General features: G+C 40.0%; 1 protein-coding gene across 8 annotated transcripts; it reads left to right on the top strand.

The window, feature by feature from the left end:
• The first annotated feature begins 13790 nt into the window (after nt 1–13790).
• Nucleotides 13791–112817, top strand: RBM33 (RNA binding motif protein 33). Of its 8 annotated transcripts, none has more exons than XM_063324402.1 (19): nt 13791–14054; nt 24150–24228; nt 29072–29120; nt 31750–31826; nt 33906–34209; nt 35293–35403; nt 42568–42739; nt 48376–48584; nt 50365–50683; nt 55944–56002; nt 73018–73177; nt 74080–74411; nt 75482–75730; nt 76553–76840; nt 82779–83420; nt 97116–97328; nt 98790–98978; nt 108738–108826; nt 109023–112817. In XM_063324402.1, exons 1-19 carry the CDS (start codon nt 14027–14029, stop codon nt 109069–109071), a joined length of 3618 nt encoding a protein of 1205 aa, XP_063180472.1. In that variant the 5' UTR covers nt 13791–14026; the 3' UTR covers nt 109072–112817. The 8 variants fall into 8 exon arrangements, with proteins under 8 accessions (XP_063180472.1, XP_063180473.1, XP_063180480.1 ...); XM_063324403.1 differs by having other exon boundaries at nt 97119–97328; XM_063324404.1 differs by having other exon boundaries at nt 13792–14054; nt 50527–50683.
• Nucleotides 112818–118639: the final 5822 nt, after the last annotated feature.

Consider the following 118639-nt stretch of genomic DNA (forward strand, 5'->3'; position numbering starts at 1 on the left):
CTGCCAACAGCCCGTGTTCTGTGGAACAATGGTCTTCAAGAGACTCGCGTTTGATTTGCCGCAGAAAAGAAATCTAATGTAAAGAGAGGAAGAATGCTTCAACAATGCTGTATAAGGCTGAGATCCAGGGGAGAGGAATTAAATTCTGCTGTAAGGTCAAACTTCTTGTATGACCTTGGAGAAAACCCTTGTTTTGTCTCCACTGCACGACGCAGTTTTGTGCAGGAACACCCAGGTTGGTCTGGGAAGCAGTCTGACTGGGATGAACTGGCGGATCTGGAGCCTCATGCTGTTGTGGCTGGGCTGTTTCTGGATGCCGAGCCAGCTTCAAGTGAGTTCATGCCGGTATGGTTACACCGATCTGCGTTGTAACCCTGAAGGTATATCTAGAGTCATAGACCTGAGAAGACTGGAACATTAGCTTACATTGAGTCCTGTGACACTAGACCGCTAGCAATAGCTGAGGAAGCTCAAATATCTCCGTATACCTCAAAGCAGGACAATACCATTAGTCCTTTTAGATCATTGTTCTCCACTTTAAAATGGGGATGGTAGTGCGGACTGGTGAGGTGAGAACATGTACTCTGAAATATGTCAGGTAACAAGGCAATGTAAAGCAGACCCAAAACACTACAAGTCACCTCTTGTGCACACGTTGCTTCTTAGATAGGACTTTCCTCACAACCAAGTGAGGAAAGTATCAGTATCAAGTACTGAGAGCTCCAGGTGGAGTTATACACACATGTATGCACAGATGTAGTCAAGGAAAAGTGTATTTTGAAACATAGGTCTTCAGCCTCCCTTTTATCTGTCTCAGTTTCCTTGCCCATTGCCTAGACACAATAGCTTGCCCGTGTAATAAGCTTCAAAATATTTGGATGAAAAGGGTTTTTTTTGTTTCTTGAGCGAGAAAGAACTGCCCCTTTAAAACAGGCGGCAGAATCACCAGTTGTACCTACACTCGTAAAGTGAACGGGGCCAACACATGGACTTGAGCCTGTCCCCATTATTTAATTCTCAATACGGTCTCTGCTAACCGGTCCTCACCCAAACACTGCCTGGGCACCAGCGGGAGTTAGCATGCACCAAGGACCACTCTCACAAGGTGGCCTGAGCCTGGCCACCCTGTTTTGTGGGTAACGTAGTTCAGTGAGCCAGGCCACTCCTCCCCAGGGCCACGGGGTAATCTCTGACTCTTCTCTTTATCGATACTGGTGTGGCTACTCTGCTCATTCAAGGATTAATTTGTTTTTCTAATAATGATCCTATGGTAGATCATTTCACCAATGGTTTTGTGCTAACTGACTAAATGGCCTGTGAATGTGTCACAACCTCAGCACTTTCTGACAGCATTGATGCCTAACATGGAAATCCCTATTTTCCATAAACCAAAGCTGCAATGAACCAGAAGAGGCCTATTTGTAATATAAGCAAATTTGATCTAGACTTCAATTGAAAGACAACAAACAAGATATTTCTTCTGTTTCTTGAGCTACTTTTTCCAGTAGCTGCTCTGAGTAGAACTGCATATTGATTCTTAATCTTCTTAGAGCTTTGATGAAAGCAATGCTCTTACGAGACCTTTGTGTTTCAGTACATCTGGAGACTCCTTTTCCTAGCTTTTGTGACTGTCCCTACCTCAAAGACAAACATACCTCAAAGCAAAAATACAAAGCAAGACAACCAATATATTTTAAAAACAGTCCTGAGGATCATAGAGGAGAACAGGGGCAATTTTGGGAGGTGAAACAACCACTGTCACAGCACTGCAACTCCACATAGAGCAAGTTTCATGTTTTATGTCCTGAATCAAGCACAGCCAGTCCAGCATTGCGAAGAGGTGTTCCCCTGAGATGAGCACAGGTCACAGCAACTCTTCTACCCATCACACACTCAACGCGCAGGCCTTGGCATGTTCAGCCAGGCTGCAGACTGCACTAGCACACACTTCTTCCTGCAACTGCTTATTAAAATTGGTCTCTCTTAAAAAGTACTCCATCTGGAATTTTCACAGATAATTTGTCTGAAAAATGAGCAACAAACACCCTTTGGAGGTGGCTTTTTTCCCATTCTCCCCTCAAAGTTAAGAAGAACATTTTGGTCTCAATGGCAAATATCAAAGCATTTAATTGATATTCTTATCTTTTCTCTGTCAAGTATACATTACTGGATTCAGCCCAAATCCCTGCATCCAGCAAAGCCTGAATTATCATCAACATCCTGACACGACTATCTACAGTTTGAGTTCTGTTGTGCTTAGCTGGAGCTCTGTCTTCTTCTTTTTACAGCTTTTATAGTTCTTTACCTTTTTTTTTCCAACCCTCCTTATGCCACAAGTCATGTAAGGATATTTTCCTTTCTTTATTTTCTCCATAAGACACTCCTCATATATATGGGACAAAATATACAAAACTGTAACACATTCAGCTTCTCTGAGTCTGCCAGCGTGGAAGCTCCCTCTGCAATACAGGTCATCTCTGAAAAAAGGGAAAGCTTGAGCCTAGATGTATGCTGTAAAACCCTCCACGGAAAATCCTACGACTATGCAATTAAGATGTGTAGTCTTCATGTACCATCTAGCAGAAGGAGTAAGACTTGATCTTTGGCTTTACTGAAAGGCTCTTTGCAGATATTTGGGGTCTGTCTGTGCTGAGGTAATGCAAAATTCTTTTCTACTTCAGCAGATTTAGGGTCAAGCTGTAAAAGCAAAGAGATAACCACAGGGATGCGGAGCCTAATACAGAGCTTCCTACAGTGAACAGCCCGCTGGTTTCTCTGGGACTCCTTTGGGTGGGATGTTGTACAGCTGGCACTAAAAATTTGCACACCAAAAAAATCATTGCTTTGAAATAATGAAAGCATTTAAAATTCCTTTGGATAATAATATCATTAAGAGTTCACAACATACACATGGACAAGGATGGGAAGGAAATGGAAGCAGAGAAAGGTGCTGTGTCTTGAGGAAGGTCACAGAAAAGGTCGATAGCAAGACCCAGAACAGAAACCAGGTGTCCTGGCTGGGGCTTTTGTAACAAGAAAATACCATCTCTCTTCTCATAGGAATCCCTGATCTTAGCATAATGCTGAAGTAACCACTGAGAGGACCGTGTAAACCCAAGCATCAGCCAGCCACCTTTTCCAGGAAGGAAACTCCTAGAAATTTTGGCAGACATCTACTATGGTGTCAAACGATCTCTTCCCCAGAACACAGCACCATCATAGGGTTGTGACATGTGCAACATTGTGGTATTGTATCAGCAAGACGTGGCAACGTCCTTGGAAAAAATCACTTGCATTAGATGGCACATTCGGGTGCACACAACTTCAAAAGTAATAATAATAACAAAATTAACAGCTATTGAGTCAGCCCTTATGGACTGGCCATTTCCAGCAGAACTGTTTTACCTGCAGCCAGTGTTTTTTCTTCAATTCTTGTTTAAAGACTAAAGGACTTTCCCCTCATTATTTTCTCGTATTATACAAGGTATTCTAACAGCTGCTGGAAGCTGTATATCATGTTAACAATACATAATTTAGTAAATGTATGCCCATATTCACACTGAAAGAAAACCTGATATTGCACCGCTGTACTGTGTGTTTTTATTATACTGTAAGTACAGTCTCAAACATAATAGGATTTATTCATAGCATATTTACTCCGCTGAAGTGAGCATAAATATGTAAATGTCTAAGGCGTAGACTGGGAATTGCCTACTGCTGCTTTCAAGTCATGCAGCACTCTCTGCACTCTAAATGCAGGCTGACAGCAGAAACGGCAGAACTGTACATCCAAGGAAAGTATTACAGAAGGATCAAGCCTGCATACCATTACCTTACCCCTGACTTCTAATACAGAATGACAGTGGACACACAGTTGTAGCTTTCACACTACTTTAATGGAACAACTACACAGAGAGACCGAGAGAGCAAACATCGCTGATTGGGGCAGCTCCCACCAGAGTGGGATTTGAAGGAAGAAAAATCCCTTTTTATACGATACCATTCAGATGCATGAAGCAAAATAATTTCATGTTGAACCACATGTAAGCGAAGGGGGTTGATTTTGTTCCCTGGTTGTCAGGGAAGAAGAGGACAGCAGAGTGCCTGCTAACAGCACTCAGACAAAATCTTTTTCTGAGTGAAGTAAGCATGAAATGGTGGAAAAGTTATTCTGCTCAAGCCAGTGGCTGAAGCTCTGTTGGCTTCTCTGGAGCACAAGCCATCAGAGACCTGTTTCAAAGGCTTGCAGGCATGAGAGGCCACACCAAGGTGAGGGAGCTCTGTATGGGGTATAAAGGTGAGGGAACATGCTTATAGCTTTCTCTGAGGCAGAAAGCTCAATCAGTTTTCAAAGTTGCAAATAAATAAGTAAAAAGACACAGCAGAAAAATTGCTCACGAGGCAATTACTGAAGGGTAGTTGGAGCAAGAGAGAATAACCCCAGCTTCGCAGCTGGGATTTCAGGTCTAAGCAAATGTCTGAGTAATCATCTTTAGCTGTGTACACATTTTAATTCACACCTTTCCACTCACTTATTGCTTCCGTGCCTGATGATACTTTTTAAAAAAGTGAATCAATCGCCCATAAAAGGTGTCAGATTGTCAACAATGGAAACGAAATCCCCTGGTTACTGAACAAACAAGCTCGGAGCAGCACTACAAACTTTGTCTCACCACCGAGGCAATTTGCCTCCCGTGTAACCTGGAGGGTATCTCTCATTATAACCGCTACTCGGTCCTGGCTTGAATTGCTCCAAGCACTTCTAATACAATCTGATCCCTTCAGACCCTGCTTTACTGCCCTTGTTCAAGCATGAAGAATTCAAGCTAGAACAGGTGCAGAGCAGGATGATTAATACAATCTGGGGAACAGGGAGTCTTTCACAAGCAGAGCTGCCAACCCTATCAATTTATGTGGTAGACAACTGCTTTGGGCAGTAACCTACTGGATTTCCAGTATCTGGCAGCTTAAGTTCCTGGATGCCTGGAAATTCAGGAGAATTTCACAGAGCCCACACAAAGCAACTTGAGGTGGAATGAACAGCGAGTCTTATACGTCCCTGGTCCCCAAAGGGGTACAGAGTCAATGCGTGGTTGTCACTTCTGGACCTGCAAGGGCAGAACGGTCCAAGGGGGGCTTGGTTTATGTAGCGTAGTAAAGGATGGCTGCTCTCTGGGCTTACAGGGGAACGGGAAGGAAAAACGCTGGCAAGGAAGAAATGTCACTTATGCTAAAAGATAACATCAGCACATAAGGACAAACAAGTATGGACTGGCCAGGGATACAGTCACACTGTAAACTGGAAGATCTAAGGTAACCATTACTATAAGGATGTTGCACACTGGCCTTCCGCTAAGGGAAGGGAAAGCAACTGCTTAGGTAATTCTTAAAAAAGCTTGAACCTTTATGAAAGGATTATATTAAAAAAGTGTCTGTAACATTAGAGACTAAATCTGTTAAGTCCGAAGATCCTGCCCTATTTTCAACCACACAGAAGCCCTTATGTGCCTTTCTCATAAAAAACATGTGATCTTCTCTCCTTTCTCTGGAATTTCCTCTGTTCTTCTCCACTGAGCATTAACAGTAGTATTATCTTATGTTTTCCAGCGTGTTCATCTTTTTTTCAGTGCCAGTTCTTTGTACTAGCCTTAATTTCTTTACAAGTTTTCTGCTTATATGTCTTTATATCACACAGGTAAAGGACTAGAGATTTTGGCATCATTTAGTTCAGCTGACAACACAATCATTAAAAGAACTGTCTTGAAGTTTTCCGTATCCCCCACTTTCTTCTACTGTGTAATCACGATATTTTCTAAACTTTACAATATAATCACAATTGTAGCCCTCTGAAATCAGCAAGGAATGAATCTCTTTTATGGCCCTGGCATCATGGAGTCACTGGAAAATCTCCTGCAGATCAGAGGCTAAATTTACACTTGAGCTGAGAGCTGGTGCATTGTGAATAAAAACTATATAAAACCTATTAATTTCACCCAGTGAAGGCCACTGGTAACATTCTTCCCTGTGACAACCTCCCTTATAAAAGTCCATCTGAATCTTTAATACTAAGCCATGAAAAAAAGACAACAACCTAGAACTTAAAAAATAAGGTCTTTTCAATTAACGATTTAAAAACAGGGGAAGGCACCTTATGTACCTTCTTCTTATCTTTCAGATAAAGACCTCTTGGGTAAGCTTGGTAAATCCTTATCTGCTAGATAAAGGACCACTATGATGGGTCTTATCGCTTAATTAAATCCTAGTACTATGTACAATGAAGTCAATAATTTGTTATACAAGATAGCACTTCAAACTGTGGCTGCGTTGGATAATGCATCTCTATCGGTTCCCTGTACCACAGCACGCTGTAATGGGTCATGTTCCATAACCTGTTTCTGGGCTCCCAGGAACTCATTATAGAAAAGGTGCCCAGCTTAATGTGGACAGGCTGTGATAAACAAATCTGTTGGATCAACTAGATAAAACTAAGGTTCCTGGATGAAACTGATTTGATATGTAGGGCCTAATTCTGTCAGTCTTCCTTGTAAGGAAACTAGTGAAAGGCTTGTGGATTTTGGCCCAAATAAAATACCGATGCTGTCGGTCTCTGTAATGGAAAAATAGTATAACCAAAGTTAACGTTAGAAGATGTTGTAAAACACGTGGAACAAATGCAGCTACTGAAAAAACACATGACAGGGTCTAAATCCTGGCTATTTTACTCATTAACGTTCACATTAATGCTTTTATATCAACACACATCAGGGCAAAAAAAGAAAGTGGTCAATAATAGCTACAGCAACCATCACCAGATATCATACTGGCGAGGTCTTCCTGAATACTAAATCCAGGCAAAATGATTCTCTTTTCCACAAACACATTTGCATGAAGAAGTCTAATAATTGCAATGCTTCATTTCACTAATTGGCTTACTGGTAATGTGCTAGAGTGATCCGTTCCTGAGTTTGTTTGGCAACAACACTTTTGTATATATGGATAATCCATAAAATCAAGTGCATTGTATCTCTGAGTCTCTGAAGGATTCCATTAGAGCCTAAACCCCTTACCCACTAGGCCCAGCAAACACAGAAATAGCTTGATCCTGCAATATGGACTGAAGCTGTGGAAGCCAGCACTCTTTCCCTGGTAAATGTGGAAAATTTTAAACTTGAGATCTGCTACTGGCTCTAATCTTGCTCAGCACTGTCAAAATAGAGACTCTATGGTTGGGATTTATTTCCCTTCACTTTTATCAAGACAGGTCTCCCACGGCTAAGAGTCGCCATTCAGCCCATCTGATGTAACTAAACAGAGGAGGTTCACCCAATGAGCTTAGATTAGGCATCTAACTTTTAGCCAGCTAGAGCTAGATGACATTTGTTCTTCCCTTAGAAAGAATCCCCGAGGAGTGTCTCAGCACGTAGCTGTAGCAGTGATATGGCACAGATGTCTGTCCATGAAGGATGGGGTATCAAAATTCCTGGGTGCTCAGTAAGACAAAATGTCCAGATGCGGATCTTGTTCATACTGAAGACAGTGATTGCTTTGAAGTGTGTTATCTTTATTTATTTATGCCAATGATATGCTCAGAACTACACTACCAATGTTAAGCAGAGACAAGTCCTGGCAACCAGGATAAACAAGAGTAACCATAAACTGACTCTAGATTATGCCAACCAAAATCATCCCTTTTAGGGCTATTCTGTAAATTTAGCATCTCCACACATTTGCAGGGTTTTTCACAATCACATTCATGCTTTCCTAAAGCTGAGGGCACAAAAACTGCTTCCAGGAACCATTGGTATCGAGGCCAGGCTCAATAGGGTCTAAGTTGCTAGAGCTGTGTGCAAGTTCTTGGATTTCACAGCTGGGTACTTCTAGCAAATTGTACTCCTTTCTGTGCATAGTCCCGAAGGATTTTCCCATAAATGCATAGACCTAGTTCTCGCATGTCTGGCAAACTCTTCCTGTGTGCTTGCCAAGTTTTAAAGGGCAAGGAATCAGCAGCTGATAATTTATGCCAGGAACCTACAATGATCCAAATTCACCCCTCGTGTAATTCTGGTAAAGCCAGCAGAGTTCCAGGGGAGAAGTTGTTGGCTTAGCAAAGTAAATTTTCACTGACATTTGAGGAATACACAGTATCAATTAAAGCAGAGCTAATTATTGCTACTATTATTTGCATTGCAGTAGTTCCCAGAGGCTTTTAACAGGATTATTGCCTTCTGGTATGAGAAGTTCTTAGGAACGTAAGCTCTGATCTGGAAGTTCATGTACGTTAGCTGACATTTGGTACCCGGGCACAATGTCTCTACGTTCAGTGGTGCTCCACAGAGCACGGGGCTTTGCTCACAGGTAGGAGCCACAAGAATCCAGGACACAGAAGCTGCTTGTGGTGCTCTGAGGTTTGCCCAGAGCCATCACATGTCCTTCTGTTCTTTACAGAGTGGAAGGGGCCAGCCTGGCCTGTGTCCAGAGAAAGCAAGCCCTTCCCAAAAACTCAGCATTTGGGCAAGGCCAACGATGCCGTACATTGGCTCCTTGTCAGGAAACCTTGGGAAACACTCAACCTTTACTTACTCTGATATGTTTATCATGGGGTACCACTCCCTTTGCCTAAGAATGGGGCATCTTGGACATTTTCCACTTTATTCTGAGTCATTCTTGAAAGGAAGGACTGCCCGACATTTGCCAGCTTCACCTCAATTTCCTGCTGCCCCTGACACCACATGGGCTTGCTGGTGAAACAAAGCAAAGCTTAGTCAGTAAGGCTTCCAGCATCTACATTGAAAATGAAATAATTACAAATAAAATGCTGTAACATGTTTAACGCTTGGATTCCTTTGATGTTTCTTGATTTCGTTTCTCTAGATACCTAAAATATATTGCAAACACTGGGGTCCAGGGCAATACCCAGGCTTCTGCGCACTGCTTTCAGTTCAGAACCCAAAGCTACAGCCCAAACCTCCCCGCAGCCAGTTGCAGCTGGTAATAATTTATATATTTTACACTATACTTGAACAATATATCTGTTCTGTTGAGATTTCAATCTTTGGTGGGTGACCAGCTTTCTAGGGACTCCACACATGACACATTAATAACCCGCTTGACAGACACATTGCTTGTTTAGACCATTTCTCAGCACACAAGCTCTGCTGTTCTCCACCCTAGCAGCTGTTTCAGGGGTCCCTAGGTCACGTTGCTCTGAAGAAATTACAGCTGAAATAAGATGCATCAAGTGGGTTGCAGACAACAAGGCAGATAAAGTGCAACAAGTGGATAAATAAGCAACAAAAATGGGGGAGGAAACAGAAAGAAAAAGTGATAAAAGCTGATACACATTAACACTGACCACAGCTCTGAAACTACGGTGAGTCCGGAGACTGTAACACACTCGGAGTGTTTCCTGTTCAAATTTTACCACGCTGGTGTTTTTCATGTATTTTAATTGTTTTAATCCTCATACTGTTCTCTTTCCTTAAGTAAGATATTAGTTTTTAAAGTCTTTCTCGTTTCCTCCTCTGCCTTTGCCCTTCTGGGGAATATGCTCAAAGAGAAAGCATCTTTCACCTGCCTGTATCTTTTAAGAGGTCCTGCTGCCTCCTGAGATTGCTGTCGCTTCCATTAGGTCATTGATCAGGCCCAGTGGCACCTACAAGAGAGTGAACTGGCTTTCACACCCCTCATTTCATAGAATCAAAGAATTGTCCAGGTTGGAAGGGACCTTTCAGATCATCGAGTCCAACCATTGACGTACCATGGACAAAACCATCACTAAACCATATCACTAAGCACCACATCTACCCGTCTTCTAAATACCTCCAGGGATGGCAATTCCATCACTTCCCTGAGCAGCCTGTTCCGATGCTTGACAACCCTTCCAGTGAAGAAATTTTTCCTAATCTCCAATCCAAACCTCCCCTGGCACAACTTGAAGCCATTTCCTCTTGTCCTCTTGCCTATTACTTGGGAGAAGAGACCGACCCCCACCTCTCTACACCCTCCTTTCCGGTAGTTGTAGAGAGTGATAAGGTCTCCTCTCAGCCTCCTTTTCTCCAGGTTGAACAACACCAGTTCCCTCAGATGCCCCTCCTAAGACTTATCCTCCAGACCCCTCACCATCTTTGTCGCCCTTCTCTGGACACACTCCAGCACCTCCATGTCTTGTATTTGTATACTTTAAAGCCAGAATTTCCTGTCAGGTGTGTCAGAACATTTGCTGCCTCACAGGATGTTGCTGAAATAAACCAAGGCTTGTTTAGTGTTTGATTTGGAGGAACTCGTCTGAAGACAAGCTTAACTTTGAATGGAAGACAGTGCCTTGGAGTTAAATGTCACTTTGAGAGCTTCATCATAAGAAGGTTATGAGGCAAACCCACAACTGGACCACCCATCTCGGCCAGCCTGCCATGCTACAAAAACTCAGTCTGGTTTTGCCTGAGTGGGACTAGAACGAAAGCTCATGAAGAGGTAACCCAGCCAGAAGCACATTTTCTCTAGGGAACTAGGAGCCGTTTGCTGTTGATAGCACCGTTCTTATTACCCACATATTAATTTTGAGTGTTTAATGGAATTAAACTTGGAAGTCCGCTTTACTGGATTCTGAATGGTGATTTTTAACTATTTGAGTATGTGTGCAAAAATAAATAATAATTTAAATAAAAAAAACATCAAAAAATCAAAATATAATGTGTTTGCTCAAAAAATAAGCTATGAAATATTTTGGAAAAAAATGTTAAAATCCAAAACTAGCAAAAATAAAACTGATAGTTAACTACTGCAGTGGAAGCAGCTTAATGTAGAGAAGTCACGACACAACAATTTTTACCAAAAAGTTTCTAATAATCAGAAAAAAAGAAGTTTAGCATTATTCTCTGCAGCTTAGAGAGGGAAATCTGAGGCAGCAGATGCAAGGCAACCTGACCCAGTAACGCAGCAAGTGAGTGCAAAACCAGGATTACAGGTTTCTTGAGTTCTGGCTCAGTTATTTACTTAATCTCCTTGCAAGACAATCTATTGCGTTCCCAGTTGCAGCTGGATTTGCTTTGGGAGACACACAGGCAAATACAATATTTATGCAGAACTTCCAAAAATATTTAAATAAACTGATGATGATTAGTTCACATAAAGTCATTTTAATTCATGGATTCCAGAGGTGGCAAGTATGCTAACCCCCATTTATAGAAAAGAGAGGAGCTCACTTGCATTTTTTAGCACAGGTTAAATAGTATTGAGAAAAAACTGGATTTTTATTATACAGAATCCAGAGCAACTACAGTTCCTGGAATCTGAAAACTCATGGAAAGTCCTGTGTGAAGGTGAGTAGAGTCACCATACCTGCCTCTGTCATCGTAGTTTAGGTCCCTGTTCCGCACCTGCTGAAGTTCAGACATCTGGGAATGGCCACTTTTTTGTACCAGAGCTGTAGGGTCTGTATATTAACAAACAGAGTAATACTGAACTATCCTGTTATTCCTCTTTAATATTAGGTTGGTGTGTTAAGCAAATGTTAACCTGATTTGTGTTCAGACTGTCAGTCATGGAAATCAAATCAGCTATTAAAGTGAGCAAAAATATACAGCATAAAATGCACTCCTCTACACATCTGAATGCCACAAAGATGCTCATTGTGAATACTGCTTACGTTTAACACTTCATTTTCCATCCTCGAACAGATGGGACACAGGGAATTATGACAAGAGAGTCAAGAATTGTAACAGGCTGCTGCTGAGACTGGCTCACTCTCACCCCACACACTTCTCCTCCATCCTGCCTTTAAAGGGTCTAGCAAACTCCCTCCCTTGCAAAGAAATCCTTTTGTGTTGCAAACCAGTTACCCAAAAGAAAATAACAAGGACCAATGGCTGAAACCTTGGCCCCACTGAAATCACCATTTTTTTACCATTGATAGTAGTAGCGTTCCCTTAACTTACTGCCTCCACGTCAGGTAATCAGAGCTAGACTGATGGACTACATATTAAATTATCAGCAAGCATCAATTACTGATGTAATCTGTTTCCTAAATTACAGTCAGAATTTGGCTGTGAGTTTGTAGGAATATGTAAAGAATAAATCTCTAGCTGTACAGTTGTGAAGAAAACCTAAAAAAAGAGACCAAATGCAATGCAGAGATAAGTCTGCAGGGAGCTGGGAACAAAGTGACATGAGAACTTCCCTATTCTCATAGCGAGGGTTTAATCAGATAACGCCGATAATTTAAATACTAACATTGTTAATTATTTCCATGAGGACTTGTCCACCTGGGAAAGTTTTGCCATTTACTTTGAACTAGTCTTGTTATAGTAGGCTCCATTAAACTGTTTTAGATCAGACTGGGCTTCTTCACAGGTAGCATAACCTAGAAGTTTGTTTTATATCAAGGCACAATTTTACACAGTGTTTAACCTGGTCTGTGCAGAATGGCACAAGTCCTGATTCCCCCATTTAAAGGAAAACTAGGAAAAGGTGGGAAGGAAACTCAAAACGAGACCTCTTTTTGGTGAATTACTTTTCTGTGGGATCAGTGATCCAAATTGATATACTCCGCAGCCATGTGATCACTAGGTCCTTTGAAAAGGAGAGCACGTAACTGAGCAACCAGGAAGGGTGGGCTTAGACAAAGGGCTAGAAGAAAAGGACTTTTAGCTTGCAGTGAAACTGTATTTAGAATAATAGAATGGTTTGGGTTGGAAGGGACCTTAAAGATCATGCAATTCCAACCCCCCCTGCCATGGGCAGGGACACCTCCCACTAGACCAGGTTGCTCCAAGCCCCATCCAGCCTGGCCTTGAACCCCTCCAGGGATGGGGCATCCACAGCTTCTCTGGGCAACCTGTGCCAGTGCCTCACCACTCTCACAGTAAAGAATTTCTTCCTAACATCTCATTTAATCTACCTTCTTTCAGAATTACCCCTTGTCCTATCACTAGAATCTATTTAGCACGTTATGACACTGAGCCTGTAAGGCCATGTACCCACGTGAGGTTTGAGTGCAGAACCAAGAACTACATGGCCTGAACTATTTTAGTTTAGTTTAAGCAAGCGTTAACTCCCCTGCATATACAAGTCTTAAAAGATGAGAGGACCACGGACCTGCTCAACATAGCCCATACCATGGCTTTTATGGTGTATTTTAATCCTATTAATCCCTGTGGCTTTTTTCCGCACAAGAGGTAGCTCAACTTGGGGCTTGAAGCTGGACCTACAACCTACTGAAGCCTCAATGCAGCCCAGGGTGCCCTGGGCACTTCGGAGTGCTGTAAGCAGCCTCCCGCCTTGGCAAAGAGATCCTTGATGGGGAGGCCTGGGAGCACTGAAAAGCAGCGCCTCCTTCTCCCGTTCCCACTCCCCACTATTTGTCCCGGTCCGACAAAGTCACCGCAGTCGGCGCGGCCGGCCCCGCACGCAGCCAGGCCGCAGCCAACAGCCTCCCTCAGGGCCGGAGGCCGGCGGACCTGCTCCCCTGTAGGGGGCGGCTGGGCCCAGGCAACACGCACTGCCTGCAAAGACCCCAGGCAGGGCGCGGAGCCGCCCGGGGAAGGCTCCACGGCCTTTCCCCAGGGCCTTTACCGACCCAAGGCCAGAGGGAGCCGCGACCCAGCCGCCATTCCGCCGCCGCGGCACCCCGACCTCAGCTCCGCGCGCGCAGGCGCGTCCCCGCCCCCCCGCCACCGCACATGCGCGCTCCCGCCCGACCCGCCCCGGAGGGTGGCTCGGCGCACGCGCAGAGGGCCCCAGCCAGCCAACCAGCGGCGCCCGCTGCCCGCCCTGCCCGCGAGGGAGGGTCCGGTCCTCCGCCGTCCCATGATGCAGCGCGGGGGCGGTGGCGACAGGGACGGCGGCGGCCGCCATGTTGTGGTAGTTTGTTGTTCTCCCGCGGTGGGTGCGTGCGGAGGGGCGGCGGGAGGGGGAGTTGCCGGGCGCTGAATCCGAGCCCTTCCCCGTCTCCCCCCCGCTCCCCGCCGCTCCTGGGGGTGGCACGGAGTCGCTGCTGGTAGCCGCCGCCGCCTGGGCAAGGTGAAGAGCCATGGCTGCCGCCTTGGGAGGAGGCGCAGGTAGGTGCCGCGGCCCCGAAGGGTTTTGTCTGAGGGCGGGCAGGGGAGATCGGGGCTCTGGGGCCTGGCCTGGGGGAGCGAGGCCGGCTGTAGGCGCGGCGCGGGGCCTGGGTGGCGGCGGAACGGCTGGCGGGGCCGAGGGAGCCCTGGGCCGCGGGGCCTTCCCGGGGCGGTGGCGCCGCCGCCCCCCGCCGCCTCTCGGGCGGCGAGTTTTGCGTTCTCGGGAGTGCAGGCGGGAACTCTGTGGCACCGCAGGGCTCCAGGGGCTCCTTTCTTGCTTACGGGAGCCGGCGTCTTGCGGTGATGGGAGCTGTTGCCTCCTCTTGGCCGGGGTAGGGCCGAGAAGGCGCAACAGCTTCATTGCTCACTGCAGGTGTGGGACCTCCAGGTGGGACGGATGTGTTTATTTAGAGATATTCATTCCTATGCTGTTACACTTCCAGTATGTAACCTGTTTGAGTGACTTATCTCTCACCTGGGGAGTAGTTATAATTTATTTTACAGACTGGCCAGAAGTACAAGGCCTCCCTTGGAAAGGGTAAAATGTGAAGTCAGTGCTCGACCCCAGGACTCCCAAGCGTGCCACCGCTCCTCTTCTTGACTAAGGATGTTTCTTCTGCTAGCATTTTAAATGACAGCTCAAAACGCTCTGTGTTTCTGATTGGTATATTAAGCAAACTTTAAAATTTGAACATTTAGTTGAGTGGTTAAAAGAGACTTGCAGGGGTCACACTGGGCTGTTCATGAGAGATACAGTTATGAGAACATGTCTGTTTCTGGTGCTGTGGGCCTTGCTTTCACTAGGAATAACAGTTTTGATAAAGACTGGTCAGAGTTGTCAGTTGACCCACTTGTCATTGTCTGTACAAAAGTTTGTGATGGCTTTAGTCAGTGTTTTTTCTGTAAGTAGGTGTCACAGAGAAGAGTGTGGCTCATCCTTGTGATCACTCACCTAAGTGGTCAGACTGTTTGCCATTGTTAGCTTAACTGGTAACAAACTACATAAACACAATTAAGTTTCTTACTGAAGGTAAACGTTTCAAAGAAATTCCCTAATTTAGGAGTTGAGAGGTTTGGGAAGAAGTCTAGGAAGGACAGCACTGATTGGTAAAACAGTAAATATTTGAGTATTTTTGGGGCGTTTTTTTAATGGTGTTAAGCATACTGCAATGTCTACATTATTTTACAAAAACTTCTGTGCTAGTTTCTGTGGTTCAGATGAGTGATTTATGATGTGGAAGTAAACTTTGCCTGTATGTTCTATCTCTGGAAGTTTTTTCTAGTGTTATGAGGACAGAGTAATTTAAAGTGTCACTTTTGGAGCATTTTAGTTCTTGTGTTTATAACTGCTGCAAGTTGAACAAGCATGCTTTCATGTACAAATGTCTATGCAATAGACAGCCTTCAAATAGGTGGTGAAATTGCTGTTTCAAGGCTAGTTCTTTTTGTTGTGGAGTACCGTTTGTGTCTAACCATGAATTAGGATCTCTTTGTACTAAGTGGGCATAAGCAGTTGTTTGTTCAGTGTTAACACTGTGCTCATCAATAAAGGGTGGCCAACTAAGTATGATCCTTAGCACATGTAAACAGTGATTGTTTAGTCTAGATGATCACTGTGCACCACTTGCCTAAAAGAAGTAACCCAGAGGTGTTGCACACTTATGTTCAGATGACTAGTCAAAGAAAATTCCTGGTTGAATACACTTTTCAAGTATTAAATACACTTTCAAAATCCACTAAAAAAGCCTGGCACTTACAGCAGTGGTATATCTCTTTGGAAAGGGGCTGCTATCTAAAGTCAATAGTAGTAACAAATGGGAAAGAAGGCATACAGGGTGAAGAGCCCAGGACTAAGTGGTTATTTGGCTTAAATGTTTTTGGTCAGTTAAAGTTTTAGTTATAGGAACTAATGTTTTGGATTTTTTGGGGGGGTGAGGAGGACTTTAAAATACGGGGATGACAGCACCCCAGTGTTTTCTTAAAAAAAAAAAAAAAGGCAGCACTAACGAGTGGTAAAGTAGTATGAAATAGGTCTTGGAAAAATAAACGGAGTGTTAATTTGATGACTTTGCAGGGTAGCAGTTGACAAAATGAGACTGTTTTTACTTTGAAAATGCAGATTGAAGTTTAAATCTTCTGTAAGGATATGATGCAGGGATGAAAAATGAAATGTGAAATGGCTATGCCAGCTGAACATTTGAATGGAAGGAAGGTGATTTGTCTGTTGGACATCATGTGTGGACTTAACAGTCATTTATAATTTTTTAGGCTCCTGGGAAATACTGGCTTGATTCATAAGAATAAAGTATTCGTATGTGCTTTTGTGACTAGATAGTTGTGTTCGTGCAGCTAAGCTTTCTAAGGATGAAGGTAAAGGCTCTTTTGGTGATAGGTTTCACAAACATGAACTGGAAAGTTTTCAAGTAGTGGTCTGTGAGGTCTCTGGGAATGATTCACAGCTTCATATTACTTCACAAATTCCTTTGCTCTTTTGAGGTCCCTTCCAACAGGGCTGTTCTATGATTTAGCAATCATCTGATATAGTGTAACATTACAAGTGTATTGTATAGATGCTGATTTTTTTTTTCTTGGTATACTGCAATCTGGGTAAATTGATTGCAGTAATCTCATTTAGGGAGATGTGGTTACAGGGTAAACAACAAACCATCACTAAAACAAAGCAAGGAACGCTTGTTACCCCAGTTGTCTGCCATACTGAAGAAAGGGAAGACTATCACAAGTTTTATTCCTTTCAGATTAATTCACTTCTGATGAACTTCAGTGGTCTAGAAGACTTTGAGTGTAGATATCCTTGGGGTGTGAATCATGACAGGGGACAGGGTGGAGCAGGAGCTGAAGAGGACCCTATCTATACATGTCTACTCCATATCCCTGCTGGAAGTCCTGCACCAAGAGTAGCTGAATGGGTGTTTCTCTACCTCTTAGCGTGTTATGTTATTCCTCTAGCTTGAACCTAAACTGTCATCAGTTTAATTTCACTTTAATCTGAGGGCTGCTGTTGTGCTCTCAGCAATGTAGTGGCTTTAAAAACCTTTTGCGAAGCTTTGATAAAAATTGGGAAAAAAGCTAATAATGCTAGCCCAGCAGACACCTTTCTCTGTGTTGTGGGTCACTATCCAATTTAAAGATGTAGTAAAAATTCTCCAGTCTCCAGACAAATTCAGTTGAATTTGTCATGCTTCAGGCTGTTCAGCAGCAGCATACAGGAGCTGGAAATAGATTTTGCATTTGTGCCTAAATGAAGGTGGCTGGAGTGCTGGCTGTGTTTTCGTCTCTGTGGGTACTGCATTCTGCTTTATTAGGTGGACTGATGCAACTGGTCATTTAGAGATATATTGGAATACATACACACTAAAACTCCTCGCTAAGTGTCAAAGGCCTGTGGAGTTTACAATTCAAGAAATAGAAATATATGATCATGGGCTATTGTACCAGCTGAGGACTACTGCCAAAAAACATTGCTACTTGAATGAGCTTGTGGCAGGCAGATTTGCTTTCAAGCATAGCAATTTTTAATCTTTATATTTCTTTGACAAGCTTTCACTGAAAATTAGCATTCTTCTGAATGTTCTCTCAGGTCATCAAAATTAAATATAGCCTTAGTATCACTTGTTCTTACAAAAGCCAAACCATGCTTTATTGCATCAAATACTAAACCTCAGTTTTTAGGTCACATCGAACTTGTTGTCCAGAATAATTTAAGGTGATGGTTGTTACTGACTTGACCAAAAAACCTCCCAAGTAATGTCGTTGGTTCGTTATGTGTTACATTATGCTGTAATGCAGCTTCAGTTTTAACTATAACTTTCGGTGGCTGTGAAAGCTGGAGAGTTTCTGGAGAGTTGCAGTTTCTCATTGGTGTCCAAAGCCATTTGAGAACTGAGTTCATGTGGATTTCATTTAAACTGTTGGTCTTCATTCACTGTTCAGCATGTTTGTGAGGCAAGGACTATGAGACTTTTAAAGGTTTTTCCAAAGAAAATATATGTTTTCAAATCCAAGCAGACTTCTTGGAAATGTTTGTTTGTTTGTTTGTTTGTTTTGTGGTTTGGGGTTTAGATGTAGTTTGTTGTTTTTTTTTAATATAAAATAAATAAAAAAGATACTGTTCATTTCAAGCAGTGATTAGAAAGAGAACTTCAGTTCCTGGCATCATATCATGAGTTTTGTTCTTGCTTATTGCTAGTGACTTACTTTGCATCATGACAAACTCTCTAAAAAAAAGGTATTTTTTGAGAAGGTAAAAAGAACTTATCTCCTGTAGAAATTAATTTTTCTACTTTGTCTTTGAGGAAGCTAAATGCTTCCTAAGCTAAGGAAGCTAAAATAGGAGTAATTTTGGAAGAAAACATGAAGTACACCAGTTGAGGGATGTGTTATGCAATTCTTACATTGTTATAAATACTTAGTCACTGAATACCTAGTGCTCCTATGAGTAATTGTTTACCAGTATAAAGACTCCATGATGTCTGTCCCTGGAAAATATAAAGTAAATAGTTCATGTTTGAGTGTGGTGTATTTATGCACATGTATTCCTGTGGGTAATGTGGTAGTAGGAGTGAATGTGATTGTTGTGATGGGGTAGAGAGCTTGATTATCTGTAATAAATGGAACTGGATTTATAGTGTGCTTCATGACCTGTTATGTTTACATCAGTCTCACCTTCAGGAGTTCCTCTTGACTTGTGTTTTTACTGCTAGATGCTGTCATGATTTGTTACCAGAAGTTTTCATTCAGCTGCTGTTAACAGTAGGGTTGCGTTGCCAGCCTGTGTTTCAGGCACAGCTGTTCCTCATGTTATTCTTCTGTATCGCATAGCAAGAGATACTATAATTCAGTTCACTGTCAGGCAGAAACATAGGTCTGTTTTTAAATGGTATACTCAGCTCCTGAAAATCGAGGCTTTACAATACCTGTGTGTTGTGTAACCTTTTGCAATGAAATATGAAGAAAAATATTGTGTGGAAATAAACTATTACATAAAGATAAGCTGGTAAGCTGTTTTTAATCTGGAGACTTGTGCTTGAAATGCTGTCAAGCTGTCATGTTGAGTGTTTTAAATATGATACCGGGGGACGGGAAAGATCAAGATGGACTTTTTACGTTCAGCGTTACATCTAAGTGTAGAGAAGTGGCATTTTTTTATGAGGTAGATTACTTTTTTCCTCTAGGTTTTTGGTTTTTTTTGGTTTTGTTTTTTTTAATAGCTTCCTTACCTGCTCTGCCCAAAAGCAGTGCAGTTTAGTTACTCTATTAAAAGTCCTGTTGGGCAAATAGTGCGTAATAGTTTATCCATTGAACTATTGGATCGTTGTGACATCCCCGTCTTGTATTGGGTAGGGAGAAATCTTTGATGCTTTTTCAATGCATAAAGCTAATAGTATATTTTATGTTTATGATAGTGCAATACTGAAGCTAACCAAAATACACAGTTTTGAACTGTTAAGGTTTATGAGGCAGCACGTGGTTAGTGTTCCAGAAAGCGTGCAGGTATGTTTCTAGGAAGATGAACAATTCAGTCATCAGATGTTTTCCCTTGTCTAGAAGCCTTGGCCATCTCATTGCAGTAAAATACACCATCTTAGCAACAGTTGCTATGTAGGACTACCGTTTTAGGCTATATTGGTACCATCTTAAGATGTTAAGAGCTCTGCAGTGTTCCTGCTGATTCACCTCCTACGCTTGTGAGACTTGACTGTGTAGCTTACGACTTCCATTTTACATTAGAACAATGATTAGTGAAGGTTTTATTGAAAGGGTGTCCACAGAGTTAGAAAATATCATCAGCATGGCCAAAGAGGAAATGAGACTTTGATTTTCTGGATTTCTAGGGTGGATGATCTATTCGTATTAAGTGGGAAAAAAGATAACAGTTGCGGGCATATATATCATAAAACAATATAGAACAGCTTATAGCACTTCTGGTGCTACACCAGGGTAAGAATAAAGCAAATAGGAACCTTTTAATGTGGGGAACCAAGTGTGTTTGTCTTCATGCTTACTCTGGTTCACAGCTGGCCAGGGCCTTGGGAGACAGGCTGGTCTAACAAAACAGCCAGCGTTAATCTCTGCAGCATCCTGCAACTTCTCTGTCACTTTGATAACAATGATTTTCTTATAACTGCAGTAGGAAGAGCCAATTGGTGGATTATTTCTTTTCTTTTCCTGTGTAGCTGGTCTACTTACTTACTCAGTTAGTTCTTTTTTTGGTGTTTGATAGGTCTTGTTTGGGTATTTTTTTTCCTTCTAGTGCTGCCTGGAAGTTAAGAGAGGGGGCTTAGTGTTTTTAGTGATCTGTCAGGATCTTCCAGTTGATACAGCTAATATGCACATATCTTGGTGAGCTTTGCCATGAGAGGCTTGAATTGAAAGGAGGAGCTGTAGCCATTGCATTCCTTAGCAACAGTTACTATGTACGACTAGCTTTCTAGGCTGCATTGGTACTGCTGGAAGAAATATAAAACCTCTTCCTACTCCTACAATGGACAGTTTCCTTCTTAAAGAGCTTATGTTCATGGATTCCTGCCTTTTCTTTTTTCCTCTCTCTTCACCTCCCACACAGTACTACTGAGAATTATATATATGTATAAAAACATCTTTAGCTGTTGCTTTTGGAGGTTTTGTGCTCTGCTGATGCTGAATGTTCCACTTTCTGTATGAGTTAATGTTTTACAGGCACTTAACCATGCTTGACACAAACATTGACTTGTAAGAGTTTCTCAAGGAGAAACATCCATAAATGTTATACTGATTGTGGTTTATCATGTTTGCCAATGTTATTGCCTGGACAGGTAGAAGAAAAGTGAAAATAGTGTAGTTTCAGAAATGGAAAAAAAAAAAGTGATGCCTCACTGAGGTTTGCTAGGTATCTTATCACACTGCAGGTGTAAGGTCTGTGTCCATTTCAATCCTTGCTATCTCTTGATGAAGCTGGCAATAAATGCTATTTGTAGATGCGTGACTCTTGTGACCTCCTTTTCTAATGGTGAGCTACAACCTGTTTTCGGCTCTGACAACACTTAATGTCAAAATGGCATAATTTGTAACGCTCATTGTCAGTGTCAGCTGTCACAGAACATACAAGCATAAAAAAGAAAAGCTGTTTCCCTCTGTCCCAAAGATCTTTATATCGTAAGTGTGTAATGAGACAGGGAGAGAAGAGATGAGAACAGGGAGGTGCTGGAGGCATATGTGTAACAGTTCCTAAAAGCTGTGGTCACCACTCACAGATTGAGCAATTCTTTTTGAGGCTTTTGTATGCCTCCTACTAGAGGGGACTTGTGAAAAGGGCTTTGCATGGATGTAATTTGGCTTTGGATATTGGTAGGAGCTGCTTGTAAATAAGGAATAGGATGTGAGAAATTTGGAGTGGTTGGAAGAGCTGGAGGGTGGAGGTTTGTGATGTTGGCTGAGCAGGGGGTTCAGGTCTACATTAGAAACTTGCCAGGAACTTAGACCCTCTTTTGGTACTGTTTCTTCATTAGTAGTAACACTGGGTTGAAGCACTTTTATGGCCATGCAGCTTAACTATCTGGCCTGGAAAAGTGTTGTGAATTATACCAAGGAGTGTTTCTTTTTGCTGTAGGGAGATCTCAACAGACAAAAAGGGTTTGGCATGTACTTTTGTGTTGTCTAGATTTAAACCTGGCTGACGTGAAGGTCCGTCTGTGTAAGAATTGTGTGCTGAAGAGCTTAGATCTTGTCTTCAAGTGGTGTTCGTTTATAATACAGCTTTCTGGTTCTAAAAGTGGTGCCTGACATGAAAAAATAATGATACCCGGCAAGCAAGCAGGCATAGCTTAAAAAGAAGTTACTGTCTTCCTGATGGTGGTTGTTGTCTTGAGCTATGTTAGTCAATATGTGGACATGTGTAACTTGGTTGCTGCAAAATATGTCACATTACCTTAAAAAAAAATAAATCTTTGGAGGCAGTTACATCAAGTCAGTGGATTACTGTAATCCAGCTGTGTAAGAACAATGACTGTGCAGGATATTTGTGCTCTTAAAATGGCACAAGATAATCATTGCAGTATGATTTTGAATGACCATACGGAAAGCAAGGTGACGTTTTTATTTTTTTCTCCCCAAGATGACAAAATAGGGTAATGTAGTGTTCAAGAGGAAGGCAGCAAATGCCTGGATATTTCTCTGGCTTTCCCCTGTGGGTGAAATAGGAATCAGAATTGAAGGAGGTTGTGATATATAGATGTTTGAGCAGAGAAAGGTGAAACAACTGTTTGTTTCAATGCTATTAGCCCATGTAAATTAGTTTAAATATAGAAGGTTAGTTAAAATATAAAAGTGTCTGCAGGAAGTAAAAGGGCGAACCTGATCAAAGGGGATTGTTTTTAGCTACTGTTTCAGAACAAAAGAGTTGACACACTTGACTTGTGTTGCATCATAATTCATACTGGGCAACCTTACCTTCATAGCTATTGAAATTTTTGGTTTGAAAGCTCTTAATTTAGTGACATTGCAAGAACTGAATTTTCTCGTTTTAATGTTTTTACCTCCTTTAAAACTTGACTGGTCACTAACAGCTTACTTTGATTTTTATGAAGTAAGAAGTGAATAGGTTTGTCATTGCATGTGAGGAATGTTCACTAAAGGATACTGGGTTGAGTTTAATGAGCTGAAGACAGATTTAGTTTTGAAGGTTCATTTTAAAAAAACCAAAACCAAACCACTAAAAACAAACACAAAAACCCATTTGATCCTTGTCATTGTACTTGGTCAAAGAGTTGAGTGCAAATAGGAGTCAGGAGAATGATTGGAAGCATGGCATCTTAGTGTTCACCAGTTCAGACTGTCAGGCTGCAAGGACTGTATTGCTCAACTGCCTGTGTTTTGAAGACCATTAAACTGCAGCCAGTTTCCCCATGTGTTGAGTGTAACTTATTTGTCTGCTTGTGTGACCCTTAAAAGAGTCATTAAAGTGTGTGAAAAGACACTAATTCCAGGTGTGCATTCTCTGTTGGGCTGTAACCACAGGATGGGAGAGTGAGTGCTGAGTGTTTCTGAAGGTATGTGCTTCCAGTTTACAGATGATGAGGCAACTGGATATCTGAACAGATGAGCTTTGCATTTCTTTTGCAGATAAATGGAAGATTTAATATTTTTAAGTAGCAAAATTGTCATTTACAAACTATGCTATGCAAGAGTAATTTGTGATTTGGGCACAAGCTAGAACATAGGAAGTTCCGTTCAAATACACGGAAAAACTTCTTTACAGTGAGGGTGACAGAGCACTGGAACAGGCTGCCCAGGGAGGGTGTGGAGTCCCCTTCTCTGGAGATTTTCAAGACCCGCCTGGATGCAGCCCTGAGGGATGTGCTTTAGGCAATCCTGCTTCAGCAGGGGAGTTGGACTAGATGATCTCTAGAGGTCCCTTCCAACTCTGAAGATTCCGTGATTCCGTGATTTGATAGGCTAAAGTGAGGATACTTGTTGAGAGAAATATATGGAGCACCAGTTTTATCTTGGAAGGCATGTGCATGCTTAGGTACCTGGTGTAACCTGCTTCAATGACCTACAGTGTTTTTAACGCCTCAGTGGAGATAACTGGTAGCGTATTACACCTGACTTCCCTCTTCTGTTTTGGGTTGCTGGTGTCATCCTGCCTTACGCTGACCTGAGGTTTACTCCTATTTTCAAATTGTCTTTACAGGCTCAGTGTGGGTTTGCCTTGTGGCCCCCAAGGCAAGCAGAGATCTGGTGGACATGGTTCCCTTCACCTCCGTTGCACCTCAGTTTCATGCATTTCTGGGGAGCTCCTGTCTCTGGGATGACCTTTGATGTCAGCATTTTCCAGTGATTTATGTCATGCCCTATCTGTCTTCCTTGTGTCATCCTCACCTCAGTAGTGAGAAGAGGGGAAGCTATATAGTACATTATGGTTGTTTATTATTGAAGCATGTTGGTATTTATTTTCTTCATGTTAAAATGGAAAGTAGAAAAAGGTATTTTTGCATCGTCTAAAAAAACAACACCCCCTCTAAAAATCCCACCTAAATGGTTGCTTCAGAAACCTTTCATTTTAGTAAGAATTATTTAACGTAGTCACCTTTTTTACAGATGATGACTTTGATCAGTTTGATAAGCCTGGTGCAGAAAGATCTTGGAGAAGAAGAGCTGGAGATGATGACTGGGACAGGTATGTAGAATATTTTCATCTTCAGTTTCTGCATGCTGAATTACATCACTCTGTTTTCCCATTCTGGCATTTTGTGTTCTAACATTTAGAGTGGTGCACATTTAGATACTAATGAAGATGTTGGTTGTAATGCATGTGTCAGCCGATGCTAGATTGTGCCAAACATATACTTGCCTTGAGGAATATAGAGACACTATGAAGAGATACCATTTCAAATTGGATAAATGCAAAGTATTTGTGGTGTGTAATTAATGTCCTGGTTTTCCTTTTAAATAAGTAGTAGACTCAATGGTTTAAATAGATTTTTTGATAGTACTTGAATTTGCCCAACTTAAATTTTTTTTTAACTACATGTTTAAATTCATATCCTCTACTTCAGTTTTACATTTAGGGAGAGTAATGGAGCTTTAGGTATGTGTTTCTATTGAAAAATATGGCTGTTGTAAAGATTTAGAAGTATGTATGAACTTCGTTATTTTGGGGAAGAATAAGAGCATGTTCGTTTATGCGAAAGCATTCTAGTTGGGAAAGACCTGAATCAAGCTGCTGGCTAGACTTGTCTATTCTACTTGGGAGAAAACTTTTCACTGTCTTTGTGGGGTTGCTTTTTTTTATTATTCCTTTTTAATAACAGAGAGACTTGTTCAGACTTGTTTTTCACTGTAAAAAGGGGAAAAAAACATTCCAAATAGATTTCTGTCTTTTCTACTAATCATTCAAGTGATTGTAGTAAAGAAATCTTACCCTAAGTAGTTTTCCACTGAGCTGAACCCTTGGAGTGAATCAGCTGCCCTACATTTATTGTCATTCCAGCGGGATTAGTTTCCTCTTCTGTGCTTTTCTGCTAGGTTAAGTGGGTACTTTTCGTTGCTCTAGGAGGTAAGAGTGAATAAGGAATTCAGACAATAGCTTCAGTATGCTTGGTGCTCTACTGTATGCTCGTGAGGGGTGTCTGCTCTCTGTCATGCCAGCACAGCTGTTTGTGGCTTGGATGGTGAACTGCATCAAGGAACTTGAGGTGGTTTGAGAGTGTAATTAAAATAACTTGCTCAGCCTGGGTCACTGTACCGTGCTGCTTCCCAGCTCTGGGTATTCAGAAATACTGAAGCCAATATTACGGGCAAAATACTTTGTGTTAGAATATTTTTCTGAAGTTTTTGCCTTTGCTGACTTCATGGTATGAGTAGGTGGGCTCTTCAAGTGCTGGCTGGTCACATTTGTTTTTTGCTGTCCTACTCAATGCTGTAGAAATTTTGTAAGAGTCAAACAGCTGTTGTATAGGAAGTTGTAAACTCCCTGTGACAAAGTTATTTTTATAGGACTTGAGAAAGGTTATAGGGTATTTTCATTAAGCTGAGACTTAGAAGCGCAGAAGGATTCAGTTTTAGGAGAAAGTTTTCATTTATGTATTTATTATTAGCTGCATATAATTTAAGATAGAGGATCAAAAATCACCTTGTTTTAATGAAATTATAAGAGAAGTGGTTTCAGGTGCAGTGCTGGAGATTCTAGAGTTTCATTTTGCTGATCACTTCAGAAATATTTTTTTTCCAACTGTATCAGAATATTATTTAATTTGCATGTGTTGGAATATTTATTGTTACTAATAATTCTTTTTAGACTGCCAAGCTGTCTTCAGAAGTGTTAAGTTCTGTGGCTGTCTGGGCAATTTCAAATGCTGTACGTAGATATGTTGTTGCCTAATGTATTTGCTTGAATTTTTTTAACTACTGTCCTAATTTGGTAAAGGACAGTTTCTTGAAGATGCAAAAAGGCAGTCTTGTTTTTTGTTTTGTTTTGTTTTTTAATCCTTCATGCTTTGTTTTGCAACCTAAATCACTTTTTTTATGGGGGAGAGTGAAGGGGTTATGCTGTTAGTGATACAGCTTGATCAACCATCAACTCTAACTGTGTTTTTACTTAACTGAGTCCTATCTCCCGGTCATTTAAATAATTTTGAATTTCCAGATCTCTCTCCTTTCTCAAGCACTGGAAGGTGATAACTGAGAGTTGGAAGGCCCCTGTTATTTGGGAATACAAATGTAACATTGTTCTTGGAGAATTTTTCCCATTACATTTTTTTACAAATTCTTTTTCTGAAACACTTGTTCTTGCTACTGCTCATGTTTAATGAGGCATGCTCATGAAATTGGAGGCCAGAAATGGCCAGTCTGACATCTTTATCGTGGGCTGCTAATTTATACGTTTATCTCTATAAGTAGCCCAAAGCTTGGATTTGGGAAAAAAGTATAGTTCCGGTGCTATCGTGTGAGATGTCAGGGCTGATTTAGTAGTTGACTTCTGCTAACATTTGCTTGTTTTGACCCTTTTCTGTGATTATTCGTTTCTCTACACGGGCAGAAAACTTTCCACTTTTTGTTGTTTGTCTTTTTTGTTATTTTCTCTTCCTCATTTGCTGAGCTGAATTTATTCAGTGAGGGGAAAGCTGAGTATTGGGAGTTGAGCAAGGGGAGGAAATGGCTCTCTTTTCTGAGAGCAGTGAACTCTTAGATTATCTTAACACTAATTTCCTAGAATTGTGGTTTTGGAAAGATGTTTGTGTTTTGATGATAGTGAGGGTGAGTTGCCTTTGGAACTATCATAAATGTGTACTTTTATTCCAGTTTAATTTATTTTGTGTGGCTTTATGCGGTATCCTATTGCAACCATTCATTTTTTTCTGTTTCTCAACTAACCTAAGATCTTTTAGTATCTGGTTTGGTTTTTTTTTTTTCTTTATTTGTTTGTTTTTAATAGTTGGATCTGATAATCCTGCTCCCTCTTCTTTCTGATCTGACTTCAGATTTGACTATTTCAAAAGAAGCTTGAAATAGGTCCACTTTAGTGTGCAGGCTTATCACTGTTACTTTATTGAAAAAGTTACCAATGGTGATTTTTCTTCTTTCAATTTATCAATGAAAATATTGAATGACATTGAATATTTTAATAGGTTTTGAGAGGCATTCTGTGAAACACTTTTGTTTCTGTTATGAGCTTCATTTATGTGTTAGTGCTAATTTTTTGACTGTCAAGTAATAAGCCAAAGCTTTAAAAAAGTCTAGAGTACATATGCAATTACTTCTATTGACCAAACATTTCATCTTTTTTTTTTAAAATTCACACCGAGGATGTTACTAGGATAGATAATTAATTTAATCTTTTGCTTTCTTCTCAGTTGCTTTTTGATCTGAATTTCTTACTACCTGAACTTGCTTTTCATCTTTGAATGCTGTTATAACACATGCTCTTGCTGTCTTTTGGAATTCTCTATTGCAGCTTTATTAAAAGCTGTCAGTGGTGGACCATAGGGTTAGGAAATATTTTCAAACCTTTTGGTACATTTGTCAGATTCCTGGCAGCTGAAGAGATTAGTGACTTTTTCCTACTTCAGTTTTGGGTCTGAATTCTTCTGAAACCATTTCTGTTATGTAGAGTTTTCTGTCCCTGAAAGAAAGGGCTTAAATTCTAGTCAGTTTGCTCTTTGGGATGTATTATATGTCTTATGTCCCAATTTCTGTTTAATATGCAGTGAGCACAAAACAATTGCTATTTGTTAGTTCAGTCATTCCCAGAACTGTTTGAGATCAGTAACTATGAACAAATACTGTGTACTGATGATAACGTCCTATTTAGTGTTGATTTGGAATATCATCTGTTCTCTTCTAGCTCACAAGATTTTCATTCCCCCCTGCATTATCTGTACAGTAACCAGCTCTGAAAGAGATGTATCCATCTGCAAAAACAAATTTTAGCACTGATTTATGTCTTGGGCTTGTTTTCCCTGTTTTCAAGTATTTCCTATATAGTCCTAAGAAACTTTTATACATATTCCCATTCTGTTCATACAGCCCATGCTCACTTTGGGGTTTGGGGGTTATTTAATTTTTGTGTACTATCTAAGCCCCCCCCCCCTTTTTTTTTAAGGTGTGCAGGTAGAAATAGGCTCACATTCTTGAATTACAGCTCATATCTCAAATCTTTGCCATATCGTCTTAGTTTTAGGACATATGTGTTCTGTCTAATACAGGCATTTGTCAGTAATAAGTGTTTATTATAGAAGGGGGAATCTGTTTTTTTCCTGTCAGCAGATAATTCTTTCACTGAAGGAAGAATGAGATTAAGCAGTTATCCTAAAATTTAACTAATCCAGACTTTGTGTTGGACGCAATTCTTTGTGTTGCATCCTATTTATGGGACAGGTGTATGTGATGGCAGAAGTTTTTTAAGCCAGGTATTTCTGTACTTCCTGAATTTTTAGCCACACTTGTAAAGATGGTGAAACGTGCATTTGATTTTTGTTGGCCTACAAATGTGTGTTTGACCTTGCCCTCAACTTGAGTAGGGAATAAAGTATTTATGAAAGATCTAGGCTGAAGTGGCTCCTGCTGGCCTCCCAGTGCCTCCTTGCTGAGGTGCACCTTGGGCCACATGGTGGCCTGTAGGGTGAGATGTATCACTTGCATCTCTCAAGAGGTGGGAAACAGCAGTTTGGACACTATGCCCAACTGGCCTTGACGTGAAGGATCTAGAGTGAGTACCTAGCTAACGGCGTTTGAAGTGCCTACACTTTGTCTAGGTCTATGTGCTGTGTCATAGTTGGAGGGATCGGGAAAGCAGAGCATATATGGAAATGAAACAATGGTCTGTCTTAATATGTATGGTCTGTTGTTTCATTTAAAATGTATATATCTCCCTTTTCAACTTGCTGAATGCTTTGCTAAAAGGAAAGCTTTGTGCAGGCTCAACAATTCTGCTCAAGCTGTTTTTTTAAGTCGTGTACCCTGCATGGTGTTTGTTTCTGTTTTCTAATGTTCGACTTCTTAAATTTGTAAATGTTTTCCAGTGAACTTGATGATGACTTGCTTGGAGAGGATTTGCTAACTGGCAAAAAGGTAAGAGATGGGCATTGAAGTGAATTGTTACAGATATTAAAATGTGAATGTTGTTCAACTTACTCACTTCAGTTGTTTGGTATGGCTTTTTATGTGTTTTACGGTTACTTCCACAAAGCGTGACAGCCACAGGTACCTGAGATTTGTCCTGTTCCCAGAGCACTCTGCACCCAGAGCTGTGTTTCCTTTTGTGAAGGACCTCCAGGTGTGGCTTTTTAAAATAAAACTTTCAGAAAAAAATATTTTTTTCTGAGATAGTATTTATTCTCATAACACACAGTTCAGAAAGTAGATGGTTCTCAAAATCAGTTTCTCTGTAGCTCATATTCACTTAACAATTAAAAAAAAACAAACCAAAAAAACTGAGTTATGCCTCTTGAGTGCTGATTATCATTCTGGAGAATTCACTTCAACGGCCAGTATCCTGGCTATTAAAAGTTACTCATCAAAATACCAGCAGTATTTACCAGAGAGTAAATAAAAAAGCAGTCAGCGGTGTCTATTAAAGATCCACTCACTGCACACAGTTCACTTCTTTATCTAATGAGTAGGCAGAGGGTTTCCCCTTCTACAGTGAGGGAAGAATATGGAAGCAGCTAACATTGGAGAGCATAAACGACTCTCCCCATGTCTGCCATAGACTCCTCACTCTGATACCTATTTCCAAAATTGAACTCTTTGCAAAGAACTAAATGTATTTTTGGATTTGCCAGATATCTGCAGGAAATTAAAACTGACTAGTCACCTCTTTCTTCACTTTATCTGCTAAATGAAATAATTTAGAAAATAGATTTCAAAGTTTTAGTTGGAGATCATAGAATCATAGAATCTTCATGGTTGGAAAGGACCTTTGAGATCATTGGGTCCAACCATACACACACACAAAAAAAACCCCTACAATCTTTGCCACTATAGCATGCCCTGAAGTGCCAAATCTAGACGTTTCTTAAACACCTCTAGGGATGGTGACTCAGCCACCTCCCTGGGCAGGCTGTTCCAGTGCCTGACTGCTCTTTCAGTAAAGGAATTCTTCCTCATATCTAATCTAAACCTCCCCTGCCGCAACCTCAGACCATTTCCTCTGGTCCTGTCATTATTCACCTGGGAGAAGAGGCCAACACCCACCTCTCTCCAACCTCCTTTCAGGGAGTTGTAGAGGGCAGTGAGGTCTCCCCTCAGCCTCCTCTTCTCCAAGCTAAACATGTCCAGCTCCCTCAGCCTCTCCTCATGTGACCTGGTCTCCAGACCCCTCACCAGCCTGGTAGCTCTCCTCTGGACACGCTCCAGCACCTCAGTGTCCCTCTTGTACAGAGGGGCCCAGAACTGAACACAGTACTCGAGGTGAGGCCTCACCAGTGCCGAGTACAGAGGCACCATCACTTCCCCCTCTCTCCGGCTGGCCACAGATGAGTAGGTTTGTTAAGAAACACAGATCTGCTAAAAGTTGAGTTACAACTGATGTACCATTTTCAAATCACACTGTAAATGTTGGAAGTTAGCTTCCTGAAATTACTCTGTAAGTAATCCCTGTTAAAGATAGAAAGTTATTTTGTCTCATGTACTGGTTTAAAAAATAAAACAAAATAAAATTCCAGGAGGATAGGGATTGCAGATCTGTGTGAGGCAATTATCAAAAATATAAGCAGTTAACATTGTGTACATCTTTGTAGTTGAAGCGTGAATTGATAAAGCTACTTACTTATCTTAAAAAAAATTATCCATATGAATACTAACCAGTACTAAATTTCTCCAATGTATTATGTGTTCTTGTGCTTCTTCTATTCATGTTTTCAGTTTTCCATGTTACAGGGCTCTGAGCAGTATCTGTGGGTATAGACTCATATGGTAGAGTAATAATAGGTTTCTCAGGAAGTTTTCCCTGAGCTATTGAAGCTAAACTTGCTTCTACTTAATCTCATCCTAGTACTTTTAGATAAATCTACCCTTGTATAACCTTTCTGCCCCTATTACTTTAGGGGATGGAAATGATGTTGCTGAGCAAAACTGCAGTTATCTCTATCCTAGTGGGTAATTATTAAAAAAAAAAAAAAAAAAAAAAAACAAACCAAAAACCAACAACAAAACCAAAACAAAAAACTTAGTGTGATAAAGATCTGGTTTTTTTTTCTTCACTTGCAAACTAACAAACTAATTGTGGTTTTTCTTTTTTTTTTTTTTTTTCCATATCATTTCCTCCAGTCTCCTAAGTATCTCTGCTGTCTAGAATCTGCAGTAACTTAGTGGTTTTTCTTAACTTGCCTAATGCATCAAGGTCACAAGGCAGTTAAATAAGAGCACTAAAGCTAACCTTTCTTTCTTTCTTTCTGGTACTTCTCAAGTGAGTTGTCATCTTTGGCTATATTTTGGAATGTATCAGTGAGAAGTGTTGATGGCTAGGCAAATTTGAGTTTTGTAAATTTTAGTAAGACTGTCAAACATTTATTTTCAGATTTGTTGTCTTCTGTATTTTTTCTCATTGAGTTAGGTAATTTCATTGAAGATACAGTCTTAGTCTGGGATGCCTACTTCATAAAAAATACTTAGTGTTCAGAAGTTTCAATAGTTTCAGTACTTAGTTAAAAGTTTCTATCTTTTTTTATGTTCATGATTGACTTTTTCTGAAACCTAGAATCAGTCAGACTTGTCAGATGAAGAGCTGAATGATGATCTTCTGCAAAGTGACAATGAAGAGGAACAAGAATTTCGGTATCTCTTTACTAAATCTTGTGTTTTGGATAACTCAAAGCTATTAATGACTGCTACTACTGATAACTAATAACTACTAAACTGAAGTTATTGGTATATACTTAAAATATTTCTGCTTTTACCTAGCCAGAGACTTAATCATGTATATATAACAGTAGCATTGTTAGCATTTCAGTAAAATGATTTTTTGTTTATTTGAATCTAATAAGTTTAACTCAAATCTATTAAAAAAAGCTTATAAAGAAGAAACTGCGTCATCTCCTGTGCATTTAGAATTATTTGTAAATATTTACAGAGCTCTTGTTCTGTTCCTTCTTGGTGTTGTTGTAGGCTTCCTTCTCCTGTTAAGTCCTTTTCTGCCATTTTTCTTTTAAAAATATATCTTACCTCCAAAGACCATGTGGAGGGCAGCATCATAGTTTGTAAGGCTTGATTTTTTGGCTTAGATATTTTTGAAGAATTACACAGCAGAATATTTTGTACAGAGTTCATAGGCTCGAGCAGGTACTTCCCTGGGAGTTTACTGAGGATCCTGCTCTGGAAATACTCTGGTGATACAAATCCACAACTGAATTATGGGCATTACGAGTCAAAATGAGTGTTCTGACATTTTTACTTTCAAGCTGGACTGAAGGGGGAAAGATGCTTATGATGCAGAAATGATGCAGCACCGCTGCTGGCTTTTAATGGCCTTTGTGTTTTGGCAGCTTTTCCTTTACTTGTTGCATGCTATGTAGACATGTTGTCTGAAGGAGTATGAATATGTATACATATATGTATGTATGTATAACATATATATATGTTTCTTTGTATCCTTGGCTGGAATTAGGATGAGGAGTCCTGTCCCTGCGTTGTATTGATGAGTGTGTGGTGAGATACCTCCAATGGACAGATTAATCTCTCCATTGGTTGCTCTTTTCCTCCCTGCAGGAGTGAGGGTTAGAGTGTTCCCTTGAAAATGGGAAATCCCATCCCTTGCTTTTTCTTCTCTGGATTTCCTCCTTGTGAGCCCTGGGCAGCAAGGATGGCTATGTGACTGCACAAGTGACGAGAAAGTATATGAAGTGTGATAATAGTGCTTTGTGGAAGCAAGTTTCTGTAGACAAATTTTGTGTTTTTAGCAGTTTTATTGCCTTGCTACACTCCTTTCCCCTCTCCCTCTATTTCCATTCAAACTCATTTATGCCTCTGTATTTGGGAGGATAATGATAATCCTACGTAATGTCTTGGTTTTCGTGTTAAATCTTCCCTGTCTGATAGATGCAAATAGCTCAAAGCTGCCTGGATCTTGTTCCCTCAAACTTATGAAAATAGTGAATAGTAATAATGTAATTTAAAAACCCCTCAACCTTTGTTTTCCTTGTACTCAGAGCCCTCAAATGAATGAGACAACCCCTTTCCCCCAGCTTTTGTAACTAGTCTTAGTTGGTTAGTCATTGTGTGTTGATGGCACTAACTCTTGTAAATAGGAGATTCTGACTTTTGCTTTTCCTCTAGATTATAATCTTACCAGTTTTAATATTGATTGCTTTTTTTCAGTGTCTGTGCCCATACTATTACTAATTTAGAATGTCTTAGGTATTTAAATGGCAGTTCTTGACTATATATTTTATGTTATTTTGAGTAGAATGTTAAATCTGTCGTAAAGTGTAAGTCTGAATTCAAGATACTCAAGAAGGAACAGTGTTAATGTATTTAATAAAAATAATTTACTAGCTTGTTTTGAAAGGTTGGGAAAACAGATGCAATTATAGTAATTTTGTGTATTTTTTTTGTTAGTCTTGGAATTAAAATTGAATCCAGTCTGCTTTGGTTACCAAGCAGGACTTTTGCCAGTTTGACCTGCTAAACCATCTGGTTGGTTTGATTCCCCTGGTCAAATAGCCTGCAGCTGGTGATAAGCTGCAGTACAGTACGCATTATGAGAATGTGGCATGGAGTCAAATAGTGTGTGAGGTATAATTTTGTCTACCAACTTAGAGATTTTCTGTTTGTTGGCTTTGCATTGCTAAATCTTTGTGCGTAGTTGACTGTTACGCTTCAACCTCTGGTTATTCTTTTTCCCTCCCCATACCATAGTTCTCAAGGTGTCACAGTTAGCCTCAATGCTACATCTAGCATGCTTCATGCATCATACGAACTCTCTGAGGCCATCAACAATCGATCAATAGAACATGAGTCTGAGTATGACCAAGGGGAAGATGAAATTGTTTATGACAAATCTGAAGCACCTGAAGTGTATGCTTCAGAGTATGCAGAGGAAGGACATTATGAAGGCAATGATCCTGAACTGACAGAAGACCAAATAGAATATGGGGAAGAGCCTGGAGAAGAAGATGAAGTGCTAGACCTTGAAATCAATGAACCCCTAGATGAATTTCCAGTGAGTTTCTTTCTATTGTATCTTCAAAGATAACATTGCTTCATGTGCATAGGGTTTTAGACTGATTTGAAATCTGTTTACCTCCCTAGGGAGGAGGGGAAATTAGACCTATTATCACTGTCTGCCAGTTTCTTTATCTAGGCTGTGACAAAGTTTGTGTTGACAGCTTGTTTGGCCATAGGTAATGCTCCTTTGTCATGCTGGAAGGCAGTTGAGAATCATGACCTTGAGGATTGTATCCTTAAGGAAGAAAACAGCTTTGTGTGGTGGAGATACACTGCCAATTGTTAGAAGTACTTAATGCAAAAGCTTTTATCCAGGCTTTAGACAAGATCTGATAAAGTCCTTCGAAGGTGAAAAGATTATTGACCTGCTAAAGACATCTTTAAGGTGCTAATATCCCAAAGTGATTGATGTCCTGCTCGTTCATCCTTTTTGTAACTGAGAACTGTCTAAACCTGAATAAAGAGATTGGAGGTTAGTTCAGAAAATGTCACCTGCATAATTCAATATAATTTAAGCAGTGTATTAGAAAACATGTGCTGGCTTTAATTGCTGGTGAAATGATTTAATCTTAATTAAAACTGTATGCGATCAGTGAGGTGTTCTAAAATACAAGCATTTTATGTTCATAATTGAACCCAATTCATATGTAAGCACTTGTAGAATGTTTTAAGAATGTTCATATTTTTGATGGGGAGAAGTCTTATGTCAATGTATGTATATGTGTAGATCATAGATGCATGTTTCCTTTGGTAAGAGAGTACTGCAATGTTTGCTTCATGAATTTGTAATCAAAGGATGTAGAAGTAACAGAAGTGGATGGGCCAAACAGTAGTAGATGGGATCTGAATGAAACTTTTGGTTACATTTTTGATAATACTGACATTATTGTCTAGTTAAAAGCCCTGCTAAGTATACCTTCTATGATATGTCACTTACAGTTGACAGTTCTTATGGATACAATACTTCTCTTCCAGTTATGGAAACAGTAACAATGCATACACACCCTATCTCTTAACGTGTTTGTGATTTTGTAAAGTTAGCCTGTGGCTCTTCACCTTATTGTGTTTATTGCTGTAGGATGAAGATTACATGCAATCATATAACGAGCAAGCAATGGAAGAACAAGAAGAATATACAGCTGATGAGGAGCTGGAAGAATCTCAGACAATAACAAATGAATCAGAAGAGGTATGTTGTGAATTTAATGGAAACTTAAAATAACTAGTTGTTTCAGAATTTGACTTTGTAGAAATGTCCACATTGCTGGGTAAGAACTGTTGCAACTGCTGATGTCGAGTTAGTGGTGGTATTACTCTTTGTATAAGATGAATTGTGACACTATCTATATTGTCAGTCCATCAGATCCCCTCCCCCTGGAGACGAGAATCAGAAGGGAGAGCTCAAAATGTTCATATTTAATCTTAGCTTTGACATTAGAGACTTCAGAGACCCTTTTGGGTAGGAGAGTGATTGTAATACTGCAAGCTGTGTGTTAAATCTCTAGTAGCTGTCATGCCTCACTTTCCAGATGGATTATTTGCTGCTGTTGGCAGCGTAGATACAGTTCTCGGGTATTCCACTTTGAGGAGGAGCATGAGCACAGAAGGTTCTGCATGTTAGAAAGGCAAAGTTCAGATTGCTTGTTGTTTTGAAAGAAGCTGTGTTAGGACTGAAGTTTCTGTGAAGTTTATCTTAATTCTTTGATTAGGAAAAAGGATGAGTTCCTTAATTTCTGATAAAAAAGCTTATGCCAAAACCTGTCAAGTGTATGTTCACTGATTCTAGCCTGGAACAGTGGTATTAATGTTGTTATTAATTTATAGCAAGTTTTTGATGTGGGATTTTTTTCCTTTCCCCACCAGGAATCTGCTTTAATATTACTTTTATTCCAGTTCTTAATTAAATAGGATTGAATGGATTACCTGCTGAGAAGTGTAGTCAGAGTGTGTTCTCTCTTCGGAGCTTTAACTCATCAGGAAATTAATTCCTCAAAGACACAGCAGCGTTCTATGAAGTTCTAACAAACGGGTGTGCTGTGATACTCTCTAGTTATATCAAACATTATAATAAACCAACATTCTTTGGTAGGTGAAGAGAAACGCATTGAAAGGGGCCACCTGCATTGTTCAGTCTTTGCTGTTGCAAGCATGACATCTTACACCAAATGTACCTTAAACATAGTTAATTTCCTGCTTCCTAAGTATTAAATCTAACCTTCCGAAGAACTGTGAAACACTTGAAAACTTTTTGTTCTAGTGGTTTTAAAAGCAGCCCAATGCATTTGTGCTGTCTGCAGCCACAGTTTGTATGAGACGATGAAAACGCCACACATCATGTAAAATTAAGTACATAGGTGGGATTCACTGGCAAATTTACTCCTTTAAAAAGCACAGCTTCATTTTTAGGGTATGAACTAGTGAGAATTCTGTAATAATCATGTTGACTATATTTGTCCAATTCACAGTTAAATTCCTTTCATGCAGAAGATAACATCAATGCAAGTTTTTAATTGATTTCGTTGATAGAGCTTTTAGATAATTTGTTCATAATGTAATGTGAACACTTTGGCCACATCTTCGTTCACTTAATCTACATCCTGGCTGTATTCTGATGGCTTGCAGATTGCCACAGGTTTCTTGTTTCCAAAATAGTACCATCTTTTTATTCCGTTATTGTTTCATATGTAGCTTATTTACATTTGTCTGTAGGCTCACAATTGCACTTTCCAACTGAGAATACCACCAAGAGAGATAACCTTTGTAGAGTACGCATTTCTGTTTATTCCATGGTTTAATGCATGCCTCCAGCTCTGAATAGTTTTGTGCTTTATTCCAGTGTTACATAGCAGCACTTCTCCTTACATCCCGTAACATTTACTGCTTGTGAACAAGGGTAGTTGTTGGTGTTCTCCTGTAGAAAATGCAACACAAGAATGGATCTGTAAAAGATGCAATACAAGTAAATAACATTATTATTTCTTGACTGAAATTTGACACCTGAATAACTGAGAGTGAGCTGATAGAGAAAAGTATTTGGTAGTATTGTATTTTAATCAGTTTCCACATTAAAAACAAATAAAGCCTTTTATTGTATTGCATGAATAAATTTAGTAAACCAAGAGAAAAGCTGATTGGCTGGGGAACTGGAACATGATGAGGAGAAACTGGTGAATAAGGGAGGTGTGAGACCTGTTAAGAGTGGTGCTGAGGTGGGAGGAGGAAGCAGGAAAAGTTTGTGTCCTTGGCCAGATCAGGTTCAAGGCATGCTTTTTTACTTGCTATTTAGTTTGAAATAGTGCTTGGAACTTGGATTTTGAATGAATAACACTCCTTGAAAAATGCAGCAATGCTTCAGAAAATGTTTTTGCCTTCCTGAGTTTCAAAGCAAAACCAAATATCCAGAAGTTTTGTCAGCAAATAGGTGTAGTAAAACTGTCAGTTACATGAGTTACCATGTCCTAATTATTGTCTTGGTTTGAGGTAAAACAGAACCAATTTCCTGATTTGTAATTTAACTTTTTAGCTGGGCCTCTTCTAACTGACTAAAGTCTGAAATGAACAGCAACTGTTCACTCTGAGTGATAAGACCTGATTATACCAAGGAATGGTGTGCACAGAGGCTTACACAACCAAGGTCAGCTAGCTCCGTTATTTGCCCCGTTAGAGGGTCAGAAGTGCAAAAGCGTGGAGGGGTCCCACCTGCAGGGAGGAGTGGACAGGACAGGTGACCCCAAACTGACCAACAGGGTGTTCCATCCCATCTGCATCACGCTCAGTATAAAAGCTGAGGGATCAAAAGGTCAAGTCTCTTTCTTCAATGGCTGACATCCAAGGAGGACCCTGTCTGTTCGCCTTTGATCCTGATCCGAGCATTCCTGACTCCAGATCTGGAATTCAGCTCCTGTCTGTCGCTGACTCCAGCCTGGGACTTTCCCTGTGCCTACTGGTGGTGGGATTGTCATCCTGGGAGCTGGATATGGTTTTGTATATATTGTATACTTTAAAAAATTCTATTATGATTTATTATTTCCTTATTTATTGTTATTTTCATTAAAGTAGTCTAGTTCTTTTTCTAAACTTGTAAATCTCCTTATTTCTTCCTCTCCTCTCTTTGGAGAGATGGCGTGGGGAGGGCCATCTGTCATTCTGATTGGCCAATCTGGCCAAAACCATGACAGGAGGAATATTATCACTAATTATTTCTACAAAATGTTCATAAAAACATAACCTCCTAAAATTAAAATTCATAATTTCTTTGTTTTATATTGGAACTAATATCTTGTGAAATATGCGATGGGGATTTCTCATTGCATAAATTTAAACACGCTTTGGGTTATGCTGATAAGAAGTGATGAGGATCAAGAAAACATTTCATGAAGAAGTGCTGAAGCTTCCTTTTGATAGAATGCAGACTAGCAAAAAAGGAAAGGCCAGTGTTTCTGTTCGTTGCGAGTTTGTTCCGTCTGTGTTTAGTCAAAACTTCTGCATTTTAGTTCTTTTGTTCAAGTTTGAAGACGCTACCTGTCAGCCTGGAGGAAAATGATGAAAAGAGTCCAAATCAAAACCGCCAAGCTTTAAACCTATTTAGAAGCTCTTAGGTTTGTTTTTATTTCTATTTTTCATGTGTGAAGTGGAGGTGCCCTTGGAATAGGTGTAAGATCTTTTTATCTGCTCTCAGTTATTTTTTTGCTCCCTTAGGATTGAGCTATTGCTGCTGCCTCAGTGTTAGCCTCTGGTAGAAGCCTCTACTGCTTATTTTCTAGCTAGTTAATAAAAGTTCTTTGTTTCACCTTCATAATGTTTCACCTGGAAGAGATCTGGTTTAACTTTTACAATGCTTACCTGTTCTGTGCATCTTGGCACTCTGGCATAAAGCTCTCCAGAACACTCGACAGTCCCATCTTTAGGAGCATCCAGGGCTAAGATTAGCGTTTATCATGCTGACTTGCTTTTTCTCCTGCTTTCCTTGGGCTATGTCTGTTATCAGTCCTGCAACTGCAGAGCATGGCAAGCTCTTTGGAGCAGGAGCTCTCACTCTTGCTCCATAGCAGATCATAACCCTGCACAGGGAGTTCTGGTCAGTGACTGGGATTTATGGCATAATTATTTAATGAGGATGGCAGAAAACTCTGACCTTGTGATAGAACAAAGGTCGTTATTTTTCTTCATAAGGAAGAGTCAGCAAAGCTCTTTGGTAGCTTTGTGCAAGGTGTCATAATGGGAAATGTTAAGCTCCCTTTGAGGAGAGCTGCTGAGAAGCCTTGGCTGGCTAGTCTAGTCAAGTGACCTCGAGTGGCTGTTCAAGGACTGTTCATATATATATATATATATATATGCAGAGATATTCATGATTAGCAAGTATTAAATAGAATCCTGTAAGTCCCAGTACATATTAATTCTGTCTGTACTTGTCTCGTCCTGTATAAATTTATTTTGAAACATAGAATCCATTCGTATACTGTAATCTTGGCAAAACAACTCATCCTTTTAGGCTGGAAGTTGGAAAAGATGATCCAAGCTTGTCTTGCATGCTACAACTATTGAACAAATTGCAGGGGAAGGGTGTATGCTCCTACAGAGCTCAGATAACCTTTCCTGGAGCTATATGTGGAGAACATATGGTTGGCTGTCAGACATGTTTGTGTCTCCATCGCAACTAATATAAATCCCTCAATAATACATGTAATCAGACTTGGACGTGGGTCAGTTAGCATTCTTGAGCGCTGCCTTTCCTTGGTGCCTGCTTTTTCCTTAGCTCCTTTGATTTTATTTTTTTTTTTGGTCTTTGATATTTAATGCTTGTAAGGTTATTGTTTGTTAATAGGTGGCACGAGTGTTACACTGAAGAATAAAGTGAGTTAGACCCAGAAGACTACATAGTCGGTATAAGTGGCTAACAATAGAATAGTGCTGGTCTAAAAAGTTTAAGAAATGTTTTTTATTGTTGCATAGGAAAGTATTTGTCTTGTAGTCTGTTGCAACTTCCTTTTTTTTTTTTTTTTTTAAATGTTTGGGTTTGTTTTTTTTTAATGAATAATTATCAAAAGGCAACAGAGTTTCCACGGGTATTTTTAGTAGCATTTCATTGAGGCATTGCGGAATTTTTCAGGACAATACAGACTGCATTAACCATTCTAGTCCAGATTCTGCAGTCTGAGCCACATGTAGAGCCTTGCACAAGTAAGTTTTGCGCTCACAGATGAGATTACATGACTGAGACTAGTCTTCAATGTATAAAAACTGGAATTCCAACATAGCTTTTAAGGGGCACAGACATAGAGAGTGGATGTGTCTGTGGTTTATCCTCTGAAGTCAAGCAGGAGGCTCAGTGTAGTGAGAGTATGTCTTGCAGAACAGCTGCTCCAGTTCGGACTTCCAAATCCTGATGGAAAGTTTTTAAAGACAGGCATTAAGACAGTAAACTTAACAGGTTTTATGATATTTAAAAACGTAGATTTGATAGAGATGTTGCTACTCCTTTATCTTTTGGGACTACCTCTTCTGAAAGTAAAACGCTAACCCTGTCTTTCTCCCTTGGTTTTATTTGTTTTTATTAACCCATGTTAGCATCTCTTTCCTTGTTAGCATCCCTCCTCTGTTCCATGAGTCTCAACTGCCTGTCTTCAGAGGTGCTTTGATTGTACACGGATATGTTAATCAGACCGGTTGTGCTCATTTTGGGTTTGCTTTTGAGGTTTGGATTTCTTTCAGTCTTGAAGGTTGTGTTTTGGGTTTTGTTTGGTTTTTTTTTTTTTTGCCTGCTATCCTGTCTGCTGTTTTTAGTTGCATTTTTTGATATGATACAGTTGTTATGTAGAAGTAAATATCTCTCTTTTTTTTTTTTTTTTTTTTTTTTTTAAATATAAGCCTTAAAGCTTTTTGGAAACATCGGCTATTGTCTTAGCTAATTCTCAGAGTGTTTTTGTGAGGTCAGGAAATGTAGTGCTTGAATGTTTGCCTGGAATGGATAAAACACATTCTGAGATAAGGCGATGATAAAATGAAAATAACTTGGGATCAGTGGCTCATTCAAGTCTAGTAGCTAGTTATACAGATCATGTATTCACCAGACCAAACTACCTTTGAGCTTGAGTTCATATGGTATGCTTTATTTTACCGATCTCTGATCTTGCTTCCCATGTTTCTTTTTTGGTTTTGGATGAAGTTGGGCTCCTGGATAAAGACATTTACGATCTCTTGCACCATTTAGCCATTAATTCTTTTTCTTGATTTGTGACTTAGTATTTGTCCACCTGACTGACAGACTTGCTATGCCTTTTTCATATAAATTACTGCACCAGTCTGTCTAGTTAGAAGATTAAACCGTTTTTTGCATGTTATATTTCACTAATTTTTTAACTGTCCTCAAGCAACATAAAAGCTATGATGTATTTAGTGGCTTTGCAAAGAATTAACATGCATGTGCAGGATCTAAGAAATGAGCAAGTAGGCTTGCACAAGAAATAAGCAAATACACAGTAACCAAATATTTTATGGAAAATTGTACTAATTAGAACACTTCTAATTTTCAACTCTAGAAATCAAATATAACTTGTGTAACATTCGGAACATTAATTTTATCATGCCAGCACAGGAAAATGAAATTGATTTTTTTTTTTATTTTTTATTTGAAGGTGAAGGATCCATTTTCATTTGGGACATTGTTTCATCTAAATAAATGTTCTCTGTTGGAGAGAGAACTGGAAAGTAAATGAGGATAAGGGAGTAGCATTCCAGTATACAAATTTAGCATATTAAAAACTTTATCCACTACTGTTCTCCATTCTCTTCATGAAATGCTGAATTGAAACTGGGAAATACTAAAGGAGTAGAAAAAGTAAAGACAAGTACAGTTATACATACCTAGAGGAATAAAATTGGGATGTAAGGTTTTGTTGTTTGTTTTTTTTTTTTTTAAAACAACATGCTACTGACAGTTGTTAACAAATGGCAAAAAAACCAATATTAATGGTTTAATGTTTGTATTACTTGAATCTGTTGGTATCCCGCATTTGCATCTTAGTCAATTCAGTGATAAAATGTTGCTCTGTGTGTAAAAGCAGCTAATAATCAGATGGTGGTTCTGTCTGGAGTTTCAATATTCCCTTAAATATTGCAGCAAAATGGGTTTTCTGAGTAGATTTTACTATATAATTTATTATATACTTCATATCTTTTCTTTTGTAAAAAATTCAAGCTCTTAAATGTTCACTGAGTTACGTATGAGAATAATGTATAATGCCAACAAAACTTGTACAAAGGGACCTTTAAAGAAAGCTTTGTCTCTTAACACTCAATGATCTCAAGAAAGTAGATTTTTCAGTTTGCATTTCCTCTGTATTTTGTGATTCAGGCAGCTATTGAATCTCTGGAACTTCAAGAAGAAACAAAAGAAGAATCTGATGAAGAGGAGGATGATGATGAAGAGTCTGGACGATTACGTTTCAAAACTGAACGGAAAGAAGGAACGATAATTAGGCTCTCAGATGTGACAAGAGAAAGGAGAAACATTCCAGAAACTTTGGGTGAGGTTTTGTGGCAGAGGACTATTTTGAAGAGCTATAATTAAAAAAAAAAAAGACAGGCTTGCCAAAACTTTTTTAGAAAAGACTCGTTCGTGAGCAGTGAGGAGTCAGGTGCAGAGGCTGAGCCAGACTTCCACAGTGGTATTTGTGTAGGTCATGTCGTGCCGTGAGTGAGATGTCTGTGCATAATTTTGAATCAAGATCTTTCTCATCTGTTGTTCGTATTTAGCAAATAGCTCCTCTTACAATTTCAGGCAAAGTGTGTATTAAGAGCCTTTATTCACCCTTGTGTTAATAATCAGGGATTCATTCTGATTAGAATAAGACTGAAGGGAACCCTCTAGAGGCACAGAGTAGTTTACACGGGCACGGGATATTTTAGCTGAGGTGCATTCCAAATGTGTCTTCAACCATAAGACAGAATATCTACATACCACATACAGAACATACCTTATTTTCACAAAAGGTGCTGGTGACTCTACAAAACAGAATATTTTAAAAACAAGAGTGCACTGGAATAGCTAAATTGTCACACATAATTGCAAGGTGATGACAGTTGCATGTGTTTTTGTCTTATCTGTGGATTTACTCTATAGTTTAATGTAAAGACAAGACCAACCAATAAGGAGAAAACTTGTAGTGGAGCTTGACTGTTAAAGGAAAGTGATTCCAATTAGACTTACTTTTAAGTGTAATTTTAAGTCCTTTGGGATGTAGCTCTGAGATATAAGGAAAAGTTAATGCAAATATGGGTGAATCTTTAATCTAAAGACCTTTTTTTGAAACTAATCTTTGGTAAATATACAGTCTTACTGTTGTGAAATGGTTTCTATTCATACAAGTTTTTTATGTTAATTTGTTGATAAAGAGACCGAATGATTGACCATGTGGTGGAAAGTTAAACAGCAAAAAAATACTTGTTTGCATATAAATATCTCCTTGCTTTTGAGATTGTAGAGCAAATTTTTACAGATGCTGCTGGTTTAAAAATGAAACTTTGTCGCAGAGCTACATTTCCTTACTTTAAAATCTGAACATAGTTGAGAAAACACTTAAAGAGGAATTAACATTTCAGTTGAAGTTACAAACGTAATTTCCATCCTGTCACATTTTGGTGACCTTTTGTGACAGCTTGTCTCTATTGGAGGAGTGCATTCTTACTTGCTGATTAAAGATGTCATTTGAAACCATTTTATTACCAGGGATAGTGAAATTAATCTTGACACTTAGAGACACTAGAAAAATAATTGCTGATTCACTGCATTAACTGTGCATGTGAGAACTGTACAGTCAAGATGGGAATAAGTGTGTGCTGGTAAAAAAAATAATGTAAAAATATAGAGTATATTGAATGTAGCTGAGATCTTTCCCAAGCATTTCTCTATCCAAGATAATATAAGTAGTGGTTTTGAAAAGTTTAAAAGAGGTACTGAAGGACAAATATTCAGTCGATTTCTAGAGATACTGACTGTGTCATTGTTGATGAGAAATATATAACTTCTCTCAGTGCATGTAGCTGAAGTCTTCCCAGAGTCAGAATTGTCATTATGCTCTGGATTTAGTTACCCGTTAAGGAATGTGAAGAAGAGAAATTGCTTTGTATGGCATCACTGAATTAAAGTATTCTCTGTACCTAATTAAAAAAAACCAAAACAACAACAAAAAAAAACAAATAAACCCCCAAAAACCCTACCGTGCAGAGCCATTTGCAAAGTGATAACACAGATTATTGGATGTGGTATTTTTGTTATGTCCTGCTTAGTTGGCTTGTGTTCACTCTGATAACTAGTGGCTGAGATTTCAGGCAAGAGGAGGAAATTGAAATGAATGTTTCACTGTCGTCCTGTTGCAGTGCGTGCAGAAGCACCTAGTGGAATCAGGTTGCAGGTCTGGATGATGCGTAGAAAAAAGTTAAAAGAACATTTTCTCTCGCACTCAGTTTAGATTTATATGTATGTAAATGTATATGTGTAGCTGTTCTGGAATGTGATTTATCTCTGCATTATCCGGGATAATAGGGATTCGGGGATTCTCAAACCTGGGGATTTGAAATGCTCTCGGGGAGCCACCCAAGGCAGCTGTAGCTGCAGAGCCCTCTGCTCAGGCTTGGTGTAGGCAGGAGTTGGTGGCCATGTGCTGCAGCTGCCTGCACGCACTGTCCAGGGGGCATGGCAGCCGCCAGTCTGGCTCGGTTTGTTTTGCCGACAGCGCTCACAGGCTCTTAGCCAAGGAGAAGCAGTCCACCTTTTCATATGAATGCCTGGCTGTGCTTTGGAAGAGTCTACGGAGGGAAAGAGGGTCTCTTCTTCCTCTGACCGTCACCCCTTTTCTAGTTAGCAGTCTGATCTTGCTTTCAGGGAAGACAGGGACTATTTCTCTTGCTCCCCTCCCTGCAAAACCTCCTCTCCTCGATCTCTGCATGTGTGGCACAATGCTCTCAAATTTGAGAAACAGACCACGTAATAATTGAGCTGACTGTATATTTTGCTGCATAGTGACTGGCAGCAATAAAAAGCATTTGAGGTATTCATGACACTAGTTCACTGCATGAGTCTCCACTTTTGCAGTCTGTCTTGAAGGCTCTGAACCTGCAGTTTTGTGTAATCAAAATCCTTCACAGGTAGGACACTGTTGCCTTCAGTGGCATGTTGTGGGGGAAGTATGCTTGATGTTAATTCAGTCTTGCATTCCTTTTTTTTAAAAAAAAATATTAAATAGTTATCTTCTGTGGTTATAGATGTGGTGTGAATGTAATGATGCAGTGAATTCATGGGGGGGTTTGTTTTGATTGGGATTTTTTTTCCAAGGTCGGTGTTATACATATTTTCAGTTTTATGGCTGAAAAAACTGAATATGTGGACTGTGCCGTTAAAGACACAGCCTTTAAAGTTTGAGAACTTTTGTGTAAAGCGAGTCGGAAAACAATTTATTAGTTTTCACTTTGAAGAGGGTGAAAAATATCTGCACATTGAAGATCATCAAGACTGACTTGGCCCTGGATGCTGTCATCCCTTCCCCATACTTAGTCAGGGCAGCCCTCTGAAGTCATTTTGTTTGGAGCAGCTCATTCTTTCTTCTGAAGTTGTTTCTGTTCAGTGTCCTTCGATGTGTGCTCAAGAGGCTGAGAGACTCAGACATAATCTTGTAGGAGGACTAGCTCTATTCCCGGGTTCATTAAGAGTTGCTTTCCTCACATGTGACTTCTAATCTGTTTAATAGGAAATAGCTTCTTATCGCCTTGAGTGAATATCAGTGGTAGGTACTTGTTGCAATGAATGAACTTTGCTTTCCAAACTGTCTTGCTGAGTTCAGGGGTATAGCGTGCAAGATGACAGAAAAATTGCCCTGCCTGTCCTATTCTTGGGGAAAAAGAACTTTCCTGCATGTCCTGTAGGATTTGGATCCTCCCTGGTTAAAGGAAGGAGAGCTGTTGCTTTGCAACGTAATGGCACCATTCTTCCCATAAATATATGGGAGCTGGTGATCTTTCTTTCCTGCAGACCAACTAAAAGCCCATGTTAGCCCTCTCACACTTGCAAGCCTGTAAAGAAACTGAACTTGCTGCAGGTGCGAATAGGAAGGAGGTTTGAAATCAGAGTTCTGTTTTTCCCATTAAACTAGCTTTTTTCATCCCTGACAGCTAAGGATGGATAAGGTGGTCGTTTTAGTCGCCTTCTAATGCTTTTGATTGCTTTGGACAAGAGTACATTTTGTCTTAATTTTCCTCAGAAATCCATGGTGTGCAAATTTAATACCACACTAAGACTTTAGGGAATGTGATTCCTTGCCCCTTTCTAAGCATACTATGCAATTTTCCTGATAAAGCCTGATTGTCTTGGGCTCTGCTGATCTCTTGAGGCAGGTGCCTAGGGCAAAGGTAGCATTTCATAAGAGTATCTGGTGTGGTTGTAAATTAAGGCTTTATGCCACTTAATTGTGGTGTCAGAGAGGGGAGAGAAAAGGAGGTAGAGAAACTTGTCTCATTACCAACATGCAGAATTGAAATAGGAAGCTATATGGCAAATCCTGGGCTTCTAGGAGTCTGTCATGTTTGCTGTGTCTTAGACAGTCAGGAAGTTCTAAAATTTTTTTTTTAATCAAAAAGCCCCTGCTTTTCTGGATGTGCTGAATACCTTTGAAAACTGGGGCACGCAAATTTACAGTCTTTGCAGCTCAGTGGTGCAGGTAGCTTTTATAGCCAAGTAAGAACAACTGCTGTAGTGGGAATGCGTGGCGCTCACCCTCTTCTGCCCTTCTGTCAATCCTCAACTTCAAAGACTAATTGAGATTACTTATGAAGATGTTTAAGATGGTGGTTTAAGTAGCTTTGGCTGTTAGACTCACAAGAAATTTTAATAGTTTCCTAATTGCTTTAGTTATGTATTCTTGATGGAGGATATGTAGTGATGTGGAGATGTTGTAGTATTGTCTCAGCTGCCAGACACAAACTATTCTTATTCTGATCGTCAGATATTATAGCCGCTATGTGTAGTATTAGCAAGTAAAAACACTTCCTCCTGAAAAGCAGTCCCTGTACCCAGTCTCCTTTAACATTAAGAGCAGACTCTTTAAATGGAAAACTGGAATTCTTCTACTAGTTACTATTTATATGAATTCAAAATATGTTTTTATTTGCCAGGGGTGTGTTTCTTGTAGAGTAATTTAATTTTGCTCTGTTAGAGGCAGAAGTCAATTTTAGAGGTAACAAAGGATCTGTCTGCCACGTAGCAAAATTCTCAGCTGCATATTTGGGTTAGTTTATCCCCTTTAAGTAACCGAAACCTGGTGAATGGCACTGCTTGTACTGTCATGGTGTTTCCTGGAGTTTGTTGTAGACTTTCTTTGTACTTCCAAGTAATTTGCTTACCCAGGACTGCTACTGCATGTCATCAGCATTGTCCCAGGTTTCAAGCAAATTTGGCAGTCTTCATTGAGTACCATCCATTCTCTGGTATTTACCTGCGATGTGAGTTGGGTGGGTGTTATCAGTGACAGTGTATTTGGCTTGAGCTGAGCACAGATTTTGAAGTGTGCACACTCTCTCTCAAGTGGAATTATCACTTGTAAAGTACAGCTGGTTCTTAAATCACATATAGTAGAATAAATATGAAGTAGTTACATACCGGAAAAACACTTCAGTGACTAGAAGGTCTTTCTTTGGAACAGGCCAATGCACAAAAGAGTCTGGTGGATAAAATCTGTTTATATGGAAAACTCAACATACCCTTTATTGTAAAGTTTTCTGGGGGTTTCATTGCCTGACATCTCTGCAGATAAGCGATATGTTGTTTAAGATAACACAAATGTGAGAGGATCTGCAGCATCGTCTTAACAGCATAAGGCAAACTTCAGTAGCATTTGAAAAAAACCACAAGCAAACCGTTTTGTTCATGTTTGTTTTCATTTACCTGCTGCTTTTTGCCTGTGCAACAGATATAAGTGTCTGTGTGCTTTTTCTTTTTAAAGATGTCTTTAATGAAATGTTAACATGCCACCTAAAGGAGATCAAAGTGCCTGCAAATTTTATGTTAGTTGCAGGGATGCTTCTATAATTCTAGTAATGTTTTTTTTCATGGTATTTTCCATGTTTCAGCATGAAACTAAAATATTTTTTCCCCATCTCTCTCTTTTAACAGAACTTTCTGCAGAAGCCAAAGCAGCATTACTTGAATTTGAAGAGAGGGAAAGGCAACTTAAACAGGGACGGTATGGCTCAAGGAGAGGAGGGCGAAGAGGAGGCTCAGTTATGTGCCACGGAATGGGAGAACAAAGGAGAGACAATAATGATAGGGGAAGAATGAAGGATCACAGGCCTGCTCTGCTGCCAAACCAGCCATCCACAATGGTACCTTTTAGTCCTTAGTATTCTTTGAACATACTTTAACGAAATTATGGCAAAATGCATTCTAAACTGTGAATCTTTACAAAGGGGGAATATGTATTCCAACGTACACTTTTTGCTCTTTCAGGGCACTGTTAGGCAAGATAAGCTTTGCATAACGTGATTGTGAAAGTATGTACTTAGTCCTGTTACCAGCCTCAACTCGAGGAATCTCATAGCCTCCAAATGAAAAGTGGATTTCGACTCATACAACACAATCAGGCTTACCTACTGGATCGCATAAGGAAAAAAGCTAATTCCTCTGAGAATTCCTCTACGTGCAACATGCAAACGTGTTCAGTCCCACATTATTAATAGTAATTTAGCTTTAAAAAGATATGATTCTGTAAAATACATCTTGGGTTTTGTAAAAATAATATTTTTGCTGATACTTCTAAAAAAAAAAAAAATCCATTTGTATACCTGCCATGCTACTATGGAGGCAAATAAAACCCTAGGAAGGTTAGCACTACTAGATAAATTAGTATCTTGGAATTTCAGGTGAAATTTAGCTTTGTTACACTTCTCCCCCCGCAAACTAAAAGATGTTACTTTTTCCATCCAAAACCAAAAAAGCCCAGCAGATGTGCAATCAAGAGATAGCCCACACTTATTTTTGTTAACTATCATAAAATGTATTGGAAGCTGAGATTGTAGAACAAAGCCTGTGTATGTCTTTGCAGGACAAGGTCATCTGTATTAAACAAAGGGGATTTTTTCCAACAGCAGTAGCTCTAGGTGCTGATCACTAGCAGGAGTCAGTGGATATCTCAGCGGTTGAGAGCCTTGCAGTAGAATATTTCGTGCTTTTAAAACAACGAAGGTGGAATAATTTTTTTTTTCTGTATTGCTGCAGTCTTTGCTAGTTATTTTGATCTTAAATGTTGTAAACATATTGTGCTCGTCACAATATCTTCTTCTTGTGCATACTTTGTGGCTGCTTTGCTTTATGTATATGGCTTCTGGAAAAAATGATGTGTCACGTCTTTGTTACTAAAAGGTTGCCTGTTTGGGACTCTTCTTGCACTACCATTTGGAAGTTACTGGACTAGGGCTGATATCTAGTATCAGTGAGTTCAGAAGCAGAAGAATGTCTCTGAAGAGAAACATGATAACTTTTTTTTTTTATTATAACTGATTTTGGCCATTTGTGTTTGAGAGTGTTGCCAGCAAGAGACTTTTTTCTGAGTTACCAAAGGTACCTTTGAAAGGTAGCTTTAAAGTAGCTTTTTCTTCAAGCGATATGGGTAGGTGGGCTGCACTGGAATCTTAAGAATCTAGCCTAATTTATATTTTGACTTTTATTGCTACTGTTAGGTCTGTTTTTTTCAGAGAGGCTCTTCTATATGTGAAACAAAAGTTAGTTGATTTGTTTTGATACTAGGACTCAGATTTCTAGTGGTCATCACATATACCTTATTGCAGCTGATGACAGTTTCCAGTGACATAAGCAGAACCCTGCATATGAAACTAGGCAGTTTCCCTGCCAAAAATAATGAATGTCTGCATTCCCTGTGTGCTTCCTTGCTCTGCCGTCCTCTCTTTCACATGAATGTCTTCAGTTGTCCCTTTGCTTTCCTGTGCTGATGGTTCCTGACAGTTCCAGTTGATGATATGGGAAAGAAGTTTTTCTTTTCATATTTGTCCTTAACTGTTCTCCAAAGGTGTCTTGGTTTTGTGACGGTTTATGTCAGGATATTTTAACTTTAAAGCCTATTGATTTTATTCTTTTGTCTGACTTTAGACTCATTCACAGAGGTTAATTCCAACACACCAGCAACCTGTTAGGAGTCTGTTCCAGCAGCAGCAACAGCAGCAACAGCAACAACAACAACAGCAGCAGCAACAGCAGCAGCAACAACAGCAGCAGCAGCAGCAACAGTTACAATCTCTGCTTCCTTTACAGCATCAGCATCATTCTTCTCCTCCTCCAGGGCTACATATGCCCCCTCAGATAGAAACGCCTAGAATAATGATGACTCCACCTCCAGTGACACCTCAGCAACCGAAGAACATACACATAAATCCACATTTCAAGGGGACAGTAGTGACACCTGTACAAGGTGAGCTTTTGAAACACCTTCCCGGTCATGCAAGTATGACATCTTATTCTTTGCCAGAGAAGGAACAACTTGTTTATCACTTCATGGAAATGCGCTTCAGGCTGATATTTTTTTCCTTAAGCTTGAAAAAATGTTTTGCCTGGAGTAAGACATAATGTTGTTGGACTGTGGCCAGCTGAAATAGTAAAGCCTTTTCAACTTCTTTATTGTCTTTGTTACTCTACTGTAAAGAGCGGTAAAAATGGAAACTGAAAAGACAATGTACTTTTAAAAAGTAGCATATGTCAGTTTTCAAAACTAGGTAAATTCTGCAATTTATAATTTTGCACATGATTCCAGCTTCAGCCAAGCATTCACAGAATGACCACCCGCCTATTTCAGTGAGAGTACACTGGGGCACCCCTTGCACTGTAATTGCTCTGTGAAAGGTACCAGCTGCTCTCCTTACTCAACAAGATACATGCCCTCAGTTCTCCTTCAGTGCCATGTTTGCAATAGCTTGATCCGCAGCCTGCAAATAGATTTCCCCCCCCACCCCGTAACTTAACACAAGCACTCTTTGGGCTACACTCTTTAGGGCAGCTCTCGGCAGAGCTGTTAACATTACTCCTTATTTGCAAAATGTTTAATCCCTAAGAGGATAAAATAAGACACCCGTGTTGCTCTGATTTGTGAATCTCTTGGAACTAGACAAAGTAAAGAAATACATACAAATTTATATGTATTTATCATTAGGTTTTCTGTATTTTTCCCCCTTCAAATAATCAGAACTCCAAGCCAGTGCTATCTTTACTTCATTTATTTGACCAATGAAGAGTAGGAATTTGGCAGGGTTGGATATTGTCAGTTGATAGAGATCTATTAGGCTTCTCACAGATGGCTTTATAGACATTATTTCACTTTTTCCTGTCTAATAAAATCAGTGCTTTCCACAAAATTATGCATCAGAGCAGATTATCTGGAAGTAGTCCAGAAGGTCCTTTAGTCTTGGATTTATGCCTTCTGTGCATTTTCCTAACATTTTCGAAGCAACAGTTCTTGTTTTGTGAAAAGCAACAATTGTTTTTTAAGTATTCCAGATGCCTCTCCTCTCGCACTGTGAAACAGTCAACAAATCTTCTGCATCTTGGTGAACAAGCTTCCTCCTAACACCAGCAATGGCTACTGAGGATTTTTGCTTTTGCCTAATGCCAAAAGTATACCAGTGTATCTTCTTTCTTTTGTCTAAGTGTTTTTTTTTTTTTTTTTCACATTACCAGGTGGCTTCAGCCTTTTCTCAGCCTTATTACCTCTGTGGCACTATGGGTATCCCAGGGGCCTTGCTTTATCTTGAGCATTAGTCTTTTTTTTTTTTTATCTTTACTTGCAGATCTTCATTTCAACAAAGTTGTGTACCTCCTGCATGTTAAGAGATCTTCAAGATTGGATTTGTAGTCTTTTTTTTAGATCTTATACCTGCTGACTTAGTGTGTACGTTCATTTCTTGACTGGTAAAAGTCTAGTCATCCTCTCAGAATAAGCAGCCCTGGAGAATGAGCGGTCCATTTTTGAGTTGTGTAAGACCTGTATTTCAGATCTTTGCTATGTGTGTCGATGGCAGCTGGTTCTTATGAGGTGGCCTCGTGTCATCCGTTTTACTGAAGGAATTCTCGGCAGGGCTACTGAATATTTCTGCTAATAGGTGTGCAGAACTGTGTGCAGAACTAACTACTGTTAAATGCAGTCTTTGAAATCACTGTAGAATTTTAATCTTCTTGATTAGAGAGCATGTATGGGAAGCTGAGTCTTCTGTCGTGGCTGAGAGTAGTGGCCATCTCAGTCTCCCAGTCTGCAGCAGTGCGGATATGTTACATGAAAGTATACATTTGCACACCTGTAGGAAATCAGTCATCTTCTTCAAGGAAGATGAGCATAATTCTAAAATCTTCAATGGCATTTGCATATTAAGGTGAGTTTTTAAGCAATCGCTGCAGGCAAATGGTAGACAGAAATTCCAGCTCAGGGAGAGCTGTGCTAAACATCTTAAGGTCCTCCACAGTATAAACATCTACCTGAGGTCCCAGCAGGAAGAGGCTGGTAGTTGACAACATCAGCATGTGTTTCACATGCGGCATCGTGTATTTCAGGATAAGGGGAAGTGTGAAAGATCAGATCAACTTCATGTTCTTGATGATGTCCTGTCCCTTCTTGGCTGAATATATTTCCGGATACATGAGGGATTTTACGCATTTGAGAATACAGCCAGATAGGTGCAGAGTTTATTGGGATTCTGTTGTTGAAAATGTGATACCTGGAAGCTAAAAATGCCATGTCTGGAAGCACATGATATGCACACTTAGGTTCTGGTAATTTTAGTGGCGTGCTGTCATGTTTTAATGCAGACTGGCATTTTTTTTTCCCTCTCTAATTTGATGTCAGGGTTAAGCTCACATACTTCTAATTGTTAGCACCAGGGACACTTTTTCTAACTGCAAATCATAGAAATATACTTTCTCAACATCTTTTTGGTTTGAGTTAGTCTTGAAATGCATCAGGTATATCAGTACTTTGTAAGATAGACTCAAACCTCCTGTAAATTGTTATGAAATTTTCATGCGTATAAAGTAGCATGTGTAAGAGCTCTAGTTGCCAACTACTTCAGCCTGAAAGTGAGTTGAAGCACTTTTGAAGAACCCTATCATTGGCCTGTTCCTTTGATGTCTCAAAGGCATATCTCTTACAGTGAGTTACCATCTCCCTGCCCGGCCTTGAATCTTGGTTCAAAAAGTAGTTACTTTCAAGTCAGCGTTGTTTCAAATAAATTTCTCCTATTTTTAGTCTTTGAAGCTTCATAAATGATTAAGAAGGACTCAGTCGTATCAAAACCCCTAAAATGGTTATGTGAGCCTCTGCACATACCTGCTGCAGATACTGTTCGGTTGGTGTTCAGCTGTGCCTGAATCCCATTTCTTTTAGTTGCTTGCTTGTCATATTGTTTTCTCTCTCTTCTTTGTGTCCTATTCTGAAAATCAGTTTTGAGTTGTAAGTAGTAATTTTTGGCTGAATGCATGTCCAAAATCGAATATAATCAATTTGCAAATACTGGAGGTCTGTACATAGATGTACTATGAAATACACTATGAAATACTGTGAAATTCAGCCTGTGATACAGGTATTGAGGTTTTTTTTCCACCTCAATGTTTATACCACGAATAACTGTTTCAAGGATACGGAGGTGCTGCCAAAATTGATATGAACTAGTGAGCAGTTTATAGCAGCTCACTAGATTAGTAGGCCATTTACCTTTTAAAAATGGTTTTGATGTCCTGGGAAAAACTACATTATAATTCTCCTAAATAATCAATATGGGAATTCCTTCTTCATCTGTTCAGGTATAGCATTGGAATTTACAGCCAAAATCAATTTAATCTTCTTAAAATAGTGTCTAACAACATGCTGTGTGTTATTTTTGAAATATACTTTCAAACCTATGGAAGATTTGACATCAGGAAAATGAATGCTTATTTGAAACTTCTTTGCTGTTTCAGCAAGTGTCCAAGGATTGAAAGGGCACAGAGCTTGAACTACTGTATCTTTCATGAGTATTAAATTAACTTGTTTAAAATATATAAATATATCTATCTCTATATGCTACTGCCAGAGGCAGGATACTGAAATAGACACAAGTGCCCTGTTCAGTTGACATTTCTCTACATTTCGCACCTTACGTGATTTTTCTCAGTGCCTCTCTGACCTGTAATACCTGAGCTATTTTAGTCCTAGGTCTGTCAAGAGCACCCTGTCAGTTTTTTTCCAGGTGGCCATGGCTGTTTGATATCGACAGGTGTTCATTAGAAGCTGAGATGAGACTATTCAGCTAATTTTCTCATGTAATGTGATACAAAGTTTGCACACAGTCCTTCGGTGCTGAAAGACTGGTGCAATTAGTTTACCCCGTCAGTCCCTGAACTAGTAAACCACAAGTACTTAACAAAAGTGGATAGAAACCAGGCGTGGACGTGAACTCAAAATGCATTAGTTCTTGTGCCTCAGTTACCAAGGGGGGAAAAAAGGGATTTTTGAGGCATCTTAGTAAATTCCTGTGTTGGAAATTACACCTAACTTCTCCCTTAAACTAGCTGCATTTCTTAACATCTTTCCTGCTGTGAAGTGTAATACAGTACTAAGTCGATATTTAACTCTGTGTGAGAAACATTTTCCTGTCATTTTCAGAAATGCTAAAAACAAATTGAAGAAAAATAACCTTACTAAAAGTTTTTAGTAAATTTAATAAATTCAGTGCTCTTTGAAATGCTTTATTTAACTTCTCTAGGCCTTTTGTTTAACATTGAAACATTTGTACTTTTAACCACTTGGACAACTCAGAGAGGGGAAAAAAAAAACTGCACTGGAAAATGGGAAATCTGTCATTACACAGTGTTCTGGGGATTCAAGTAAAGATTCAATCCCCAGGGTGATCCAGCAGTAGATGCTTTGTGCATTACGACATAATATTAAGCAAATGTTTTGGGAAATATTTTTTTTGTCTTTTGAAATGCAGTTGTACGGACAAGTCATCCAGATTAATCCCCCTGAAATATTAATTTTGGAGGGTTTTTTTTTTTAGAAAAAGGGTCTCCTAATTCTTCTTGGTGTCTCTTTATGAAATAGCAGTCTTTCATCTGAGTTCAGCAGTTCTGTGATTACACAAACTGTGATCACAGTTGCAAATACTACTACAGTGGCAAGGCCAGATTAAGTATCGTCTGCTTGCTGTTAATTGCCACTGCCTGCCTCACTTTGCCTTCCTGTGAACAGTGATTTATACCGGCTAGAACCTCTCATGCCCATGCTTGTTGTGGGAGTTTGGTGGTAAGACTGGGAGATACCTAGGAAATCTTGAGGGGCATGAAGTTGAAAAGGCAAATTAATCATGTATTCTTTTATTTGAAACATGAAATTATCGTTAGAGTCTCTGTCAGCTTTGTCTAAGAGACGTCTTTGGCTGAGTAAGTATTCTGGTTTTCCTTCCTGCAACAAGGAGCCATTTAATTCTGGAAAATGCAGAATTAGATTATGTAAATTAACTAGGAGAATCCTAATTGCCCTGTTGCATGTTGCAGGGGAGGGAATGGTTGCTTAAAGTTAATTGTAGGAACTGTGACATTTGAGGGTGAACGTAGCAGATTTTAATCGTCGTTCTTACTGCAACTGCTTTTGGAAATAACAGCAACAACTGTTAGGTAAAACAAATGGTGTTAAAAGGTGCTTCTTGTTTCAGTGCCCTTGCTGCCAGTTCCAGCCCAGCCAAGACCTGCTGTAGGACCCCAGAGATTTCCTGTGAGTAGCAGCTGTTTCTTCTTCTCTGATATGGATAAGCATACATTTGCGAGGAAATATTAATATAGCAAATAAAAGCTGTTCTAGTGAAATATAATTTTAAGGATTTGTAAATATTGACAATACACTCTGCAGTTGAAAATGTTTGTTAAAAGCTTAAGGTCAATGGATTTTTGAGAGTAGAATTAATTCTGTTTAACTGTAAAATTGTTGAACCAGTCTCTCCAGTGGGAGAGGCGCGAATGCATCTTGTCTTAAGGAATATGGGCTTCATTTTATTACTTGACTCTTTCTGTATAAATAGAATCCTTATTTTATTTGATATAATAAAAGGCTACTTGAAATAATCTCTAAGCTTAAAAATCAGTAATATATATTTATTGTAAAAATCGGCAGTGATTTTTGTCATTACTTCAGGCATTTAAATGCCCTCATGTTTTTTATATAAAAATGTGAATGGCATTGCATGACCTTGCTTTTTCTCTTGCGTTTCTAACTTCTAAAACAAACAAGGCACTTAGCTGCTAATTTCACTTGATTATTTTTTTTAATTCTATGAAGGGGAAAGTGTGTGCTCTAGACCTTTTCTCATCATTTCAGTTTTGTTGTCCTAAATTTTTAGTTCAGGTGGTTTGCTGCGTATCAAAATAAGCGAAAGGAAAATAAGTTCATGCAATATTGCCTTAAATATTTTCAAACGAAGACCTGTATATTATGTTTCCCAAATATATAAAACACAAAAATGATCCTCTGTTAATGTGTGTGATGTTGAAGAAGGAAAGTAGATGTTTGTGAACATCAGTGTGGTATCACACAGTAAATTACTTGTGTAGAGATCAGATGTATTTGAAAGAAGCAGATTTCAGAAACCTGCTGTGACTTTTGATTGCCATGTGCATACCTGGTTGGTTTTGACACAGAATATTTTTTGACCAGGACATCAAGCTGAGGAATTGTGATGTCCATATTTTGTACAGTAACTGAGTTTTTAAATTGTCGTGTTTCTTCTCTGAGGTATAAAAAGGTTAAGCAGTAAAACCACAGTTTCATTAAGTAAATTTGTGTTATATACAATTTTATCATCAACACTTTAACTTGAGATTCTATTAAAAAATATTTTGGTTTTTCAGAGGAAATAGTTTTCTTCAGCAGCCTTTAGTATTATGTGGAGACCTTATTAACATTTAAAAAATAATTCTGATTGGTTTTTTTATGAAAACAAGTATCTTTTATTTGTTTTCCTTTGCCTGTAAGTTGCTTTGCCAATAAACGCAATTTGGGATGAAAAAGAAATTGGAGGACAAGGAGTATCTGTAAAGGCATTGTAATTGACATCTTTGAAGTGTGTTTATGTCAGTGTAGAAAAATTGGAAATTATTTTTTTTTTTAAATTGACTGTGAAATTAGATGTAAATTCTGTTCACTTTTGGTTTTGCAAGTTGAGAAGTGCTGCAAACCTAGCTAATCTTGTATGCAACAGTTTTTAAAGAGAAATAAAATAGACTGAACGTTTTTGGTAAGACTCTTGCTCCTTTTGCCTGAAGGAAAAATGGCTGCTTGATGCCTTTTTATGTAAGCAATGCACTGGCAAAGAGTCACTGTGCTTCTTTTTTCCTCCTCCTTCTTAACTCAGAGGATCCAGTACCTTGATTTGGTTGCCCTGTGTGGTTTGGTTTTTTTTCCCTACTTTTGCTCTTAACCTGCCATATGACCCTGAGAAAGTTACTTAATATTTTCATGATTCACTGAGTTATAAAGTGGTTATAATATGGACTTCCCTTATGAAGTACTTTATAAATTTTGCATAGGTTATCACTCATATAAGGATTAGGAATTAAGTGTCACTGTGTACATATCTCATGTTTGTTTTATTAAGTGTAGTATGTTAGCTCTTCAGCTGAAGACAAATTTACTTTTTGACTTGAACGTTTTATCTTGCAGAACTACCTTTTTTGCTCTGTTACATGTCAAATGCCTTTGTGCCATTATAATTCACTTGTTTATGTATAAATGTTGACTTATAGCAATGGTTAGACAACTTTGACAGGCCATTTGAAAAAGATCAAAGAAGTATTCCAGACTATAGTTCATTCATCCTTTTTCTCGTTGTAGAAAGAATCTCTGGATGTGTAATAACTTGAATTTGCTCTTGTTTTTAGGATTGCCTAATCAAAGGACAATAGTCAACTGATTTTTCTGAGCACTTTGTTTCTAAAAAACTGCGGGGTTAGAATTAAGTATTTGTAGCCTGCTTTCTCCTTTAATTTTGAACTGGATGGTCTATTTTGATTGAATGTGGCAGAGGTAGGAACATTAAAGGTAATGAAATTCTTGTAAGGAGAGACCTAAAAGGGGCTAAACTGAAGGAAAATTTGCCTCTGAGTCCCTGTCTTACCTAGGAGAGAAACCTCTCAGCACAGAGACCCTGTGTGTGCTCTGAACATGGGAAGGGATTCAATCAGAGCTAATCAATTGCAAGTCATAAATCCATTGGAAACCAGGTGTTATTAATTTAGGGCTAATGAAGTGCCTTGTAACCATGTAATGGTTAATTCTTACAACCTTCTGCTGAAGGATGTAATTGGAGAGTTCAACAAAGTTGTAATGAGCATGTTAGCATATTGGTGCGAGTTCTAAATTACAAGAAATAATGTAGTACTAAATCGGGGTAATGCTGATCAGGATTGAACCTGCTTGGAGTTGGGACTGATTAAATTAACTTAACCTTGAATCTAAGTTTTAATATTTCAGGGTAGGGCTCATTGTTCAATTATTTCTTACTTAAAGCTTAACTCCTGCAATGTTTAGAGAGGAAGTACTAGAAGGGATATAGTGATGTGAATCTGTGTTCCCTACTTAGTGTTATTTTAACATTTACAGTAATCTTGACTCAAGCAAGGAAGTTGTCTGTGTCTTATTCCGTAAGCATTCAAGGTGACAGTGTAAATGATGTTTGAAAGTTATGGTCAACTGATTAGGACTGAATAAATAGTGGATCTGAGGCATGTTACAGCTGAGTAACGTGGTGAACTTGTGGTAACTGGGAGTTAAAGACCTGAGTTCTGTGGAGGCTTCTCTGCTTGTCTAAATTGCACAGTACTCTTCAGGTAGTTGATAGTAATCCAGTTTTCAGGCATAGTTGATGATAATATTTTTCCAGGTATTTGAATTAACCTGGAACTGTGAAAGTGCCAACCGCATGCATTCTATAATCTGTTTAAAGAACAGATTAAGATAACCTCTTTGGCATGAGTCCTTCTGAAGGTCTTGTGTTATCATCTGCCCTTGCTTTAAAGTGGTTAAGATGCCTTTGTCTGACTTCCTGTCTTGGCATCACAGTTGGCATTTCACAAATGACAGTCTACTTTGGGGACTGATACATTTATGGGAACGTGACAGAAGACTTTATTCATAGGCTAGTTGTATGGGTCTTCTGAATTCTTCACGTTTTCTGATGATATTATTAATTCTTGTGGATGCCCCAGTGCAGGTACGGAGCCTGTGTTTTTTCTTGTTACACAAGAGGGACCATCGTGGTTCCTGTCCTCCATTGTTTGTTAGCTGGGATAATTTCTCTTTCAACTCTTGCCTTCTGTGAAGAAGGATGGGGTAAAACAAGGGGAAAAGAAATTAAACAGAAAATGGAAGAGGTGTTTCTAAACACTTTATATGTAGGTTGCTGCTAAGTGACTACTATAGAGGCCAGACCATTACTTAATATGAAACTAGGAGTTAAGTTGATGGTCCCGATCTTTTTATCCCTTATGTGAGTCCACGAGCACATTCTGTGTCTGCGGTATTTCAGTGTTTGCCTGAAAAAAAAAAGTATGAAGACTTTTTGCTTCAAACATCATTTATTTAACTTAAGGAACACTGAATTAATACTCATGTGTCCCATAGGTGCATTTTTTTAAGGAGATACAGAAGTGGAACGAATGTTGTCATGCCATTCTTCAGCCCCAAATTTGGATGCTGGGGATACCTCACGATTTCTGGCTGGAGTGAGGCATTTGGAGCGAAGAGGAAGTTGGGGAGAACTTGCTTCACGCTGCTCAAAGCAGAAGAGAGGAATTCCTTGGATCTGAGGCCATTCCCCCTCTGTCTCTGCCCTCGATCCTTCTCTGAAACTGCTGCAGAGAGCAGAGCCTGTTAATGCAGCTGTATGCCTTGTGCCAGCAGAATTTTCAGGAAATATGGATAAATTCCGATTTAGCTGCTGTCCTTAACGGGACCCCCTGGGCGTGGTGTGAGCTGGGCAGGTGTCCATCCCACGGACACATTTTATTAACTTTGGTCAACTTGAGTTTCGGAGCTGAAGTTCGGAATAGTCTGAAGTGTGGTGTGAGGCACAAGCTGAAGTGGCACCAGTGGCTGCCTGACTAATTTATGCCAGGAAGATGTTGATATTTTTTAATGTACAACACTTCTCTCTCTTGATACGGACACCTTAGTGCACTTGGGTACCTTTCAGATAACTGTAGAATTCGAGTCTGAAAGAGTTGAATTGTATAACATAATTTACATTTTATTCAGCATAAAAATAAGACTTTAATAGAGTGCCTTGTCTGTGGGCCCCTAAATATTCTACATCACATGTCTTTTCACTTCCCAGGGGCTTTTGACATGATTTGGTTTTGGAACTTACCTTACAATTTCTTTTCAAAATCATCTTTATCCCAAAGAATACTTGATTTTTTTTTTATTCTTTTTTCCTTAAACTGCAAAAACCTTGGTAAACTTTCTTTATATTCTTATTCAACATGCTTCCACTTGATTTCCCAGACATTAGGTGTTCTCTTAAACGGATGCTGTGAAAGGCAATCAATTAGATTTGCCTCATTTTTTTTCACCATTTCGAAAACTTCAGTTTGATGAATTCTGAGCTTTCAGGTGTTGTTTGTAATTCAGACACTGTTTTTAAACACTTCTTTATGCCTTAATCTGTGAGAGGGTTTTAAACAGGTGCTCAAAACAGAGGTTGCTGTCCTTCATTGCCACTTGCTTGAAACATTTCTTTTAGACAAGCAATATATTAGTGCTATACAAATTAATTATAGAAGGTACATTAGAATACAGTTTTCCCCCGCAGCGTTCCTTGGGCTGACTTGGATCAGCCAGCCTACAAGGCGGTTTTAGCAAACTTGGGTTGGTTTAATGGTATTACAGTGTACCTCGGTCTGTGGGTGTGACTTTATATAAACATTTCTTGCCATATGTAGAAGCAGAAATTTGCAGGGCTTTTGAGAACAAAACTACTTGCAGTCGTGTGTGTGTCTGTGGGAAATGCAAACAGGGAGTAATTTTTTTTTTCCATTATTGCAAATTCGATTGTGAGTTGCTGCATGTGAATAAGGATTTTAGCAACTGTTACTGAGGTTCTGGCTCGTATTCTCCCGGACTCACAGTAAGGACAATTTAAACAGTCCTGTAGCTGAGTAAGGCAGTTATTTTAAACTGATATTTAGTAAGAATTGATATTTAGTAACTAGTACATGTTTGCAACAGTATGTATGTAGGAGACAAGCTGTTAATGGAAATAAAAAGCCACTTGTGAAAATGGTTCTCCTACTTCCTTACAATTATTCTGCTTTAGCTATGGCTTTACTATAATGAGTAACAGTAAATGAAATTTTCACTCTATTACTGTGTAGCAGTGGCAGATCACAGGTAGCGTAGAAAGCATTTTGTTTTCATTTAACAGGATACATGGTATCAGGTGGTGTTGATTGACATTTCTTGGATAGTGCTTTATACAGCATTTCATGCAAATCATGTTTGAATGAGAGTGCTGCATCAAATTACATTTCTTTCAGATTATAGCCCTTGCAGATGTGAGACGGAGCTTGTTCAGCAGCTAGCAAAAAGCTTTCGTTTTTAACACTTACTGTTTTCACAACTTGACTGCAAAGCCCTATAATTACAGCACTTAAGATAGTGACGGAATGATGGGCACTTTCTCTTATCAGATCTATAAGTAGTAGCGAGCAGATGCAGCATGAGATCCCTCCAGCTGTCAAATATTGTCAGGCTGGCATAGAGGGAATGCAGTTTAAAATGCAGGTGACATAATACCCAACATCCTCCATTTGCTAGTGGGCTTCTGATTAATCACGATTACCATACATTATCATACCATCAAATTTAATCATATCAATGAATTCCCATCTGCAGGAGGAGCAGCAGCAGCTAAACATGATGGTAACAGCTATTAAATAAGAGAGAAATAGATGGTTTCTAAATACAGTAACCCTTTAACTTGTCATGCTAGCTCCAGCGCACATGCTCTGTAGATAGTAAAATGAAACTTGTGCATTTATATTTTATAGTTATTGTCATTTACCTTTTTGTTGTGATTGCTGTTTAGCACTGCCAAGGAAACCAGAGTTGTAGAATTATTATTTTTTTTCTTCTGTGTTAACGATGCTAGATTTTCCTCAATCTCAGTTTTAGTACCTGCTACATACAGAATCACAGAATGGCTGGGGTTGGCAGGGACCTCTGCAGGTCCTCTTGTCCACCCCCCTGCTCAAGCAGGGCCACCTAGAGCTGGTTGCCCAGGACTGTGTCCAGATGGCTTTTGAATATCTCCAAGGATGGAAAGTCCGCAAACACTCTGGGCAACCTGTGCCACTGCTCGGTCACCCTCACAGTAAGAAAGTTTTTATTTAGATATATTTTCTTATATATAGGTGTGTACGTTGTTTTTTGATATAATTACATGAATGAAACGTGAAGTTTAAGTCATGTACGCTAAGCACAAATTTTTATCAAGGCAAAGTGGAAAAAGTATTATGCATACAGCTATTTAGCCATTAATTAGGCACTGTTAAAGAGATACTTTGCAGAATTCAAGACATAAAGAAATACAATTAAAATATACAATTGACTTCCTACTACAATGCAGTAAGTGTAATCTGGTGTTTAAACACCAAATGGAGAACTAAAATATGTTTATCATAATATTACAGAGTCCTAGGTGATAGTATAGTTCTCTTAAGCTATTTTCACTGAGCTGAGAAAACATTCTTTCAAAAGATAATTCAGTACATTTGTGTCATCACAATACAAATACATATATGTGTGTTTATTTATCTTCTACACCTTCGGTTATTGCTAATTCTTTAGAATGAAAGAAGAAAGTGTTTCATTCATTATAAAACAGTGTCATGCTACTGTTTACAATAAAATGAGGTGGTCTAGAGGAATATTATGGGATGACTGTTGGATGCTCAAAAAGGAAAATATGTTCAGGCCTTTGTACGCAGCACATGAGTAGTACCTACAGGCACATTTGGAGCTCTGGGTATGTAAAGTTCTCACGTGAATGTGTTTGCAAGGTCACAGATGTGTAAAATATCTCAAAAATGAGATTTCCGTCCAGAATTAAAAATCAGGAATTGGGTAATTCAACCACTAAATAGTTAGGTCTGAAATGTCATTTTCCAATACAGCTGAAAGTCCAGGTTAGCAGCAATTCTAATATTTGTCTTTGATAAAGCTGGCTGCTTCTTGACTTTTTCTGTAGCAATCTGAGCATTTTTTGATGAAGGGAGAAGCATCATCCCCAAGTCATGTGTATTTATCTTTGAGGTTCTCAGATTGTTTTTAAATTAACCTTAACTGCACCTTCAAGCTTGGAGTGTAATGTAGAAATCCTGAATTTGATATTTGTGATCCAGTTTAGTTCTGACCTCAGAGTTGTTTGTAATCGTTAGTGACGTGCAGGTCACCAAGATACACTAGGTCAATAAACACCATAATAATATTTCCGTGGAGCATTCTCTGGTAAGTCCAAGGATGAGGTATGAATTTTGTTAGATGTTTTATCTTATTAGCTCTGAAAGCAGAGGCAGTCCAGAACTTTTGAATCCCTAATTTTTTTACACATCCCTAAAACTGTTAGCTTTCAGCACAAAAAATATGCAGAAGGGTTTCATTGTCTTTAAATAAAACTATTAAAAATTTTAATATAAATTTTTAAAATATGTAATATTTTTAATATTTAAAATTAATATTAAAGTTCACTTTTTTCAAGAGAGACTTCATCATTCTAAATGGCATTAATGTCTCTTATACTCTTTCTCCAATTTCTATCTGTATTGCACTTAGTTTTAAATAGTTAGAGGCCACCAAACAAATCTGGTGACGTGCTCTTCGACACCACACCCCTGAAGAGGCTTGCACGCTAAAGTGAAACTAAATCTTCCAGACAAATTAGTTTAAAATACCTGCTTAAGAAATTACTTAGGTTTGTGTTTGAATCCAAGAGTTTGGGGTTTACTCTTCCTTCAGGCCGTGCAGGCTGCTATAACTTTTCTGTGACACTGTTTCTTATTATGGCTTGTCTCTGCTTGCAGGAGACACGCTTCCTTCATCCATACAAACCAGATGGGTGGGAGCGTGGTTTTTCTGCACATCAGCGCTGTTAGAGATTTAAAGCTAGAGTTGGGATTTAGTTAACAATACATTTCCTATGCCTGCATTGCATTTAGGAGTGTTTTCTGACAATTGTTCTTGAATGGGCCCATTTGTCCTGGAGGTTTTCCTTTTCTAACATACATACCTCGATGGTAGAGGAGGTGGAGGTTCGAGAAACCTGTGAATCCTTCTGTGTAGAACTGGACGGTTGTGGGCCATTCTGCTTTGTTGCTTCTCAGAGAAACACACTGAAGTGGGAAGTATTTTTTCCCCATTTACAATATGAATATGTCCCTGCTTGATGTATTAGGGGGCGTTGCCCTGAAACTTGCTGAAAAGGGATACTTTTAATAAACAATTAAACTAATTTTTAGCTTTTATCAAACTGGTTGGGATTGTTTTAGTATGCTGGGAGTACCATCTTTTTCTGTAGTGCCTGTGTCCTTATTTTAGCTATTTGATCATGAGTTAGATTAAATAACAAGGGATTCCATGCCTTTCTCTCCTTGCTTGTACTGCTTTTCCACAATGAGTGAACTGTATTTTGGGACCTTAAACAGTTAAATCAGGCATTGAAGATTTCTCTTCCAGGTGACCTGGACTTGTGGCTAAACCCCGCAACGCACTTTCTTATCACTTGGAGTTGTGTACTATCAAAGAGAAGCTCGTCCAAGTTATGTGGAACGTTATATTAAAAATTACTTTCAACTCAATTGAGGAAAATATCAACCCGTTCACTCAGACTCAGTCTGCCTGTATTACTAGGATCTGTGCAGTCCACATACTTGAACCAGCACTTGCTCTCTCCTTGCGTTTTCCCCTCAGAAAATATATTCCAGAAGCTTTGAAAGGATTCATGTGTGGGTAGCATACAATCATTGTCTTGAGTTTTATGATTACTCTGAACTTTAATTTTTGTCCTTGATTGAAATGTATTTAAGGCATGAATTTTTATATAAGGTCGTCTTAAAATAATAAATCCATTGGGAAAATCATGGTGCTTGTTAGGTTTTAGTTTGCATTGATGGAAAGGAATTCACATCATGGAATTACGTGATTGTCTTAGTCATCGTAGGGACACTACTGAGTCATTTAGACTGTATTTAAGGAAATAGAAAAATAAGTTGTATTATAAAATTTCAATGAATCATTCCCTTTCTGTGTGCTGTGCACCATAAATGAGAATACTATGAAACTTGAAAGGGAAGAGCCGTGGTTTGTGGGATATGTACATTTCTACTTGCAAATTTTTGAACCATATCCAAGATATATGATGCAGGGCTTCCTACACAAGAGGACGAAAAGTCAATTCCTTGCACCAGAAGGTAGGCATTTTGGGAAAGCTTTTCAAAAAGTCTAGTAGCTGCTGAAATAAGAGGATTAACATCTTGTGACAGATGGCTATAGTTTTAATTGTCATAGGTTATAGTGGTCATTATTCTTTGCATTTAAACCATATAAGAAGAATTAACTGAGTGGCCCTGCTTAACTGTCAATGGGGTTCTCCTAGCTCTTTGCATTTTAAGTGAGATTAATAAATGAAAACATGTTGTAGAGGCAGGCTGTATTTTATTGAAAGATTCATGAAGTTTCAATGACATTGTTAAGGTATTTAATTAGTCTCATGAAAAAAAGTAGAGTGACCCTTTTAGAGAAGCTGATAAGTCATATAATAGCTGTTAGATCCTCTTTATTCCTTGCTTTATAAGATTAACTTTGTGCTAAGCAATTTATGCTAAGTTTTCCCTTTTATTGGTAACCAAAGTTATCTGTGCTTCATGAATAGATTATTGGAGATAACATCATGTAATTAACAAGAGATGCGGAAAAGTAAAAGTACAATTTGTGTAAGAATTGTATGAGAGAGAATGTTAATTTCTTAACTAGGAAGGATATTTAAAGGGATAAAAGGAAGGCAAAATAGTGCAGTTCTTTGAAAGGATTAAAGTAACCTTATCTCGTGTTCTTTCAGAAGGTGGGATTGCCTGAGTGTGTGAAAGTCATGTTCAATGAGCTATTCACAACTCTAATGAATTGTAGACACAAGTTTGCGTTGCATTTTTTTTTTTCCAAAAGTGATTGATAAGGTGTAAGTTATGCCTTAGCTATATTGAATAATGGAAGTTAGTAAAAGGGGAAATTGTACAACCTGCAGGCATGTGGAATTGTATAAAAATGTCAGTCTGAGGTGCTGTAAATTATAGTGTGTGTGGGAGGAAGAGTGGGTACTTTTTTTTTCTTTGTCAGAGTAAATTTCACAAAATTAAAGGTTTAAGACAATAAAATACCCGTCAGTAGCACTTCAGTGTGCTCTTATCTCTTCCTTTGAAGTATTTCTAAAATGTCTGTGGTTGTGGTCTCTTTGGAAATCCGCACAGAACCCTATTTCCAGTGTAATTTCCTTCTAGACCTCAGTTCTTGTATTCCAAAAGAGATGGTATGTAAGAATTTTCGAAGTCAAATTACACAAAGATAAATGAAATGATAGTTGAACACGCTTAAAACCAGGAAAAAGTACAGACCAAAAATTACTTTCTTTGGTAGTTTAAGAAAAATCTTGCTGCTCAGTACCTTGCTTTTGGTGTTTAGACGTTGCCATGTTTTCACAGAAGAAAAGAGGATGGGCAGAGCTGTGTCCCCGTGCAGCCCACAGAGCCTTGCTGAGAGGCTGCTCGAGAGCCCTCCGGCCTTCCAAAATTACAGCTTCTCTCTCAGGTCTTTGAAATACTAACACCAGGGCTGCAGGTAGTGGTTTAGAAGGGACTACAGTGCTGAAGCGGTTGCAGTTTTGTGAAGGAGTATGTGTCTGTTGGTTAAGGACTTCGAGGCCAGGCTGTGGCATGACAGGTACCTGTCTGCTTCAGGTCATCTGCTGTTGATGGGCACATCCCTGCTTCACATCATCTGCTGTTTGCTGATGTGCTCGTTGTGCAACTAGCTTTAAATCGAGCTAAAAATTCCATTTTAGGAGTCTTTCCTTGCAATTTGGTGCACTGTATGAAGTAATCAGTATGATAATGATGCTAAATAATCAATGTTAAGGATACTGAATCAATAATAATGCTACCATATAACCCAATAACGATGAGGAGGGGAGAAGACTCCTCCAAAAATTTACCATACGTGCTCTGCTGGGTCTTTCTCATATGGACATTTGGTAGCTTAGTCTTTGTAACCATTTCTGTATGAATGTGAACCAGCATTATGGGATGTCGCTGGAAAGGCACACAAATATCTTGTCCTTTTCGTCAGTGTCACAGTTGGCCCGAATGTTGGACTGAAATGTAGAATCATGCAGCCTTGGCTGGTCATAGGAATTTGCAATTCTGTCTTCTGTTAGGTTGAAACCTGTTAACTTGAAAACAGGTATTTTGAAGACTGTTGAGATTTATTAAGTAGGGAAGTTTCCTAAAAGATTTAATAATGGTGAAGTAATAGCTAAAAATATTTTTTGTAGGGAGTTTTAGTTGGTGCTTGTACTGAATAGTTGGTTGTAATTTGAAACTGTCCAGATAGCAAAACCATGAAAAATGGGAATAACTACTGTGCATATAAAAATTTATTATGCATCTATGTTACAGTATGCTTATTTTATCAAAAATGGACCATTATGAAAACTGTCTTTTGCACCTGCTCTTCATTAATTTTTGGAGTTAAATAGCTCTGCGTGGTCTTTTCTACAAAATTCCGGAGGGCACTTGAGGGTTATTAGCAGCAAATAACTTGCTGAATGTAGAGTTCAACATTAATGGTAAAATAATCCCCTCTTAAAATTTCAGAATAATAGACAACTACCTCATAACTTAAAAAAATATATCCACTGTAGTTTACATACTTTCTTACTAAAAAAAAAAAGTGCATTTGTGTCTGATAGTAAGCAGCTCTGGCTGAACCTTAGAGTTTTAGTTTCACATGTACTGTATAAAATTAATCTATCACACGATCAAACTCCTGTTGGAATTGTCCTGAAAACTTTTTCAGAAGAAAAATCTCACCAGTGTAAAATCTGAAAATACAAGCTTCCCCCTACACATGTTTCTGTAGTTCAGGGCAGATTTTCATTTCGCTCTTTAGGGATAGTAGAAGCAAAGCTTGTTTAGAGGAAAAAGTGGAGGTCAGTCTTTTTTTATGGATGTTAGAAGGAAAAGAATCAGACTAATTTATTTTTTCTTTTTTTAGAAGCAAATATTGGTAGTTCGTTTTTCAGCAAATAACAAATGTCTTTGCAATTAACTTTGTATGATTGGCCTTTGGTTATCAGCCAAGAAATGTGATCAGTCATATTTTAGTAGTTGTGCAAAATGTCATATACGTAAAGTTAAAACCTGCTCAGTGATCAAATAAGTAGGTATTTCTTAGTGCTACCCAGTTATCTGTATAGCATGCAGCTCTGCTGCTGTGTGATTTATATCAGCCGTACTTCTGTAGTTTTGCCATTTTTGAAACTTTTAGATTTCGAAACCCCAGCCCTCTGTTCCATTGTGCCTGGAGAAAGTGCTCTGGCAGGAAGCGTCATTGTTTCAGCACTAGCGAATCTTGACGGTGAGGGACAACTCATGTTCCTTGCAGGCTATAGAAAGGATCTTCATGTTAGTTTAAACAAAAAATGGAGAAGGGGGGTTGGATTTAGGACTAGAAAACATTTGTTACCTTTAAAAACTTCTCAGCCTCAAAGTTTAACTGGAATCTTACTCCAGAAGCAAGTGGAAAAAAAACCCCAGAATTCTTAACTGTGGGGGATAGAAAAAGGAGACAGGCCTATAAGAAGAGTTGCAAACTTCAAATATTTCCTTCTCCCTCTGATTTTGTTGGACTGCGTTGGAGTTATTTTGACCCAAACTTCTATTGTGGAATATAATTGTATGAAATATACCACTACTAAAACGAGGGCAAAACCCTATTTTCTCAGTGTATCTTGGTGGGCATTTGTTGGGAGTTCTGGATAACTATTACCTTATCTTAAAATCGGTGAAAGTACTTACAGGACAGTAAATATTTGCTGTTTAAATTAAGCCAAATAGACACCTTTGGTACTGAAGGGAGCTTGAAATCAGCATTGCTTATATTTTTAACAATAAATTATCTTGCTGGTTATTGGTTTCTGTAATTTTTTTTGGTAAGTAAACTATAATGTTATTTTTTTGAAGTGTGACCTTTCGTAGATGTGAAATAACTTTGTCTTACTCAGTTCAAAAACTTAACTAAAGCTTATTTCCTAAGGGTTTAAAGTTTCCTTATGATGGGAAATATAGAGCTGCTCTCAGTGCATGTGCTGCTTCCAGACTTCAGTGGTTTGAACCAAGATGTGCTGGTTTTTTGCCTTGATTTCAACCATTTTGGTTGAAATTTTCCGAAGATCGAATTGGTGGCATTCCAAGATTGAAATGGTGGCAAAATACTGATATACCCAAGTGAGTTATTTATGAATGTTTTACTATTGCTCAATTTTTCAAGGCAGAAAATTGAGTTTGACTGCACTGACGATGTTTGAGTATGTAAGAGCTGTGTGAAATTCAACAGCACTTTCCATGCATTTGCAATTCAGGGCTGCTTTGGGATGAGGTATATCTGGGCATAACAACAAGGGTATGGGGTTGGCAGGAGAGGGAGAGCTGGTATGAAGAAGTGTTTATTTAAAATACAAGTAGAGGATCTTTTTCAAACTGCGCTCTCATTTACTTTTCATTCCCTGGCAAGAAGAAGAGGGGAAATTGGCTGGAGTAAGTGTACGGGCAAGAAAGGCAGGGGCTGGGTTGGGTAAATAGGAGCTCCTGACCAGCTGCCACAAGACAAGACCACCAGCTTGGAGTCAGGGAGCTGGGAAACTGGATGGGGGTTCAGAACCACTAGCTGGGGTTAGGAACCACTGGGCAAAGTGAAAGATGTGGTGGGGATGAGGAGAACAGGCGAATTAGACAAAGAATTAATATTGGACAAGACGCCTGAGCCTGGGTTACAAACTCAGTCATAGAAGTGGAGATGCCTGTTTATTTTGTAGCCTAAGCCTGTATTTCATAACCTCAAGCTGAAACTGAAGTTTGGGAGCGAGGGGAGAGACTGATAAGGATCTGTTACCTCTACCAGGGCAGAATATGTCGAGTTTGGAAGAAACAGGTAGAGGTGACTACGGTCACTGCAGTGCCATTTGGTGCTTGGAAACAAGCCCAGCCAGATCAGTACTGCTGCCAGTTCTTCAGCTCGGGTGGCAAATAAGTGATACTTACACTTTATTAGCCCAGGTTTCAGTAGGTTCCCACATAATTTGTTTTTTGCTGGCTATTTTAGAAATAACTACAATCTGTGTAGGCATACACTGTGTCTAGAGAAAAATGCAGGGAGAATTTCAGAGCTTCCAAGTCAAGCTCTCTGAAAATAGGAAAAAGCAGGCTGGCTGTTGAGACCGCTTTCTTTCCCCAGGTGCGATACACTCATGTGACTACGTGCTGTAAATAAGATGCAAGATAAAGACCATCTTGTGTGAAACGGCCCTGATGAACTGGTTTCTCCCCTGCTTCTGTTGCAATGACCTTATGCATTATCCAGTGATAAACTAATAACTAAATAGCTAAATGTCAGTCGGTTTGCTGGGTGCCTCCCTCGAGGCCGTGTGGCTTGTGGCAGCGCTATGTATTCCTTAGGATGGCTGTAAGAGCAGTGCTTTGAGAAATAGGCTTTTATCACCAAGGCTTCCAAGATGAGGGAAAGCATTTAACCTTAGTTTGAAAGCACCTCTGGCAGCTCCTGCGTGCAGTGATGGTAAAGGCGCGTTTTGGGAGCGAAGGGTCAGGATCCTCAAGGTTTGTGTTCAGTTGCTCTTTTGGCAGTCGGCCAGCGCTGTCCTGCTCGACACCAGGGAAGGGCAATGCAGGTGAACAGCCTTGTTCAGCTAAACCTGAACAGATTTTGATGGGACAAATAAATGTCACTTTCTCCCTCTGAAATAGCTCCCTCTTCCTCCGGCTGCTGCTGTTTGCAGGTGTCTTGTGAAATTCAAAGGTGTTAGTCTCTTCCGAGGTGGCAAGAATATTTTGCGTTGGTAACTGTTCACTTGCAGAATTGTAGCAGCTCCTCCTACAAACAGTGTGTATGTTCCGAGGACTGTCATGCTTGAGTGTAATATAATGTCTTTCCACTAAATGAAATACCCACAGGAGACTGGCTGACTCGGCGCACTGGCAATGGGATATAGACCCTTTAATCTCTAGGAATGATAAAGTATTTACAGTTGATGACTGTATAATGACATAAAATAAGTAGTCACAGTCTTGCTTCCAAATAAGAGGTCTTAGTATCTCACATGCCCATGTTTGGGTGTTTTCAAGGCAGCCGCAGATTTAATAATGGCTGTGATCCTCAGTGCCTCTCACCTGCTCCTTTCGGCCTCGCCAATCACGGCTGTATCGTGCTGGTAGAAGGGGGTGAAGCTGCTTTGTCTTGTGCTACTTGAGTAGTGAGTAGACTTCAGTTTGCAGGGCAAATACCTATTTTTGCTGTGTTAGAAATTCTTTTCCTAAAATGCTAGTATTTTTGCAGTACAAATAGGGGAGAGTGAGACTGCGCATCTGTTGGCGAGGGCAGTTTAATAGATAAATGATAAGCCAGCACAAAAAAGTTTGGTCCTTTGCTGATGACCATGTTTCAGTCTAGCAGAGCGTGTTTGGTCTGAAACCCGTTTCGGGAAGCTTGTCATCAGCAATGGCAAGTTTTAAGCTTTAAGACGAGCATCAGACAGACAGAATAGATGCTACCACTCACTTCAGGATCTTCATAAAAGAGGAGAACAAGGATGTTCTTAGATTATTTTCATTACTTACTCGACTTACACATAATAAGGAAATGTTTGTTAATACGATGATTTATGTGAGGCATAGCTTCTTTGGTTTTTCAGAGGCTGCCAGCATACTTTGTCAACTTTTCATGTAAAAGAAAAAATGATACTAGTGTGAATTACTCAATTAAGTGTGGCTTCTGCTAAGTTCTGCGCTTGGATTAACATCCAAGCAATATGCTCACTTTACATTTAAAAAAAACTTACTGGAGGAAAGATAATGTTGCAGTCTTTCTTAAGCTTTCAGATGGTAAGCCGTGAGTAGGCAGAAGTGTTACTCTCCTGTTATTTCTTTTTGAAAGATGATTTCTTTAATTTTCTGGATACCATAAATTGTCTCCCCCCCCCCTTTTTTTTTTAAGTAAAGCTGCTTCACTTTTGTAGCTTACATTGTACTAAATTGATGGCAAAGAATAGCTCGGTTTAAGAAGATAAATGTCAAGAATGTCTTCTAAAGTAGACATTCAGATTTTTTTGGATTAATGGGAAAGAAGGTCAATAATTGCATGGATTTCAATAAGCTTGAGAAGAAATGGCATTCCTGCGGTGCTAGTGATTATTAAAACATCGTGAATTCATTTCAAGATACTGCGCTCGGGTTTAATATCTCTTCCATTGTGAAAGAATGACTCAGTAAGGGCTGCCAATTTGTACAGATGATAAAAGGGAACTCATAAAGCAATTGTATTTTTAAGAGAAAAAAGTTATAGCAGGCAATAGGAGAATTCCTGGATGGTAGCCTTAATCTTAGTTCTGCCTTATTAAATAGGGCCCTCCAGACTTTCAGCAGCATACGCCTGGACCAGTTCCCACCAACTTCACCCAAGCCCCAAGGCTGCCAATCCAGGACCAGTGGAGAGGGCCACCGCCACCGCCACCACCACTCCCTCCTCCACCTCCTCAGGAAAGAGATCCTTTCTTCATAGCAGGTAAGCATTTGCATTGCCATTAACATAAAAATTCCACTTCTTGTAGTGTGTGCATCATATAATAACGTGGAAGTGTTCAGAAGAGCCTGAAGACCAGAAGATCCTTTTTGATGTATCCAGACTAGTACATGCCAAAAATTGTGGTGGTCTGGTATCTTTTTACTTCCTTGATGTAATCTTGTGTCTCTCCATCTGTAACTACCATCAGTCATACAATCAGTTTATACAGATACAAAATAAGATTAGTATCTAAGTGATTGTTGCAATAAAGTTGTTGTGATTAGTTACATTTTAGATAACTAGTACTCTCCATATGCTTTGGTTTCCACTAGTAACTGTTTAAACCGTCTGGACTTTGTGTACTGTAAGAAATCTGTGTATATGTACTGTAAGAAATTAGCTAAAATATGATACAGCATAGCAAACAGATAGTAAGTGCATGTGTAGTGTGCATATATAGATATATGTATATACCATATGTATGTAATATATATAATATATCTCATAGACACTTTCGCACACAAATTATGTAAAAATTAGTTAAGTATCTGGTCAGCAAATGGTATCAACTTTTTATGAGTTCTTGTGTGGTATAAACTGTAATCCCTGGAATCCGTCATTGATTTCATTAAAGTAGAATTTCTAAAAGGTATTGCTAATTCCAGCGAATTACCAGCTGTGCTGGTCTTTCAAGCATCAATTCCTTTTATACACAAGTGACAGAAGTGAGAGAAACATAACCTTGAGGGTAGTTAGCTCTTAAAATTAAAATGTCCCATACAATTTTGCTCTTGACAAATTTCAGCTTGCTTTTCCAAATCAGAATTGAGCTTTAAGTTTCGGAAGTGTGTTTTGTGTCCCGGGCGGGTTGTCATTTAATCGCTTACCCCTGATTCCCACAGATCCGAGGTTTCCGAGCCATCACTTGTTTGAGCAGCGGAGCCCGCCACCGCCGCCACCTCCCCCTCTTCTTAACAGCGCCCATCCCGTCCCAACCCAAAACCCGATGCCATTCAGCCAGCCCGGGCCAGCGTTTAACCAGCAGGGACAACAGCCCGTGTTTCCCCGGGAGCGGCCAGTGCGCCCCAACATGCAGCCTCAGGGTCCTGTGGGGATTCTCCACTTCAACCAGCCGGGTTCGGCCAACCCGCGGCCCTTCATCCCTCCCCGACAGCAGTTCCTGCAGGCTCCGGGACAGCCCTTCCTCGCCGCCCACACCCAGCCCAGCATGCAGGTACGGCCCCGGCCCCGGCCCCGGCGGGGTGAGCGGCGGGGCGGGAGCGCCCTCTGCCGCTCGGCTGCGGAGCCCGGCAGGGAGCCGGGGACCTCCTGAATCGCAGCTTGAAGCGGGTAAACGTTTTGGGGACGTGGAGGGCGCTTCGTGCATCTTTTCATGGTGTCGGTGTTTTGAACAGGGGGAAAAAAAATATCCGACAAACCAACACCAAAACCCCAACCAGTTTAAAAGTCATTAGAAAAGGAGACGAAGGGCGGGACGCCTTACATCTTTCTCCTTCCACATCAGCTGCTGACTTACACTGGTTTACATGTAGAACTACTGTGCACAGCTTCTGTTAATCTGTTTTTTGTTTAGCCTGGTCCATAGTTGTATTCCTGTATCAGGAATAGTGTGGTGAGGAGGACTAGGGAAGTGATCGTCCCCCTGTACTCAGCACTGGTGAGGCCCCACCTCGAATACTGTGTCCAGTTTTGGGCCCCTCACTACGAGGAAGACACTGAGATTCTGGAGAGTGTCCAGAGAAGGGCAACGAAGCTGATTGAGGGGTCTGGAGAACAAGTCTGATGAGGAGCGGCTGAGGGAGCTGGGGTTGTTCAGCCTGGAGAAAAGGAGGCTGAGGGGAGACCTTCTCGCTCTCCACAGATACCTGAAAGGAGGTTGTAGGGAGGTGGGGGTCAGTCTGTTCTCCCAGATAAGAGGTAATAGGACAAGAGGAAATGGCCTCAAGTTGTGCCTGGGGATGTTTAGATTGGATATTAGGAAAAATTTCTACACCAAAATAGTTGTCAATAGTCAACAGGCTGCCCAGGGAAGTTGTGGAATATCCATCCCTGAAGCTATTTAAAAGATGGGAAGATGTGGTTCTTAGCGATATGGTTTAGTGATGGTTTTGGCAGTGTTAGGTTGATGGTTGGACTATGATCTGAAAGGTCCCTTCCAACCTAGATGATTCTGTGGTTCCGTGGCTGCTTACAGAAGTTTTGAGGACTTGGGAGGCTGGAGCTACCTTTCAGGAGTTTATTACCGTGAAATTAAAAACAAATAATCTTTCTCTTCATGTGAAGGGTCCCTTGCATCCTCCATTACAGCCTCAGCCACAACCTCAGCCTCAGCAGCACCATCACCAGCAGCAGCAGCAACACCATCACCAGCAGCAGCAGCAGCAGCACCATCATCATCTCCAAGGGCCACCACAGCCCTTAATGCCCATGAACCAACCACAGTTCAGGCCTCATATGCAGGCCACGCAGCAGCAGCCAAATAACAACAGGATGCAGTGTCAGCCACGACAGGGTCCAATGAAGCCAAGACATGTAAGTACCACATACATCAGTGTTACCTTGCATAGTTTTGCTTGGGTAACAGGCATGTAAACACAGGTTTCAAAACTCACAAGCATCATTTCTCGGACCCATTTATTCCATCCTTCTCTGTCACCTTCTTTCACCATTTCTTGCTCCTTTTCTGCCTTGATCATTTTATAACCTACATCCAAAAATACTATGTGTGTCTTTCCCTTTTTATTTTCTCCTCCAGTCTTCAGTGTTGTTCTTGATCTGGGTCCAGTAAGAGATGATGCAGTTGGCCAAGAACTGGCAATAAAGGGTTTTTTGGACGATAGGTTTGCTTAGTAAGATTTTAAAACTGCTCGTAGTCTGTGATTACGGGGGAGCCCAGTTCTCTGTCACTGGCTTTCAGTTTGAAGGCCTCTCTGTACCAGTGCTAATAAGCTTTCTGGTTCAGGTAGTGCTATTCATGTCTTGGGAGTTTGCTCCAGTGCAGCGTATTCTCTTGCTCGGTAGGTTGGGGTAGCACAACAGTCTGAAGCAGCGCTGAGACAACATGACTGTAGTTTACAATAATTGATTGCTTTGATTAGGAAAATAAATCACTCAGTGAAGCAAATTTCTGAGAAAGATGTTAAGTGAGATTCAGTTTTCCTTTAATTAAAGAAAAATAAAACCATTGTTAAAATGTTCTCACTTCTATAATTTCTCTTTTCACATTGAAAATATTGTGCGTCTTCGAAAAGCGTTTTTCCCCCCCAATTAACGGAATCATGAAAATGTGAAACAAGAAACGCTTTAGTCTGGTTTGTAATGAAAGTCTGCATTTTTCAATTTTCTGCTTTTCAGAATACACCATCACAAAATATTGTCAAGCGTCCAAATCAGCAGCTACAGTCAACTGCTCCGAGAAATAGTAACTTGCGTGAGTTGCCAATAGCACCATCACATGCTATGGAAATGAGTAACAACAGGCGACCCTCTACCCCAGCTGCTCAGGTCAAACCCATTACCAGCACGGTGTCTGCCACCAAGTCTGTATCTGCTGTTGGAAACTCTCAGGGAAGGCCTGAGATGAAAGCTAAAACAATCACACCAGTGGGCCAAGCAAAATCAGAAGTAAAGTCTGAACCAGAGGTAAGGTGCTTTTTTTTTTTTTTTTTAAGAAAAACCAAACAAACAACAAAAACCCACAAAAAACTACTACCTTTTAAAAAAAACTCCCACCTTCTCTAGTCTGGCTTGCGAACTGTAAGCACACTTAATGTATTACTCACCCAATACTTTCTGGTGCCACTAGAGGCCTCCCTTCTGAGTTGCACTTTCCTCTTCAATGTGATAACAAAACCAGTCTCCATTGCCAAAAAAAAGGTTGGCAGGGCTGTGGTGAGTCTGTTTTGTAGGAGGAGGGGTCATTCCTACTATGAAAAGGCAGAGGTTGAGTAAAGGTCATCAATGATACAAGCCTCTGAAATACCTATTGTGCCCATTTTTATCTTCCAGGATTATATTATCTTTTTTTTTCCCAGATAATCTCATTCTTCTAAGTCAGAAAGCCTCTTCTTTTCCATTTCCTATCATGTTTTATGGCTTAAAAAAAACCAAAACAAAAACGACTATTTGGAGAGTTATCTTCCTCATCAGCCTGTTTCCTTTAGGCTGCTCAGTCTTCTCTAGGGTCTTGAGCACTCATGGGGGAGGTTGCAGCTGCATGGTTCATGGAGCTTTTTGCTCTTGAAGAAGGAAATCTCTCTTTTACGAAACCCTTTGGCATGAGGGAAAATAGGAGATGCTCTCAAGTTTTTGATTTTAGAGAAAAAGATGGTGTTTGCTCTGCTAGTATTCTGCGTAACCAAAAAGTGAGATGCCAGTGTTCTGGGCTCTGCTAGGTCATGCAGTGTGAACAGATGACCGTTCCTCTGCACAGATCCTCCTGGAAGCTAGAGAAGACTCTCCATGGGCGCTGTTAGTGTGAGAGAGTGGGTAGGATTGCACTGATGGCATTGTTAATCCTAAACACCAAGAGGTGCCAGAGGAATGTGATGGCTATACATGCCCTGTATGATTTTTGTGTCAGGTTATTCTGAGGAGAACTGTAAATCTTGATAGTTTAGTTGACCATGAATCTTGTCTCAAGGACCAGGTTTTCTTCAACAACTGTTGGAAAGCTTTAATTGTGATAATACTGCCTTCCCTTTAAGCTGCTTGTGATTAGCTTTTCATCTTGTTCTTGAATTAGGGATGGTCATAACTAATTTTCACAAATGAGGCACAAAAGAAACCCATAGCTAGCAGAGTTTGACCTCCTGTGCACTTGGTTTTCAACAGGAATAAAAAAAATAAATCCTTATTTCAGCTTTTCAGCTTTTAATTTTGATCTTTTTTTAAAAAAAAAATGACTTAAGTAATCCCCTTCCCCTCAATTCAGCCTCTTGGAATAATCTAAGTCACAGAAAATGCAATACCTCTCACAGAAGTTTCTTGTCTTTCAGGCTATTAGTAAAGGTAAGTTTTGAAGAGCTGTGCAAAGGCCTCCCCCTCTGCAGAATCTTATCATTCTTTCATAGTTTAGTCATACGAAATTTAAGGCATTAGTTCCGAAATATCTCTGGCAGTGTTTAGAGAAATTAACAAGTGTTTTATCTCTGCTCTTAATTTAAAAAAAAAAACAAACACAAGCAAAGCAGGTATCTTGCTCTCTCCATTTTCAGTTTTAAACATATCCTAATCTTTAATTCTGAAACTAATTAATCTTACTCATTTGAATTCTTGGTTTTACAAATTAAGCTATATTTCTATATCAAAGCTGTCTTTGAGAACAGTTTGGTGTGTGTTTCACGTACGTTTTTGCAAAACAGGATAAAAAAAATTGTTGCCTTGGAAAAAATGATGTCTTCTAGTGTTTCCTGTTATCAACTGTAAAAGTAAAGCCTTTGTAGATACACTTGGCAAGTATGAGAAAAGCGTGTGAATCTGTGCGTGCACAGAACCCTTCTCCTTTCAAAGCGGACTTGAAATAGAGCCTTGTGCTGCAAACAGCAGTGTAGTAGCAGTTGTCCTTTTTCAGGTGTACCGCTGCGTTAATCTTGTTCACTGATGCCACTTTGTCACTTCTACAAACAGCGTTGCTGCACTATAATGTTCATTTCTAAGCATTTAATCATATTTTTCACTGTTGTTGTAATGTAGGTTATTACATTTCTCTCCTTAAGCAGATTGTAATGTTTTGCAGTCTTTTTAACGTGTTTTTCTTCTAATTAGCTAACTTTGTCCTCTTTTTCTGTCTGTGAACATGAGAAAGAGTTAAGTTCTATCATCTTTTCTAGCTGTATTGCTCATAACTGAATTAGGCAAGTGTCTTCAACTGGAAAATTATTAAGACTTTTCTTTGCATCCTTCTTTCTGAAGTCAGTGGCCGTATTTATGAGTGCCCTATCATTCAGGAAGCACCAAAAAAATAGCAATATTGGCTTTTAAAGGTTTTGCTTACCTTCAAAATAGGTATTTGAGGGACTTGCAACCTGAGTGACTAGAAGATTAAACACTGTATTTCTACTTTACTACTGGTATGCTAGTGTTCCTGTGAGGCTGCAAAATACTTTAAATGCCTTTGTCTGTTTTTGCAACAGCTGTAACTCTTCATGATTTACACTTGCATATCCTCAGTCAGAAAAATCATTTTGTCAATGGAATTGGAAAGGATGAGTGATGACTGTAGGCCTAATTCTGCTCGTGTTGAGGTCAGTTTAGGATAAGAGGAATTAAGGCAGTAGCAAGCATTTTTGAGTTTAAAGAAGGGGGAGAATGTAGAAAGGGGATGTGGATCTCTTCAGAAGAAATGTATTTTGGAGCTCAGAGCAGGAAGAGAAATTAGCAGACCACTGCATAATCATAGGTGTACTGATGTTACTACTTCTGTTGCAGTTAATGACCCTGATGTACTGAAAGAAAACCTTCACATTCCATTCTCCCAAATCCAGTAAATTTGAAGTTGGGTTGTTGGGTTTTATGTTGTTGTCATTTAAAAAATGACTTGCAATATGGAAAATAGTTGCTGTTACGTTGCTATTGGAGCAAATCTATCTAAATATTCTTCATATTTTTGGAAATTAACTGCCTGAAGAATTGTACATGTCTAAATTTGAGTTTTCTTCAGTGTAAATAGGTTTAATTTCCAAATTTTTATAATGGTGCCTCCTGTTCTTGTGCTTAGAAGATTCTTCTTATCACAGTCTTTTTCCAGTTGGAAGATCACAAGAGGGCAGTGTGCTTCTCAAAGAAACCTTGTTCTTAATTCTCTCCCTGTTTGTCCAAGAAGCACAGCACCTGCGTGTTGTAGTGTGACTCATACCATCCAAGGGTTCGGGAGCTGATGTCATCAGTAATGTGAAAGGTGTGGTATCTATGTAGGTGCCTTTATTTAAGATACTTTGTGGTTTTGAACACAAGCAGACAAATGATGTAATTTGGATCTGGCCTTACCTGTTATGAAGACTTGTCGTGAATTTTTGGATAAATGATTTTAGCCTCTCTTGCTTCTAATGTTACAACTGAAAAAAATAAAGATAAACCTGCTGAATAGATTTGTGTATATGCCACAGATCAAACCGTTTTGATTGCTCTGTCCTTGCAGCCATTCTACTGAGGGACACAAGTGAGCCTGGTTACATGATTCCTTTCTTGTTCCTTGATAGCAAACCAGAACTGGTTATAGCATCTCGTTCTAGAGTCTGCATTTAATTCTACTAACTGCTTTGCATCTCTGGCCTTGTACTCTGTAGTCTCCTGTAAACAGAGGAGCTGTATACAATATACCATTTCTTCACGTTGTGGTGTTTTCTACAGAAAAAAGTGAAGTGTCAAGCGTTTATCTGGGAAAAAGGCTGCTTCAAGTTCTGCTTCTTCACCTACAGATAATGTTGCTTTTGGCAGGAAACTTCCAAACACAATCTGTGAACTTTTAAGACATCTTTGAAGGATGTCTGCTTTCTCCCAGTTGTTTTCTTTTTGGGTTTTTTGTTTGTTGCTTTTTTGTTTTTGTTTTGGCAGTGCTCCTGCTTGTTGGATAAATCTGTACTGGGCTTATTAAACTAATGGGATAAAAATGATTAACAGTAGGCTTTGCGTACTGTTTCTACCTTGACCCAACGTACTGTCTTGCCTGTTCTGTATGATATATACACACACACGCACTCCATAGTATAGCGTAAAATATGAGGTGCTCTTAAAGCCAAGCAGCAGAGGATTTAACTACCCTTGTTTTCAGCCTAGTGAGGAGTTTGCTGCCCATTCTAAATCTGTGGTGTTGGGTCATTGCACAACTAATTCCAGTTAAACCTCACTCCTTATTCAAATACTTTGTCATATTGTTTGGTCTTACTCTATCGGCAAGGGTGCATTTTACTGACTACTTAATAGTAGTAGCAACTTGTTTATAAAGATAAAGGATTTAGCTCTGTCTACAGCCCGTTAATGGTATGTGAAGCGTTCTCCTAAAAAGAACAGTGTTAGACCTCATCTCAGAACTATAGCCTATATTTAAAAAAATAAATAAAATACTAAAATCCAGTTTTGTTGAAGTCTCATTTTAGCCATTGTGTTTCAGTGTGAGATATGCAACTATTTCTTACTGTAGAAATAATCCCTATTATCAGTAGGTGCTCAGGGAAGAAGCCGTTACATCTAAAGGAAGCAAGCATTCAGGATTTGTGCATCTGGATTCTGAGTACAAATATTGCTCTGCTGGGCTTTTATGTCTGTGAACCAACTTTATGGTTGGATTTGTTCTGCTCTTTTTTTCCCTTGGGTTGGGGAGGATTCTGGGACATACCAGGGATAAGTGTGTTTGAATTTAAAAGAAGAAAATTTAGAAATTGTTGTACATTTGGGTCCTATATGTGCAAAAAATGACGTTTGTGTTGACAAGAACTTGCGCCCAGTTACTGCAAGGTAAATAACTTCCTAACGGATTCCGGTGTTTGAGAAATGTTTTAGCATTCTTTCTGTTGTAATTTACCAACATGCAAAGTGTTGTCGTTTTGAGAGCCTGTTGTTTTTGTTAGGGGCGATCAGGTTATCTTGAGTAGAATGCTATGCTCATTACCATCTGTAAGCAGTCTCCACAAGTCTCTATCTTAGTATTTCAAACAGCTGAAAATAAAAAATAATGTAATGAAAAACCATGCTTTGTAATTTTGAAAAATGCATGTGATTGATCACAAAAGCAATTTGATTTCTTTCCTAGGATGATGAGGATCTGCATTTCCTTGACTTTGTCCATTTTTATACAGCTTTTCATAAGAACTCGTTGTGCCAAAGTTGAAGAATCTTTAGAAATTTGATGGTGTTCAATACTTTCGGGAGGGCCCAGGGCTGGAATATTAAAGGCATTCTCTATATACCATTAATATTCTAACGCTGCATTTGGCAACATTTTGATTCTGAAGAGAGTGCACGAGTTCAAGGTCACAGAGATTGACTTGTGCTGTTCATTATAACCAATTATTGTGTGACAAATGAGTTTGAGATCAGGCTGAAAATTCTGTGAGAAAAATCAATAGTTCTAATCAGGGCCTTTCAGGTCATTTACCACCCTACCTTTTGTTACTTTGTCAGAAAAGAGCAAGATAAAACCTGTGTGACAGTAGGTTGCCTCCGTATTGTTGCTTTCCATTTGAAACATATTTTGATATCTAGAATTATATTAATAGTTTAATTGGTTTTAGAAACTTCCAAATGAGTTCCAATTTGTAAAACTTAATAATTTTTTTTTTTTAGTATTCTGATAAGATTTCTCAACTGGTATTATAGCTTTTTTTCTTTTTTTTTTTCCCCTGTCCAGGAAGTAGTATATCTAAGTTCTAAACCAGATTTGAGCTGTTCATCTGTGATGAACAGCAAATAAACCGTACCAGCAGATACACTCCTCTAATAGCCTTAGTTTGGTGTCACGGATAATTTAAAAAGCTCTTCAGAGAGTTAAAGCTTTATGACATCTGAAACAATTTAATGTTGTTTTGACCAAGCTGGGCATTTATTGAGAACTTTATAAATTAATTTGTATTTTCCTTTGTAGTATCCAGATGAAGATGAAGAAACTAGACTCTATCGTTTGAAGATAGAAGAGCAGAAGCGTCTGAGAGAAGAAATTCTGAAACAAAAGGAGCTGAGACGGCAGCAGCAGGCTGGCGCTAGGAAGAGAGAATTGCTGGAAAGACTGGCGCAGCAGCAGCAGCAGCAGCAACCTTCTACGCAACAGTCCTACATGCAGCAGGAGGACGATGACTCTGAGTTCCCCGCCAATGGCAGCCCTTACATCCCCCACTCTGGCTTACAGACCAGGCAAAATGTGAAAAACAGACTCCTTGTTAAAAAGCAAGATATGGTAGTTCCCAGTATCCAACCCAAACCCACAGATTTCCCACAGGTCGGGGGGAACATGCATTATCAAGGACAGCAGCTGAAGCCGGTGAAGCAGCTGAGGCAGACTAGAACAGTTCCTCCCAGTCAGCCTCCGGCGCCGCAGAAAGCGTTACAGACCAAACCTGCTGCAGCATCGCTGCCCCCGACACAGACTGCTCGAGTGGCTTCGGTACCAGCAAGGCCCCAGGAACTGAAACCTGGCGTGAAAAGGACTGTCATGCAGCGGACAAACAGTGGTAGTGGAGATGGGCCCCATGTCGGCAGCAAAGTCAGGGTGATTAAGTTGTCAGGAGGGGTAAGTTTCCAAGGCTCATCTCGTGTCTGTGTGTCGTCATGGTTTGTTTTTGTGTGTTTCATTCTGTGTAATCCCAAAATAAAAAATGGGCTGAAGATAATAAGGGAAGTAGCAGGTTTAGCAGACCTAATAGGCCATATTTTATATTTTCAGAACTGTAAGTTATTGGCAGTTATTCAGAAATTCATGTTTCCTGTAATGCTTTACTGTCAGGCTGTTACCTCTGAGATCACATTGAAATAATACCACTTTCTTTTGAGTTTTGAGTCGTAACTTGAGTCTGACTCCTCAACTGTGAGCACCTTTTGCTTAAGGTTGATAGGTCTGATAACTGGTCAGATAAAAAGATTTGGCTGGCTGTTTTTAAGGTCCAGTTAAAACACTGCACTCTGCTTATTTGGTATTTGAAACCACCTAAAGTTGTGTGCAGATCCTGGTGTTAGTGTGGTTTCTGCACTCAAGGGAAGATTGTTGTCATTTTCTTGGGAAGCGTGTTGTGAAATTAATTTAAACAGTGTGTTGGAGGGGGATGTTTTCTGGTAGAGGCTGGGTTTAAAACGTTACCATTTCACTTCTGCATCTAAATGAGATTTCCTTATCTTTTGATGAGGGGTCTATTATCTGCAGAGTGTCCCTTGAGCCACGGGTGTTGTGGAGGACTCACAATGCTGGTCTTGATGGCAGTGTGCATATTTAAGATCTGGGGCTTTGGTTAGAAAGTATCTCGACCAAATTTCTTCTGTCTTAGTGAAAAGACAAGTTAATTTGTTAGGGCTGTAAAGAAAACAAGATGAGGGGACATAGCAAGATTGTGTTGTCAGGGTGAAATCTGTCCTCAGGTTTATGCTGAAGAGGAAAGAAGGAAATGCGGTTTAATGCTGTCATACACTGGAGGTGATTTTTTTGGAAGAATGCTTCTTAAATTATTTGGAGCATTAATTAGGGAAACTTGCAGAACTGCTGTAATCTGTAATGAAGTGAATGGTGTTTTAACAGGCACTGAACATGGCCTTGGACGCTAGGCTGTACTCTGTAGAAATGGGGAGGAAGTTGAAATGCCAGTCTTAACTGTTTTTAAAAATGTTTTTCTACAGCTCATAAAACTTAAATACACTTAAAATTGTGAACTGCGTTATGACCACATGGTCTTTCAAAATAGTAACATAAATGGCCTTACTGGCTATGTAGAGCTGACAACAACCTCACTTGGAGGATGTCTAATTCCTCAGACACAATACTTAAGGACAGAAGAATACAGTACAAGAAGTTGAAAGAAATTGTTTCTGTTGGGCTAAAAATATTTATATATAAATATGTCTGCAGGAATCCCAGTGGTCTGCAAGAGCTGACAGGTTTGTTGTTCATGAATAATTGAATAAAGCTATCATGCACAACTTCTTTTATTATGTGGCGAAACAAAACAATGCCAGTCACCGCTGTATACAGCTCTTCGTAACAAATGGTTATCAGTGCCCACAGTAGCATTCACGATGAGATAATTTTTATCATAATGCTCTGTTTCAGAAAAGCATAAATGATTTGTTTCAGATAAGTCTTATGGTAAGCAAGAGCAATTAGCTTTATTAAATGCATGTGTAACCACTCTTCCATTGTATACAGGAAAAGACTTGCTCTGTCCTTCTTAAATTTCAGACACTAAAGTTTTAGCAAGGTAACACAGGTTCTTTACATGTAGCCTTTGTTACTTTTTTCATATTGCTGTGGACATTTGAAGTTTTCCTTCCAGCTGTGGAAGAAAAAAGCAAGCATTGCAATTAGCTGTTTAGCCCTGATCGAGATAGTTGATTAATTTTTAATCAGTTAGTGACAAGCTGAATCTATGACTTTGTTTCTCTGACCACACAAGGAAAAAGAAAAAATTGAGCAGCAGGAGGGCCAATCTTGTCCGTTTGGACAGGATTTTAAAGAAGAATTAAAAGCTGCTTTGACTCTGAATACTATAAAGATCACAGATCCTGTTTAGTTTTCCATTTGTAGTGTTTAGTCCTACCACATGCTTTATTTATTTTCACAGATTTTTGCCTCAACCCTAAATATAAAGCAAAAGTTAAATTTCATTTTTCCTAGCCGTTCTCCGTAGTGTGTAATAGTCCTTCAGCTAATTCCCTGCCTTTGGCCAAAGTGATGGCTCGTATCCCTTATGGATGTGCGCTAACTTGATCCTGCATTTGAGCAGCCCTGCCGCTTCTCTCAGTCTAATCACTTGCACCCTTCTTCCTTTCTGTAGCTCTTTTGTGCAGAGGTGTTTTGAATACCCGTGTACGAGTGAGATGCCTTGCGCTTAGACTTAGTGCGCCTTCCTTTTCGAAGCTCTCTTGGTTCATATCGGTAGACTTGGAAAGTCCTTTTTCTTTCAGCCTGCCAGCCATGGTACTGCACAATAGTGGAGTTGTCAGTTGAAGGAGCTGATTGTGGCCAGACCCCTACTAACTCTGTCTAGAGCAGATTGACCTAAACCAGGAGCTGGAAGCAAGGGCTGTTCTAGATATAGTAGGACCATCCGTAGAACAGGATTAAAGGGGGTTGCGTTACTGATGATGTTTTTGTGTTTAACAGTAAAGGAGATGTACTTGGTGTGTTGGTGAGATTTATGGTGTACAAATACTGTCAGAAGAGAATGGTTTCTTCTCTTGAGGGCAATATCTTTCCCAGTCTAAGCTTCTAACTATGTTTATTTGTGTTGCTGGGCATTGCAGTACTACTGAGGATCTCCGACCTCCAGGTAGAAGTATCACTTGTTACTTAAGGTAAAATGGCCTTTTATCTATTTCCACAATATTCTGTCTTGAGAGGATTTTGCTTTTTAAATATTTGTATGGAATTGTAGGAATTACTAATTACATTCCAATAAATATTTTGTCTGCTTTATTTGATGCATCAGAGGCCTTAATTTATGGCTTCTTATATTTAAAGAAAAGGCAAGTAGAAAATGATTCAGCGTTTCCTGTATGTCAGACTGAGATAGTTGGGATTGTTCAGCCTGGAGAAGAGGTGGCTCTGGGCAGACCTTATAGTGGCCTTCCAATATCTGAAGGGAGCCTACGAGAAAGCTGGAGAGGGACTTTGTACAAGGGCATGTAGTGATAGGATGAGGGGTAATGGCTTCAAACTGGAAGAGGGTACATTTAGATCAGGTAACAGGAAGAAGTTTTTCACTATGAGGGTGGTGAGACACTGGCACAGGTTCCCCAGAGAAGTCGTGGATGCCCCATCCCTGGAGGTGTCCAAGGCCAGGCTGGATGGGGCTTTGAGCAGCCTGGTCTAGTGGGAGGTGTCCATGCCCGTGGCAGGGGCGTTGGAACTAGATGGTCTTCAAGGTCCTTTCCAGCCCAAACCATTCTATATCAAAGTGACAAATGTTAGGTACCATCATTGATGATTTTGTCTGATGCTTTTTAAAACAAATTCCCTTCCCCCCTGATACTGATATTCCCATCCCTTTCTAATACTCCTGTAATTTTTGCAGGAATGACAGCACAGTGAATAGTTTTCAATTTTAACTACTCCTTAAAAGGTTATGTTCCTGCAAAGTGACTCACTGCTTAATGATTAGCAGGTGAATTTTGAGGTTTGTGTTGGTTTTTTTTTTTTTTCATGGAGGTCCAAATATGTTTTGATGGATCTGATCTGCTTTATGGATTTGTGGCACATCTTCAGAGCCATCCTTTCCAGATACAGGAGTTCAGCATATTTGCTAAGTATTCATACTAGTATGTTTTCCTAAGAAAACGTCTAAGATTTGCCTGGCTTTGTGAGGAGCCTGAAGTCAATCCTAAGGATATGCATGAAGATAAACTCAGTGAGGTTGCAGAATGTTGTTTGTTGGGAACACCCTAATAAGTCATCTAAGAATGTGATAATAAAATTACAGAAAATGGGGTGAAAGGACCATGGAAATAACTTATTCTGTCTTGAAGGGGGAGTGAACTCTGTAGCATTCCTGAAAGAGTTGACCAACCTTTTTCTGAGATCTCATTATTGGAGATTTCTTGGGCCATCTATTCCAGTGTCTAACCTTTATGTTTAGGAGAATTTTCGTTGTGACCAAACCACATTTTCTCACTGCCATTTTGAATCTACGACTAATTGTATTATACTTCAAGAGACAAGGAAAAGAATTTATATCCCAGTTTGGCTGGCTGTCTCTTTGAAGATCTCTCAACTGTTTCTGCACGCTCACGTCCTTCGCTCCCTCTTGATGGGGCATGTTTTACTAACACCTTGGCTGTTTGTGGTGGTCTCCTTTGGGCTCCCTGTGATGAGTGTGTCCGTAGATAGTTCTAGTACCAAGTGCAATTGAATTCCTTGAGCCAATATGTTAGAGGTGTCTTTAGTCCTGGAAGAACAGGTTTGTACCAGCTACAACCTTATATATCTTAAGATCTTATGAAATATGTGCCGAACATGTTTTTCATTTAGTTGGAGGTTCTGTGGGGAAATGGTAGTATCTTAAAATCTCTGTATCGTTCAGTCGTCTTATATTGTTGTTGGGTGATTTCTCTCTAGCCACAAAATGGCCTGCCATGCTCAGAGAGATGTGTGTCTGTCCCAAACGCCTGAAAATCCTGGTTCTTATGCTGCAACGAGAACACACCATTCTTTGTCTCTATGGAAAACTGCACAATGAGCTTTTTTCTTAAATACATATATATAAAAATACATTAAAATCTCAGTGTTCCCCGTTGGTTTAGAAGCAGTATCTTACTTGAGATCTTAATTCCTGCAAACCTGAAATGCTTCATCTGAAACGCTCGAAGAAAGAGTTGGCAAGTTCTCTTGTTTTAAAAGCCTGTCACAAAAACTGTTCTTGGATTGTAAAAAGAAAAACGGAATGGAAGATACACAACTTTATTCGTATTTAGAGTAATTGGGAAGTGTAAGAGATGAATATGGAGTTCTAAATATGGAAAAAGATACTTACTGAGATGATTCTTGTTTGATAATGTAACCTTATCAACAAACTTTGCTTAATGTTTGTACTTGTTTCTACTTGCATGTGTATGTTCAAGTTTAATTAAAAATGTTTGACTTGAAAGCTCTATAGCGCCTTTCATCTAAATATGTCAGGAATCACGAATGCTTAAGATTTTTGGCATTTGCGTGACAAGTTCCTGAGGGAGCCCTTCACCCAGCTCTGCAGCGCTACCGGCTGCCAGAACCAACACAGGAACTCCTACGGTATATGGTTCTATTACTTTTTAAGAAGCAGGAGAACAGCATTGTGGTTTATTCGTATCCCATTATTTGAAGGAGACATGGATAATGGCCATATTCTATCAGCAGTGGACTGAGGGAGCTGCAGAAACCGTGATACCTGAATGCCCAGATACCGTGCTTGTCACTTGGAGAGTGTCAAAATGGGCAAGACCTTTGAAGCAGTACTGATGTAAATGCTGTTGAAAAAATACTCTGCCTGCCACAGCCTGCAAGATTTCACCCTGGAAATATTTCACAAATAGACATTGATTTCTTAATTCCACCAAAAGGAAAAAAAGGAAGTCGGGGAGCCCTGTGATATTCTGGTTATGAAAAAGGCGTAGTATTTTCATGCAGCATTTGGAAATGAGCAATAAACCCTCTCCTCTCGGACCTCCAGTGAGGATGGCCGCTGTATAGAGACAGTATATTTCATGGCTTGGGGGCAGTGAGACGGGCTGTGCTGTACTGTTTGGGGCATATTTGGTTATTGGGAAAATGAAATACAAGGGCTTGTGTGGACACAGGCAACTCGAGGGCCTTAAGGTGACAACCAAACCAGACGCAGATAGTACTTTTTATGGGTTTGTAATAAAATCCTCAAAAGGGGGAAGAGGTATCTACCTAAATTGAATTTAACTTTGCTGTGGATAACTTGGAACTAAAGTGCAATAAAGTATTTCCTACTGTAGGCTGCGGAACAGGTTTCTCCTTTTCCTCGGGAGACTTTTAAATTGTGTGTTGAAGAAGAGTGCTGCTTCCTCCCGAACACCCTGAAAGCAAGGTGTTTGATATTGCTTGTCGCTCTTGTTAAACCTCAAAGGAGAGTTTTTCTGTCATCATAAGTGTTATAGTGCAAAATTCATATTGATACGATGTTGGTGTTACGGAGTATCTAGTAGCCCAGTTTCCTGATAGGAAATGGCTAAAGGCAACTGTGACACCACTAAAGCGCATTACAAAGAGAAAGAGCTGGTTTTCAGATGAAAACTGATGGAATGCAATCTCTTAACTTGGAAGGGGGCAACCTGCAGATTTGTCCAATTTAAATTTAATATTTCGACAAGTCACAAATGCCTTTGTTAAGTGATGTTTCAGGTTTGACCGCTTGGAATAGACCTTTAGTACAGAGGTGTGCTCTGCGCCGGGAGACTCCTGGCACTGTGAGTGGTTGGGCGGGGAGACCGTGGGGGTTGTCCGTGCCAAAACTCTACAAGGAGCTTAGGGCAACACACCAGAGGGATTCAAATTGCCACTAGTTTTAAGCTTCAAGGAACATGAACTAGAAATACTAGATATGACACAAGAAGGGAAGCTCTGGTTGTACTGTTTCTGTTACCCAGTGCTGGCTCTCTGTGCCATGGCTGATGTCTGGCTGAGAAGTGCCCCTTCAGGAGCTCTGGCCCATCAGTTCTGGATTGCTGATATTTTCCAACAGGAGCCTCTTCTCTTGGTGATTTCTCTGCATATGCGGTCTTCACTAAAATTCTCTGTACAAAAAACTATCCTGGAGACTGGCAACTGAGAAGGGAACCAGGAAACTTTGCTGAAAAACATGTTTATCAACATCTAGAGTATGTATTTTGCAGACAGCGATGTAAAAGTGAAGGTATTTCTGAGAGTATTATACATGTCTAATCCAGAACCTTGATTTTGCTGTAGCTTTGACACAGAATTTATATTTTTTTCATAATGAACTGGTGGGTGGTTGTACTAGAGAGACACGTAGTCATGATTTGACATCTGATGAACTGCATTTCTGTCACTCCTGGTGAAACAGTGTAGCACGGGTGTGGCTAGGATTCTCTGATGTCTCTTTGGCCAGTCCTTCTCCATGCCTTAGTTCTCCTGTCAGACAGATGAGGAGATACTTAAGGTAAGGATTCTGTTAGTACATGGGATTAAATGGAATTAGCTGCTCTTTTTACAAGACGTTTTCTTCTTGCTGTTCTGACTTTTCATACGCCATTAGGCACAGAAGAGAAGATAGTCATCACTTCATGGCTTGCTGAAGCAGCTTAACAGTGTCTTTATCGCAGGAGGAGAACTGTTTCTGCATTTTATTTATTTATTGCTTAATCTGGGTGCTCTTGTTTGAGGTAAGTTTGCCCCACGCAAAAGCTTTAGGCTGGGAAAAATAACCCATCATTCACTGCCCAGCCTCAGAAGTGTCATTTTTCTGGTGTGAACGGGGAATGCTTTGGTTGTTCCGCCACTTCTGTAGTCTGATGTAGCTTTTATTTCTGTGTGTACCGTGAGTCCAAACTAGACCATTATTATGTCTTAAACCAGTTGCTAATGATGAGTTGTCTATTGATGGAATAGTGTATCTAGCCTGGCTGGAGAGCAGGAGTTCTTTTAAGTACTGCTATTGTTGAGTTTTTAAAAAAGACTTGTAAAGGTCTTAGAAGGCCTTTAAAAAAAAGTCTCCAGGTGTTTCTCATTGGCATTTGACAGATTGAAAACAGATCTTCAGCTGTTCAGAAACAGTGCTTGGTCATGTCACTTGGTTGTGGGATATTTGGCAAGTGATTAGGCTTCCTATTCCCAGGTCCCCAGTCTGTCAACTGGCCGTATCAAAGTGGGAAGCATTTGGAGCTCCAGTCAAAGAGAAATAGCTAATTATTAGGGGTTTGCCTTTAATATACGTTTCTGATAATTGTAGTGGGAAAATATTTGTATAATATTAGGTGATAGTCTTTCTTGCTCTGCATTGTTTTTGCTTTACTGCTTTTTTTTCCTCGTTACATGGGGATCCCAGTTGTCTGTGTAGACATCTGTCGTCTTTACTATAGTTACTTGCAGTATCAGTAAAATACAAGTTTACATTTGAAAACGTATACAGCTGGTGAACAGTAATTTCTCTTGTCCTTGAAGGGAAGATGAATTTAGTAACCTAAAGGATTGGGTTTTTTCCCCTCTTACTGATACTGTAGAGGTACTCATTTTTAGAAATACTGACTTAAACTGGTAACAGATGAGGGGTTTCTCCTTTCTTAAAGGAAATCAATTACGAGACATTTTTGGATTGAGATTTCCCTCTAAGACTTAAGCCTTCATCTCGTTCCAGAGAATTTGAGTTATAGCGCATCTGAGAAAAGATGAAAACATTTTAGCTCTCTGCGTGATTTTTACACAAATCAACCGGAGTTTATTTCCTTTAAGTGCTTTATCCGGCATGCGCATCCCTTTACTATTGGGTGATTTTGAATTAGCTTTATAAAGATTACATGGATAGACGCAGCATTGTCGTAGTTAATAGAAACCTGTGCAGCGAGGTCTATGGGCTGCAAGATCACTAACAGTGCCAATGACAGTGAAGTATGGCCTTATCGAAAGGAGAATTCATAAGAGGCTGCCCTGGGACACTGCACCACTGTCCTTCTGTGTATCCTGACAATGTTATCTGTCCTCTCAGTACGGAGTATCAAATGTCTGTCAAGAGTACAGAAATTAATTTAATGTCACCTGAAGACATGCAATTAATCTTTTAGAGGTTTTCATAATACCTTTACAGAAAGAGTTGCCAGTTTGGCGGATTTGGATTTTGGGGTTTAGCAGAAGATAAGGAAAATTAATTTTTCATCAGGGTTAATACAAGCTAGCAGGGCCACAAAGGCTGAGAAAAATGGTTTGGGAATTTGTCAAGTGTTGTCACTCTAGAATAATGCTGCTTAACGTCTGATAGGTGTAATCAAGAGTTGAGATTTCTATAGAGGGGGATTAATCAATTTGCTCACTACAGAATGCAAGTTGGTGATACCATTCCTTCATGGGGTTTAAGAATGAAAATAAGATTTGATCTGTCAAATTGCAAGCAGCTCTGACAGTATCAATAGGCATTTTTATCAGTACATTTTAAAGCATTTGTTATAAATAAATTTGTCCTGCTAATGTTGGTGGCAAATAAACTTCATCTTCCTTGTAAAACTGTCATAATGATTATGATAGAGTAGAGAGCTTCAGCTGGCTAAATTCAAGCAATCCCTTATAAAATACTGCTTTTAGAATTTGTGACAGAACGGTCTTTATGTTTCTCAAAACACAACACTGCCTATATATATGTGTATGTGTATATATATGTACAGTGAGGGTCTCACTATTGAAAAACAGCCTCCATAAGTGTCAGGGAATCGGTTCTAAAATTCATGGCCATTGAATGGTGTAATTTCTCATTTTTGTTAGCCCAGTTTCTGATCAAACTGTGCAGACTCTCCCACAGTAGAAGTCCGTAAACCATCCACCATGTAGATCAAATCCATTTGCCTTCATCTTTTGAGTTTTGTTTAATTACACTCAGTATTTGAAATTAACTGATCGTTGTGGCACTGCTAACGACCTTGCAGTACTTGAAATCTGAAAGGTAGTTTTTATACTTTCCCCTGAAGAGAACTCCTGCCACTTTAAAAAAAGGCATTTTCATTACTCCAGAATTAACCTAATAATGGTGAAGTTCCATTCAAGAGAACTCTTTCCTGGCTATAAGTTAGGAAGGTGGACCTTTTCTAAAACTTGGAAATTCAGAGCTTGAAGGTCAGAACGATTTGTAATATAGAATTAAACAGTAGACAATAACAGAAAAAACTTTCTTCTGTTATTGGGTTGCAGACAAAGAATGGAAATTCACTTCTTTGCTGAGGACTTTAGAGGAAATTTCCAGTACCAATTCAGAGCTTATATCAGTCAAGCTCAGGTCTCTGTGGTGGACTGAGAAGTACTCTACCTGGTTTCAGCGCTTTGCGCATCAAATTGTATGAGGCAGGCCATGACGATGAATAGATGCATCTCTGAAAAATTCAGTGTTGCCCTGTATGTCCCAAAATGCTATAGGAAAAAAAAAATCAGCTAAAAATGTATTTTGACAAGAGAAGACTTAAAATTTTAATACTTCTTTCTGTTGCTACATGTGTTTAAATTTGGGGAGGGCGGTGATATAAGCTAATGAAAAATTAGCAATAGAGAAATTATCTTTGGGAAAAGCAAAAGTTGGTTTCAAATGAGCTGGAGCTGAGACATTTTAAGTAGAAGAGATGCTAGCAATTTACCTTCTATGATTTAGATGTCGTTTTGGGTAGGTTCTGCAGTACAGCCTCAGTTCACTCACCTGCTTGCCTGTAGCTTTGCTGTGTATTTTGATTTACCTTCTGGGTGCTGGCTCTATGTATACCTCATGAGTGAAAACCAGGAGTCAACCTATGTGCAGTCATCTTTGCAATCAAACGTCTTTTCCCCCAAAATGCTAATGTTCTCAAATGAGCGTGTGACCTGTAAGCAATGTTCTGAGGTTTTATGGCTTTAAGTCCAGACTAAAAGCTCTTTGCTGGTGTTTTGCTTGACTTAGATCTTCATTGACGTGCCTGAAGAAGCCACTAATTGTCTTGCATAGAAGAAGTTTAAAGGATGATGTTGGCGGCGAGTCTAATTTTCTGCTAAATACTACTGCATGGGTTGCTCGTTTTTGCTTGGACAGTGCTTGTTCTTGCACTGTCACGGCTTTAACCTGTGAAAAAGGAATTGGTGCTAAAATTTGTTATCTGAGGCTCTGTTGTATTGCGTCCTAGGCTCATAGGAGTCAAGTTTGCTTTTCATTTTCTTAAGAAAACCACCAGATTTTGTCTTCAGTTGAAGCCAGGGCTACCTGTAATGGGAAACAATGCGTTGCTGACTTGCAGGGAGTGCTGTCAGTCCTTGAGCACCCAGTCGCTCGCTCAGGGACCTCTCTTGAGAAGTGGTGCTGTGGGTTCCTCTCTGCTTCCCCTCTTCAAGTCATCTCCTAAAGCAGTAGATGTTGGGAGCACTGGTACAAAAAAAAGGCTTTGATCCAGTTGCTTTTTCTTCCTTCTTGTTGCAGGAACAAGCAGACCTTGCTCCATCTCCTTTCCTTACCCGATAGACTTTCTTTATTGTCTTATGTGGGGTTTCTTATTTCTGAAATGTATTAATTCATTAAAAAGTCCAGAGAGGTTTCTACCTTTTCAGACTTTCGCAGGAGCCTCATGCTAGCAGTGAAGCCCAAAGGTGACATCTGAGAGCCCAGCAGGGAGCAAACCCCGTCAAATTTTTCATCAGATTGAACCGATGTTGTGTGCTTGTGCCTTTTGACTCTGTTATAGTTGTGTGTTTAGTTCATACGGTTTTATTTGGTGATAATTGGGCTTGGTAGTTCAATATTGGGTGGTTGTTGGCCATCCTAGCCTTTTATGGGAAATGATTGTTTGCTTTTGAAGTTTCAGTAATGAGCGTGTTCAGTGTGTTTTGTACCTGAGGGCTTCACTCTCAGATGCTCTTCCTATGTGCTGGGATCGCTTTTTGGTTTGAAAAGAGGTGGTTACGAAGGTTTATGGTTGTTTTTCACAGCAGGCAGTTAGCAGTGATTAGATTTTACTGCCTAATTATTGCGTTTAAATTCCTCCTAGAATTTTTTTTTGTTCCTTTTAGTTTCATCACCTTCCAGCTGCTGCATGGCTGAACAAAAGAAATTATCTGATCAGGGCATAGGGTTTGTGGTGATGCTGATATTGGAACTAATATTAAAATGAAGAGGATTTAATGCTGGTTTCCTGGTAAGGTTTTGTTTGTGTGCGTACGTTTGGGTTTTTCAGGAGAGGAGGAGAGCTGTTGCTTTTATGTTTTTGAGCAGTAATTGAAGAGAGAGACTCTGAAGGGAAAGCTTTATCATTTCTCACTAGTTACTGCACTCAAAGGTTTATATAAAAAAATTTTCTGTGAAGCCACGGCGCCTTTCAGTTTTGCAGAGAAAAAACATATGTGATTAGAAGTGGAAAAACTAGATGCAGTTTTCTATTGCGTTGTTGCTTTGGACACTGGACGAAAGCCCTTAAATGGGAAGAGTTTCGAGATTTTCCCTGTGACAGATTGTGCTTTTGAAGTGCAGAGAGTGCAGGGGGGTGAGGAAGCTGATTTGTCTGGCGTTTAAGCAGTTGAATTCTTCAGAAGTTGTTGCCTGCATATGCTTGATAATCCAGAAGGTTTGATTTCGGGGCGCGAATTGTGATTTAGGGAACTTGCAAACGTGAGACTATCCTACATACCACCAGTACAGGACTATTTCTCTTCAAATCATAGCAAAGAGACTTAGTAACCAGTCCTCAGTAGGTGTTTCTTTTGCTTTTGTTTGATCCCAGTAGAGAGGTAATGATTTATATTCTCAATCGAGATAATCTCACTCTTAGACCATAAACCTATTCCTTCAGCAGCGTTGTATTTTGTCTCCTTGTCTGCAAGAAATCTGCCAGTCAGTGTGGAACCCTCTGGTTCGTGACACGTTACAGATGCAAAAGGAGTTTTGACTTGTAAATACTTAAGGAAAGGGAAAAAAAACTCTACATAAATAAAGATGCTTTCATAATTTATTTTTTTTTTCCTTTAGACGTGCCTTCTATTCGAGAGCTTTTGCAGAGTTGCCTGGGGTTGGTTAGGGAATTAGAGGAAGCCTTCCCCCTGCAGATGTAATGTTCACTAGTATTTGAGTTCTAAAGTTGGAGTCCAGTCAAGGTACAGATACCGCTGTTGAAACCGTGCAATAATATGGTGCGCTTTATAGATGTAAAAGTACCTGATCTTATCTCGGGCTCTGCTGTCTCTCACTCCAGGGGATGGTTTTCAGTGATTGATCTGATCTGGACAGCAGGACACAAATTCAAGAATCACCTGTCTGGTTGTAGAAAAAAAAAAAACAAACTATTTGGGTAGAGAGAGTGGAAGGGATTCATTTCTCTCCAGGTGCTTTCAGCTTATGTTTTACTCGATTGCACTGAGAGATGTAGTGGAAAAAGCTATACGGGATGAGAGGAGCACGGAGGTGGTGTTCTGTTGTGCTTGTGATTATAAATATCTATAATAAAAGCTTTATAAAACAAACAAACAAAAACTCCTTGGGGAAAAGCTGTTCCAAGTACAGACAGTGTTTGAGGAAGGAGACTGCTTTAAAGGCTGCTGGTATAGAAGTTGGCGGAATGAGTATGTGCTTCAAAATAAATACCAGTTTTTAACCTTAAGAGAGGTTGGAGTTTTAAAGATGAGCAGAGTATTTGTCTGGTTCTTCCAGCCTTCACAGTTCTTTGCTTCTTCTGCAATAAGTATGTTTCTCTTAAAAAATAAAAAAATATAATAACGATACAAAAATAATGCGCACCGTAGTTCCCATACAACCCTGGAAGAAAGAAAAATTTGCAAAGAGAAGTGAAAATGCCGTGCCTCTTTGTATACGAAGAGGCATTACTGAACATTGTAATTACAATAAAGTCTGAGCGTAGTAAACTATACTTCAGGTACCGTGGATTTATTTTGGGCTGAAGCACGATTTCCAGGCCGAGCCACGGCTGCTGGTTTCCTTCCGCAGGGAAACCCGCTGGGCGTTCCGTGGGCGCTGGGCGCGCTGGATGTGGCAGGAGGCTGCTGAGGGCGAGGGTTTGCAGTGCCTGGACGCTGAGCCGCCTCTTGTGTTGTTGATTTCAGCAGGGGGGAGAGGATGCTGGCTTTTTTCACCCAGAGGGCCAGCCCCAGCGGCCTCAACAACCCCCGGAGCCGAAACAGCAGCCAGTGCGGAAGGTCACATTGACAAAGGGAATGCAGCCGCAGCAGCAGCACCAACAGCAGCAGCAGGCACAGATCCATTCACCAGCTCCTCAAGGAGTCAAAAACATCCAGGGAATCCATCAGCCTAAAAAGGTGATTTATTTTTTTTGTTCTAGATGCATATTGCTGCTAGAAGTTTTACTGTCTAGCTGTGTTGCTCTCTTAATAATGAGCGTTCTGTTTGTCAATTGCTAGTTCAGGGCTGAGTGACCCGGGAGATGCATAATTGCATACAAAGCTTTTCATTTAGAGAGGCCTGTTTGTACCCAGCACAGACTGGAGATGCCTGCGGGTTGTCTCATCTGCTGACTTTCTGGCCAGCACAGCACTCCCTGGGGGAAACGCCTCCGTCGAAACGCCTGCGTCCCAAGATAGCTGCTGTAGGAGATGGTATCCGACGTGCTTTCTGGCTTTAAAACCAAGAGTTTTTCTGAAGTTGTGCTTAAACTTTTATTCCGGCTGCTTCCTGCATATGTAGGAGCACGCAGTGACTGTTTCAGGATGCTCTTTGGTCGATCCTCAGAGTTGGTGTCGCTCAAAATGGTTGGTGATCTCGTAACTGGATTTCGGCACTGGGAGGAGGTGGGGAGAGGCTTCTGGTGGCACTGGCATGTGTCGTCTCTGCATTTGCAAACTGTCGCGCTCCCCAAAGATAGCTGGTGTCTTGGCTCTTAAGTTATATCTTGGTTTTGAACTGTTGGCCATAATCTTCCTGCTTCATGTAAGGATTAAGTTACCTCGCTGATGCAGAGGGGTGTGAAACCCTCCATGGGCTCTTCAAGTAGAGATTGAGAAACCATGTTGAGTGTTAACTCAGTGTTAAGTGTTAACTCTGTTTAATGTTTGTTGCCCTGTTTTGTGGTTATTTTGCCTCTCTCTAACTGTTCAGCCTTTAATTTACAAGAATTAAATCCATGCATTTCCTGCACCAGAGGATACTGTGGTGCCAGATCCTACAGGATTTGGGGGAAAGGAACTTTGGAAAAAAATCGTTTTAACATTATTTGCCATATGCATAGAGTACTCCATTCTGGTAACAGCCCAAGAGTTGGTACCAGTAGAGACTGGAGACACTTGAAGCAGTTTGCTGGTCTTGTGGGTACATTAAACTTACCCATGGGTTGAGAAGAGGGAGCGGGATCACTGATTGCGTTTTATTTTGGCCAGACTCAAAATATGGGAACCGAACACCTGCTGCTAATGTGAGCAGTGTTGAAAACTAGGTTAAATATTTTGATCTGAGAGCCTCCATTGCTTAGTTGATCTGTGCTGATGCTGAGGCTTTTAGCCTCCATGCTATATATATATTTATATTTACATAAATAAACCCCAGTATATAGCTTGTTATCCTCTAAAAGAGGTTTGTGTAAGCAGTGGATGAATATGTTAATAAGCGGCCTTTCAAATCGGCAAACAGCAACAAGCTGTTCTGAATCAACGCGTACTTTAATCAAGTCTTTAAGTAAATCGCCAACTTTTGTATCGTCTGTCAAATGCGGTGAGCAGAAGCACTAGGTAAGTAAATCAAAATACCGTTACTTTTGTTGTTGGCAGGTCATTATGCACGGGAGAGGCAGAGGAGTAGCAGGCCAGATGGGCCGAGGACGCTTGATGCCAAATAAACAGAACCTGCGAGTGGTGGAGTGCAAACCTCAGCCCTGTATTGTGTCAGTTGAAGGGCTTTCTTCATCAACTACTGATGTCCAACTGAAAAACCTGCTGATGTCAGTGGGACCCATTCAGGTAGGTCAACCTCGGTTTATCATTTTTGTGCCAAAAGGCTTTCATTCCGGAAAGCTCAATTAATTCCCTGACACTAAATACAATGTGTGTTTATTGGTAATTTATGTTTGAAGGCACCCACGCACGCTACACCTGGTAGCAAAGACAAGCGCGTGATGATACTGCGGCACGGGAGGGACGGGAGGATTTTGCTAACCGTCACATTCCTGCTGCAAAAGTCTCCTTCATTTTGGAGTTCTTGTGCCTGTGTTATTTTCTTAGACGATACGAGCATGTCCATTCTCTGAGGTTAAGCCCAACGATCGTATCAAAGCAAATATATTTTGGCCGCTGTCCTTTTTATTGTTGACTGCCACCTACCCTCTTTGTTTGACATTTACCTATTCCTGTCATTGCAGTCCTGGGGTAAGAGCACTTAATGACCACTGGGGAGCGGTCATTTTGAACCGTGGAGCACCATCTATTTTTTCAGATGAAAACACAGTCTCCTTTGAAGGATTTTCTTTTTTTTGTTTTTTTTTTTTTAGAAAGTTCTCTTTAGGAGGGGCTTGTGAGCAAGGTTATAACACATGCACACTATGTTTGTGTTGTGTACAAACGCCTCTGTCTGTATACTGCCTCCTGGCACTGATGTATCAGTTAAACTGACTTTAGGAAAACAGGAGGTTTTCAAAGCACTGAAAGGCTTAGGAGACCCCGTCTGACTTATTGTTAGTACATACAAAAATATCAGTCAATGAATAATGAAACATACAGATGAGAAATTCTTTTTCCTTGCTTTTTTCTTTTTTTTGGTTTTGGGCGCCCCTTTTGCCGGGATCAGCGTTTGCAGACAGATGCAATGCATGAATTGGAGCTATTCTGTGAGACTTCTCTATTAGTGGGATCGTCTCACTGTTGCAAAACGCACGGCTCTCCTAAAGATGTACACTCTGCCTCACTTCTTCCCAACTCAGTAAATGGAATAATGCTGAATTATTTACGTCGTCAATTCAGAGAGGTTTAATTTGTTTGTGAAAGCAAAAATACTCTCACAAAATACTTTGTCCCTTCATGTTCCGTAGTACTCTTGGAAATTATTCATACAGTTCCAAAGCGCATTTATTCAGTGTTTACTTGCTAAATCTTGCATGAGAATATTAGAAGGAGATTAATAGAAAACCTGCTAGGAAATCCTCACAATTGAGAAGTTGTTATTGAGAATGTGCTAAAAAATTTATTCGGTACTTGCTGTTTCGTGGCAGACTCCAAACTCTGGTGTCTCAATTCAATGTCACAGACAAATTTAGAGGGATGTACTTGCAGGAAAACAACAACTAATTTTGCAGTGGGATTTGGTACATCGCAGTGCCCTGCACAGCTTGTATTCTTGCAGCAGCATCAGCTGTACCTTTGGAAATCATGGTTTCTAAATCATCATCTATTTTCACCATATCAGAGATCTAGAAGTAGTACTTAAAAGAGATGCTTGAACTTAGCTAGCGATGCAGAAGGCTTGTGTGCTAACCCTGCACTTGAATTTCAAGTCTGACTTGTAGAAAGCTAGAAATTTCCTGGCTAGTTTGAGACTGAATAATGTTTCACAAGTGTGGATAGTGAGATGTGCGGGGGAGAAGCGATCCTTTTGTACGAAGAGTATGAGACTGGGAACCACCATATGCAGTATTTATCTCTTTTTGGGTTTTGGTTTTGTTTGTGGTTCGTTTTTTTTTTTGTTTTTTTTTATGGTAGTGTGGTGTACCATAGAAGTGTTAACACAGCCAATGAGGAAAAGACGGCAGCAATTTTAAGTGCCTTGTAAGGCAAGAACTGAAAACAAAACGTTAGAAAATCTGTGTTGTACCTGTTCACAGTAATGGCCTCTGTACAGATGGTGCTAGATTTTGGAAGGGGTCAAAATCCCGGAGTGCACGAGAGGATTTTCTTGTAGCTATAAATTGTTTTTACTAGTGTTTTGTGCTCAGTGCTGTACAAATTCCCCTGCAAGTGGAAATGGTGAGGAGGGTGTGATAGGGAAGGGATGTTATACTTGGTTCTTCCCTCGTTCTTCCTTGAAAATGCACGTCATATAAGTGACTTGCAGTGAGGAGTGCAGCCATGAGCCACTGAAGAGAGCCAAGCAGTGAACGGAAGGGTTCCTTGCCAGGTGGGCTTTGGGGGTTTCATGCATGAGGACAATAACTAAGAAGCAAGGACAGGCCATGGCCATCACCAGAGCAAAGAAATCTCGAGTGCATTGCAGATGGGTGAACTGAAATAGAAGGGATTTGGGGAGATGGCTGTTGTGAGCAAACAGCAGGGGAGAAATTCTAGCTGGTTTTTGGGAAATCAGGCAAAGTGCCTAGATTTTTAGGTTATTCAGATGGAGTTCAAGAGAGCAGGGGAAGGTGAGTCTGTTGTAGCTGACTCCATCTTTAGGATGTAGTATATCCTCTCTTTAGTTGTTGACTACATTCAGCAAAACTTTCCTCTGAGACATCAGTTTTCTTGAATTTTATTTATCGTGGGGGGTAGAGGATGTGTGTCAAACTCATGCTTATTTTTCGCAATTGTAAAAAGCCTTTCAAATCAGAATAAGAACTTAAGAAGTTTTTTCCTGCCTGGATGGTGTCTTGAAATGACGCGTGCCGATTGACTAGCAGCAAATCCCTGGTTTAAGGTAAAGACTCCCAAACCGTAGGAGGTACACCTCTAATGGTAAGCAAGCATCTTGCTTCAAAGCGACGTGCAAACGCAGCTCCTGAGTCTGAATATTGCCTCTTGTGTATCAGTTTCTGCTGCGGTCCAGACGTGAACGTGGGAATGGCTGCACTGAGGCATAGCTCCCAGGGAAGGGGAAGGAATACTTCCCAGTGTTATCTCTGCTCTTGGACAACAAGAGTATATTGTGAGCACTTGTCCCATCTGGTACAGGACCTCAGCTTAATCTGCACCATCCGTTCTAGTACATCGGTGGAGCGACGGAGCCCACACCCGCTCCTATTTTCAAATGTGTAGTTTGGCTCCTGGTTTTGTTGCAGTGTGTTTATCCTGCATGTGTTGTCTTGGGAAGAGGATCTTTGCTTGCATAACGGAAAGTTTTAATGTATCTATGGAAAAAGTCTGTGTCAGTGGAGTGAATGGGGATGAAGAGATTGCTTTGTTTTCCTGGGTACAAAAGGGTTGGATTTTTATTGTTAGCTTTTTCATGTCAGTGTCGTTATCAAGGTACAAGTACTTTATGCAGTTCTTGGGAAGTCGAAAACTTCCCTCATTTTGAGGTTCGATGCTCCTAGCTTTGCCATCAGCTTGCATTGAGGTGATGGTTCTGTAAATCAGGGTTTGGGGATAGCTGGGCATGCATAAGAGAAGATGAAGGAGACTTTTACAGTTGAAGCTGGAAATTCAGCATTTTTCCCCTTCCATACCACAGAAACGGAGAAAATTGTCTTTCCCCATATATGAGCTTTGAAAAAATACCCTCTATTGCCTAATCACTGAAGACTCTTTAATTCTCATCCTTGCTTCATTAAAGCTGCTCTGTTATTAACATAGGAGAAAAAAAATACCGTTAAGATTCTCAAGGTACTGAATAAAAGAAAATCTTTGGGGCTCCAGGAACAGCCCCTTAGTCATAGCTGCATTTTACAACTCAAACATGATTAAATTAGCAGGAAAAGTCCTTCCTTTCAACATATGGTTTGCTGTCAGACTCGTTTCTGGAGAAAAGCTTTCAGATACAACTAATGTACCTGCAGTAAAATCTGAGTGATGAATCTAAAATAATGACATACCATAAATAAAATTACGCATTCCAAAGTGTTGGAAAGTACAGAAGATTTCTGAGCACACCACCAAACTAGAGCCTCCTGGGGACTGCACTGGAGCAGTGACATTCAGTACATATCCATCCACAACCACTTGCCAAAGTAGATTACTAATAAGTTGCAAAGGTCATGCAAAACCCAGTGCATTTTTTTTTTTGGTGCTCTTGAATCTGGGTTTAATGTTTATACTGCCTAAAGAGGATTCTGTTCAGCTAGTTATTGCCACCTTCAGATTTTTATTTATTTTTTTTAGGATGATGGCAGGTAGGGGGGAGCATTTGCTACATCTCCAGATAACTTGAGTACTGAGTGATCGTTCTGTGGAGATCATCGTCTTTAATCATATTTTCTTCCAGCAAATGGTTGCAAGCATAAAACATCAGTGCAAAATCTCAGTATTGCTTTGTGAAGATTGAAGATCAGAAATTCTGATGTTAAAAAAAAAAAGGGGGGGGGAAATTAAATCTTGAAAAACTCAACCGTTGTATATCAGAGGTGATGAGAATGTCGCGTTTGTAGGTGTATTTTGAGTAGTTTTACAAATACGTGTTTTACTCTGATAATGCAGTCCTTTCTCTTCTGGTCTCAGAAGGGAAAAACAATTGCCATGTTGATGTGCTTCTCTTCCGCTTTCTTAGAGTGACAGTGCGACCTAGTGCTCAGCTAGGGTAAAGGCAGCTGTCTGCACTGACGCTATATTCAAAATTGATTAATTTATTTTTAGTTTAAAGGCTTCTCGGTGGAGATGATGAGCGTGCCCAGAACATGAGTGCTCTGCCAGGGTCAGCAGGGCAAGCTCCCCACGTGACGCAGCACACAAGGCGCGCAGGGCTGGCGTGGTGACCTGTGTGGTCTTCCTACCTGTAAAAACCATTTTCAACCAAGAGGTTTTGCCAGCTCCACCGCCTGTGGGAGAAGACATGGGCGGTCCTGCTCCATCCTAGGGGCTGGGGAAGAGAAGAGCGGCTCCGCAATGAGCCTGTGCAGGTCAGCCCTGCTGTAGAGCAGTATGTGAGCTAGAGGTGCCCGTCTCTGTGATAGCAGAAGGTGCTTCCATCTCATCTCGTCTTGCATATGGAGATGGAAAGCTGAGTGCTTTCAAAGGCGGAAAGCAGGAAGTCAAAAGTGCCAAAAAAGCAGGAAGGAGGGACAGAACGTGGAAGAGGTCAGTTGCAACAGCTGAGGATGAAATAAATACATTCTGTCCCAGCCTCTGCCTGGTAATGGCTAGTAAGTGTCACTCCCGGGGAAGGTGCTTCACGTGTCAGGAGACTGTGACAAAATTTAAAATTTGTCTGCATTTACTGATGAGAGGGAAGAATAAATAGAATCCGGTCTTTCTTTTTAGAAGGTTCCTGCTGTGCTGCTGTTCGTCTTGTAGCAGAGCAGGTTGGATCACACACCGGAGATGATGTTAGTTAGGAAAGTTTACACTTTCTTTTTCTATAGGTCCCTTTTTTAGCAGCCTTGTATGGACTGCCACTTCTAGTCCCAAACTCACCGATGAACTGAATGTACAGTCTATTAGGTAATCCATTTACTTCAGTGAAAGAAATTAAGTAAAGGAGGAAACTTTTATTTCCCGTGGGTCTCCTATAACTGAAATGAGCGCTTGCTCCAGTCTTACTCAAACCTGCTTGGTTTCCACCTCCCAGTGCTCCGTTATCTCCCTTTTAACATCTTCCTCTGTGTAACCTCTGAGGGCTTTGGTGTCAAAGATGTTTGCTTCCTGCAAGAGATCTCTCGCTTTCTACTCACGGATGTCCCGCGGCTTGTCTCAAGGCTCTTTGTTTTGCAGAGAAGCTTAACGAGAGATCATTGCCCTGCTATTATCATACAGGCTATTTCAGTATTATTTTCAGTGATATTTTAAAAGTATAGATTTCATGACAGAACGTGTGTAAAGGAGAAATTTGAGGGCAGTGTAGGTCTGCAGGCCTAAAGAAATGCCTGCAGAGGGAACGGTCCTTTTATGATATTTGTGCCTTAGTCACTGGTAATAGTTCAGCTGCAGAAAAAGGCAGAGCTTCTGATGTTCGGGGGTTTTGTTGATTGTTGAATTATAATAGTATGTTTTAAACCGGTTGTAGGCATGAGCGATCATGAAATATTGATTGGTGGTGTTGCATTTTTCCATTCAGTACAAGATCTGCATCTTCCCACGGCAGTGCCTAAGGAAGCAGAAAAAGGAGATAATCAAAATCAGTGTGAGCTCCATGCTGCCTACATCCTTTCCATATAAAATACTCCTCCTCAGCCTAAACCCGTCTTTTTTTATTATTATTTTTAATGCCAGGAATACGTCAGGATGTAATCTCTGTTCTCCAGAGTCAAATGGGAACATGCCCAGAATACCCCTAATCTCAGGTTGGTCTCGGGAAGTGCTGTACGGCAGATCTGTATGCCTGAATCCGCAAAGTAACCAGTCATTTGAAATCCCTTGGAAGTTATTGTGTATATCGTCAATCCTTTACACCTGAGTGGATCCGGGAAGGGGTTTTCATCCTCTGGTGAACGTCTGACTAGGTCAACTTAAAAGAGAAGATGTGAATGAAGTTGTTTTCTGAGAGCTGTGACGTTTGGAAGGATTGTGGTATTTCAGTTTAGGAATTCATGATAGAAGGAGATTCTAGTGGAGCACAGAGTGGCAGCAGGGAAATCTCCTGTGGGGGAAACGTGAGTGTCTCCTTGTTAAATGGGAAGTCAAGTGATGCTCAGTAGAACCAGCCCGTCTCCAGAGGCAGCGCTGTGTGGCTGGCTGTTCCCTGCCTCCCCCGACCAGCCTTTGGCATCCTGCAAAATCAGCAGATAACAGAGTGATACTAAATTCAGATCAAATTCCTGATGAGGCATGATACTTTGGGAAAGATAGACTCATATTTTTATCATTATAACGGAGATCATAAGACTAAGGATTACTTTAGTATTATGTGTTCCTTGAGAAGAACAGCTGTCATTAGTACTGTATGAAGACCTGTCCGATGCTCTTAACTTCTCTGTGATACTACCTCAGGGCTAGAACCAACACACTGAATTACTTTTTCAGAAATGCCATTAATCTGTGGTACTCGCCGTATCTGAGCATTATTGAAAGACGGATTTAATACAGATTCAGATGTGTCTGTCGCTAACATATAGCAGGGTATTAAGCCTTAAAGCATAAGCCAGAAGTCTTCTGGATTTTGTAAGGGGGGAAAAAAAAACCAACTTACTACCAATAGTGTGCAAGACATTTGTGTTATGGACTCGGGTATCAGCCATCGCGTGAGCTGTTAAGGACCTGAACCTGGGACAGGTCACTGGCGCCATCCCCTGTAGCAATCCTTGTGGTATTTTTGGCGATGTGGTGTTGCAGGGGGGCTGGCACTTCTCACAAAGGACTGATATTTTTGCAGAGACCTGCTGTAGGTCCGTTTGGCTTTGTTGGTTTCAATGATGGACAAAACCTGTTCTGAGCAAACTAGAATTTTGTAAGTCTTGCCCGTATTAAACATTGTCAAGCAGAAATATTTTCTTCAGGATTAAAAATTGTTATCTTCCTCCTAATTATCACATACTGCAGATTTCTTCCCCCTCCTCCGCCCCCCCAGATCTGTATTTTTTCCCACCTTACTCTGGCAGTGATCCTCCCAGCCTCTTGCTATTACAGCTAGCTCTTGCTTCAAGGCTTCTCGTATAGCGATTTGTAGGAAACACATCCATAATTTCATGCTTCAAGTGTAAGGTTTAGCAGCCAGAGAGGTTGGTAGGCCAAAAATTAGACTTAACTGCTTCCTTTAAAACCATGTAGTTTCTGGTCATGATATTAGATATTAACTCAAAAACCCCTCATCTCTGAACATGTAGTAATTTCAAATAAATGTCACTAACTTCAAAAGCAAACAAGGTCAGTAGCTAAAAATGTACAAATACTAGATTAGTTGATTTAGTTATACAGAGAATCGTGCAAGAAGAGCCTTTGTTTGGTGAAACTTTTTAAACTTGTTATAACATCTTCTCCAGAAGTAGTTAGGCAGTATGAAAAGAAATCACAAAAGTTTAAATCTTTCCTGCTGTACAGTATCGCACTGGAAATACAGATCAGGTGTGCTGTGGGGAACCAAAAATAATACTGAAAACATTATAGGTGGGCATCTATTTTCATGCAAGTTCTACGATAGCAGGTTTCCGAAAACTATACAGTGCAAATAAGCCACTGAAGCTCATCAGGGTTGCTGAATCCTTTAACTTTTCCTCAGCTTCCGCTTTGAAATCACAGGAGTGATGGAAGTATTAAACTTCCGTGGTTTTCCTGGCAAGAGGGAAGATTCCTGTCAATTACAAGAAGGTGCAAAGTAGCTACTGCCAAAATTAATGACTTCCAAAATCACAGATAGGCAAGTTACAGGAAGAGCCTAGAGCTGAATTGTCAGGCCTGAATGCAAAGAAAATGGCTATCAGGTGCCAAGGCTCTTGTTTAAATAAGCATCTTATCAACAAGAGTCTTACCTGTTCAAAAAAGATGTAAGTAGGCAATTTTAGTAGCAAATTGCCTCTAGGCATTTGACATCTTGCTTAAAATGCTGCATTAGATTGAATGAACAGGGAACACGTTAGCTGCATTAAAAATTCTTTTGCTGAGAGATCTTAAAAGTATGTCACCCTTAAAATGTATCAGCAAGTGGGGTTGTACGTAGATTCCCAAGGAATAGTTGTTAGTGTAAAGATACGTGGTATGTTCTTTAATAGTCTAGGTGATGATACAGAGTTTTTTCAGGTGAAATTTAAAATTCTGGAGACTTACCACCAGAGTGCTGGAATCATCCAAAACAGGGGGATGCTGCTGAATTCCAGGCGAGATGCAGGAGGAGAGAATTGCATTTATACACAACCACCGGGAGGTTATAATGATATTTAGGGAAGTTTTAAGGTTCCTCTATATGTATGTGTCTGTACATATATATGTACATATAAATACATAAATCTCAGCACACAATTGGATTGGCTTTATGTAGGAACTTATGCACAGAAAAGAGAGATGTCAGGAATTCTTTAATTTTGCATCCAAAGCCATAAGAGCAACTGGAAACTGGATGCTGAATCAGCACAATTCTGTCTTGAACGTGCTGCGGTGTAGGTCATTAAACATCCAAAACCTGCTGCGAGATACTGGAATCGCGGGATCGCTCTCCTGGATCATCTTGGCATTGCCTGGACTTTCCTGCTGCAACAGGGAGCAAGGACATGAGTTCTCCAGAGCCCTGGCTGAGATGTGCTGTAGTTTTGGAGACCTCAGTACTACTCACGGCTTTTTTGGCAGTCACAGCATTGTGAAATGCTGCTGTCTTGGTATGGGAAGCACATATCTCATGGACTTGCCTGGGTAGATGTGTGTTCCATGGCTTCCCATCACTAGGACTACTTGGAAGTGGTGTCCTAGGTCTCATCCAAGGTCATGTGGTTGGTAGTGTCTGTTAAAACCTAGCCACTTGTTTTTGTTAAAATAGTGCAAAGATACACAGCCTAGGGATCAAAACCTGTTGCTTTTTTCCTGTTTCTGTCCTGTTTAACCTGTGGAAAGCCTCCATCCCTTAACGTACATCAGGTGAACGACTCCAGGCGCTTGCGTGTGAAGTTGAGCTCTTCCCAGTTGAACGCTTCTCATTCAGTTGGTGAGAGTTGGGCTGCAGAGTTTGGTTTCATCTCTATGGATCGAATTGAAGAGCTGTTGCCTTTGCTTAATGAGTGATGGTCTGGGTTTTCCAGTTAGTACAGTTGCTTAATGCTTCAGCTCAAACACTTGCAGCTGGGGCCCCAGCTGCAGTCTCGGAAGTCTCTTTGCATTCCCTGGACACCAATAAGTGTTTCTGAGAAAAGAAATATGACAAAATTTCAACGGGTTTGATGCAAAATTAATTTAAAGGGAACTTCTAAGTGAATGCTAAAAATATACTTTGGCTTTTTGTCTCTGCAGAGTTTACAGATGCTTCCTCAACAACGGAAAGCCATAGCAAAATTCAAGGAGCCAGCACATGCTTTAGCATTTCAACAGAAATTCCACAGGTAAATAACTAAGCGCTGCTGCCGCCTCGGTTCCTTCCCTCCCTTCAGAGATTAAATCAGTCGCCTCTGCTCAATGTTTCTCTTAAGCCAATCAAGCATCTGTTTATTAGTGACCTTCATAGAACCTCCTTGTCTGTTCCCCACCCCTAGAATCAGTTTGAGTACCAGGTTTAAATTTCTTTTAACTCTTTAACAGGCACATGATAGATCTGTCCCACATAAACGTGGCACTGATAGTTGAGTGATGTCTGCTGAGAGAAACCCTGACACTAACAGAAGCGCGCTGTGGACCTGCACAAGACGCAGTGGCAAAACCATCGGATTGTGAAACCTTTCAGCTTAGTCTTTAGTTGCTGTGTTGAACTACAGAGAGCAGCAAGTTGTCCTCCAGAAGAGCTGAACTTGAGAGGATCTGCAAAGGTGGAATTTCTGTTTGGTTTGTTCACGTTCTGTTGTAACCACGTGGAACTACAGAATTTTTTTCAAAATGCTTTCAGTGCATGTAGACACTGTTCTTCAAGATCCTACTGTGTGACCACAGTGACTTGAGAGAGAACGTTTACATCGAAAGATTTAAAAACTTTCTTCATAGCAAAGAATATTTGATAATGGTTGCTCTTATCTTCAGTGCGAGGTATTTGAACGAAAACTCACTTTTCTAAACAAAACACATTAGTTCCGTTGTGTGTCCGAGAGCACAGAAGGTTTCCTTGCATAGATTTAAAGGTGGTCTACTTCATGGGATAGCAGTATGCTGAGAAGCTTTGGAGGTGACACTGGAAAATTGTAGTTTCGCTCTTTGTAAATATGTTTAGTCTGTCTTTGCATTTTTCTATTCCAACACAGACTTCCATCTTCTCCTTCCAACTCCGCTTATTCCGTAAAACCCTGCGTAGGAATAACATTGCTGTATTTGCCCTTGGTTTTTAAAAACAAGAATCTTTGCCCTTCAGTAGCATCGTGGGGTAGTGAACTCCCAAGCTGTAACTAGGTTGTTTTAAATGACGTTGCCAGATACAAGGAAAAAGAAATATTTAGTGGCTCACTTGAAAAATGTTACACAGGAAGAGCGGTGCATTCCTAATAGTTCTTTTGGGCTAGTGTTTCGTGATTGCCGTATGCTTTATTTTGATTAGGGTTTTTTTTTTTTCTTTGAGGTTTATTTTGTGACTAACGCTGAATCATAAGAAACCCGTAACTGAAAGGACTTGGTTTGATCTGTTGTTCCCAATAAATGCAGGACTATAAGGACACTGTGAATCTGCTGGTGAACGTGGCAGTTCCCCAAAATCACATGCAAACATTAAGGAGCTTATATTTTATTCAAAGTAAAATCCATAATATTTCCTTTTGGTTAGAACCATCTAGATGGTGTTGCCAAAGGAACAGGTTTTCCTCAGTTACTTCTGAATAAACTTATTAAAATGTCATCTTTATATTGGATTCTAGTTTTTATGAACGTTTCCTTAGTTTTTAGACTGTGAGCTTTTGCTTCATCCTTTATTTTAGGAATACTCTTAAGCACTCCACCTGCTATTTGGCGGGGGGCGGGGGGGGGCACTTATAGAAACCTTATAGGTTTGTTACCTGAGGGACGGCAGAAGAACACTATTGGTATGTAATGAAACAGCCGCGAACAGGGTCCAAAATAGGCATGCCAAGTGTGGAAGGATGAGCTAAGCAAGTTTATAGTAGTGTAGGTTGGGGTTTTTTGAGGATTTAATGGTAACCAAGTCCCAAAGACCTAATTGGCTTTCTTACAGTTTTGGTCCAGAATTTCAATTAAGTAGAAGTTACTAAAAATAATGATTGAATAATAAATACTGTCAAAAGTCTGCTAGGTAAAACTGCTCTTTGTTCACTGAAATAGTACAGAATAATGTGGTGCTTTGGAAATACTGCACTGGGGAAAAAGGTCTGAGAGAATACTCTAAGCCCATGTACAGCCTAGTGACGGGACGCAGTAACAACATGAGAATTTGTGCGTGCAAGTGAGTTTTACACCCGTCTGTAGTTCCCTATTTATGCATAATACTCAAATAACATCCAGCACAACGGCTCTACGTAAGGTGCTGTTAGTGCTTCAGGGTAGACCCAAGCCCGCGCCAGAGAACGAGCCGCAGGTAGGAAGCGCCTGGTGGGAGCCCACCCCGAAGACTCGTGCGAGGTGATGCGCCCCGTGCTGTTCGATCCCTCGCACCCTGAGCACTAGGACCCCCACGCTGCCTCCTCAGGTTGTGTCCGTTTTAGTTTTAAGAAAGAAATGCTTATCTTTAAAGCGAGTCATTAAACAGTTATTCATCCCGTTAGGGAGCAGCTTCTCTGTGATGAGGAGGATGGGAAGACCTCGGAGAGGAGCGACAGTCGTGCGTGTCTGGGAGCCTGGGTTGGGTGCAGAGAGCAGGCAGGCCAGCAGCTGAGTTCAGCAGTAGGAACATCTGCAGTTGATCAGCTGTCCTGTCAGAAGCAAACCTTATTGGGGTTAGAGGGTTTCTTGGAGCCTGAGAATATGGGTTTGATTCAAAAGTCAAAGAAGTTTGTAGAAACGCTCCTGCTTTGGGTTTTGAATCCATCCCAAAGAGGCTGAGGTTCAGCCAATTTAAGTTTTAAGAATTTTTATTCAGTTGTTTTTTTGTTTTTTGTTTTTTTTTTTTTTTAAAAAGAGACAAATGCGTGGCTTTGGAATACAGACATGAAATCGCCTCAGGTCTATTTAAATGTAGGAGGCAACGTAAGCAATGCCTGTTTAATGGCTAAATGCATCCTCTTTAAAGGCGGTTGCAGTAAATTATTACTTGTGCAGAGAGTACGGGCGGATTGCTGGGGATTTTAGCTGCTTATTGCAGTGCCTGGGTATCTCACTATATGTAAACATACTACATATATGTATGTATGTCTATATGCATTTTATTATACACATACATACATACTCGCACCCTGTATTGTCACCATATCTCTCTAATATCTTTAACAACTCAGTAGCAAAAGTAGCAATTAGGTGGGTCGTTTGTTCAGATATTCGTGTTTTGTTAGTTCTGAAATCCCAACTTAAAAGTGGATCTCTTGGCAATGGTCAGTTTGGACAATACAGCTCTCCTAGATCCATTTGTTGTCTCCTCCCAAAAAACCACAAAGGCAGTAGAGGTAAAGGTAGACGGACGTGTTCTTGCCATGTTCTCTTTCAGCACATAGTTAAATCTGAGCATCTTAAGTTAACTTTCTTGGAAGATCTGTTGCAACCATTATCTTGTTCTTTCTTTCTCATGCATTCAAAGTACAACGCAAAATGCAAAAAAAAAAAAGGCATTTAATGTAGTATGTAAATAATTGACCTTTTAAAATTAAAATGTTACTCAAAGTGCTTACAGTCAACCACATCTTAGCTATTTGTTAGTTTTTTGTGTTGTCTTATCTAAGTTTAATGGATACAGTTCCATAAATGTTGATGTGTTTTTGTGTATATCTTCAAATTTTTATAAAGATGCTAGTAAGTCAATACATATATCCTGATCTGTGTATTATTTGTTCAGTTTTTATTAGCATAATTTTATAATGATTTTAATAGGTAACTCCAATAGGTGATTATATGGAGCCAACCTTTTTTTTTTCCGAATTATTTTGTTTTCTTCTTGTAGCACTGGAGAATTCTCTTTATATCTAATCATATTTTGCCTTGACTAAAAGATTGGTTTGGCCGTATGATCTGTGGTATTTTAGTAGAATGTTCTACTTCTTTTTTTTATTAAAAAAATTACCTCTGTCCTTTAACTTTTGAGGGGAAATACAGTGCACTGTCAGACTAAGGCATGGGGTTTCTAGGTTTGTTCCATTGTGCTGTACAAGTACAAATTAGGTCTGTCGTGTCATATTGTTCTCAAAAGTTTGGGATATTTTGGTTTTACCCGTATAATTCAAGTTGGTCATGTAACACGTTGATTCGTCTCAAATGTCAGCAACTGATGTGGCACATAAAGTGTATGGTGGAACCGTGTGCGGTGTTTGCAAAGCTCGGGGTCATTGGCGCTAGGCAGGAGGAGGACAGGTCCGCAGCAGCTTCATAGCTGGAGGAAGGGCTGCCATGCAAATGTTTAACTCTTAAGTAGTGGCAGAGAATAAATTTAGACAGGGATATTGTTCTGGGACCGCATCCATCTCCAATATGACTTTGCGAAAGAAGAGTAAATACCAGCACCTCATCTGTGAAGTATCTTCAGATACCTAGTTTATTCCCCACTTTAATTCTGAAGACTCACTTCAGATTTCTAAATTTGTGTAAAAAGAATTTCCTTCTAGCCATTAAAATGCCAAGCAGACCGTGCATTTTAGTACTTTGGTGTTAGGTTTCCACTGCAAGTGTTTAGATGAGATATTTTTTTTTTTTTTTTTTTTTTTTTTTTACAAACTGTGGGTTATTTCAGAGTAACCTTGAGGGTCTTCATTTCTTCCTTAACATTATCTAGCTATTTAGAACAAGAAGCTTAAAAAAAAAAAAAAACCACCTTCTACTTGGTGCTGATTTTTTTTTTTAGTATTTTTTTAAAAACATAGTTATCTTTTTTACCTGTTTAGCTTGAAATCGCGCAGTTCTCCCAGCAGCTGCTGTAGGCGCTTCCCCTGGTTGCCCGCAGTAACTGCGTGTCTGTATGTGTGCGTGGGTGCGTTGCCCGCAGAGCTGGGGCGAGAGGGGGGGCGGGAGGGCGCGGGCTTCCCATTTTGGGGTTGTTTGGTTTTTTGGGGGGTTTTTTGGCCTGTTTTTTGTCTTAACTCGGGAGATACCCTGGGTTTGTTCTCTGGCGTAGTATTGTGTTGTTCTTGTCCTTCGCGTAGTGCTGTGTGTGTTACGTGGGTCGTGGTGCTCGAAGGCAGAAATCTGGCTTCACCTGGTCACCGTCAAAAAGGCATTTTTGTTCAGACACGAACCTTTTTCTAAAATTATTTTTTGTGCCTTTTTATCTTTTTTTTTTTTTAGCAGCGTGTTGGATGAGAAATTAAATATGAAGGAAACCAATACTGCACAAATAGCAGAAAGTTAGCTGTATTATAGAGGTCATTTAGGGTAACATAGGTCGTTTGTTTCGATGTTACCTTAAATCATGCATTAACCTCTAAGGAATACTTAATTAAATACTTGAAAGGATTTTATCTTTAATTAGTATTCAAATCCTAAGGATTTTATGTAAGGTTTTTTTGTAACCTGATTTTTAATGGTACAGATGACTTGTTATTCACATGAGCACAGCGTCTTGTGTACAAAACCACTGATTCATATTGGATCCTTACGTATACCATCTTCTGGTGTAATACGGTTGGGAAGGATCATTTTGTTCTTTATAACGCTGCTTTTTGCAGGGTTGGGGTTTTTTCAATTAAAAAAACACCTCCGTTTTCTCCTTCTGTGCTTTTTTTTTTGGTGGAAAGTATGGTCCTTATTGCACTAAAGAAAACCTCAAAGGGCAAGTTTCACCTCACTGGGTCTTTTAGGTGCCTGTGTTGCTTTCTCACTTCTTGGTTGGATGCACTGATTTTTCTAACTAACTGGCAATGGGCTTTAGATATACACCGTTTTTCAACAGGTTACACTGCATTTATTTAATGTAACACCACGCGGGTTAAGCGATCTTTGCCATTTAAATAATTTTAAACGGTATTACAGATTAAGAAAACTTTTGCAAAAGAACCTGTGTACAGTTCAGTGTTGGCTGTATTGCAATGTTGTGTGTAGTCACCTGGAAGATCACAATTTAAACCAGACACCTCTGTATTAATGTTAACGTTTGTTTAGTGGGTCAGGATTTTCTTTGTGTGTGTCTAATGGTTTTTTAATGTGCATTGTATTTTTCCCTAGCGTCTGTCAGGCTGACTTTGGAACCTTATGATTTTATTTCTATTTATAGAATAACAAAACCATTTTTTTTGCAGGATTTCTTTTGCAGGTGGTGAAATGTCTTTCGGCGGTTTAACTTCTAATTAATACCCATTTTCACTTACAGATACAGCAAAGACAAGATGCTAACACTCATTTATTCCCAGCTGATCCTCCGTACCATTGCATACAACTTTTATTGGTACAAAGTGCCCTTAGAATCAAGTCAACTTCCTTTTTCCCCGTGGTACCCTTTCCCTCTGCCCTATGCTTTTCCTCATTTCCATCTCATTTGCCCCCAGTTTTCCGTTCCCACAAGGATATTTGTATCCTTGTTACATTCCTGCTCTTTTCACTCCCTGTTTGCTTCTCCGGGCCTTTTCCTGAGTGCGTTGCATTCAATTTTTTGCTCTGCTTTCTCTTCTTACAGCTCTTTTGAGGATACCCAGAGCCTAGCTCTCCCACCCTGAAACCACATCGTGCTGTCCTTCTCTTTGCACGCTTTGATATATAAAGCTGAGGTTGCTTTTACAGGTGTCGCACCTCGGGAGATGCTGCCCATCCCAAAGCACTGGAGAAGCATCACTTTTAACAGTTTTGCTTTGCAGTTTTTACCCATAAGGGAGAACTAAAACGTTATGCGTGCGTGTTCTAGCATTGGTGGCAAGCCAGGAGAAACAGGATTAACAACTCTTTTATCCTTTTCACTTCTCCAGGAGTTCTGTTCTTGAATTCAGTGATAGTAATAGCACTTTTTTTGTTTATTGCCACGTAGAAATACGAACACTGTCGACACAGTTCTACCTCCTATTACTATTACTGAATGTGATCCTTCCTAACCTGTAAAGTCTTAAACACTGTACGTATTTAGGTCTTTTGAGAATCACTTCAAATGTATTGCTCTAATCTGGATTACAGAGTTCATTTATTAGCAGTTCAGGATATAAATTCAGCAGCCGACTGTATCATACTGACTCCACTGGGGGTTCATCTGCCTCATGTTTTCTACAGCATCATCTGCACAAGGTGTTTACTACTGATTTCTTGAATGTAATACTGGACTATACCAAATTCTCCGCTTGCATGAGAGATCTTTCTGTCGTACCTATTTAAGTGAATGTAAAAATGGAAACGCAAAGATGATCTCATGTACAAGTTTGGGTTTTTTACATGTAATTCCATGTTTAAAGTGTCAACATGTAAATATATTTATTGTACCTAAAATATGTCAATAAAACTTGATCTTTATCACGTATCATCTGTTGTCGCTTGATTTTCAACTTGAACTTCTGACTTGTTGGAAGAAGCGTCACATAACGCGTTATTTTACTGTTTTTATTATGGTAGCACCTCTGGGCCCCTGCTTTTACATGAGCACCATAGTGGGGGGGGTCATTGAGCTGTGCCAACGTGCCCCAGGTGGAAAAACGAGTGAGTGAGGGGAGGTGGTGGTAACGGGGCTCGTGCTTGTGTGGGTATTCAAAGGGTCCGGAGGCCAATGGGGATCTCAAAACATGGGTGTAGGAGGAAAGATGATGAGTGTAGAAGCTTTTCTGCTTCTTTTCAGCCATACTGCCGTATCTAATAGAAGATCTCTACTTTCAAATATTGCTGGTCTTTATTTATGACGTAAAGAGGAGCTCTCGGCAAGCTCAGTACGGTCACCACATTATGAACACAATTATGTCAACGTAAATGAAGGCTAACTCTGCTGACGTATTTTGTATCAATAAAAGAGGTCAGAATTGGCCACCTTGCACTTCGTAGGGTTTTTTTAATAGTTTGTTAAAATTATTCACAAAGGTAAATGTAAAACATCCCACTATCGCCCTGATATCCCTGGAAGTGGCTACCTGTGATCCGGCGTGTACGTTTTCAGAGAAGCATTACGAGCACGTCACATCACACTGGGGGTAGATCTCAAGAGAACATCGTTACTTGGGGACAGGTGATGCTCCAAGTTGGTTGTTTCTGCCTGTACCCAGGTAGAGGACATAATAATGACCAGCGACGCAGTGACCTTAGAAAGCTCATTGAGGTAAAAAAATGCCTCTGATGCGGTGATTTTTGTAGTGAGCGATGTAAGAGTAACCATCTTTGCTTACGAAGTTCCAACTTAAGTTTTCAGCTTGTCGTTTTGTTTTGAATTAACAGCAGGAGCACACTGTAAATATCCACCTGACGGCAGCATCACCTCTTCCACATCTCTTCCTCTCTAGAAAGCTCCGAGCAAAAGTTAAACCACCAAAAACCTTCCCAAAGCTGATGAGTCACTTCTCCTCGCTGCTTTATACTTTCTTTCCCTGCCTCTGTTGATCTGCGGTCTTTTGGGGCATGAATTGTGTTTTAGTGAAGCTGATGCACCACCGAGCATCGGCTCCTCGGATCCACTCTTGCAATAAACTGGGTGGGTTAACCATTGCACGGCGTGGGGGAAAAACGCGCTCTTTTTGAGAGCTCAGGTTAGGGTTGGGCGTACGAGCCCGTGTGGTCTCTAGAAGTTAAAATGCCCCGTTAATGAACTTGTAATTTTGTAAGATGCCGCGTGCGGGGTTCATGCAGGGGTGTGGTTTGGGGGTCGGAAGGCTGACAACTGCAGGGTGAGGGAGGAAATCAATGGGGCTAAAAACGAGCTACTGAAGGGATGGAAGGGGAGTGACCACGGGGGGTACAAATAAACCTTTAAAACCAAGTTTTAAGATGCCTGGTGGAGTGCTTCAAAAATTGGTCTTGACTGATCGTAATTAATTTGTAATGATTTGAGCAGGAAGAGTCGGAGTGTGCTCACCAAGCGTGTTGGAGCCAGGTGAGGGAGGGCTGGGATGAGGGGGAGGGTGGGAGCATCTTAGAGGAATTGGATGAGCCGGAGAATTAGAACAGAAGTGAGATTAAATTTAATCTTGCAAAGTGCAAGAGCGTGCACTCTGGTATTAGTAAATAAGGATTTTTGCTGTAGAAGTCAGTGAGAAAAGAGGAAGAGCAGTGAACTAATTGCAGATTAGCCGATCTGCGGATGTGGTGAACGATGAGAAAAAAGACGACTGCCTTTGTAGGGTGGATGGGGCCGGCACTTCCAGAATTGAACCATCAGCAACTGCACGTGTGGTATGAAGATTTAGTGCTGGACTTCAACATAGCAACCCAATCACCCACCTCCAGACTGCCCTAAGTAGAAACACCCTTGTGAATATTTATTTTTAGGGAGCTTTTTTGAACGGTTCAGCTATCGAAGATTTTTTTTTTTCCTCTGCTTTCGCTCTACACGCTCAGCCTTTCAAAGACCAGGGCTTAAGCTACAGAAAACATCCTTGGGTGGGTTCAATGAGAATTGACTGGTCACACGGTGCCACTGCTCCTTGGTTTCAAATGTCAATTCTGGTAACTGCTGAATATACGTTAAATATTTTCACCCATCCGTGCTGTTCTGAAGAGATCCCAGGGGAAGGTTCGCCTTCAACTGGTGAAAAATTAAAGACGCTGACTCGGGAAAATCGTTCTGTGGAGACGCAGTCGGTGTTGGGGATGCTTTGGAGAGGACTTGGGAGCTGGGCATTTCCATTTCTTCTGATTCTAGTCCCGCATTCCACTGATTGTTAGCTCGTTAACAACCATTTCTCATTAAATTACTGATGAGAGGGTTGTACTTGCATGAGAAGGATTTTAAGACAACAGCGGACTAAACAGCCCAGCAGCCTTTTCCAGTCCTGTTTTCTTGGGTCACTAACAAATTAGGCTGTGTATCCCGAAACTTAGATATTCCTGTACGGCATCACACAATCTTTCCTTGCAGCAAAGCTACCAGGAACAGAGGGAGAGAGGTTTTTGCAGGTTTTTTTTCCTTTATGCATCTATGCAGTGAGTCAAGCGCATGGCACCGTGCTCCGTGCCTTCCACAGCCTTGGTTAATATGGATCCCGCTCCGCGGGGCTTGGGGGCTGTGGAAATAACTA

Source organism: Chroicocephalus ridibundus, chromosome 2, assembly GCF_963924245.1.
Source record: "Chroicocephalus ridibundus chromosome 2, bChrRid1.1, whole genome shotgun sequence".
Lineage (NCBI taxonomy): Eukaryota > Metazoa > Chordata > Aves > Charadriiformes > Laridae > Chroicocephalus > Chroicocephalus ridibundus.

Bases quoted from the DNA above. Each gene is read 5' to 3' on its own strand.
- RBM33 (XM_063324402.1), top strand. From the start codon at position 14,027: ATGGCTGCCGCCTTGGGAGGAGGCGCAG. The intron at 35,404-42,567 runs GTATGTTGTGAA...TTTGTGATTCAG, and splicing joins TAACAAATGAATCAGAAGAG to GCAGCTATTGAATCTCTGGA. The intron at 75,731-76,552 runs GTAAGTACCACA...TCTGCTTTTCAG, and splicing joins GTCCAATGAAGCCAAGACAT to AATACACCATCACAAAATAT.